Below are 144,179 nucleotides of genomic sequence, written 5' to 3' on the forward strand. Positions count from 1 at the left end.
TGGCCATTTTTTTTAAGCCACTGCAGTTGCAAAGCTGACACACATTACTAAGACTCAGCCAGTAGTGAGAGCATGCCATTTGGTGTTACTTAAAAAAACAAACTGAACAGCTAAACAACTGGCAGGCCCTGCCAGCAGGGGGCCTGAGGGGGGACTGTAACCTATAAAACGCACAATTCAATCAGTGACCAGCAGGTTATAGTCAAAGGCTGACTTCTCCTATCAGCTGCATCCAGTGAGGTTGTGTGAATATTCACAACTTTAAATGTGCACAATAATTGAACTACTTACTTATAGGCTATACCCTTTAGATAGGTATACTACTCAGTGAACCAAAGAAAACAAAATCAATGCATTTTTATGACTGAAGTACCACAAATATATAGTGCACTCTGGTATATAGCTCAACAGTCACGTGACATGTCTTGCCCCGGAAGTGAGTTCCCCATTCATTTTCTCCAGAGACATTTCGAAAAATCCTTATACAACGAGTTTTAAGGCTGGAACCAAGCCACCCCGTGACCTACTGAATCGTGAGTGACCATAAAATATTTCACTTGGAGCAAATAAATAAATAAAAATAAATATAAATATGTAATTTTTTTAATTTGTGCTCCAACCGAAATTTTTATGGTCACTCACGATTCAGTACTGTAATGTAGGTCACGGGTTGGCTTGGTTCCAGCCTTAAAACTCATTGTATAAGGATTTTTCGAAATGTCTATGGAGAAACTGAATGGGGAACTCACTTCCGGGGCCCCAGTATGGCACCGTGGGGAAAATGTAAAGTTAGGAGCACTTTGATTTATTGACTCTGATTTAGGGCTTAAAGGAAAAACAACTGAATTGAACAATGGTTACCTAAGGGAGGTTCAGTGATTCAGACTTCCTTTGAATTTCCAGCGCTGGGGGACTCAACTTCTTTCCACTTTAAACACAGTACGTACATACAGCATCAAGTCTCAATGTCTGTTTGCAGGGCCTGAACGTTTCTCTGTTCTGACATAGCAACTGGGGCAGGTCAAACTTGAACTTTTTCAACTTTTTTTCGTCAGTGTGTAGGGGAGAGTGGGGTGAGTTGTGCCACTTTTTACTTGAGGTGTCTTTAAAGTGAGGGCATGACAGTAATGCCTCCAACTACAATATGTAAATATATTTCAGGATGTTGTGCACTACTGGGAACACTCCCTTTGGATCTTAAATAAACTGTTAAAAAAATATGGCTATTCTTAAAAAAGTGGTCTCTTGGCACAACTTGCCCCCGGTGCGGGGTAAGTTGTGCCTTTGGAGAGAATACGTTGGGGTAAATTGTGCCATTGATTACTGAAGTAAAACAGAACATTTTCATCTCATATACTGTAATGCTATATCAAAGCAAGACAAAATAAAGATAACACTAAAGTCCAGTGTACTATAACAGGGTTAAACAAGGCTAAACGGTAGCAGCAGTTGACCTACATATTTAACATTTTCAGAAATAAAAATTATGTTCAAAATGAACAAAATCAACTATCACAGAGCCAGGCTTTACAATACTGCAATATTCTTCAACAAGGTCTATTTAAACATTTAAGAACAAAATGAAATAAAATTTCACTAAATCAACTGCAACTGCACTGGCACAACTTAACCCAGGCCTTTTGGCACAAATCACCCCATCCCCACCATTTTAACAAACTTGTATCATATAGCTGGTTTGGAGCTAACATCATGCTAACAGCATAGCCTCATATTGTAGCTTACTAAAACACTAACACATGTGTGAAATGTTTTCAAGCTTGTCTATAATTGTTCAGACACAACAATCAATAAACCTTGATCATAAAAAATTTACTTTGAGAGGCAAAAAACAGTTTTTTGAACTTAAATGTGCTTAGCTCTTGTGCCATCTGCCTCCCTTCTTTGCAGAGTGAGTAAAATGGATGCCTCGTCAAAAATGTGTGGTCAGATCATGGATGTATTAAAAGAACTGGATAGGGGACCTGCCACGCCCACCCATGCATTCGGACGGAGGTAGCTCATTGGCGCATGAAGCCATCATGGGGGCTTTTTCTTCCTGGTTTTACTTCCTGACTATGCAGCCCAAGGCGAAGTGCGCATGTGTGCCATGACGTGTTCCATGACGTCTCCCACCCCTCCCACCCATGGATTGTATTACAAGAAGAAAATACCCCCGTATACGGCTCTTAGTGCCTTCTGAAGAAAAAATTGCCCCATAAAAAATTAGTTGATAATTAAAAGAGTCGTTTTATACTTTGAGTGACACCCGGAAAAAATTCCCCTGGGTTTAACAGCTGCCGGAGTCCCCATGCAAGTGGATGGGAATTTTCCTTTCTGGGCTGCATGGCGTCACGTGACTTGCAATACAGAGCTTCGCCAGCATGTTCAAATGGCTTCAAAGCCCAGCGCTATTCCTGGGGGCTTGGGTGATGACCAATTTCTTCTATGGTTTTCTAGATACAAGGGGTGGCACAACTTCCCCACTGGCACAACTCACCCCACTCTCCCCTAGATGACGATGGAGTCCATTTTAAACATTGCTTTGTGCATGAAACAGAATTAAAAAGAGGGGGCGGGGGAAAGACTTCTAGGGATGTCTGGGACAAAACAGTCCTTATCCAGCCAGTCAGGACAAGGTTGTGTTTTCATACAGTTCCAAACAGCATAGCAGTTCACTGCGGCGCCACACTGCGTCATTTCCACCACCTCTAACATTAACAGCAAAGTGCTCTGGGACAGACTGTACCCATTTTGAGGATGCGTGCCGTTCGAACAATCTTAGTCTGTGTACGACATGAAGGAGTGGACGAAGAGGACCGTGTGTGTGTGTGTGTGTGTGTGTGTGTGCAGGTGTGTGTGTGTGTGTACAGTGGACCTGTTCCCCCCTTCCTGCATTTAGAAACCAAGGTGGTGTGTGTGTTTGTGTTTACGGAAGCCCGGGGGTGGTGGAGCGGTGATGGAACAGCACACTCTCTGTTTTGGCCCGTTCAGGCTTGCTGTACTGACCCGCAGGTACACACTCATTTGTTTTGTCTAGTCCGTCCAAATCGATGTTACTGCGGCAGCTTGACCAATGGAGGTTTGTTTGTTTTGAATCCAACATGTTTTTCCAAGCGGAGACACGGTGCAAAGCCTGAAACATTGCCTAGCTTTGTGGTTGGCTAATTATAACCGCTGTATATGCCAGTGGTGCTATAGAGACGGATATTTGATAACAATTTCTATGAAGGTCACGTCTATAATAATCCATTATGAGCACATTCATAAGGAGCCATGTCCACAGAAAGCGTTTTATTATAGCTGCCAGGCAGCGCCTTTCTGCATTTCGTGTTCTATGGTGAAGATGCAGTAGGAGCGCTCCTCGACCCAGCAGCGTGCCTGGTGTTTCAGTGCTCTCTGCGCCGACGGCTAGCGTTTTTTTTTTTTTTTTGCAGTGCTCTGGATGCCTCAAGTAGAGAAAAAAAACAGTTCAACCTTTGTAGAAGAGCGCTCATCAATATCACTTTTTTTCAACCGACCAATCAGAATCAAGGATCAGCACTCTGAGCGCTTTGTGTCTGTGCGCTTTGGAAGCGCTCTGGGCATTCGTATTTTTGATTTCCAAAGCGCTCCGCCACCTAGTGTATTATAATAAACATCAATAAATAAGCTATAGCATGACTTTGTGAGCTTTATGTAAAGTGACAGCACGATAAGGTTTTTAGCAATTGTATGATACTATAACACAGTTACGAGGACTTATGAGCAGTATTTGCTGGCTTTAACCCATTTCAGCCTATTTTCGCCTAAAAAATAGCCTCTAAAACCTAAGTCCGATTTGATAATAGACCCCCAAATCCTGAACTTTTCATAGAAATGTCAACGCCTACTAAAATAGTGATATCTCAGCCTCTGTAGAAGATAAAAACACACTTTAAAAGGCATTTGAGAGCTGACACATGTGGCTTTCCTTGTAAAAGGTGTTTATTGGTATGACAATTCAATAGCATTGTCAAATATTGCTGTAAACACAGAAATTTTTTAAAAAACTAAAAAACGTATGAAAAAACAAGCAACAAATCACTCCAAACCACTCAAATAAAATCAAAAATGTGCTCCACACTGCCCCCTTGTGTCACCTTGCAACCATAAAAAAAAATGCAGTCCATTTACCATCAAAGGGGCAAGTGTCTAAAGTGTCAGCTAGTGTTTAGCAAACACTTACAAAAAATGTCTGTAGTGTTTTCCAAAACACTCAATGTGGACAGGCAGGTCACACTGTATGCAGCCATACACAGTTAGCCCACTGCCTACTACATCTTTTTTGTCCAGCAACAACTGGCACTCCCTGCAGAGCTTCCGCTTCTCAAACACCTTCCCGAAGTCGTGCATTGGGGGACCTGTGGCTTCTCCTGACGTGCTGGGTGCTGGGGAGGCTGCCCTGCTCGATGTGCTTGGTGCTGGGGAGGCTCCCCTGCTCTCTGGAGTGGAAGGAGAGCCAAATGGAGAGGCTGGTCTGGAAGCTGGGGACAGAGGAGGAGGAGGAGAAGGAGGAGGGATCACAGGAGGGGCCCTCCTTGTCACCGGTGTGATGAGCTCCTCCAGCAAGGTCTCCAGCCAGTCCTTGTAATGTTTGTGCCTTCCTCCAACAGACCTGGCTGCAACGTAGGCGTTGTAGCACGACACAGACAGGCCCCAGAAGAACACACGCCGCCACCATTTCTTTGACCGATGATCGAAACCATAGTATCCAATCATCTGGTCGAGGAGATCCACACCTGGAACACACATGGAACTCTGTTTACATACGTACATTTTCACTCAAATGACCTCAGTGAATATAAGCTTACAGTATTTTAATTTTTGTTTATAAAACATAAATCTGTAAAACAAACCTTTCATGTGGCTCTGGTAGTCCGCCAGGCAAGCGGGCACTACCACATCAGCCCGGTGGGTCTCATCTCTCCTCCGCCTTACAGTCCCTGTTGCGCTGGGGTCATGGTGATTGGACAAGACCATCACCGTCTTTGTGTCTTGCCACACGCAGAAGGTGAGGTCATCCTGCTGTGCCACCCGGAACTCGTGCTTCCCCAGCGCAGCCCTCTTTGTCAGGCTGTGGTCCTTCGGCAGCCCCTTCCTATTGGCCCGAAGGGTGCCACAGCCGTACAGGAAAAGGCCGTTCATCTCCTGGAGGAGTTCTACACTGGTGTAGAAGTTGTCCATATAAATGGACAGGAAGGTGCCATTGTATGGCTTGGCGAGGTCCAGCACCACGCGCTGTGCCAGGCCCGTCTGCGGCGCCGCTTCACGTCCTGTGTACACCTGGGGAGTTTGCAAGAAGAAACACAAGTCTGAGGAAGGGCCTTGGGTGCTTGAAAGGTCACTCAAATAACAACACATTACAGAATACATATTTGCATATTCTTGGTGTGCTGATTTTTTTCCTTACTTTGAAGTGCGGAACGTAGCCTGTTGAGCTCTCCGCCATCACCCAAACCTTCACGCCCCATTTGGTTGGCTGGAATGAATGAATGAATGAATGTTTATTTCACACATTACCAAAAGATGCAGGTTACATAGGCAAAATAGAGGTGAGACAATTTGATCAATCAATCAGCAGTACCTTCATTGGCAGGTATTGCCGGAAGCCAAGCCTGCCTTTGAACTTGATCATTGATTCGTCAATGCTGACTGTGCCGTTGACCTCATAGAGGTCCTGGAAGCGCTGGTTCAGGAAGTCCAGGTACCAGCGCAGTTTCCAGAGCTTATCAGCTGGGTCGCCTCGTGCGTTGTTATCTTGGAGGTGAAGGTATCTGAAGAGGTGAGAGAGGGGAGGATGGAAGAGGGGGGGTAGGGGAGGGGGGGTAATTAGACACATATTACAATATATTATAAACAATATAATGTCTTGTATATTGTATACAATATTGTATATTGTATTGTATATTATATACAAGTAGACACATCTTGGATGAAATGAAAAATTGTAGGCTATATCATTATATAGGTTAGTTACACTTGAGGGTTACAGGGTCTGTCTAAGTGCAGTGTCTGTCTTGGTGCAAAGAGTGAAGCGCATTCTCTCCACATTCCTGACAATTGAATAACAATAGGCCTACTAGGTGTTTGCCCACACACAATAGGTGTAGCAGCCGAGCCCAGCAGGGGTTTCTTACCCCAGTGTATAAGCTCGCTACTATGGCAATACTCCCACTACACCTCTAATACATTTGCAATATATTTCATTTCCCTTAGGGCATCATAACAATGGTACTAATGTTACATTTTATCTATCAAACTACTATTATTTATATAGCGCATCCTATTCAATGGGGCGCATCTATATCACGCAATGGTTATAATAACAAGGATAATATTATTGTTCTTAGCCTACCTCCAAATGGCGTCAAATCGGTCCCGGGACATATTCTGGCCGAAGTTGGTTTTGAAGATGTTTTTGGATAGCCGCCAGTACTCTCTTCGGACGGGAAGTTTCATTATCCCCATGGCGAGACACAGCCCAATGAATGTTTTCATTTCTTTCACTGTTACCGGGGTCCACTTGGCTGCTTTTTTGGCTGGGGGAATTGTGCGTCTCTGGTCGGCATATCGGTTCGTCTCCGTGACAAGACGGTCCCACATTTCCTCCGTGTAAATTTTCTCGAAAGAAAATAGAGGTGTGGAATCGGCTTGTAAGCCAACACCGCTTTTCACCCCGGGCACCCTTTTGAACGCTTTGACCGGCACAGGACGGTAACAGCGCTGCTCCGTTACCCAGTTTCCATGGAAGCCTTCGAATTGGTCTTCTTCGTCAGACTCATCGTCATCCTGAAACATAGTTCTGACCCACTGATCTCTGTCCAAGGGCTGCCAATCGGGGTCTGTAACTGGGTCATCATTTAACTCTTCATCAACGGTGGAATGTTCAGAATATTCCGCGTCTTCAAAATCGCTTCCTTCGCTAATATTATTTTCTTCCTCCATCGCTCTAACAGATCCGCTCAAAGTGAAGAAAAAAAAAACTTTTCCTTCCCAAAACAATCCCAGAATGCATTGCGAGACCCCACGTGTGTTTTCTGAATGATTTCATTTGCCTAGAGACCGGAAATAGGCGAAAAACTACAGCTAAACTACAAATTGACGTAGACGTCATCCCGTCTTCAAAGGTATATTGACGCGAACGGCATCCCGTCTTTAAAGGGAGAATGACGCGAACGTCATCCCGTCTGAAATGGGTTAAGTAAAGTGTAAAACTAAAAGGATGATTCTTTCCAACACTGTTGTCACTTTGGCATGGAGATACAAAGCGTTATGAATGCTGAACTTATAATACATTATGTCCACCACTTATAATACTTTATCAGCCTTGTTATAAGTTGTCATGCATGATTATAAACATGTATAAAGAGTTTTATAAAGCCTTTTATAAATACATTATAATGTGTTATGGGGCGGACTGGGATTATAATTCAGGCCGGGCATTAGATACCAAGCAGGCCAGGCCGATACGGGCCGACGCGCGAAAAATTTGGGCCGTTTGAAGCCCAATTTGTGCCGTTTGAAGCCAGATTTGGGCCGTTTGAAGCCCAATTTGGGCCGTTTGAAGCCAGATTTGGGCCGTTTGAAGTCCGAGTCCAATTTTACAATGAGATGCACCCACTTTAACCCTGAATAAAGTAATAAAACCACTAGTAAACCAGTCTGGCCTGCTGTTCAGTGAGTGGCCTGACTGGGGGCACTTTTTTTTTGCAGGCCAGGCCAGGCCAGGCCACCGGGCATTTGCCCGACGTGCCCGATTATGCAGTCCGCGCCTTTGTGCTCATAATGCATTATAGCCAAGACCTTCATAGAAAGTGTTACAGAATATGTTTTTGAAATCTATGATCAACTAATCAGGTTCTTCATTAAGAACTATGAGAAACTATGCAGCGTTCTCTCCATCAACATCTGGACTAAGAGCTCGGTCTTCATCTCCTGGACTCCTGTGAGTAAATGGCGAGAGGAGGAGAGGAAGTTGATGTTGGCCCCCACACTGGGCCGTGGCAGAGGGGTCGATGGCTGTGGACAGGCCTGGCTGGAGATGAGAGGAGGAAAGAGGGCCCTGGATTTGTGAGATGTAGCGCTGGAGTGAGAGCTCTTTGTGGGGCCCGCCGGCTCACCGTAACGCCTTCCTGAGGCTCGGCCAGAGCCAGGGGCAATTTATAGATTGGATAAGCTCCTGCTCCCACCATGACGCATGCAAAGTACACGCAAACCACAGCAAATAGCTGCCATTACCTGCATGTGACAGATAAGTCATGAATTCACTTCAACTTGAGACGTGGAGGGAATGTGGTAAGTAGGGGTTGTAGATCCTAAGGGGGCTATGCTGTACAAATAAGCTGTTTTCAATCTTCAGCTCCCTATACAACTTCTTCATCAGAGCATCTTTGAAATAGGCCTACGTTTGATTGATTCTTCTTGCTCGTACATTCTTGCTCTAAATGAGTCTGTCCATTTGGGTCCGACAAATATGGGTTTTTGAAAACAATACCAATATTTTTGGACTGAAACTGCTAATGTTTGATACTTTGTGCCGATATTCCATATTTTCAAATTTGACCATTTTCGTGCCAAATACGTACAGGCATTCAGTGTTTCCTTCGACCATTAAAACACACCATTCAGGATAACAAAATAAAACTGAATAATGGATAATGAAATAAAAATTTGCAAATAAAATAAAATCTCATTTTAGGTTTTACTAACTGTTTTTCTGTAGCTGTGATGAGGGGGAACCTTCATATTGGCAGTAGACCATGTGACTGGCCAATCGTTAATCTATTCAATCCATCTATCCATAAACGCTTCAGTACACACATAATTCTGTTCGAGTTTGTGCTCTGCCTTTGCAATTACTACAGCATGTGACACAGCCGTGTGATAGTGGTGAATACAGCATGCGACGCAGCCGTGTGATAGTGGTGAATACAGCATGTGACGCTGCCGTGTGATAGTGGTGAATACAGCATGCGACGCAGCCATGTGTTAGTGGTGAATACAGCATGCGACGCAGCCGTGTGATAGTGGTGAATACAGCATGTGACGCTGCCGTGTGATAGTGGTGAATACTACAGCATGCGACGCAGCCGTGTGATAGTGGTGAATACTACAGCATGCGACGCAGCCGTGTGATAGTGGTGAATACTACAGCATGTGACTCAGTCATGTGATAGTGGTGAATACTACAGCATGTGACTCAGTCATGTGATAGTGGTGAATACAGCATGCGACGCAGCCATGTGTTAGTGGTGAATACAGCATGCGACGCAGCCATGTGTTAGTGGGACGCAGCCATGTGTTAGTGGTGAATACAGCATGCGACGCAGCCATGTGTTAGTGGTGAATACAGCATGCGACGCAGCCGTGTGATAGTGGTGAATACTACAGCATGCGACGCAGCCATGTGATAGTGGTGAATACAGCATGTGACTCAGCCGTGTGATAGTGGTGAATACTACAGCATGTGACTCAGTCATGTGATAGTGGTGAATACTACAGCATGTGACTCAGTCATGTGATAGTGGTGAATACTACAGCATGTGACTCAGCCATGGGATAGTGGTGAATACTACAGCATGTGACGCAGCCATGTGATAGTGGTGAATACAGCATGTGACGCAGCCATGTGATAGTGGTGAATACAGCATGTGACGCAGCCATGTGTTAGTGGTGAATACAGCATGTGACGCAGCCATGTGATAGTGGTGAATACAGCATGCGACACAGCCATGTGATAGTGGTGAATACAGCATGTGACGCTGCCGTGTGATAGTGGTGAATACTACAGCATGCGACGCAGCCGTGTGATAGTGGTGAATACTACAGCATGTGACTCAGTCATGTGATAGTGGTGAATACTACAGCATGTGACTCAGTCATGTGATAGTGGTGAATACAGCATGCGACGCAGCCATGTGTTAGTGGTGAATACAGCATGCGACGCAGCCATGTGTTAGTGGTGAATACAGCATGCGACGCAGCCATGTGTTAGTGGTGAATACAGCATGCGACGCAGCCGTGTGATAGTGGTGAATACTACAGCATGCGACGCAGCCATGTGATAGTGGTGAATACAGCATGCGACGCAGCCGTGTGATAGTGGTGAATACAGCATGCGACGCAGCCGTGTGATAGTGGTGAATACAGCATGCGACGCAGCCGTGTGATAGTGGTGAATACTACAGCATGTGACTCAGTCATGTGATAGTGTTGAATACTACAGCATGTGACTCAGTCATGTGATAGTGGTGAATACAGCATGCGACGCAGCCATGTGTTAGTGGTGAATACAGCATGCGACGCAGCCATGTGTTAGTGGTGAATACAGCATGCGACGCAGCCATGTGTTAGTGGTGAATACAGCATGCGACGCAGCCGTGTGATAGTGGTGAATACTACAGCATGCGACGCAGCCATGTGATAGTGGTGAATACAGCATGTGACTCAGCCGTGTGATAGTGGTGAATACTACAGCATGTGACTCAGTCATGTGATAGTGGTGAATACTACAGCATGTGACTCAATCATGTGATAGTGGTGAATACTACAGCATGTGACTCAGCCATGTGATAGTGGTGAATACTACAGCATGTGACGCAGCCATGTGATAGTGGTGAATACAGCATGTGACGCAGCCATGTGATAGTGGTGAATACAGCATGTGACGCAGCCATGTGATAGTGGTGAATACAGCATGCGACACAGCCGTGTGTTAGTGGTGAATACAGCATGCGACGCAGCCATGTGTTAGTGGTGAATACAGCATGCGACGCAGCCGTGTGATAGTGGTGAATACAGCATGTGACTCAGCCGTGTGATAGTGGTGAATACTACAGCATGTGACTCAGTCATGTGATAGTGGTGAATACTACAGCATGCGACGCAGCCGTGTGATAGTGGTGAATACTACAGCATGCGACGCAGCCATGTGATAGTGGTGAATACAGCATGTGACTCAGCCGTGTGATAGTGGTGAATACTACAGCATGTGACTCAGTCATGTGATAGTGGTGAATACTACAGCATGTGACTCAGTCATGTGATAGTGGTGAATACTACAGCATGTGACTCAGTCATGTGATAGTGGTGAATACTACAGCATGTGACGCAGCCATGTGATAGTGTTGAATACAGCATGTGACGCAGCCATGTGATAGTGGTGAATACTACAGCATGTGACGCAGCCATGTGATAGTGGTGAATACAGCATGTGACGCAGCCATGTGATAGTGGTGAATACAGCATGTGACGCAGCTATGTGTTAGTGGTGAATACAGCATGTGACGCAGCCATGTGATAGTGGTGAATACAGCATGTGACGCAGCCATGTGATAGTGGTGAATACAGCATGTGACGCAGCCATGTGATAGTGGTGAATACAGCATGCGACACAGCCGTGTGATAGTGGTGAATACAGCATGCGACACAGCCGTGTGATAGTGGTGAATACTACAGCATGCGACGCAGCCGTGTGATAGTGGTGAATACAGCATGCGACGCAGCCGTGTGATAGTGGTGAATACAGCATGCAACGCAGCCGTGTGATAGTGGTGAATACAGCATGCGACGCAGCCGTGTGATAATGGTAAATGGAAATGTAGTGTCTCTTCCCTGAACAATGGCTCATGCTGCAGTTTGACATTTGGCAGAATATGGATTATTCATCAGTGGTTTGATCCTCCACTCAAATGTCACGACAACAATGCCTCTGACTTGGCAGCAGCACCCGTCTTTCTGTAGCTCCACGGGGTGAGGAACTGCTAGTCATCTAATGTGGCCTTCCACAAAGGTCAGACTTTGCATTTTTTGTCTTTTTTGTCTCTTCAAACTGACTATGATTGTCGTTCTTACGTTTGAAAAGAGAGAAATGAGAATCTCAGCTTGCCACATCACTCGAATGGAAATAGAGCGTGTGCTTTAAGTGCGCAGATTTGTGACGTCGTCCATACTGTACATCGTGATGTAAAGAGGAAACTGTCAACTGCTGCAGCGTTGAGGCTGCACCTCACATGACTGACAGGAGGAACACGCCTGTTCCCACAAGTAAATATAAAATGCATGTACTTAACCCCACAACATGTCAGTGGAACATGAGGATAGAAAATACAAAATAAAATACAAATGTAGAAATCCACAGAGCAGCCATTCACAAAAATGCAAAAAAAAAAAAAAAAAGAAGAAAAAGAAAAAGAAAAGCACCACCTAACATGTGGTAACTCATAGCAATGTCTTGTTTTTGGACGACCACCATTTCTAAAGAGTAGGTGATGCCTCATTAAAGAGATTTTTTTTAACACACTCATCATTAGGATCTAGACATTCCGACTTGGAAGGACTTCAGCACAGCTAATTAAATCAGCAGTAAGCCCTCATGAAAACTCTATTTGTCTGTCTATTTCAAAAGTTTGAGCTTTTGTATGTCCTAGAACAGCGCCCTCTTCTTGTTTTGTGCCGTAAAACAATCTTCCTCTATGCCGTAAAGGAGCTTTCCCACCAAATCTGATCCTGTGACACACAATGTAATATTATGCAGTGAAGAGGCTGCCAGTCTTCTCTGTGAATATCTTGTTTGTAATGATTTATTGTTGTTCAAATAAAACATGTAGCACTTTTAATATTTCCTCATGTGTAAAAAATAATAAATTGTCTATCTATCTATTATGTATCTGTCTGTCTATGAAATATATATTAATTAATTAATTTGTTTGTTTGTGGATTGATTGATTGATTAATTAATTCATCCATCCAAGTATTTACTTATTTTTTTGAGCTATAACCTTCATGGCCTTGGAAAGACAAAAGTAAAAGATATATGGTTTCATTTAGAGGAAACATTGTATAACAAATGTTGTATTACAGAGATACTGGAATATAATTTCCAAATTTGGACTCCAGCAAACTCAAACGAATAGAAGTGTCCCCCGAGTTTCCTGTTTGAATGTATGGAGTGGGTAAACAGAGCACGGGGGCAAGGTCTTATTGGATCCAGCTGTGCCTGGACAGAGGTTGCTGCATTCAGCTGGCCCCAATTCCCCAAGACATGCATGGAGCAAAACAAAAGGCCCTGTGTTTATCATATATGATTTTCCATCACTAGAGCCTGACATGAAAGGCTATATCGCCTATACGCTGTTTTTATCTTAGATTTATTTGAGGCCCGTTGCAAAAGAAGAGAGAGAGAATACAGAATAAAGACGCCAGTCTTAACGATCATTTCCCCCTGGGGTCTTTTGATTTTTTTGCTAATCTCAGAAATTACAGCTGCCGACTATTGGAATAAATCCCCATAGATAGGACTTCTTTATTGTGTATAACCAAATGTTGCTCATAAATTGTGCGACTGCTCTATTAAGTAAATATGATTCATATGGATCTGGTATAGGGGTGCTGGCTACATTTGACACTCTGTCTGCAGGAAAATCCTCCAATTTCCTGTAGACACTGAACTTCTTAATATCCATTGTACTGTCAGGGTATAAAGGCCAGCTGACTTCTATTACCCGCCACTGGTCTGGAATCAAAACAGTCGCAGAGCCTATCCACACCTGTCAATGGTTATAGACGAGGGCCAGCAGGATGCCAGTCATATTGTGATGAGTGGAAGAAAATCAGCTCGTAAAACACTAATACAAACTGGCTTCCGGGTCTTTCTGTGTAAAAAAATAATAATCATAATTTATATCGTTTTGTTGTATGATTTTTCTTTCCACCAGAACTCCTTCATGGTTTCATGAAACAGGCTTTTGGCAAATTATGGACCCAAGAGGGAATGGAAGGTCTTTGCTTGGCTTGGACCAATTTTGGAAGTGCAGTCAGGTAGGAAATCTGCGATAATATTGTGCTGCTGTTGCCTTGAGAGACACAGCATCCCACAGGCCGGAGCCTCCCAAACGTTTTCATGTCAACAAGCAGCAATCTGACGAACATTAGACCTCAATTTGTCTCCCAAGGAACGATATTTGGAAAGATTGTTGGTCTTACTGGGCATTCACACTGAGGCGATTTTCGCAAAGTGGCGCGACGACATTACGTACACAAAGCCAATGCAAACGCACACAAGTAGGTGTGATTTCGCCCCGGGCGGTGCAAAATGAGACGAGTGACGCTAATGTTAGCAGCGCGAACGACACAATTTGCACCTTGCCGCCTGTTCGTTTCGAGTCTAATTTTTTCAACTTTGCCAATTAATTGACGAGCGCAAACTTTCGCCTTGGTGTGAATGCACGGTTACGGCTCGTGCACACCACAGCTAATTTAGCCACTTGCAGTCGCTGTTGCCCATTCATTTTGTATCGGATGCGTCCCTCGTCGCCTTCCAAAGCATGCTGGGATACTTGGCGGCGGACGATATAGCGACAAGAGGAGGGGCCAAATTCAACTCGACCAATTTAAAACCGAGAGACAGGCAAGAGGGTGCCGCGTCTATGTGCCGACAGGCCGCAGTGCCGACAGGTCGCAATGCCGATAGGCCACAAGCAGAACCAGTTGAGCGAGGCGGCGTGCAGCGTGTCGGTGGAGCTAACCTCTCCCAGCCCCCACGCCAAACCTAACCTCCCCCATGCCTAAACCTAACCTCCCCCAGACCCTAACCCAAAACCTAACCTCTCCCACCCCCCACGCCTAAACCTAAGGTCGGCATTGCGGGTGGTCGGCATTGCGGGTGGACACCGGCAAGAGATCAGCCAATCAAGCTGCAGCACCAAGCGACCAGCGATGCGACTACAAGCGACTATATAGCGCCGCTCTGGTGTGCCAGCTTGGCACGGAATTATACAGCTGGTTACATTTTAGGTGGGAAAGTCAAATTTACTGTGTGGACCCAGTTTGGGAGCTGCAATAATGTCGCTGTGCCCTGCAGAAACCGTACACCACCTCAGCCCGGCAGAAAGCAGATCCTTTGCACTCTTCCAGACTGCCAGGACATTGCCTCTCTTGTCCGCGGAATAAAACGCGCGGTAACAAAAGCTAACATCCGACGCAGCTCAGACAGGTCCATGGGAAGTGCTCTTTCAAGGTGCTGTGCTCCCTTTCCTTCCTGGCCCTGTGCAGGACGGACTGAGGCGCTCTGTGTGAGGAGGAGGGATCCTGTTGCAAGGCAGCTGAATCGCTGCTCTGTTGGGTCTCCCCTGGACACTGTCATAGCGTGTTTGCTGAAGGCGGGTCAATGAGGACTTTCTTTGGCAGAGGAATTTCACAGCACACGACAGCACACACACTGCAGCCCTGCAGGCCAGCCCAGCACTCACAGGCAGCAGGGGCGGAAGTAGTGGATGCTGCTGGTTGAAGTTACAAGACAAGGGACAAAAACTGGATTACTGGTTAAAATTGCACCAGATGAAATGAAATGGTTATTCCTATATATCAGTGATTATCAACGTTTTTCATATCAAGGACGCCTAATTTAGTCCACGTTACAGCCACGGACTCCCCCATTTGATGAGACGTCTCTTGATCTGAGAATATTTTTTATTGTTAGATATGATTTTGTCCAGAGTTCAATGATTTATTGATGACAGTGAAAACACATTCTTCTACATTCTCTAATTGTGTTAATTTCTTGTAAATTAATACTGAAGTTTACCAAATCATCAACCTCCTCAGGGACCCATGCTGGTCCCCAGACCCCACATTGAGAATCACTGCCTTATAGTCATGATTTCAGAGCAAAATCTCAAACATATATTCTCTTTTGGTGCAGCTTGACCTAGACAGAGCAGTTGTGAAATGCGAACAGCACTGCATCTGTCATTCCTCTGGAGCTCCCACCGTATAAGCTAAATATGGACATTGCTACTGTGATGTCACCCATTGGTTTTTGGACGCCCGTTTTGAAGCCTTGAGGTTGGCATTTTCACAGTCACCATATTGGTTATTTGGAGCCAGAAGTGACGTGAATTTGGAAGAGAAAAGCCACAGCGCGCCTGCTATTGATCCGTGATTGATCGGTGATCACTGGACAGGCGTCAGACGACCTGTCAATCACGCCCCAAAACATCGTTTTTCTATCACCTATTTTACTTGATCATGCTGTATTGAAGAAGACTTGAAACTGCCGATGGAGGCCATAAACTCATTAAGTGTTTACTGGGGCCATAATAGTGAGAAGTAAGTAGAAGTGTGCCCATTTTCCCATTCACTTCCATGTAACTTATTTTTGCAGTCAGTGGAGTCGCCCCCTGCAGGCCATTCGAAAGAATGCAGGTTTACGTTACTTCCGCATTGGCTGCACAAACTGAGCTCGGAGCTAACCCACTGGAAGCTGAAGCTCCATGAACTGGCAGATGTTGGCTGCACCTCGTTCTCATGGCTCTCCTTCAGGAAGTCGACTACAATCAATCCACAACAACACATGTTAACGGCATACATGCTGAGACAGCACTTTCTGCCTTGCACCAGCAGCAAGGCATGGTGGCGAATGGCGATGATGCTGCACGTTCAATTTGAGAGTGCTGCTGCTGTTGTTACACCTTCAACAACCTTCACCCTGGGACTAGGTTGGTCTCTCTGTCTCTCTCCTCTCGTTACACACTCTCATCGTACACTTTTTTTGTTTCCCTGGATGTCAGCTGAGGGCGACAGAGAGAGAGAGGGAGGTGTTCCCCGTTTCCCCGGTTCTCAAGATTTCCCTCGCTCCACAATAAACTTTCATTTTGGGAAGTCGACTCACACACGTACACACACACACGCGCGCGCACGCACATACATGCACACACAAACACACGGCGATCGTCATCTTGTCCTACGGTTTCCCGGGAAGCTGGACTCTTTGGACTTGTCACCGTATAGTTTCCAAAACGCGCGTAAAAACGCACAGGTGGAGCTCTCCAGAGCGTCTTTTTTAAATTTGGTGTCACAAAGGAAGACTGCCACCGGGACAAGACAATGACAGAAAGCAGCCTTTGCATTGCGATATCTGACTCTGCTTGATTTTTGTTGTCGTTGTTGTTGCTGCTGCTGCTGTTGTTTTTTGTTTTTGCTCCCGCTGTCAGTGTTCACGCGTTGCGCTCTCCCCCAAGGAACACCTGGAATGGAAAAACTTTGCGCAATTCTGCCACGTCTGGACTGTAGTAAAAACTCTCAAGAAAGAATGAAGTAACCGCTATGGAGCCGGACAATGCCCCGCACTCCAAACTCAAAACAGCTGGAGTCGGGGGGTGAGTTGCTGGATTTTAACTGTCCAAACAAACTAGCTTTCCTCTCTTTGTGGGTTATTACGCAGAAGTCGTGTGTGCATCACCTGCACGTTCACTATGAATCAGTTGCATGCTTTGAAAGTGGTATTCAGGACTATAGTTTAAATATGATCGCGACTCTGATGTTGTAATAGGCTGTGCATTTATTATCATAATCATCATTATTATTATTAATATTAGTAGTAGTAGTAGTAATAGTAGAAGAAGTAGTAGTAGTAGTAATAGTAGTAGTAGTAGTTATTTCTTTTTAATAAATCACTTTACTATAGGTCTTCTGCTATAGGCTATGATGTGTTGCAGAATAGTGTGTGCACCTTTAGTATTAGTATTAGTATTATTTTGAAATTCAGATTCTAAAAAATAATGCTGCTAAATCTGAAATGTCTTTTAATAGGCTACATGGGAACAATTTCCCCCCTTCTTCAGACATTTGGGGAAGCCCGTGTACTAGTCTGCTGTACTGTAGTTGAAGTTGTGTCTTGCTGCTGCTTGTATCAGAATGAACTGCCAATGATCTGATCTGGGACTGATTTGAGTGGGATCAGTGGGATGTATGAGAGGAGGGGAAGATCCTGTCATCCCTCCCCTCCCTCTTTTCTCTCCTCCCTGCTGTGCATCTCCCTCTGCTGGTTGGCCCGGTCAGCCCGATAGGGGGGGGGGGGGGGGGGGGGGGGGGGGGGGGGGGGACTGAAAATGTTGCATCATATAGGCCAGCTGTACTGTACTGTATTGTGTACTGTACATCCCAGAGACTTGGTCACACAAACCGCACACCCCCTTTCTAATGGCAGTGTGAGAGCAGCGGTTGGGACATAATAGGTATAAGCGGGTGGAATAAAAACTCAAAGTATCCCAGCTTCAACCAGAAGTCAGTGTCTGTGGTTGACCGGTGGCCCTCTGCTATTTTCTGCGTGCTGGAGTAGCACTGCAGTGTCTCCAAACCCCCTGGCACAAGGCTGTATAGTATACTATAGGTCACTGGGAGGACTCGGCTGTGTGTAAGGGAAACCACCAAAGTAAACGCTTTGAAACAGATGATGGACACAGTGCTTTGCTGTAACCACTTAGGCGATGGCACACATGGTCCTGAGCTGAGATAACACTGTCATTGAAACTATTGGCCTGCACCACATCATCAAACACCACTGCATGCTATACAGTGTGCTCCTCTGACTGCTTCAAACGGGCCTCTCCGCTTAGCAACGCAGGGAACTCATCACTATTCATTAACTGTAAGTCCAAGAGTGTAACAATAAACACTATGTGCCAGTGTTTGTGTAAGCTCACAAGCATCCGAGTTAATGTAACACTTTCAGATAGTTTGCGCCGCTCCAGAGCCAAATCGGCTCTACGCGAGAACCAAGCGACACTCCAATCAACACTTTTCCACCTCTAAATAAGTGTAATTGTAAATCAAACATTTATTAACACTATTTGCTGTGTTGTCTGATGATAGATGGAACTATGTGGGCAGATAAATCTTGCTGTGTCAAAGCCTTGGAACTCCGATTTTGATGATTTTCATGTTCTGTGTATACTTCAATTGGATGATTACATGGTCTGCTATGGGTTGAGAAAATGCTATTCCCCTCCTTCCAAATCCCTTGGGGGATAAACTCAAAATTGCATGGCCGTCAAGCTAAAAACACGTCTGTTTTTGTTATAGAAATACGACATGCATTTTAGAGATACCGAGAGCATATAATAAAACCTAAAATGTCACTGTCAGCCAGGCCTATAATGCGTTTTGGGGCTCAGCATGTTTGTGTTGATTTGAGATGTTAATCTTAATTGGAAACGGAAGTTTTTCTTCGTGATACATGCTTTAGGATGTGGACGGTCAGAGACAGTGTGTGAGGGCAGCCAGCCTGCTGCGGGGTAGCTTATTTGGTCTGGTGACAAGATCAGAAAACACTCCGTGACTTGAAACAGATACTTTGAGCATGATCAGCCTCCGCAGTAGGTCAGTCTGACCACTGTGGCAGGCGTGGTGCGAAAAGGGCTGCACGTTGGGAGGATATGGTAAAAGAGTTAAACCTATCATTTTAGTATGTTATGTAATTTCATGTTCACAATGTTATAGCTCGGGCTTGTACCTTTTCGTGAATTCTGACAAAAATCTGTCCAAAATGTATAACTTTTAGAACTTGATTGTCTGCCTTTTGTTAGCATTTTGTCAACTTGTCCTCTCTTTCCCACAGGAGAGTTCTGATTCTTTGGACTATACTTTGTTGCACCTGCTCCCTAAGACTTGCACAAGCACAAGGTGAGCGACCATGGATGGATGTATCTTGCCGTGTGTGTGCGTGTGTGTGTGTGTGTGTGTGTGTGTTTGTATTTTGTGGGGTGTGTGTTTTTTTGTGAGCAGAACATGCCGTCGGGTCACAAACGTGCACCGAAAGCACTGTGGGACAGGAAAACAGGAAACTGCAGAACATGTTAAAACAAAATGACACAAAATGTGAAAATGATATGATAAGGGTATTTAGATCCTGAATTTGATAATATGATGACGATTATTTGTGGTTACACAACGATGGAACACGGAAGGGATGAAGTCACATGCTCATGTTTGTCGAAGTTATCCAGGGATTACCTATGACCGAGGTGATCAGCATTTAGCCCCTCCCCCCCAAACCCCCAAACCTGGTCTGTTGGCTGTACCTCGGCCAGCATTGCTCTTTGATCTACCCAGGCTAAAAGAAAATAAACTCTACTTCAGTGTATATACTCCTCCCTGGGAGAGAGTCTTTGCTGGGAGATGGGCTCCTCTTTGCCTCCTTTATCCCCCCCTGGAAGTGGATGTGTTGTGTACCGACCGGTTGAATTGGATTAGCTGGAAGCCTCGGACTTCCCTCGGGAGAGGGGAATTTGAGGATGGGGGATTTTAAAGAGGTTGTTTCAACTAGAGCATCAGATTTTGCTCGCACTGCATCCCATCTCCTGCATATGGAAGTGACTATGCAATCAGAGTCTATACTGTAGCATCCATTTTTAAATGATGCTGGCATGATGCTCGGAACTAAAGGTTACATAATAACACTCTGTTTACAATGGCCATACTCCAGACAGTGTATGGAAAGTTATTGTAAGTGCACAATGACACTGTGTAAGAGCTTAATGAAAACCTACCTAATGCATAATTTTATCATATCCTCACAATACTTTTCCATAGGTTAATATGCGCCAGACCACTGGGAAGTGTTACCAATGGTTACAATAACATTGTGTTCATATTTTACTATGTGATTTATAGGATAGAGTTGCATTTTGTAGAACTATTACTTTACTGTATTGGGTTTATTTTTTGCAGAGACAGATCATATTAATCAACATGCATGCATGATGTTAAAAAAAACAGCTATAGTTTTGCAGTACCTGGGCATGATGTTAAAAAAGAGTGGCATTTAAAGTCTCAGGAAGAAGGCAGACACTATACAGACAAAAACACAATTAAATACACAGGCAAAGAAGAAAGTTGCACATGACACTAAGGCAAAGTAGCTCCCCCCCTCCCCCTCCCAAGGTACTGACACAGGTCAAGAAAGAGCTGCAGATTCACTGAAGCAGATAGAGACACATTAGATTATAAACTGACATGAAACCATCTAAACACGGAAGAAAATAACATAAGCAGACAACAAAGTAACACGTAAACAAGCGCCACCACCAAAAACTGTAGAAAGCGAATAGAAAGTAGCAGCATTGGAGTTGGGATAAAAGGGAATGTATTCACACATTTGATTTGAGTCTTTTTTGTTTTGTTTATTACAATAGCAGTTGCATATGTCAGTTGGCAAAGTGTCCAGAAATGAGAGGCTCCAACTTTAGAAGACAGAAGCTGAATGAGCTCATGCTGAGTGGGATTATACAGACTCCTCTCAGGGCAGACTTTGTGGATCTACTGCTTTTCTGTTTCATAGAAGCACTAAGTGGTGGAGGAGCCCTGCCATGAAGTAGCTTGATTATGAGACATGCGTCTGAGGAGGTCCTACTTGGAGAACATGTTGGTGGATGTTAGGTTGTCTATCTAGCCAGCACTTTAAGAGCCTCTGTTTGTACACTAAATGGGCTTTAGTGTTTCAGAGGAAACATTGAGATAAAGTTTTGCAGCCTCTGTGGCCGAGCAGTTATGTCTAAAATGTTCCTGCCGGAGGATAATCAACATCATAGCATGCCACTCCGACTCTGCTTCAGAGACTTTATGTGTGCATTCGTGCAACGCATTAAGTTAATTTGTAGTATTTATCTATATTTATGTCAATTACTCAGTTTCTTGAAAGATGCAGGGACATGGAGCTCAGGATCAGATTAATTTTGTTTTAAGACATTAATGTGAGTCCCAGAGCTACCCTTGGGTATACATGAACCATGAGTAGTGAGTTTATGAGCAGCTTGCTAGCTTACGGTTTGCCTGAATATAAATTGTTTGGTCATCGGCGTACATTTGGACTTTAGCCCCCATGCAGATGGCTGGCAAATAATTCATAGCAGACATAACAGTAGAGGTCCCAGGATAGACCCTTGGGGCACACCCATCATGCCGCAAAGTGTATGCACTGTTCCATTCCTCACTCTGGGCCCTGGGGGTGTCTGAGGGTGCAACCTTTACGATGAGCTTTCATACATTTGAATGTGGCATGGGAGAATTTTAACTGAGCCAACTTCTGACTGATTTTCAGTCCTTTGGAAACATCTCCTGGCAGGTAGATTAATTGATGAGCTTGGTATTGAGGCCAATAAGTGACTCCTTGTAATTTTTTTAAAGAAACAGAACGCAGGCCAAACACATCTTTGGACCAAGAGTTCTTCAGAGAGCTGAGCTTAAGACCATATTCACCTTTGATTCAGAGACCTCTGTGTGTGGTGAAGACAGGCTGTCTTTTATCTTTGTTCGAACTATAAAGAACCAGCTGCGTTACTCAGTGCCAGCGCTTTGACTGAACCGACAAAAAAAGGAATTCAATTTGCTGTTTCAGCTGCATCTTTTAATAAACTCCTATGGCCTTGATGTATTACTGTGATCTTTGGCTGTCAACCTTTTATAATTCTCTCACATCGATTTTTAAATTCTCTTTGCTTTGCCAGTTATGTAAATCAAAAGTAAACGGTTGTCTTTCATTCTTTATTTTGGATTTAAAAAATGTTTATAGGCCATGATCTCTTAACCTGATGCTGCCAAATGGCTTATGATTGTGATCTCATGATCTCGCGGGAATCCAGCTGCCTTGCACGGTTAATGATGTCTTTCTTTAATTAATTTCTCAATTTTACCATTGAACTAGGGGACAATGCTCTTATGAGGTTTTGTTTTCTTAATGAAGCTACTGATTGGGTTTTGAACATTGACTGGCTTTGAATAGCAGAAAGACACATACAGTTAGCTATCTGAACACATCTGAACAAGACAGTCACTCCAGCCGATCCCCCTATACTTCATTGTCAAAATCATTTAAAGAATGACTATGATTCCAACTATGATAGTCAAATTATGATCTGATAGACATGCAACCATGTTGACGGAGTTGGTCACTCTCTGGTTTATTGCATGAGGTCAAAGTTCGTCCTGATTTGCTTGACCGTCCGTCTGTTAAAATGTGCCCTTTAGGATGACCTCGTTCTCAAAAGTTGCATTTTCTTAGCTTGTTTTTTAATTGACCAATCAAATCACTTTTAGCTGCATATTCCATATTCCTGCATATTCCAGTGAGGGTTAAAGACACATTTGTAGAGACAGCATTGTAACATTTAGATCAACACATTCAAAATCAAAAGATGACTAAAGATCTGATCAAATTGACGACGCATTTCAAATTTTAATATAAATCGTCAAGCCTCCGCCGCCTCGCCTTACAAACTGCCTGCCTCTGCCTCTCCCAAAGGCTTAAGACAAACCGTTCAGCAGCTGACTGCACTGTGTGCTTCCTCCACTCAACGGTGGAATAACTGTGACTAGTGGCAAGTAAAGGCAATCAAAAAGTAGACATAAATCAGGAAGTGAAAGAATTCGCTTTCCTCCTATTCCCAGTGCAAATCACTTTTTACCATGTAGTGCCATGGGGGGATCCAGCTGATGGAGGAGGATTTTGTTGTAGTGCCATGGGGAATCCAGCTGATGGAGGAGGATTCTGTTCTTGTTTGAACATCAGTTTGATGTCTTTTCCATGTGTGGCTTTCTGAATGGAGTTGACCTCCCACTGCACCGATCAGGCTTTCCCTTCTCTCCCAACATCACTAAGTGCCTCCACCTCTCTCTCTTTCTCTCTCTTTCTCTCTCTCTCTCTCTCTCTCTCTCTCTCCATTGTTGCACTGTAATTCAACCTCTCTCTCTCTCTCTCTCTCTCTCTCCATTGTTGTACTGTACCGTACTCCATCATTTCGCTCTTCAATGTTGCCCACATTTGTTTCGTATTAGTCGGGAAAAGCGTGCATATTTGAGCTCTGCACGTAAGCTTTGTAGTTTCAACATTGTAGATACTGAGATGATTACCTTACTCAAGACCTGCTGATTGCACCGATGATCAATTCCCGTTAAATAGATTGTTTTTGTTTTCCTACCTTGCTTTAGTAAACACACAAAGCTTTTGTTTGACATTACTGATCAGTGATCACTTGCCTAACAATAGACAATAGTCTGATAACAGGACCATTTTCCAGTCTTTTTCTGTTCTTCAAACCCAAACCAGATTCAACCTTCTCAGAGTGCTGAATGTTATCCAACGTAAGTAATATGATAGATTGAATATCATGGTGACACTGTGCTCCGTTCCAAAGTTCAGATTTAGTTTGCAGCTTGTACACGACTACACGTACCTCAAAGTTTTGGTTTGGGTGCTATTTAGACATAAAGGCTGTTTCTTGCTAAACTGCAATATGGTTTTAATTGAACCGTTGATATGCAAAGTATGAACACAATTAGGAGCGATATAAACAGAGCAGTGTAATCTGTGCACATTACCTTGCTTTCCCTCCCATGAGATAGCAATTAAAAACCTGGAGGAAACTACTGGAACTTTTCCGCAATATGTCTTCATAAGCTCGGGCCCCTGTCACAGCTATCATCTTAATTCAGCAGACTCATCCATTTCATTCAAAGTGAGAGGTCTTTTCTCTGCATTACGTATATCGCCCCTCTTTACAACACGACCGCTGTCCTCTCCGCGGACCCATTCAGCCTCGTTCCCCTGAGATCCTTCTGAGATCCTTCTAATGAAGACGGATGTATAACAATTACATAATTTGTGGCCATCGTTGAAATACCGCTATGTTGATGTGTGGCCCCACTGGAAGAAAAAGGATCTTTTCGCGTTCACGTTTTTCCACCGGATTTCCCTGAGTCTCACTTTAAACTCCTGAACTCCCCCGGCTTGTCATCAGAGCATACTGAAATACCGCTTATGTTACTGCCATTTCCTTTATTCAATCTCAAATGAATAGATCGTCTGAGTTCATTTGTTTTTAGACGTTGTCTTGCTGAAGGCCTTCAATACATTTGAGTGGAATGTTCTGCCTGGGGATCTTGGGCAGTTAATGAAGTATCATCATCACCTGACCCCTTATTAACACGTTCACTGCCATTGACGAGATATCTCGTCTTACAAAATCCAACGGTTGACTGCCAATGACGAGATATCTCGTCTTAAAAAAAAAAAAAAAAAATTGACGGTGGGACGTGGATCAACGCCCCCCACGTCTCCTATAAAAATATTGGAGCCACCGAACGTGTACAACCCATTCCACCGACCCACTAAGTGGCGACAGTGCTCTCCAGACTAGAAAAAGCCGAGCCAAAACTGCAGGGGAACGCGTGAGGAAACCATTCTCTCATACTGTAAAATGGATTGGCGAAAACGCTTTCGCTTTCGCGCATTATCACGCTGGGAGCTGGCGGTGGGGGATTGCAAATTTGCATAATAGATTATGCGTGCAACACACTTTGAAACACGGCAGAAAGCCCACAATCGCACGCAGCTTCATTGCAGCTGAGCTCACAATCGAAACGACTCATGCAGACTCGCCCAAAGAGCAGCCGCCAGCAGCCAGGCAGCACAGACAGGCAGAGCCTCGCTTGTGACAAACGCTGCAAAGCCACCAGAGACACACCCATGGAGGGAGGAGTTTGAAGGAGAGGGGGGTTTCCTGCTGCTATGGAGGAAATTACTGTTCAAAACTATTGTTTAGATGTCTGACGTCTTACGCCAAAAATAAATGGTTAAAGTGACTGTTCTATCGAATTTCACAAAAAGCCATTTATCTCAGAATAAATTTTCAGACGCTGAAACCATGCTGTATTTTACTGCTAATGCCTACATAACTACTAACTCTACAAACTAACTCTTTTAGACAGAGAAAGCACACATTCTATTAGTTCTTTTGAGATCATTTGTGTTCACAAAATCTTAGCAGAAAAGAATCCTCGGCTCTTGAAAGATGAGCCAGAATCCTCAAAAAAAAACCTTGGCAGAACCTACCTACAGTATTGAAAAAACGGCTGGCAGTGAATGTGTTAAAACACACTTACTGGCTTTTATGTCATGTTTGTGCTTTTGTTTTTTTGTTTTGAATGTGTTTCCCAATTTTGATCTCCCTTTAAGTTTTTATGTATTTTAATATTTTTCACTTGTATTTCTGTAAAGCCCCTTGTAACCTGTGCATCATTCCAGAGTATTAAGAAAGCGTCATTGCTTTTAATCATGTATGCAAAGACAGGTACATGTTGCTTTCTGTCCGGAGGTAAAGTCAAAGGTCAAAGGTCGGGATCAGGATATTTGTTACAACAAGTAGAATTTGAAGTAGTGTGCATGAGGAGGATCATTTAAAGAATGCTAGATAATCAAAAAGACTCCTGATTTACACAATGACGTTTCTCGTTGAGTGTCTCTGGCTGCTGGACTGACTGTTTGATCTCTCTTCTGTTTCCCCTGCAGATGTGGATGTTCTGCAGCAGCTCGGGCTCTCTGGTCGAAGGGCGGGCGGAGCGTCGTCATCGGGCGCTCGATCCGTCCCTAACGGCGTCATCCCCTTCAAATCCGGAGTCATCCTCACCCAGAGGGCACGCATCCAGGTGCCGTTGCACACCGTTTTCCCTACCGCTACCTACAGCTCCACCAACCTCTCCCTGATCGTCAGCCTGTCTGCTCATCGCGTCAACAGTGCCTTTCTTTTCTCCGTGCTGTCCAAGAAAAAGAAACTGCAGCTGGGAGTGCAGTTCGTGCCGGGGAAGGTGCTGGTGCACGTGGGCCAGAGGAACTCTGTGAGTTTCGACTATGACGTCCACGACGGCCGGTGGCACAGTCTGGCCCTGGCTCTCCGAGGCCAGCAGGTGTTCTTATATACTTTGTGTGGAAAGAAAAGTCTCCATGCAGATTTGCATTTGCAAAACGAGGAGGCCCTGGATCCAGAGGGCTCTTTCCAGCTGGGCAAGATGAACCAGAATTCGGCGCCGTTTGAAGGCGCCATCTGTCAGTTTGACATTTATCCCTCTGCCAAGGCAGCTCATAACTATTGTGATTACATTAAGAAACAGTGCAGGGAGGCCGACACGTATCGGCCCGTTTTCCCAGCCCTGCTACCTCTGTTCCCCGCAGAGCCAAACGCGACTGTCACCCACATCGCTCCACTGTCACTGACGGAACTACCCAAAAAGACCCATAGACCTACTCCGACCGTGACCGAGGAAAAGATTAGGACTATTTTTCTTGTTCCAAATGGCCGCTCACTGGTTGATCAGACTTCGAGCGCTCCGAAACCTGCTACTACTACGTCCGTTTCCCCACCCGTTCATCCAGGTTTGGAACGGCCACTTCGCTTTCCTACTCAAACGGTCACTACGTCTCTTAGGACCAGCGGGGCGACACCGTCAAACCCGAAACCGACGTGGCACGGCGCCGCCGAAAAGAGCACGAAGCAAGGAGGAGGTACTGCTAACACCCCGAAACCCTCGGCTTTACCCGCTTCCACCAGGTCGCCGAAGATGAAGCCGAGTCTCCGGACCACGGCTGCTTCATCCACGCGGGGGTCTTTTTCAAACGCCTACCTTCGCCACAAGAAGCAGGTGACCACTCTAGCGCCAAAGAAACCTGAGCCAAAAGTCACCAGTATGCAGGATGCCAAACCCACCTGGCTTAGCCCAGTCACTCCAGCTGCAACAGATGGCCTCCAAACATTTGACTTGGAACCCACCCAATTCTCACTACTGGCCGGACCACCTGGACTAAAGGGAGAACCAGGACCAGCGGTGAGTGTGTGGTCTAAAAAAAAAAACTTGCTTATCACAACTATTAGCCCACAATAAGTGCATGTGTATATTTTATGTGGGAGTATTCATGTGTTTGCACTTGCGCATGGTGTTTATTCTATATCTATAGATATATAGATATAGATAGATGTGGGAGTATTAATGTGTTTTGGGCTTGCGCACGGTGTTTATTCTATGAAGTCATGCATCATGAACTCAGGCATCTGACTTGATATCATATTTCTATGCTTTGTGCCTTTTTCCGCTATTTTAATCCCTCCTTGGCTCACAATGATATACAAATGTGACAGCTTGCTATGGAAATGCAGATCTGACCCACTTTGAAGTCCAGTGCACGAAGCGCCTCCACGGGCCGCTGACCCGGCTTGCTCCATTGACCCGTGGCTGTGTGGTCTCGAGAGTTTGGACGACACCAAGCGCTGCATCTCTGAAATTCCTCGTGCATTTTGCTTGAGTCGATGATTGATTTCGTTCACCCTCCCACAGTTTGTTTTCTGTCTAGTATGAAACCCTGCCATCTGTTTTCTGTCTAGTAAGAATCTGGTTTTGAAGATTTTCTATCCCCTTTCGAATTGGCGCTTATTAATGTGCGATTTCCTTTTTAGCAGCATGGGTAGAAATAGTCGGGCTCAAAGCGGGCCTTTGCCAGAACTTTGCTGCTTGTCTGAGTGAAGGGGCTGGCGCTGGGGTGTTAGATTCCTCCGAGAGGGAGTGTGACTGTTGGAAGAATGGAGACCTTTAAAAGTAGGGTCAAAGGTCAAAATGGATAAAGCGCCTCGAAACAATTAACCATTCAGGAGCCACGGCACGCAATATGAATACAGTGCGTTATCCCCATTGTTTAAGAGCTTCACTTGATCTTTTCCTTAAGCACCGCAGATTTTCTTCGTAGGAATGATGGCAGCACAGGTGTGGTAAAGGTATGAAATGGAAAAATGTCTTTCCTGAAATTCTTCAAAAGATGAATTTTGCTACACAGTTTCATAAAGAAATGGCTAAATTGGGATTAGTGATTCATTCAAATGTTTCAATGTCTGACTATTGAAGACCCACAGCACGGCCATGGTGTGTTAAATGTTGAAATGTCATGGTGTCCAGATGACAGGCCTGAGACCTGAGACCAGTCCATACCAGACAGTCAACTTCAGTTTCAACATGCTTGAATTAAAATTTTAAAGGTAACCGTTATATGTAAACAAACTAGTAGTAAGATTGACCTTTCACAGAGTTCAGAGTCGACTGATATATGGAGGCTGTACATTTGTCTTGAGCGTTCTGTCTGCCCTTCTAGGGCCTGTTCGTTTGGTGAACAAAAAGTGGTTAATCACATTTTCCATGGTTAAAAGTCTTTTTTAAGTCGTGTATTAGGTCATACAGTGTTTGACTGAACGGAATGTTTGAAGTAAAGCTTTCCTGCTCCGGCAGTGAGGGAACGCACAGCTCTGTGAGACCTCGAAGCTGCTCGAAAACAACACATTTGATCAATAAGAGAGAATAACCAACCAACGCACATCAACCCCCTTGTGTGTGGTGAAGGTTGCCTTCCCGATGTACCGTACGGTAGAACTGCATGTTGTCTGGAGTCTGAACCATTTGATATGCAGGTCTGAGATCTTATTCAGAATCAGAATGTAGAGGTAGGCTAGAGGTAAAAGCACTCGCCTAGCACCGCAGAGACCCGTGTTCAATTCCCAACAGCGGTACTTCCGGGTTTGGTCAGATGTTTCTACAGACGCAATTGGCCGTGTCTGCGGGTGGGAAGCCGGTAGTGAGGTACGAGTCCTGGTCGCTGCATTAGTGCCTCCTCTGGCCGGTCTGGGCGCCTGTTCGGGGGGGAGGAGAACTGGGCGGAATAGCGGGATCCTCCTATGCGCTACATCCTGCCGGTGAAGCTCCTCTCTGTCAGGTGAGAAGAAGCGGCTGGCGGCTGACTGCACATGTATCTGAGCACGCATGTGCTAGCCTACAGCGCTCCCCAGATCAGCAGAGGGGGCGGAGCAACGGCCAGGACGGCAGGTGGAATTTGCCAAGTACTGTACAGGTGAGGAGGAAATGGGAGAAAACCCCCCAGAAAAACTTGATAAAAAAGAAGAATAAAAATAATTAGAACGTAAGGGAGACACGGGTGGGCCGCAACCAGTGTTGGGGGTCGTTACTCAAAAGAGTAATATATTACACATTACACGTTACTTAAAAAAAAAGTACACAAGTGCTGATCTCCTCTTCAACCAGCCTAAACCCTATAGGTCTGAGGACACATAATGTATGTTATTTACAGTATCTGAGATCTGGAGGTACCCAATAATAAGCACCTTAAATCTCTTCACTAGAAAACATATCTCCTAGAAGAGCCCCCCGAATGTTCAAGGTTCTCCGAACGGGTTCCTCAAAGAACCCTCTAAGTTTCCCGTTCACTCTGAAGAACCTTTAAAGGTTCTTAAAGAAGCCCTTTGACTATTCAGAGTGCATGTCGGCCGAGAGAGAGCATAGCTGCTAACAGCTCTTAAGTCCTTAGTCAGGACAAAAGTGCTTTATACATCCTGACCTGCATTATTACAGTTTCAGTTAGTCTGCCTCAAGCTGTTTTTAGGCCCACTTCCCACTTCCCACTTCCTTTCAACTTGATGAGCCACGGTGAAATGAGAACTAACTCAAACGTCTCAAACAAACTGAAGTCCGTCAGGCTGACCCCTCATTAGATTTGACCTTTTCCGAGCGTCGCTAATCCATGTATGAAATTGTTTTAAAGCTAGATGATGATGATGATGCCCGTAATGAATGTGATTGGCTGCGGTTGGAACCAACGCCGGCCTCCCTGCCAGTACAATGAGTCAGAGTGACTGTAGTGGTTTTGGTGCAGAAGTGGTCTTGGTTTCAGAGGGACATTGCTGCACTGGCCTGTAACCAGACACTCACACGCCTGCCAGCATCTCACTGACTGACTGACTGAGCCGGCGAACAATGAAGACGCAGCGCCTCCAACTCTCAAACCAACGTAACCCTAAGGAACAGGATATTGAAAAGCTGCAGAATAACACTTAATGCAACACTCACTTTGCTCCAGACTGTTGTCGCTCGCTGTGCCGCCGCACGTCACGCAGCATGAAGGCAGCTCCTCTCATGACACATCTCAGTGTATTTATAGACTTCCTTTACTCAATCCTCCACATCTTCCATCTTTTTTCCTTTTAGGGCCTTTGCGGACCTCCGGGGAAGCCAGGGCAGCCAGGGAGGAGGGGCCCCCGGGTGAGTCTCCTCTCTCCACTGTGTAGTCCCATTTACTGCTGCGCTCCGGCCCCTGACTAGTTTCACAAACACCTTCCCAGCTTTCCTCTGTTCGCCATGTTTCCACTTTCCTCGTCCCTTCCAGAATCTTCCATGTGCTTCCATAAGCTCTATGACGCCTGCATCCAAGTGTGTTCCTCCTTCATATAGAGATACAGCCCAGACGCCAGATTAGAAAGTCACATTGTACGTTTTTAGAATCCAAAGAAATGTCACATATGGACATTTCTGAACGAAAATATGCCACATTTTCTACATTTCTAGATACGCGGGCCCGGCCCGGTTCAGCCTGCTAACGTGTCGCGGGGAGCCACGGCTCAAATCACCCGTTACGTTTAGGCAAGTACTCGAAATGGTTAAAAAGTTATATCAATTTGGTCATTCAGTGGCGTTTTCCTGCCATGTGTAACATAACTAACGTTAGCCGCTAGCATTAGCACACAGTACCCGATTACCCACAATGCCTTGCGTTGTCCCAGCACGCAGGAAGGGCTCGAGCTACATTTGAATGCATAAAATAAAGCTGATCATATACAATTTGGTTCACATTGAAGTACACCACGCGCAAACACCGCCGTGACGTAACGGTGTACCAAATCGGCCATTCACTTGAGAGCCCCCCTAAAAAAGCAGGTTTGAACCCATAGAGGGCACTTTTGCTGCCTTAAATGATACAGTTTGTACAATTGTAACAGTTTGGTCTCAAATGTGGAGATTTTGACCAGAATCCTTTACACACCACCCCAAAAGCCATATGTACTGGTTAAAAGCTGGAAAAAAAGTGTTTTGGGGGTTAATTTTCATGGAAGGAAATGTCAAATATGAACATTCCAACATTTTATCCTGGCGATTGGGTTGCGCGAGATAAGGCAATGAGCAGTGGCTTGATATGGAAGACCTTTGAGCATTTTGATAAAGCACCCAATAACATCGTTGGATGATGGGGTATTATTCACCCCGAGTTCAGTTTGCTTTGGCTCTGAATTTGATCGAGCTGTGCTGCCAAGGTCCATTTCTAAAGCTTGAGAGCAAACAACCATCAGCTACAAAATCTGCATGTTGCCAACGTGACGTTAATTGGAGCACATAAGGCCGTTATTAAACGGGCATGAAAAAAAAAAACAAGGTCACCTGAAAGACTGTTATGCAAAAAGTTAGAAACGGCATATTATGCATTTCCAGAAAAAGAACTTTCTATTGGCTATGTAAACAGCGCCGGTACCTAAATTAGACGTAGCTCCTATGTTAGCATCAATGAATGCTTCCAGTGTGTCAGGTCCTCTAGGCTGAATCCTCTGCTGCCACGTCTCATTCGAGGCCTCGGCAGTGAGTTTGTGACGCAGCCAAACACAGTCGCTCGCTCGCTCGCTCGCTGCAGGTGTTATTTTAAGGTCATGTTTTTCAGAAGAAAGAGAAAAAACCCACAGGGATGCTATATGTCTCTAGGGAAGATTGTTTGCTTTTGACTTCTTTCTAAAAACCTGTTACTGATTCCTTTGTATGTAGCTGTTCACCTTTGAACTCTATGAATCCCCCTTAACCCAGTGGTTCTCAAACATTTTCATGTCAAGGACCCCTGAACCCACACAAATTAGATCAGATTTGATGAGATTTGACACGGTTTTTTGTCCCAGGATCCCCCATCTGATAAGATTTTTTGCTTTTAGGGGTTTTGTTACAGAAAGTGTATGAAACCCATGACCAAGTCATACATTCTGTCATTGGCTTACTGATGGATGGAATTATTGTGAAAATAAATTATTCCCTTTTTTTGCTGGGGACGCCCTGGACCCCCCTCAAAGACTCCTGGGGGGGAGGTCCAGACCCCACTTTGAGAACTACTGCCTTAACCCATGTCATACTGAAATCAGTGCATTGTAAAATCAGTAAATTGGTATTACACTGAGTCCCAAGGTGGAATAAATCCACCAGAAAAAATAACTTTGGAAAGTAGCAAGATACCATTTTACTGTGAGTACTTCAGCTACTGAAGTGTGTGTGTGTGTGTGTGTGTGTGTGTGTGTGTGTGTGTGTGTGTGTGTGTGTGTGTGTGTGTGTGTGTGTGTGTGTGTGTGTGTGTGTGTGTGAGCTACCTGCTGTAGCCCGTGAGACGCTGCCCTGTGGTCGGGCCTCAGAGGGGTGGGCTGTGGGAACCCAATCTCTTTAAACAAGGAAGAAAGGAGGCTTTGTCCGCGTCTTATTAAAGGCATTTAAGAACCTGTCTGGAGCACAGCAGCTCCTCCAGTAGTCCACCAGCACCTCTATAGAGTTCATTCATCATGCAAGCTCTTGAGACCCTGCTGCATGCAGGTCGGAGCGATTCACAGCAAAAAAACCTGGATTTTTTTTTGCCAATTGTTTGACTGAACCGTCGTAATATTCCTGGACAGTTAACTTAGGTTAATAAGGAGAAGAAGAAGAAAAAACATCACAATTCCACACATGGTCAACAAAATGCTCTCAGATGGACTCTGGCCTTGCAAACAAGGGATTAAAGTGGCGTTTCACTACGGTGGAAGACTTTCCTTTTTTAACACACATACCTCCATGAGTTCATGAACAGTTAATCTGCGACTTAAAGCGCCCAAGGGGGGGTGCAGTGCAGTCACATTCTTTGTTTCTGTTTTGATACGTTTCTCCACACATAATCACCACGACTTCAAATCATATCCCCATAAAGTGCCACATTGTTGGAGCAATTTTCTTTTTTCAATTTGAGAGCAGGAGTGACATTTTCAGCGAAATTGTTATAAATCACTTAAATAGTCAATTTGAAAAGGGGAACTAATGGAGGAAATATTGCTGCATGTCCGCTACACTTCAAAACCCTCCAATACGATACAGAGGGCTTTATTTTGTCGATTCAGAAAGCCTGTGAAAGTTGAAGATGAAGGATTTATACTCCTCGAGACTGCCTGATGTGTTGAGAGCAGCCATAGGTTTTTGGAAAGGCCCTTACCTCATTTGACCTTTGACCTCAGATGCAGAGGAAAGTCACAGCGAGGCGTGAGGGGAGATGTAGCAACGGTTGCCAATGCAGAAAAGTAAAAGACGCCGACCCGTCTCGATATGTTATATGCAGCACAAGAACGGAGGAACGCAGAGAGTCGTGGCTGCTCTCATTTTTAAGTTACGTTACGGAACATTCACTTATTGGTAATTAAAATCAGAATCAGAATCAGAAAGACTTTAATGATCCCCTGGGGGAAATTGGGAAAAAACAAACACTTTATGCACGTTAATTTCTCATGTGCATAATTTCTCTTTAAAGCGTAGCGTTCCCACTGTGGCCCGAATGAGATGGCCCCATTAGGAGGTGCAGTGGCTGGCTAATGCCTCATCTCTGACAGCATCTCCTGACATGTGAGAGCTTCCACGTTCTGCTACCATCAGCATCTCCTAACACCTGAGAGCATCCACGTTCTGCTACCACCAGCATCTCCTAACACCTGAGAGCCTCCACGTTCTGCTACCACCAGCATCTCCTGACACGTGAGAGCCTCCACGTTACCACCAGCATCTCCTAACACCTGAGAGCCTCCACGTTACCATCAGCATCTCCTGACACATGAGAGCCTCCACGTTACCACCAGCATCTCCTGACACATGAGAGCCTCCACGTTACCACCAGCATCTCCTGACACGTGAGAGCCTGCACGTTACCACCAGCATCTTCTGACACATGAGAGCCTCCACGTTACCACCAGCATTTCCTGACACATGAGAGCCTGCACGTTACCACCAGCATCTTCTGACACCTGAGCGCCTCCAGGTTACCACCAGCATCTCCTAACACCTGAGAGCCTCCAGGTTACCACCAGCATCTCCTGACACCTGAGCGCCTCCAGGTTACCACCAGCATCTCCTAACACCTGAGCGCCTCCAGGTTACCACCAGCATCTCCTAACACCTGAGCGCCTCCAGGTTGCCACCAGCATCTCCTAACACCTGAGCGCCTCCAGGTTACCACCAGTATCTCCTCCTGACACCTGAGAGCCTCCAGGTTACCACCAGCATCTCCTAACACCTGAGCGCCTCCAGGTTATCACCAGCATCTCCTAACACCTGAGCGCCTCCAGGTTACCACCAGCATCTCCTCCTGACACCTGAGAGCCTCCAGGTTACCACCAGCATCTCCTAACACCTGAGCGCCTCCAGGTTACCACCAGCATCTCCTAACACCTGAGAGCCTCCAGGTTACCACCAGCATCTCCTAACACCTGAGAGCCTCCAGGTTACCACCAGCATCTCCTGACACCTGAGCGCCTCCAGGTTACCACCAGCATCTCCTAACACCTGAGCGCCTCCAGGTTACCACCAGCATCTCCTAACACCTGAGAGCCTCCAGGTTACCACCAGCATGTCCTAACACCTGAGAGCCTCCAGGTTGCCACCAGCATCTCCTAACACCTGAGCGCCTCCAGGTTACCACCAGCATCTCCTGACACCTGAGCGCCTCCAGGTTGCCACCAGCATCTCCTAACACCTGAGCGCCTCCAGGTTACCACCAGCATCTCCTCCTGACACGTGAGCGAGCCTCCACCTTCCCCTGGCCCATGCAGCCATAAGCCCAGCAGAGCGCCGGGGAACGGAGGGTTAGCCGGCCCTGAAGGGGAGGCTTGAGAGCGGATCAAAGAGGGCTTTGTGCAGAGAAACTGACCTGCCAGTGTGCAGCCACGATCTGAAGCAGCCGGCTTCCGTGGAATTGAAAACATTTGCATAATTGCTCAAGGAATGGTTGACACTGTATCATGAAATGAAATGAGGAGTCTGTGGAATCTCCGGCCAAGTGAGCTGTGGTGACGGCGTTGATGGACAGACGCAGAAAGCTCGCTTTGTTGTGGCAGCATAACTTATTTATGTTGTCAAACATAAATTGGCCGTGGAAACGACATGCCTAAGTAATGAGCAATCTCGGATGCTTCATTAAGTTTCCGTTGTTTACACAGATGCGTTCCACTATGACTTATGCTTATGGTAACGCACAGGGAGCACTTTACAGTTGAAGTCAGATGGCACAGATTCGATGCCGGCAACAGTCAGTGTATTCGTCCATAGTGAATTGTTCTTGAGCAACACACTTTAAATATATTGATTTAAATCTGACAATAGCCGTCAAACAGTAACATTATATCGATAGTACATTTTTTTTTATTCATATCCATTTCGTTCCTTTTCGCTCTGGTTCCCCAAATTCACCTTCTATTCCGTGCTGCTGCAATGACCCAACTTTGCCTCGGCAATCAATAAAGTTCACCTTATCTTCAAGTAATAATCAACAAAATTGTAATTTACAGTTTTGGTTCTTCTGTTGTTGGTTGATACTATATAACAGAAGTGATTCAACCTATACACTTATTAAGCTTATTTGCGGTTCCAAACACGCAGAGTTTGGTCTGTCTTTACCAGGAGAAATCCTGTGGCACAGACGTGATGCGTTGTACATTTCCAGCAGCAGGAGCAGCGCTTTGATTGGAATAAATGAACTCCATCCAAATTCCAAAGCACTGGACACACTGTTTGATTGACAGGTGTTCTGTGGGAAATGTAGTCCAGAAACAGCACAGCAAGGAGATGGCAGCGCTGCACGTGTCACTCCTGTCAAAGTCATTGACCCACATCGTAAACCCGCCCACAGCTCTGCCCTACACAGCTGCCCTTCATACACACGCCTCAGGGGTGTGTGTGTGTGTGTGTGTGTGTGTGTGTGTGAGAGTGTGCGAGGGTGAGTGTGTGTGTGTGTGTGTGTGTGTGTGTCAGGGTTCGGGCCATTCATGAACTGAACTGAGAATGCATGGTAAATTCGAATTCAGTTCCTGCAGCTGGGGATGGAATTGTGCGCAGCTCCAAGGAAACAATATGTACATTGAATTGGAATGGCAGAAAATAGAATTGAATCCCTTTAAATTCCATGAAAGTCCACTTCTAAGAGAGGCCCGTAAACATCAAATCAAACATTAGGCTATGAATCAAATACAACAGAGTTAAACAAAGACGTTTCATTATAATGTATATTGTACCGTATGTATTGTGATTACATGTTATGCATCAAATGAAAGGCACCTTTAACATTTTATGATATTCAGTATTAATAATAATCTGTAATCTCAGATATGGGGGGGGGGGGGAGGGATCAAGACATGGGATTTTGCAGAATTTCATTGAATCCACGCGGGCCAGTGGGAACGCCTCGGGATCGCCCAGTCAGAGCTGCTTAATGTGGAACAGGGACAGGGAAGTTTAAGGTCTCCTGCTGGAACTGCTACATCCGCGACCCCATCCCGGATAAGCGGTCGAAGATGGATGGATTCATTGAATAAAATTCCAGTTCTGTTCCCGCTTTTCCCCCAATTCCAATTCCTCAGTTGAGTTGGACGTTCATTAATTCATTCATGATTTGACCCCCAACCTGGGTGTGTGTGTGTGTGTGTGTGTGTAGCTCTCCAGAGATCTGTTCTCTCGTCAGGAGTCTCTTTTCTACAGTGATGCAGTGAGTTCACCCACTCACACAGATAGAGAGAGAGGGATAAAGTGAGTCATTCCTCCCGTGGTCCCGGCCGCTGTCTCCATAGGAGGAACATCTGCCCACCTTGTCATCAGCGGCATGCCTCTCTACCTTCTGCACGGCCACAATGCACTGTGTAATATTCCAGCTCGCTCTCTCTCTCTCGCTCTCCTCCCTCCTCTTCCTATCTGGATATAATCACTTCCATACGTTTTAATATCGAGCTGGTGAAAATGCAGCGAGATGCATCTGAATGGTTGAGGAGGAGGAGGAGGAGGAGGAGGAGGAGATCTGTCCATGAGTCCAAGTGTCTCCATATGTCCGGCAGGCAGCGAGCGCCTGCCTGCCTGCCTGCCTGCCTGCCTGCCTGCCTGCCTGCCTGCCTGCCTGCCTGCGAGGGGGGGAGGCCCGGGCAGGTTGAGGGGAGGGAGGGGGGGAGGCCCGGCCAGGTTGAGGGGAGGGAGGGGGGGGAGCCGCCTCGCCCGCCTGACTCCTCTCCACGGTCCGATAATGGAGTGCAGATAAATAACAGAGACAGAGACGGGGCCGGATTACCCGACCACACAGTTACACCTCTTGGCCTCCCCTCCGTCAGTTCTACTCGGAGTAACCCTATCCCTCCCTCTCACCTCCAGCTCAGGGGAAAAGGTTTGGAAACTCACTCTGCCCATCTGACTGAGAGAACGGCTTGTGGATACAGTAGCTTCCTGCATCTGAACATGTTTCAATGCTTTAAATCTCGGCTGGTGAAGATTTTCCATGCTCAGCGTTTTGACCCGCTCCAGACGAGCGTGCAGTCGAGCTGGAGACTCCGCACTTGGATGCCTCGAGGAAGTTGTGGCTTTATTTTTTTTTTCCAAACAAGCCCTCTTTGCAGCCATGTTGGATTTATGGTCCCTTCATCCAAAATAACTGATCCTGTCTCCTCAGTCTCTGCTCCTATATATCTGCCCACCTGGCCTTTCTGATAAAAAGATTTAGTACACAGATAGCGCCATGAATGATATGACATACAGTATATTACAGATACCTAGGGTTTGTCGCACAAAGAGTTTGGGGAATATGGCGTGATGATGGATGAGTGGCCTTCACTTTGTGGGACCCCAGAAACCAGTGGAAAAGTGTAGGGATGAGGAAAATCACATCCATATGTCATAAGTTGGACAGACAGGCAAGGCAGGCGGGAGACATATGGCTCACAGAGCACCTATACACAAACACAGAGGGACCCCAGGACACCCTGACCTGTCCCCCAGGACACCCTGACCTGTCCCACAACACAGAACAATGTGTGGATACATGGCTGGATGCCTCACATATAGTTCAGACTCCCTCTCCTCTCTCACATATAGTGCAGACTCCCCTCTCCTCTCTCACATGTAGTGCAGACTCCCCCCTCCTCTCTCACATGTAGTGCAGACTCCCCCCTCCTCTCTCACATGTAGTGCAGACTCCCCTCTCCTCTCTCACATGTAGTGCAGACTCCCCCCTCCTCTCTCACATGTAGTGCAGACTCCCCCCCTCCTCTCTCACATGTAGTGCATACTCCCCCCTCCTCTCTCACATGTAGTGCAGACTCCCCCCTCCTCTCTCACATGTAGTGCAGACTCCCCCCCTCCTCTCTCACATGTAGTGCAGACTCCCCTCTCCTCTCTCACATGTAGTGCAGACTCCCCCCTCCTCTCTCACATGTAGTGCAGACTCCCCCCTCCTCTCTCACATGTAGTGCAGACTACCTCTCCTCTCTCACATGTAGTGCAGACTCCCCCCTCCTCTCTCACATGTAGTGCAGACTCCCCCCTCCTCTCTCACATGTAGTGCAGACTCCCCCCTTCCTCTCTCACATGTAGTGCAGACTCCCCTCTCCTCTCTCACATGTAGTGCAGACTCCCCCCTCCTCTCTCACATGTAGTGCAGACTCCCCCCCTCCTCTCTCACATGTAGTGCAGACTCCCCCCTCCTCTCTCACATGTAGTGCAGACTACCTCTCCTCTCTCACATGTAGTGCAGACTCCCCCCTCCTCTCTCACATGTAGTGCAGACTCCCCCCTCCTCTCTCACATGTAGTGCAGACTCCCCCCCTCCTCTCTCACATGTAGTGCAGACTCCCCTCTCCTCTCTCACATGTAGTGCAGACTCCCCCCTCCTCTCTCACATGTAGTGCATACTCCCCCCCTCCTCTCTCACATGTAGTGCAGACTCCCCCCTCCTCTCTCACATGTAGTGCAGACTCCCCTCTCCTCTCTCACATGTAGTGCAGACTCCCCCCTCCTCTCTCACATGTAGTGCAGACTCCCCCCCTCCTCTCTCACATGTAGTGCAGACTCCCCCCTCCTCTCTCACATGTAGTGCAGACTCCCCCCTCTCTCACATGTAGTGCAGACTCCCCCCTCCACTCTCACATGTAGTGCAGACTCCCCCCCTCCTCTCTCACATGTAGTGCAGACTCCCCCCCTCCTTTCTCACATGTAGTGCAGACTACCCCTCCTCTCTCACATGTAGTGCAGACTCCCCCCTCCTCTCTCACATGTAGTGCAGACTCCCCCCCTCCTCTCTCACATATAGTGCAGACTCCCCCCCTCCTCTCTCACATATAGTGCAGACTCCCCCCTCCTCTCTCACATGTAGTGCAGACTCCCCCCCTCCTCTCTCACATATAGTGCAGACTCCCCCCTCCTCTCTCACATGTAGTGCAGACTCCCCCTCCTCTCTCACATGCACTCCTCTCTCACATGTAGTGCAGACTCCCCCCTCCTCTCTCACATGTAGTGCAGACTCCCCCCTCCTCTCTCACATGTAGTGCAGACTCCCCCCTCCTCTCTCACATGTAGTGCAGACTCCCCCCTCCTCTCTCACATATAGTGCAGACTCCCCCCTCCTCTCTCACATGTAGTGCAGACTCCCCCCTCCTCTCTCACATGTAGTGCAGACTCCCCCCTCCTCTCTCACATGTAGTGCAGACTCCCCCCTCCACTCTCACATATAGTGCAGACTCCCCCCCTCCTTTCTCACATGTAGTGCAGACTACCCCTCCTCTCTCACATGTAGTGCAGACCCCCCCCTCCTCTCTCACATGTAGTGCAGACTCCCCCCCTCCTTTCTCACATGTAGTGCAGACTACCCCTCCTCTCTCACATGTAGTGCAGACCCCCCCCTCCTCTCTCACATGTAGTGCAGACTCCCCCCCTCCTTTCTCACATGTAGTGCAGACCCCCCCCTCCTCTCTCACATGTAGTGCAGACTCCCCCCCTCCTTTCTCACATGTAGTGCAGACTACCTCTCCTCTCTCACATGTAGTGCAGACTCTCCCCTCCTCTCTCACATGTAGTGCAGACTCCCCCCTCCTCTCTCACATGTAGTGCAGACTCCCCCCTCCGCTGCTCAAATAGACGTCTGCTTAATGATCCGATCATCACCTTTACTCTGTCTTCCTTAATCATGTGTGTGTGTGTGTGTGTGTGTGTGTGTGTGTGTGTGTGTGTGTGTGTGTGTGTGTGTGCGTGTGCGTGTGCGTGTGCGTGTGCGTGTGTTTTCCAGGGTCCTGCAGGCCCTCATGGAAACCCCGGTCGCCCTGGACCTTCTGGAATCAAGGTACAGCATCAACAATCAAGAACTTTATTCAGAAAGGCGACGTCTCCATCTTTAGGGTGAAAAATAATCCCTGAAATTCATCTTTCAATATCACTAAAATATTGAAAATTCAGTCTGTGATTGTGTTACTCATTTTGTCAGCCTAGGATTTATGGTAATTAGTATGGATTAGGTGGAGAAGGTTGATCAATTCAGTGAAATGTTAACGCAAATATATTAAAATACCATGAAATATCGAGGCAGAGGTTAATAAAAAACATGCATCCGGGTAGTGCAGTGGTAGATTTCCTTCCTACCAACATGAGGGTTGCAGGTTCGAGCCCCCGTGTTACCTCCGGCTTCGTCGGGCATCCATACAGCCACAATTGGCCGTGTCTGCACGTGGGAAGGCAAATTAAGGATATGTGTCCTGGTCGCTCTCTAGTGCCTCCTCTGGTCAGTCTGGTGAGGGGGAGGGGAACTGGCGGGGAATAGCATGATCCTCCCACTCGCTACATCGTGCCGGTGAAACTCCTCGCTGTCAGGTGAAAAGAAGTGGCTGTTGACTGCACATGTATCAGAGGAAGCATGTGCTAGTCTACAACTCCAGATCGGCAGAGGGGGTGGAGCCACGGCCAGGACAGCAGGGGGAATTGGCCAATTACAGTGGGGGAGAAAAGGGAAGTGGGGGCGAATCAGAGAGAGAGAAAAAAAGACACACATATTCCAATTTGCATTTTACTACTACGCTAATTTGGAGAACGAGTGCAGTTCTCGTCTCGTCCTCTTGGTGTGTCTGTGTGGTCAGTTTGCTCAGTTTGGATGCTTGCGCTTCAGTTAAACTTGGCTGCACAGTATGTTCAATTATCTTAGCCTCTTAAAAGCCATTTGTTTTTCTTCAGGAGGGAACAGCCTTTTTAAGTCGTACTGACTGGCTAATTTGCAGCTGCTTGATGCTATGCGTCTGTGTTCCAGCTGATTCAAATCATCAACAGACTAGAGTTGTTAAGCTCCATAGTATGTCATTGTGAATTCACAAAGGAGGCCTGTATGTTAGGCTGCATGCACTGGAATAGAATGGAAACTTGCTCGTGTTTTAAACCCACACCTAATCCTCATGAATGCATTGAATTTCAGAAGTTTCCACCCCGCGTCTCCAATACAACATAATTGGTGCCATGCTTTGGCTGGGGGCGATGCCTGTGATATTACCGGGGGGGGGGGGGGGGGAAACCATAACTCATATATTGTACATATGTGTTATAGCTGGAGCACAACCTGGCCTGGCTCAGCTTGACCCATTTGCACACAAAGCTCAAACAGCACACTGCGCAGTCTGGCACTGCTCTGCTGCAGAGAGCGGAACAAGCGGGATGAAGACACACACTGTGTCCAAATAGCTGAATGTTGTTTTGAAGACGTCAAACTTTATCTGGAAGTAATGATGATAAATTGAGACACAGATCTGTTCAATTACCTACTACTGTATAGGCACCATTTGGCCCGAGAAGCGAACTGAATGGACGCATTGAATAGGAGTATAAATATAGATGTGCTTATTAAGCTCTTAAGGTTTTAGAAAATAATGGCTCCGTATAGCTGGTGTTTGAAGTTAAACTGCTCCGATTCTAGTGGAGATGGAGAAGTGTAGACGGTAAAATGAGACGATGTTCGTGTCTGTAGCTCTTGGCTGGAGCCGCAACTCTTGGCTGTGTTCAGAAGCCGGTCTGGAGAAAATTCACACAAAGAGCGTCTAATGCCAAATTGTGGCTGACACGAACATGTAGGCCTAAATGAGCCGGTGCAGGTGCTAATGGAAAAGCTTGTCATTAAATAACACGGTAAAATAAAGTATTATTCTTTTGAGGCAAATGTCTGTCTGCCTTCCCACCCGTGACTGTAAACTGCTGAAGTGATGTTAGCGTTTTTGCACTTAAGAGGTTTGGAAGAGATTGGCCCCCGAACCGTCTTCCTCCACAAGTCATGGGGGAGGTTGTTAACTGCAGGATTACATGAAAGTGACTCACACAGTACAGGCTTTGTTTCCACAGCCCAACTTAATGTTCAATGAATTGTGTTCATTTAGTATTTGTAATCAGCTGATTACAGTTGATTTGGGCGCCGTTTGATTGGGGTCAAAACCCAGTGCTGTATCGTTGTGTAATTCCTTTCTGATAAATCACTGGACACAGACAGAACACAGATTCCTTACTTGTTTCTTTAAAGCAGGACTAAACCCCCCAGATTTCTTCAAAACGGCACTCCACTCGATCCGAAAACCCCGCAGAAAAGATGGCCGCCCACACTCCCCTCCTTAGCTGGCAGAATTCCTCCCCCATAAAGTAACATATCTTGGCCAATAAGTATGTAACATACAAAATAAAACAACCTGTAATATCTTAATTTTATGTAGAATGCAGAGGACGTAACTGTTTAGTTAAACTTGCATTCCAGGAATATTGTGCTCTAAAGATAACGTTAGTGGCTCGAGACTGTTTCGTCCTGAAACCCACACGCTTTGCGCCAGCGTAACCTATGCGGGATTCGAAATAACGCATCCGAGATAGAAAACGTTATGAATATAGCCACGTTATAAACAACAAACTAACGCTGGTGATCGGTATGGCAACAGTGTTACTCGAAATGGTTAAAAGTTATATCAATTTCTGCTAATATTAGCCACAGTAGGCATTACCCAGGGATGCATTGGTCTTAAAGGGCTCGCGCCGCGTAAACTACAGTAATAATCAATGGGGAATTTTTTTCTTCTTCACATAAGTGGGGCGCGTGCTAAACCCACCGTGACGTCACGATGTACCAAATATCCCATTCATTTGAGGGCACAAAAAAAAAGCAGTTTTCAACCCATAGAGGGAACTTATGCTGCTGAAAATGATACAAATGGTACAATGGTAACCGGTCGGTCTCAAATGTGGAAATTTTGACCAGAATTCTTCACACACCACCCCCAAAGTCATACATATTGTTAAAAGCTGAAAACAAGTGTTTTGGGGTTTAGTCCTGCTTTAAGCACTGAAACAGGCAAAACGTGTGCTTATCTACAGCCATGTATCCATAGTTATAGATTGCTGGGCCTCTCTCGCTGTTTCACCGGTAGAGGTTTTGAACGCTGACCCAGAATGCACCGACGAAGATTCCCACTGCCCGAAAAGGGAGAAGAATGCAAGCAGTCACTCCCCATCTCGTCTCACTGGCTTGGTGTAAACTGAAACACCGGAGGGCATAAATGGACTGCACTCTCGTGTAAATACAACCGCTGAGATCCAGCGATGAGCAGGGAGAACTCATTACTCTTCCCGTGTGCTTAAGTGTAAACGCAAACACCCAGGCTCTTCGGGAAGCGGAAAGCCGCAGCGATGCAGACAACATGCAGAGAGTGGTGTCAAACTGGCCACTCTCATGCATGTTGGGGGGGGGAAAGAGTGTATCTACAGTGACTGAAGAAAATGTTGTGTGTTTTTTTATGTTCTAGGGACAAAAGGGAGATCCTGGACTTTCCCCTGGCCGATCCCCGAAAGGACATAAAGTATGAATTCTGTGACCTCCCTCCACCCCCCCTCACTCAGTACAACTCAACTCTCAATCTGGGAAATCAGAGTCGATCAGTCTGACGACTAGTAAGACTCTGGGACAGTAGACGGATGATATTTCAGGGTTTCCGGTGTAGAGCGCACGTCCGCACCAAGACTTTCACTTCTGCCGTTGTTTACAGTCCGACGACATCTCATCCTGTATACAGTTATCTGTTTACAGAGATTACAATGTCGTCTGGACCTAAAACACCTACAAAAAGTAACGTTCGATCAACTCCAACGGAAGTCTTGACACAGACATCCGCTCTACACAGGAAACCCAGACATATCAGCCGTCGTCCCAGAGTCTTATAGAGAGCCATAGTGGAACGTCACTTCCTGCTTCAGCACTGTACCAGAGATTTTCATCCGCCATTTATTTTCCCATAGACATTTCGTAAAATACTTATAAAAAGAGTTGTACTTGTTCAAACCAAACGGTACATATATATTTAGAAACTGGAGAGATCGCATAACATTTCACAAAGTTTTGGTCCGCGTGAAATGGTCTCTCCCGATTCTAAATATAGCTGAACCGTTTGGTTTGACCGAGTACAACTATTTTTATAAGCATTTTACGAAATGTCTATGGGAAAATAAATGCGGAGGAAAATCTCTGGTACAGTGCTGAAGCAGGAAGTGACGTTCACTTTGCCTCTCTATTTAGTCGTCAGACTGATAACTGAGACTCTGGGTGCTCAGATTGCTCAAATATGAGCAGATTACGGTTGTGCAGATATTTTCGACGCATTGGATGTGACTCAATGTTGTCCTTTTCAGGGAGAGTTTGGTGCACTGGGGCCCCCTGGACTGCCTGGACAAGATGGACGAAAGGTAGAACATCTATTTGGCTGCATGCTGCTACATCAAAACCTCTTTGTGTGTAAATATGCCTCAGTTACACAGATACAATGATGTCACTGGCCCCCGGTCCACACGTGCCAAAGTTCAGGGTGAATGTGTGTGTGTCTCGCCATAGTTCTGCTCCCTCCTTTCCTCCTCAAAAAGGATTTCAGGCATACGTAGATCAGAGAGACCTTGAATGACTGAACGGAGCGGAACCATATCGCAGATCAGAGCCAACCCTCTCAAACCCTGCCCACTCTGAGATTTCCCTCGAGGGGGAGTCTCTGTGAAAGCCGAGTGTTTGGAGCGTTTCCAGCCAAAACGTCGACGTATGCGCTCTTGTTTTGGAGAGCAGCCTAACACAACGCAGGAGCGCACCTGTGTTTCCCCGACTCCTCTCCGGCGTTGGAAATAGCGACGGTTTCGAATCGCCGGGCTGTTACACATCATCATCATCGCGACGGCCTTCCAGAACCCGGAGCAGAGCCGCAAGTTCCACCGGGTGGAGCTCGGCCCGGCTCGGGTTTTACGACGAGGAGCTGGGGTGTTATGTCATTCGCTCTCCCCCCGGGGGAACCGTTCTCCTCGAAAAGTAGGACAAGTTATGAACGTGGGTTAATTCTGGAGCTGGGAGATTATTTATGCACATTCTGCGAGTTTATTTACACGCCACTGTGCGTGTCATGTGACAGAGAGTGATGGTTACCAGCAGAGCGCTCTCCCTCTGTGACCTTGTGCTTGGCCTCGCCCCAAAGCTGGTTATCCCACACACAGTAATTACGCATCTCTAGTGGGCCAGATACTATTGCATTTTCCAAACGCATAATGTGCTTAGAACGTAGCTCTCTGCAACGGACTATATCGCAACGGACTATTCTTTTTACCATGTTTTGATACTATGGCTCCAGTGCCGATACTTTTTGTATTGAAGGCGTCTTCTGCCAGTGTTCGATATTTTTAAATTTGTTCATTTTCATGCAGAAAATGTAAGGATTCATTGTTCCTTCAAAAGTGTAGCTGCACACTCAACTCTTATTGTGGGAAATTTTACTCGGCACTCAGCGAGACGCCTCTCATACTAGGGAGTTTTATCATGGAACTGAACCCACGCTAATTAAAATATCTTAGGGGTTATCTGCTCTTTCAGGCAGGCTGACCCACCACACCTATTCACTGGGAAGGAAACTCTGGCATTTAAATGAAGAATTTACTTTGCGAAACATAACAAAGTTCTTAAGTAAATGAAGAAATAAAACGCTCAAAGGGAATCTTACAGAGTCTATAGACTGCATGTAGCTGCAGTAAACGGAGGAACCTCCATCACACGGGCAGCACGGATGACATGTCTGGCCAATATTTAATATGAAGTCCGTCATCCTGATATCTATCTCAAGCCCTAGTTTTGACACCCACACACTGACACACACACACACACACACCCCCACACACACACACACACACACACACACACACGCACACACACACACACACACACACACACACACGCACACACACACACACGCGCACACATCTCTCACCTTATCTCCCAGTGCAGATTGCTGCTGACTGACTCCAGGAAAACCTTCCTATTACATCTTAACACATTGCAGCAGGGAAAGCTTTGCAAAGGGATTGACTGCAGAGTTACCTGACAGCCTTGACTTTAGCAGCAGCATGTTTAGATCAAAAGAAAGTGTGTATAGACACACGGCTTCCTTTAGATCATACCCCACAGTTCATCATTCCACTATTCCTTATGCAGTCTGCTGTCAGGCTCATTTCACAGTTAGGATAGACAGAAACAAAAATGGTTCGTCGGTACAGGAAAAGTTCACAGCGGGGTCACATGACAAAACAATGCCAATTTGGAATTAAAACAGGCCCGGCGAGGGGGGGGGACAACAGGGTCAGTCGGGCCAGGCGCTGGTACTGGGGGGGGGGGGGGCTTCTAATTCTGTAATTGGATGGAGGAGGGTCTGGTCCGTATGGGATCACTTTTTGTCCCGGCCCTGGCTGGCTGTCTCACAACTGGGGATTCTTTTAATCAACTCTCTCTCTCAATCTGTCACACACACACACATGCACGCACACACGCGCACACACACACACACACACACACACACACACACACACACACGCACACACACACTCTTGTCTTCATTTAGGTCACATTTGTAGGAGCATTGAATAATGCCTTGGCGGGAGCTACAACAATCTGTTATGCAATGGGACAGGGCCGACTGCGAGAAGCCATCTGGTGCACTCAAGGTTCCTTCATTCACTGCAGTAGCGGGCTCAATGTTCCTTCATTCACTGCAGTAGCGGGCTCAAGGTTCCTTCATTCACTGTAGTAGCGGGCTCAAGGTTCCTTCATTCACTGCAGTAGCGGGCTCAAGGTTCCTTCATTCACTGCAGTAGCGGGCTCAAGGTTCTTTTATTCACTGCAGTAGCGGGCTCAAGGTTCCTTTATTCACTGCAGTAGCGGGCTCAAGGTTCCTTCATTCACTGCAGTAGCGGGCTCAAGGCTCCTTCATTCACTGCAGTAGCGGGCTCAATGTTCCTTTATTCACTGTAGTAGCGGGCTCAAGGTTCCTTCATTCACTGCAGTAGCGGGCTCAAGGTTCCTTCATTCACTGCAGTAGTGGGCTCAAGGTTCCTTCATTCACTGTAGTAGTGGCCTCAAGGTTCCTTCATTCACTGTAGTAGTGGGCTCAAGGTTCCTTCATTCACTGTAGTAGCGGCCTCAAGGTTCCTTCATTCACTGCAGTAGCGACCTCAAGGTTCCTTCATTCACTGCAGTAGCGGCCTCAAGGTTCCTTCATTCACTGCAGTAGTGGGCTCAAGGTTCCTTCATTCACTGTAGTAGTGGCCTCCAGGTTCCTTTATTCACTGTAGTAGTGGCCTCAAGGTTCCTTCATTCACTGTAGTAGCGGGCTCAAGGTTCCTTTATTCACTGTAGTAGTGGCCTCAAGGTTCCTTCATTCACTGCAGTAGTGGGCTCAAGGTTTCTTCATTCACTGCAGTAGTTGGCTCAAGGTTCCTTCAGTCACTGCAGTAGTGGGCTCAATGTTCCTTCATTCACTGCAGTAGTGGCCTCAAGGTTCCTTCATTCACTGCAGTAGCGGCCTCAAGGTTCCTTCATTCACTGCAGTAGTGGGGAGGACTCCTTCATTCACTGTAGTAGTGGGGAGGACTCCAACTTGAAAAAGGAAGGCCACTTCTTCTCTCCTCGGCCTGTGAGTCATGGAAAGTCATGGGAAAAAGCTGATGTTCCTCCCGCTGATGTATGGTAATTGTGGATGCTTGCTGGGCGTGGTGGACCGACGTCTCTGCAGAGGTTAAGTGGTTGTAACTGATCCCCCTTCCTGTTCTGAATGATCAGTTCAGGTGGGACATCAAGAAAAGTGCCTCTCTGAGGCTTTCTGCGCTGACAGCCGTACAAAGTATTAAAATGCAGATTATATCCAGTTAATAAAAGCAGCAAGGCAATCAGCTTGGCTCTGGTGAAAGCCACCAGACACATCATTGCTTGCAGCTGTTCTTAGCTCACTTTGACCCCCCCCCCGCCCCCTTCCCCCTCATATTCTGGCGCTAGAAGCCAAAAACTCCTTACAATGCACTTTTGTATTCAAATACAAAAATTCCAGCAAAACGCCACATCTGAAGCTGTAGGTCCCCCCCTGCTCGTGTCTGACCCGGCAGTAAAAACGACGACCTGGCCCGGCTTTACGGCCGCTCCACGTCTCCGCCCGCTGGGAGTTATGTGCGCCGTCGCTGGCGCGCTGCCAGAGAAAGCCTTTCTCTCACTGTGGGAAACTGTGTAAAGATGTAATGTGAAGGGTTACCTCGGAGTCAGGCAGCGCTCGGCTGTAAAATAAGAGGGGGGGCGCGCGCGTGTGTGTGTGTGTGTGTGTTGGGGGGGGGGGGGGGGGGGAGTTTTGCCAGCTCTGGACCAGCCTCCTCATTGCACAGCCAGCAGTGATCATGGCATACTGTGGGATAGCGCTGTCTTTATTAGCTTATTAGCTGTGCAGTGCTGAGACTGACTGCTGAGTCTGTGTGCCCCGAGAGAAAACACAAGCCTTTGCCAGGTGGGAATATGTGCTTTTGGGGGGGGGGGGGGGGGGTTTGTGCGTGCGTGCTACTGCTATAATAAAAAATACAATAATTCTATGGAAAGAACAACGTATTGGGCATCTGCCAAGCTAAGTCTGTAAGAGGGGGGGAGACACTGCTGCACTTTGCCTGCTGGCTGCGTCGCTCTCGGTGTCACTTACAGTAATTAAAACTGTTTGCTCTTCATGGAGAAGTAGAACTCATGGATCATGTGATCCATTGCCATCTTGGTGTTGCACAACCTATTTACGCAATTGGAAAACGCGATCCAACTTTTTGAGTGCTTATAGGCAGATACAGGCGTGCACGCGCGTACGTACGCACACGCGCACACACACACGCACAGACACACACATACACGTACACACACTCCAGAGACACACTGCGTTTGCCTACTTTTACTGTACTCAGCAGTCAGCTGTACTGGCCCAGACACATTCTTTTGTCCGTTTGTGGCCGAGCCCTGGCTCCTGTAGGAGACTCCTCCACTCCAAAGCCAATTCCAAATATTTCCAAATCAAAGCATATTGTTACTTGTCAGCAGCTAAATAGACAAATAATCGGCAGTTCGACAGAACCGTTTTATGAGAACCTCAATGATATAATTGCTGTGGCCACCGGACGAGCATCTGGCGCTTCTTTTTTGTTTTGAAAAGCTGCAATACATTTGAGATTTAATTTGATAGTTACATCTCAAACAGCATTTATTTCTTTGGTTGGTTGGACTTTGTAGTGAACTCACGCACGCTCGGAGCAGTTGTTAGAAGATGAGTTTTCGCTGGAGCGACATGCTTCTTTCTGCACGGCCACAAAAGCCGTTTCCTGCTGACTGGTTCTGGAGCAGCTCCAGATGTCACATCATGATGACATCACAGACTCGAGGCTCCGCTCTCTGGTTTGTGGCTTTGGGAGAGAGTTGTCACAGGTTTCAACAGCCATCGGCCGGACTCTCCCACAGTATAAGAATAATGTATATTATGGGGCCGGAGTTTGGGCCGGACTCTTCCACAGTATAAGAATAATGTATATTATGGGGCCGGAGTTTGGGCCGGACTCTTCCATAGTATAAGAATAATGTATATTATGGGGCCGGAGTTTGGGCCGGACTCTTCCATAGTATAAGAATAATGTATCCGTTTGGGCCGGACTCTCCCACAGTATAAGAATAATGTTTCCATTTGGGTTAGACCGATATTGGGCCAAAAGTGGCCTTGCAGTCTGCCTCACCCAAGTGGCAATCTCGGGCTTGGAGGTGCCAAAAAACTGCAGTTCCTCGAATGGCCACTTGAGGCTGGCTCCAATAGAGACTCAATCCCCTTTCACCCCGTGTTAAAATGCCCAACTTTACAGCATACAAATGTTTAGACTCTGGTAAAAAAAAAGAAAAGAAAAAAAAACGTTTTTGGTCTCTAGCCAATTTCACCCTTCATGTGTGCGGGGAGTGAACTTGAAAATTACTCACCCGTTATAGATGATTAAAAAAACTATGTTTTGGGCATGATTGACAGTTTGCTTGTCCAGTGATCACGCAGCTCCCCGATCACAGAGTAATTGCAGGCGGAGGTGCGGGTGCTACGAGCCGCCCCCTTCGGTCAGGACGGCCAAATCTCTGCCCATCTTTCATCAGAGACTAAAAACACAAATAATAATAATAATGTTACTTATTCCTTCTCAAACTTTCTACAAGTGCTAGTAGTTGATTTCTGTACTGTAGACAAAATGTGATATTGTAAGTGGCTTTGGATCAAATGGTCGGCTAATGACAAAATGTAATGTAATAATGTAAATCCCTGCTCTCGCACGAGAACCAAAATGGCAGCGACCAAAATGCCTTACTGGAGGCTTCAAAACGGCAGTCCACAAACCAATGGGTGACGTCATGGTGGCTATGTCCATATTTGTATATGGTCTCTCATGGCCTCACCCTGCCCTAAAGTCTCCATCAAATGAACTGTGCCGTTACTGTTTTACTTCCTGGAAAAGAGAGTATCTTGAATGGTGACCTCATGTGCACCAGCAGGTGTAAATAAAACATTCCAATAAAACCTTCACAGAGTTTGTTTTTAACAGTCCTGCTCCTATCAAATAAAACTGCTTTTCTCTCCCTGACATTATTGCATTGGTTTACACTTTTGAATGATCCCCCAGTGCGTTATGCCCCGCCCCTACATCCTGTTTCAAAAGGAAATATATCCAATCAACTAATTAAAGATAGCATTTCATGGGGGTTTCAAGGAGCTGCAACCATCCTCAATGAATTAGCGTGGGTTTCAGTGGTTTAGTCACACAGAACTTTTCGAAATGCTATTTCAGAAAGTTCTCCATCCTCCTGAGGATAAACATTGCATTCTGGTAATTACTGTATTTGGCATGGAAATGATCAGATTTGATGAAAAGGCACAGAATGTTGGCGCAAAAATAAAGGCTCTTGGCAACTTCAATATTGGTATTGGCCTTCAAAAATCCACATCAGTGAAATAGATTCAGAAATTAAATAATGAAATGTCATTCCCCCTTAAGGTCATACCAACGCCCCCCTCCCCCCCCCCAGAGTTGTAGACTAGTACATGCTTCCTTCCTCTGATACATGTCCGTGAACTCATGTGAACTCGTTCCAGGGGAGGGTGTTTTCCGAAATTACAAAGTGCTGTAGCCAATCAGTGACCCGCCTTGTAGTTGAAATCGTAACCGGCCAATCAGGAATGCCGCTGGCACAACAGTAATGGCTGCCTCCATGGCTGTCCGCCTCGAGCAGTAACGTCAACGTTGGTCGAGTTTAAACAGCCATAAAGTGCAGTTATTGCAGAAATAGACTCAATAACAACAATTAAACAAGTACAGGAGTATGCAACAGCAGAGTTTCTCGGCGGAAAAGATGTTTTCGCCGTTCTCCCGAGTGGATTTGGATTTCACTGGATCCAATGCTGATTGGCTGAAGGGGTTGTCTGTCAAGGCAAGTACACCCGCCCAACTCCCGCCCACTGCAAACATTGCGTGAAAGCTGGAGGCCAGACGGTCTGGTAGAAGGAAATGAAATGTGAGGCACTACAGTAGTGCAGCGACCAGGACACATACCCTTAATGCGGCCTCCCACCCGCAGACACAGCCAATTGTGCCTGTATGGACGCCCGGCCAAGCCGGACGGAACACGGGGGCTCGAACCTGCGACCCTCGTGTTGGTAGGCAGGGAATCTACCGCTGCACTACCCAGAAAGTTTCTCGTCACCCTGACTCAGGACTGCCTAAGCTGAAGCTGCCGTTACAGCGAGCGATGCTTAAAGTCACTACTTCACCAAATGTCTCGTAGAAGGAGATAGTAATCCTTGTGTATACACCGTGCACGGAGGACTTGAGAGCGCTTGGCGCTTGCTCCCTCGACGGTGACTTTCGTGTGTTTACATAAATGCTAATCTCTACATCGGCCCCAGGCAGGCAGCCTGCGGTTCGCTTTGCACGGCTGCTGACAGGCGCTGGAAAGACGACACACTTGAGGGGATAGACTTTTGGTTTTCCCTCGCAGCTGACTTTATATGACCCACACCTATGGGGATATTACCGAATATACCGTGGGCCCCTTATTTTGAAAAGGTGACCGCTCCATAAAACTAGCGAGCGCGCTCTTTTGAGACGATAGGGTGTGTGAAGGACTATTTCCCATTTCGGCCTCGCTTGTCACCGTGTTATTGGTTTATTGGCTTAATTCTTGCAAAATTCTTCTCAGAGTATGTTAGGGTTTTGTCGCGGTGTGCAGGAGGGGTCATGGCTGCCCTGCTGCTTACTGCACATGAATAGAAACGGCACTGCTCTCCTGTATAGGAGATGCTAAAACACTATCACCTCCAGGGTTAATGATGATGGCTTCTGGTGCGGCTGATAAGCGGTCCGCCGGGTTCCATGCTATTATGCTGACTTTGTTGTGGAGCCTTTTAAACGGAATCATCCGAGTCATTAAGTTATTTTATTGAGCTTTTTATAAGGTAATGAGGCGGTCTTGTCCTCCCGTTAGCCAGCTGGAGAATCCTTTGGAATAATCGTAGCCCCTGTGGTGTGGATAGAGATGGGTTACTGCCTGAGAGATGCTTTTTTGAACGTCAAGGTGATAAACTCTCAAAGCTAAAATTTGATTAAGTGTGACCGCTGGCTTCATATTTTCCACCCAGGCCAAGACCTACAAAATCTCTCTCTCTCAAAGCGCGTCATTTGACATTATACTTCCCTCTGGTATTGTGATCAGAATATTAATAACATATGATATTGTATTATTACTTGTTGTTGGATATATGTTCAAATTCTAATGTGTTGTTCCTCTACTAACAGGGACAAAAAGGTCATCCTGGTCCCTCTGGTCTCCCAGGTGATCCTGTGAGTATTCTGACATTTGATGTGTATTATACATTTCATCTTAGATGATAATAATACTACTACTACTACTACTACTAATAATAATAATGCTATCCTTTAATAAGAATGCAAAGTGTCTGTCTGTGTGTGAGTGAGCAGAATTGTGTTCGGCCACAGCTATGCCATTTTTCGTGCGATCGGACCTTAATCTTTCAGGAAGTGTAAAGAGCACCCCCTGCGGGTGACCTAACGGAACCAGATGTTTGAATTATGTAATAGACCCTTTTCATGGGGGCCATTTTGTGCCGAAAAGGCAGGGTAAACACAGGTGCAAGCAAAACACTAATGAGGGTTTCCAACTCCAATGATTGGAATTTGGAAACCCTCATTAGTGTGTTGATTGCACCTGTGTTTATCCTACATTTTCAGCACAAAATGGCGCCCATGAAATGGGTCTATTAGGGCCGACTAAATGGGCAAAAATGGCTCATTAGTCGGCCAAAATGACTCAACAGGTTCCAGCACCAATAACAATAATGATGATGAGGATTCAGCATAAAAATGTAATATATATCTTCTCTGGTCTACCACCACGCTGTAGTCCTCCTCACTCTCCCCACCACCTGTTTGGGCCAATCAGTACTTAGTCTCACTTAGCCAGACCTTTCTCCAGCGCTGTAACAGTGCTGGAGGTGAAAAAAAACGCTCTGCCTTGTTTGCATTTCTTTAAACCAATCATAAGCGTCTCGGGCAGCGCTAAGTGCACAGGATGCAGCGACGGTGCTCTTGTAAAATAGCGTCGGAGGAGAACTTGTTTTGCTGGAAGCAAATAGCTAAAGAAAACCCCACATAAAACGTAAACATGTATGTAAAACGTACCACTTTTAGTGTATAGGTTGCAGAAACGGAAGGGGAGTATAATTCTGACTGAAATGGACGGCATCAATGACAGACCTCAGTACTAAATATGTCGGCTTGATTCGACCCCTAATTGCATCGCCCCCCTTAAGCCAGCCAGTATCATTTTTGAAAATGCTGCACCATAGTGTTGAGATGCATCATTTCCCCAAGTTTAATCCAAATTCAATTGGCAGCACCTGAGATATTGACGCATGGACAAGCAAACGAATGAATGATGTAGCCTAGCATGTGTCTTTAGGCCAGTCAGTGTAATCTTGAAAATGCCAGCCTTAAGATAGATCATTCTCGTATTTTCAGCAATCAAAATCCATATGTGTCAAAGGTGTCTGATGCAACGCAAATCTGAGTTCCTCTGGTTTCTCTGACACAGTCAGTCTGCCTGTTTGAAGTAAATCCACCGCACGCTGGCGCCTGGCTGAAGGCTAGCTGTATCTCTCAACATATGTTTACCCACGGAATAAAACCAGCCAAAGCCCTCCAGAGACACGTCCCTAAAGGCTGGAGCGAGACTTTCCATTTCTAGTTAGATAGTGGAGGAGAGAGGGAGGGGAAGACGGAGAGGAAAGAAATGGAGATGTTAAGAAAGAAAGAGAGAGAGGGGGACATAGATAAAAGGTGAAAAGCAGAGAGGGGCTACAGAGCTTGTCCTTGTCCAGAGAGGACGTTGCACATGAACACGTTAGTGCTCAGGGAATGTTGGCGGGAAGTAGAGAGGGAGAGAGGGATTTTTGGCAGAAGTACAAGTGGGCCAAATAGTCTGGACACCCAAGGTCATATCCCCTCCTCCCTCTCCTCCCCCTGTAGGATTCTTCCCCGAGTACAAATCCTGTGTGCTATATCACTGGAGAAATGTGCTGTGTCACAAGGGAAGAAAGGGCCTTGTGGGTCTCCTCTCCTCCAGCTCTCTTTTAGTGAAGCTGCTCTCCTTTTCTGTGGGAAATAAAGCAACTACATCTGGTTTGTTGCAAAAATATTATCATACACAAGTTTTGTTTGAAAGCTCAATTCTGAGAATCCAATTAACTTGTTCCGGGGTCTGCTACTTCTCATGTCCGGTCGATTTTGTTGATTTCAAATAAAATAACTGCGATAACTGCTGGCGACACCTTGTGCCAAAAAGCAGTCGCTCCTCGGTTACTGTGGGACAGTCTTGATGGACTGCTTCCCGATGGAAGCTTGTAAATGACTGGTTCGCGTAGTAAATGCAATATTTCCTGTCGAGTCGTTAATGTCGACATAAGTTGGGGATAATGTACAGCCAGCGTCTTGAATCATCCTCTTGGGGCTAATTTTGCAATAATATACCTTACTTATACTGCAACAATACCTACCGATACAATTACTACTATAACTACTACTACTACGACTACTATACTTTTTCCTCTGTTGCCCATTCACAAGCATTCTCATAGCATTCATAAGATATTTTGGTTCCTCATAATACATTAATGCTTTGGTTTTCCCAGGAAATTGAAAATACAAGAACATAAAGTTCGCTGTCTCCAGCGTATAATTAATGTGGTCGGCCCTCAGTATACAAACGGCCTCTATAATTTCTTGCATGGCTTCACTAACTAATCCTGTTTGATTTTTCCCATACATATAGAATGAGACCTTCTCTCACATGTGTTCGTATTGGCTTCAGCACGAGGAAGAAGTGACTCACGTAGGCCCCCGTGTGTTGATTAGGACAAGGAGGAAGCTGAGTGCACAGTAGTCAAACAGCATGTGGCTGGACCGCACTGTAACACCACTTCCTGTCTGTCGGCTGCTCACAGTGCCAGGGTCTGTAGTGCTCACAGTGCCAGGGTCTGTAGTGCTCACAGTGCCAGGGTCTGTAGTGCTCAGAGTGCCAGGGTCTGTAGTGCTCACAGTGCCAGGGTCTGTAGTGCTCAGAGTGCCAGGGTCTGTAGTGCTCAGAGTGCCAGGGTCTGTAGTGCTCAGAGTGCCAGGGTCTGTAGTGCTCAGAGTGCCAGGGTCTGTAGTGGCTCAGAGTGCCAGGGTCTGTAGTGCTCACAGTGCCAGGGTCTGTAGTGCTCACAGTGCCAGGGTCTGTAGTGCTCACAGTGCCAGGGTCTGTAGTGCTCAGAGTGCCAGGGTCTGTAGTGCTCAGAGTGCCAGGGTCTGTAGTGCTCAGAGTGCCAGGGTCTGTAGTGGCTCAGAGTGCCAGGGTCTGTAGTGGCTCAGAGTGCCAGGGTCTGTAGTGCTCACAGTGCCAGGGTCTGTAGTGCTCACAGTGCCAGGGTCTGTAGTGCTCAGAGTGCCAGGGTCTGTAGTGGCTCAGAGTGCCAGGGTCTGTAGTGCTCAGAGTGCCAGGGTCTGTAGTGCTCAGAGTGCCAGGGTCGGTAGTGGCTCAGAGTGCCAGGGTCTGTAGTGCTCAGAGTGCCAGGGTCTGTAGTGGCTCAGAGTGCCAGGGTCTGTAGTGCTCACAGTGCCAGGGTCTGTAGTGCTCAGAGTGCCAGGGTCTGTAGTGCTCACAGTGCCAGGGTATGTAGTGCTCACAGTGCCAGGGTCTGTAGTGGCTCAGAGTGCCAGGGTCTGTAGTGCTCAGAGTGCCAGGGTCTGTAGTGCTCAGAGTGCCAGGGTCTGTAGTGCTCAGAGTGCCAGGGTCTGTAGTACTCACAGTGCCAGGGTCTGTAGTGCTCAGAGTGCCAGGGTCTGTAGTGGCTCAGAGTGCCAGGGTCTGTAGTGCTCACAGTTCTTTCTTTGTTTTTCTTTGTCACTCTCTCTCTCTCTCTCTCTCTCTCTCTCTCTTGCTCTCTCTCTCTCTCTCTCTCTCTCTCTCTCTCTCCCTCCACAGGGCGAACGGGGAGACGATGGAAGCCCTGGGGCCAAAGGTTATCCTGGCAGGCAGGTGCAGTAAATCTAGTGTTGCGGTGTTGGTTGAGCAGGGCCACACACACACACACACACATGCACGCACATGCACACACATACACACACACACACACACACACACACACACACACACACACACACACACACACACACACACACACACACACACAGCTACAAACACACGCCTATGCACACACATACTGTATACACACACACACACACACACACACACACACACACACACACACAGACAAATAAAACAACAAATGGGGAATGGCATGTCAACTATAGCCTACTGTGACTTGAACTTTTTAAATATTTAGCTAAAAATCAGTCGATGTTGTTCTGAATCCTTGTATTCTTCAGGAGCTTTTTGGCCTGAAAATACACCAATTTGATATTGGCGCAAAATATCAACTACAGGATCAGCAGCTTCACTCCAAAAATATTGGTATCGGCCTTCAAAAGCCACAGCGGATCAAATCAAAATAGAAAGGACAATTTCACGTTTAAAGAAGAATTGTCTGAAAGAGCGATAAACAGCTCTAAGCTGTTGACACCTGTGGTAGAGATGGAGGAATGGTCTAGTCAGGAAACAAAATGTCAAAAGGTTTTCCACAGCGAGCGCTACCCCCCAAGAAAGAAAAGGCAATAAAAGTGTGACTAATGCCAGCGCTCCCCAGGTACAAATAAGCTTTCGCTGTCTCTCCAAACTCAAATAAGCTTTCGCTGTCTCTCCAAACTCAAATAAGCTTTCGCTGTCTTTCCAAACTCAAACTGTGAGCCTCATTCAGTGTCCCATTTCTGGGAATAGTGTTTGAAAAGTTTCGGGAACCTGTTTCCTCTTAGCTTTAAGCTAATTTTAAACTCACGACACAGCTGGAAAAGGGTTAGCTCCTTGACTGTTTACGATAAGCTAGAGTTGAGGCACACACGGTGTTTGCCTCCGTGCTTTAGCGCACTTACTATGTCAGAACTCTGATCCCTGTAGACGCTTAGCGGTGTGTGATGGATGAGGTTTTAGCACCCCCTACCAGCTGTAGGCCGTGAATCACCAGAGCTGCACGTTTATGTCAAGACGCTGCATCTTGCTTGTGGGGAACTGTGTTCAGGTGAGTTCTGCAGGAAGCGAGACTAGAGGAGTTCTGATCTGTACAATCTACTCTGATCTGAGAGCTGTAGACTAGCACATGCTTGCTCCAATACATGTGCACTCGCCAGCCGCTACTTTTCACCTGACAGTGAGGAGTTTCTCCAGCAGGACGTAGCACGTGGGAGGATCATGCTATTCCCCCCTGTTCCCCTCCCCCCCCCGAACTGGCGCCCCGGCCAACCAGAGGAGGCACAAGTGCAGCAATCTGGGGACCCAGAGTCTATGGGACAGCCATACCTTTATTGAGCCTTCCTGTACATCGCGAATCTTCCGCCCGGGACTTCCACCTCCGGTCCCGAACGCTAGTGAATATTTTTTTTTCCAATATTTTATTAATTGTTTTTATAGAGCAATATACGAACAAGACAAACTCAGACACACGAAAAGAAAGAAAGAGAAAAGAAAAATAAAGGGGAAAAAATACATTGACATTCAACATTACGACATGGCGCTAACAGCTGCATAAGGTACTTATGTGTTTGTCCGAACGCTAGTGAATATACCGTATACGAATTGTAAAGTTTAGCATTCAAAATCAAAGCGTAGGTTTTTAAAAGGCACCGCTGCGCGGGAAGTGGAAGTCCCGGGCGGAAGAGTCGCGCTGTACAGGAAGCCTCAAAAAAAGGTACGGCTGTCCCAGAGTCTATTTACGTGCCGGAATAGACTCTGGGTTCCCAGATTGCAAGTGCAGCAACCAGGACATATACCCCTAATCTAATCTCCGCATTTTCCCCATGTTGGCTCGTCCTCCTCGGGGCATGCCAGGAGCGGTGGGCAGCTGCAGTGAAGCACCCGGGGACCAACTTCTTCTCAGCCATCGCTGGTCAGGCCATGATCTTCTTGCACGTTTTTAGTGGGGGTTCATTAAATGGAGGAAATGTGAGCATGGGGAGAACATGCAGACCCCACACAGAAAGGCGCTTTTCACCAGATAGCCCATCTGGGCACTAGGCACAGAGGGCATTGGAAGACATACCCCCAGTGCCAACAACGATGCAGGTGGGAACCCACCTCGAACCCGGCACCTTCTTGCTGTGAGACGACAGCCCGTACAGCTATACATTTTGATCCAGTTAGACAGGCCATAACAAAATGTTTTTCTATTTCTGATGCATATACACAAAGTGTGTAACCACAGGCATGTGTTTTGTCATCTTGTGCCTGTAGGGTTTACCTGGGCCTGTAGGGAAATTGGGGCCGAAAGGATCCAGGGTAAGTACAGTTTGTTAAGCGTGGTCTTATTTGATTAAGTAGTAGCCTATACATTCTGTCAAGGCAATATTTGATGTTTGATCTCTCTTGTCATCAAAAGGGTGCTTGAAATGTAAATACTGTAGAACTCTCGTTTGAACTGTTTGATGCCCGCTGAACATAACGTCCTTTTTGGTTTACCTATATTTCATTATTCTTGTCACATACTTGCTTATTTAGTTGGCGCTGGAGGCCAAGGGGGGAAAAGACACATGTTTCTAACTTTCTACGCTCTGCCACAAAGCTGTTGAACTTTCACTTTGAGCAAATGAACTGTGAAATGTATGCTAAGTGAATTACCTAACCGGAGTGGGCGCATAAAATGGCCAACGTCGTAAACGCCACTCGTCTCCCCTTGTTAACTCTATGATGATCATGACAGATGGTTTGGTTAGGATATTTGGGCCACTGTGTGAGCAATTACGGGTGTTAACCTTAAATCTTGTTCTTTGCACTAATGTTAGCCAGCTCCCATAAAACAGCAGATCATTCTGCTGCGGCTAAAGAAGAAGGAATAAGGAAATTACTGTAGTTTCTCATTTGTTTTCCTTGTAATCTCATTGTTCCTGCCGTCTTATGGCGTGCCTCGCTCTCTCCTCTCTCTCCTCTCTCTCTCCTTCCACTGAGCAGGCCAGCAGGAGTCTTCAGAGATCCCTGACGTGAGGGTATGTGCCCTTGGACTACATCGTGGAAGCCAGCACCATGCAGTCCATGGGCATATACACTTGCCTCAAGGCTTGGTTCTTCAAGACCGCGCCCGGGCCGAACCGTAACACAAACGGCCGGCGATGTCGGAGCGGACCGAATGCGTCCTGTCCAAGGTCTTTGTTGAGGTTGTGTTTTCGTAGACATGCTGACGTCTAACAGGTCTTTTACTTTGTCTGTGTTATCATCAGGGTCACATAGGCGTCCCTGGGCTTTTTGGCCTCCCTGGACAAGATGGCGAGAGAGTGAGTATCAGCGGCTGCGAGCGTGAAAACATCTTCTGGGTCGCATTATACGAATCTCCATGAGCCAAAATTATTGTGAAATATAAGTAGCTTCCACTCATGAAACACTAGCTGTGGACACGCTCCTCCAAACCGCTGTTATATGCCCAGAATAAGGCTAGGTCCCTCTCACAATATTTACATAGGAGCAATGCCCAGAGTAAAGCTAGGTCCCTCTCACAACATTTACATAGGAGCAAGCCTGTATATGCCCAGAGTAAGGCTAGGTCCCTCTCACAACATTTACATAGGAGCAAGCCTGTATATGCCCAGAGTAAGGCTAGGTCCCTCTCACAATATTTACATAGGAGCAATGCCCAGAGTAAGGCTAGGTCCCTCTCACAATATTTACATAGGAGCAAGCCTGTATATGCCCAGAGTAAGGCTAGGTCCCTCTCATAATATTTACATAGGAGCAAGCCTGTATATGCCCAGAGTAAGGCTAGGTCCCTCTCACAATATTTACATAGCAGCAATGCCCAGAGTAAGGCTAGGTCCCTCTCACAATATTTGCATAGCATCAATGCCCAGAGTAAGGCTAGGTCCCTCTCACAATATTTACATAGCAGCAATGCCCAGAGTAAGGCTAGGTCCCTCTCACAACATTTACATAGGAGCAAGCCTGTATATGCCCAGAGTAAGGCTAGGTCCCTCTCACAACATTTACATAGGAGCAAGCCTGTATATGCCCAGAGTAAGGCTAGGTCCCTCTCACAACATTTACATAGGAGCAAGCCTGTATATGCCCAGAGTAAGGCTAGGTCCCTCTCACAACATTTACATAGGAGCAAGCCTGTATATGCCCAGAGTAAGGCTAGGTCCCTCTCACAACATTTACATAGGAGCAATGCCCAGAGTAAGGCTAGGTCCCTCTCATAATATTGACATAGGAGCAAGCCTGTATATGCCCAGAGTAAGGCTAGGTCCCTCTCACAATATTTACATAGGAGCAAGCCTGTATATGCCCAGAGTAAGGCTAGGTCCCTCTCACAATATTTACATAGGAGCAAGCCTGTATATGCCCAGAGTAAGGCTAGGTCCCTCTCACAATATTTACATAGGAGCAATGCCCAGAGTAAGGCTAGGTCCCTCTCACAATATTTACATAGGAGCAAGCCTGTATATGCCCAGAGTAAGGCTAGGTCCCTCTCACAACATTTACATAGGAGCAATGCCCAGAGTAAGGCTAGGTCCCTCTCACAACATTTACATAGGAGCAATGCCCAGAGTAAGGCTAGGTCCCTCTCACAATATTTACATAGGAGCAATGCCCAGAGTAATGCTGGGTCCCTCTCACAATATTTACATAGGGGCAATGCCCAGAGTAAGGCTAGGCCCCTCTCACAATATTCACATAGGAGCAATGCCCAGAGTAATGCTGGGTCCCTCTCACACTATTTACATAGGAGCAATGCCCAGAGTAATGCTGGGTCCCTCTCACAATATTTACATAGGGGCAATGCCCAGAGTAAGGCTAGGTCCCTCTCACAATATTTACATAGGAGCAATGCCCAGAGTAAGGCTAGGTCCCTCTCACAATATTTACATAGGAGCAAGCCTGTATATGCCCAGAGTAAGGCTAGATCCCTCTCACAATATTTACATAGGAGCAATGCCCAGAGTAATGCTGGGTCCCTCTCACAATATTTACATCGGAGCAAGCCTGTATATGCCCAGAGTAAGGCTAGGTCCCTCTCACAATATTTACATAGGAGCAATGCGCAGAGTAAGGCTAGGTCCCTCTCATAATATTGACATAGGAGCAAGCCTGTATATGCCCAGAGTAAGGCTGGGTCCCTCTCACAATATTTACATAGGAGCAATGCCCAGAGTAAGGCTAGGTCCCTCTCATAATATTGACATAGGAGCAAGCCTGAGGCTAAACTGTTTTAGAGATGGTTCATATGTAGGACCTGGAATCAGATCCAGCCAGGACTCAAGCATGATAGAACCTCCAGGGCAGTGGATTAGAACCGTAGTGCCAAATCTCTTGGGATTTTAGTGCCAGGTCCCTCGTAGAGCCAAGTATTCATTCGACATCTGCTTATGTTTCTGTCCAATAAGTACTTCATACACTGTTATCTCCCTTTTTGCTGTGTAATCCATTTTCTTCTCCCCCCTCACTCCGTTTTGTCCTCCTCTGTTTCCAGGGGATTCCTGGCGTTCATGGGAGGAAGGGCAAGATGGGTAGGCCGGTAAAGTTTTCTCTCAACATACTTCTCAGACACCCTTGTTTTTGTAGCGCCGCAGCATGAAATTGAGAGTGTTTTGTCTTGATCTACGGTCTCTCAGCGTCATGGCTACTTTATAGTGTGTAGTACATGACCATTACTCTTCAGGAAACTCTCGAATCCAGAGTGAGTTTGAAGGGGGTGTGGGGGGGTCGGACTATTCCAAAACTGAGACTACAGGCTTTTTGGAAAAGTAATCGCTGAGTTATTGGTGTTAATCAACAACCGTATCAACCCCCTTCCAGATATATGATGGTTACTTCTTAGTGTTGTGGGAAGGAAGGAGTCTCATAATTGCATATTTAACAGTATTGTTTATCAATAGGCTGAGGGCATTGGCAACACTAAAACAATCATGCATTGGCGTCCCACATCCGCATTCTCAGTTAATGCCCTCTTCAAATGAGGGATTATTGACATTGCATTGAAGTGAGTAATTGAAATATTTTGCTTTTGCGTTATCCATAAATCTTCTATGATTGTAATTTTCTCTGGTTTGAAGCTGATTAGGAAACGCTGTGTTTTATATGGTATGGTTAGTGAAGGGCAGTGTCTTCTCTACATTACAGCCATATGATAATATAATGTGTCAGTTATACGGTATGGTTAGTGAAGGGCGGTGTCTTCTCTACATTACAGCCATATGATAATATAATGTGTCAGTTATACAGTATGGTTAGTGAAGGGCGGTGTCTTCTCTACATTACAGCCATATGATAATATAATGTGTCAGTTATACAGTATGGTTAGTGAAGGGCGGTGTCTTCTCTACATTACAGCCATATGATAATATAATGTGTCAGTTATACAGTATGGTTAGTGAAGGGCGGTGTCTTCTCTGCATTACAGCCATATGATAATATAATGTGTCAGTTATACAGTATGGTTAGTGAAGGGCAGTGTCTTCTCTACATTACAGCCATATGATAATATCATGTGTCAGTTATACAGTATGGTTAGTGAAGGGTGGTGTCTTCTCTACATTACAGCCATATGATAATATAATGTGTCAGTTATACAGTATGGTTAGTGAAGGGCGGTGTCTCCTCTACATTACAGCCATATGATAATATAATGTGTCAGTTATACAGTATGGTTAGTGAAGGGCGGTGTCTTCTCTACATTACAGCCATATGATAATATAATGTGTCAGTTATACAGTATGGTTAGTGAAGGGCGGTGTCTTCTCTACATTACAGCCATATGATAATATAATGTGTCAGTTATACAGTATGGTTAGTGAAGGGCGGTGTCTTCTCTGCATTACAGCCATATGATAATATAATGTGTCAGTTATACAGTATGGTTAGTGAAGGGCAGTGTCTTCTCTACATTACAGCCATATGATAATATCATGTGTCAGTTATACAGTATGGTTAGTGAAGGGTGGTGTCTTCTCTACATTACAGCCATATGATAATATAATGTGTCAGTTATACAGTATGGTTAGTGAAGGGCGGTGTCTCCTCTACATTACAGCCATATGATAATATAATGTGTCAGTTATACAGTATGGTTAGTGAAGGGCGGTGTCTTCTCTACATTACAACCATATGATAATATCATGTGTCAGTTATACAGTATGGTTAGTGAAGGGCAGTGTCTTCTCTACATTACAGCCATATGATAATATATTGTGTCAGTTATACAGTATGGTTAGTGAAGGGCGGTGTCTTCTCTACATTACAGCCATATGAGAATATATTGTGTCAGTTATACAGTATGGTTAGTGAAGGGCAGTGTCTTCTCTACATTACAGCCATATGATAATATAATGTGTCAGTTATACAGTATGGTTAGTGAAGGGCGGTGTCTTCTCTGCATTACAGCCATATGATAATATCATGTGTCAGTTATACAGTATGGTTAGTGAAGGGCGGTGTCTTCTCTGCATTACAGCCATATGATAATATAATGTGTCAGTTATACAGTATGGTTAGTGAAGGGCGGTGTCTTCTCTGCATTACAGCCATATGATAATATAATGTGTCAGTTATACAGTATGGTTAGTGAAGGGCAGTGTCTTCTCTACATTACAGCCATATGATAATATATTGTGTCAGTTATACAGTATGGTTAGTGAAGGGCGGTGTCTTCTCTGCATTACAGCCATATGATAATATATTGTGTCAGTTGTGGGTTTGGCTCTCCAGAGCTGCGAGCCACAGACCAAGGGGAGTCTATCATCGTTGGCGCCTGGAAGTGAATCCCCCCTCCTGCCAGGCTTTACATGGAAAAGTCTAATACTGCTCATAACCACCCAGCATGTCAATGTGATCTTTTCCCAGGCGCAGACATGTGTTTTTACGAGGCACCGATGGCCAGTGACAAAGACCGAGGCAGAACAGCCAAGTCATGAGAAATCCTCTTTCTCTTTTCTGTCACCTTACGATTTCTTTGCTTTGCTGAGGCAGCAGCACATCTGAGAAGGTCACACAGGAGGGGAGAAGGATCTGGTGGTGGTGGGGGATTCACTCCAGCAGAGGAACGTGTGACTCAGGGTCTCTCAACCGCTACAACCTGGGCCACACAAAAGCCAATTCAGAGAGTGCATATTTTATTTTTAAAAAGTGCCTCGTCAGCTCTTCCCCTCCTGTCTCCACCTCGTAGCTGTTGAGTCTTTGGGATTGATGTTTTTCCACTTGTGAATTTATCATTCGCACGTGACAGAACGGCAGGACTGTCGACATCACTCAGAGTTGTTGTCAACATGTAAACAAAGATTTGGGAATGCATGTGTTTCTGATCAGACCAAATCACTTATTATTGGCATTTTTGGAAGGAGGCAAACTTTTCCCCGCGGGCTTCACATTGCTCCAATTACCGCTTTTATTGCTGTATCCACATTTGCCTAATGGCCTAAATCAGCAGTCTGCCACACAAACAATCCTCTCCCGTGCCATCTCTGAGGGCTTCATACCATCTCTGTGGGCTTCATACCATCTCTGAGGGCTTCATACTTTTCATCTGATCTCTTTTTCCATCTCACTCTGCAGACACAGACAGAGAGAGAGAGAGAGAGACCTCGCCGCTGCTGTTCCACCATTCATCATCTATCTAACTGTCGCTCGCCCCCTGTGGGCGGGTGCCAAGCCGCCTTGCGCGGGCGGCAGCATGCTGTTGACCTTGGCACGCTGACAAGCACACGTTGAGCGTGTGGCCTTGCAGTCGCGTCACGCCTCTTGTTCTGTTTCTATAATGGAGTTACGGACGACAAGCGGGGGAAAAAGCGACCCTGTCAGCAATTCCTGCGCCAAGCACTTTTGTTGGGCCAGTGAGGCGCGTCCTGGGGGTTGGTCCGCGGACTGCCGAGCGCTGCCTGCCAGAGTGTGCGCTCGTGCACGCACACGCACACACACACACGCGCACACGCACACACACACACACACACTCCGTCGCTCGGAAACACTCCGATGGAATTTCCTGCCGGTCTCCCAGGAATGAAGCGCTGCGAGCGGCATTTGTTGGGATTCGCTTGGCTTTACTCTGCAAAGTTGTGTTTGGGGGGGAAACACTTTAGTTGATCCTGTGTGTGTTTGCTGCTGACACTCACAGAGGCAGCGTGTCATTTTGTAAATATATCCCGGCATCAAAATGTGTGACATGGCAATCTGAGAAAGCCACTCCGTGCACCGCTTGGTTCCATGACGACCCTGTTTGTGTGTGTGTGTTGTGCTCAGGGGTTTCCTGGTGACTTTGGAGAGAGGGGACCCCCTGGCCCGGATGGGAACCCAGTAAGTGAAAGAACTTTGAGACATACATGCACCCCTTCATTCACTCATCGGCCCAGTCCCACACACAATAACGTTTTCCCAATAACGGGTACATCCTTAACCAAATGTAACATTACTGATGTGCAATCTAGTTGCAGAGTTGGAGCTGACTTGCACTTAATTACTTCTGCATAAGCGTGGCGGGCAAATCTGTGCAGTTAGTCGGTCGGTCGGTCGGTCGGTCAGTCATAATCCCGTCATAATCCATATTATGAGGGCAGCATCATCAATTTCACTTGCCTTTCTTCTCTCCTTAGTTTGGCCCTCACGGCTCTCCATTGACAGGTATAGTGTTAGATTGTGATTGGCTGACCTCCAAGGACCTCTCCGGGCCTCACTTCCTCTCTCTCTCCGCAGGGAAGAGGGGATGTTCCATTTGGCTGCATGCATCTCCTTTCATTCATAGGGAAATGGAAGAGGGGCAGGAAGGCCACACTGGGCTGTGTCATCCATCTCTCCCTTCTCTCTCTCTCTCTCTCTCTCTCTACTCTCTCTCTCACACCTTCCCTTTCTTTCTCCCCCTCTCTCTCCCTTCTCTCTCTCCCTCTCCCCTCGCTCTCTCTCTCTCACACACACACACACACACACACACTGGGCTGTGTCATCCATCTCTCCCTTCTCTCTCTCTCTCTCTCTCTCTCTACTCTCTCTCTCACACCCTCCCTCTCTCTCCCCCTCTCTCCCTCCCTCTCTCTCTCTCTCTCTCTCTCTCATTGGTGATGTTGCTCAGAGAGGATGTGGGCATGGCATGTGGCCGTGGGGGAAGATCGTTTGGACAACAAGCCTCTCTGTGCGCAGTGCCAGGCGGCGCTCATTCATTCATGATGCTAAAGACTGGGCCGATACATGACTCAAGCTGCCGGTGGAGAAACATGCTGGTCCATACAGTGTAGAAGCCAGGGCGGACCGGGCACAGTGCACGCTTACATGCGCGCGAGCCCCTACAGTGTACCGTGCACACACACACACACACACACACACACACACACACACACACACACACACACACACACACAGACACACACACACACACACACACACACACACACACACACACACACGTGTACAGCATGCGTCCGCTTCCTACAACATGGCCCACTGCAGCTCTACACCGCCCTGACAGCGTTTGTGTTGAATAGAGCCCCTTTAACCTTTGCAATCTGCTCTCTCACTCCCTCTCTCTGTCTCTCTCTCGCTCTCTCTCACTCCCTCTCTCTGTCTCTCTCTCTCTGTCTGTCTCTCTCTCTCTCTCTCTCTCTCTCTCTCTCTCTCTCTCCCTCCCTTCCTCCTAGGGTGAGCTGGGAGCTCCTGGGCCATGTGGAGTCCCTGGTCTTATTGTGAGTATTAAAAAGCCCTGTTGTTGTTACATCCTCTTCACTTCTCTCCCCGCCTCCAGACCAGTCTATATAAGCACATTCAGCTCAGTCTCTCCAGGTTTGTCCCCGCCTCCAGACCAGTCTATATAGGCACATTCAGCTCAGTCTCTCCAGGTTTGTCCCCGACTCCAGACCAGTCTATATAGGCACATTCAGCTCAGTCTCTCCAGGTTTGTCCCTGCCTCCAGACCAGTCTATATAGGCACATTCAGCTCAGTCTCTCCAGGTTTGTCCCCACCTCCAGACCAGTCTATATAGGCACATTCAGCTCAGTCTCTCCAGGTTTGTCCCCGCCTCCAGACCAGTCTATATAGGCACATTCAGCTCAGTCTCTCCAGGTTTGTCCCCGACTCCAGAACAGTCTATAGGCACATTCAGCTCAGTCTCTCCAGGTTTGTCCCCGCCTCCAGACCAGTCTATAGGCACATTCAGCTCAGTCTCTCCAGGTTTGTCCCCGCCTCCAGACCAGTCTATACGCACATTCAGCTCAGTCTCTCCAGGTTTGTCCCCGACTCCAGACCAGTCTATATAGGCACATTCAGCTCAGTCTCTCCAGGTTTGTCCCCGCCTCCAGACCAGTCTATATAGGCACATTCAGCTCAGTCTCTCCAGGTTTGTCCCCGACTCCAGAACAGTCTATAGGCACATTCAGCTCAGTCTCTCCAGGTTTGTCCCCGCCTCCAGACCAGTCTATAGGCACATTCAGCTCAGTCTCTCCAGGTTTGTCCCCGCCTCCAGACCAGTCTATATGCACATTCAGCTCAGTCTCTCCAGGTTTGTCCCCGACTCCAGACCAGTCTATATAGGCACATTCAGCTCAGTCTCTCCAGGTTTGTCCCCGCCTCCAGACCAGTCCGGTGAGTCTCTCTGACTCCCTGGACTGCTCTTTGTTGAATGTTGTAAGAACAGTACGTTTTGTTTTGTTTTGTCTTATGTTTGTTATGCTGCACCAGAATTCCCCCTTGAGGATAATAAAGATTTCTCGTATCGTATCGTATTTGTATTGTATTGTATTGTATTGTATCATATCGTATCGCATCGTATCGTATGTTGACAATGGATAATTAGGGGGAAACAGGGTAGCAGGGGGGGTATGTGCTCATTCAGTGCTATAAGTGTGTGTTTTCTGTGTGTTGTTGGTGGCAGGGAGACATGGGTCCTGTAGGCACGATGGGCTTACCAGGACCGCCAGGACTGAAGGTAAATGATGTCTCCCCCTGGTGTCTGGCTTTGCTTTGGCTTGAATGGGAGTGGGATAGAAAGCATTGAGTTGATGCTCTTATACTTCAGTAGACAAAGGGGCGGGGCTCAGTGTGTTGTGCTGTGACGGGACGCATGGCTGCTATTGGGATCAAATCTGTGCACTTTGGGTTAAAAGTCTGCTCTCTCCCACCACGTGTTGTTCCGCAGCCTGAGTATGTCAACCCCCACTTCAGAGGGAAATTCCATTGCTGCTCATTCATCGGGTTTCTGTTTTTTGTTTATTTCCTTCCTCCCAGGGAGTACCAGGAAACCCAGGGGAACCAGGACTGAAAGGTGATAAGGTGATCTGCATATGTCTTTCTTAGTCTATTAACCATCCGAATCCAAGCATGCTAGAGACGCCATGTATCTACGAAGCTAACAGACGACACAAAGCTACCATGCATGACTTGTGTGGCCTCAGCACTCTGGTGGCTCATGTTTGATTTGAGCCATTTCTGTCAACATTTTGATTACTGTTGTCATGCCGTTTTTTCGTTTGTTTGTTTGTTTGTTTGTTTGTGTTTTCTCAGGAAGAAGTTGGCTTACCAGGAGAGCCGGGGGAGTGTGGATTCCAAGGGGACAAGGTATGTCTTTTCCCCTCTGGCTTCTTTTTGCAGTATCGCTGACCGGCATCTTGAATCTGAAATGTTAATTTATGTGAAACTTTTTTATTGACACCTGGCCCACTTGTTTGTCTTTCTGGCTTGTTTACAATCCAGGGTATCCAGGGCTCACCTGGGTTGCCAGGTCCTTGTGGAAAACCGGGACCACAGGTATTTTTCACACACTCAACGGAATACTGATGCGAGAAGTCTGTTCATTTCCTAGCATTGGTCGAAACATCATCCAGTGTTGACCTCAATCATCTAGTTGTTGACATGGAAACCCCCATACAAGCATGGCTATTTATCCAGCCTGCAACATGATTGGAACTACACCTAGCAAACATCTACAGTAGCTCAAATCCACCGTTTTGACAGGGGTTCAGCCATGTGGCTGCCAGTGGTTAGTTAGGATCTCCAAGATTCGAGTACAGAGTAGCCCATAGGCCTGTGAGTAGTCAGGTCCAGATTCAACAAGATTTTGTTGCAATCTGCACATTTTTTGTGTCTCAGTTACTTAAGCTAAGAGTGCAGTTTTGGTCTTATTCTTTAAAAAAAATAGATGCAAATCAAGCTGTGGCAAAAACACCTCCTTAAAAAGAGCACTGCACCGGCAAATTCCAACTACAAATGACATGCGTCAGCTTGAAATCCATCAAGCCTGGCGCCCTCCTGCCCCAAAGTGTCCTTTAGACTCGCAGCCTTCTCTGATCTGAGAGCTTAGGATGGAAAAGTCTTTCCTGACAGTGTGGAGATGATGCCAGCTCTTACAGCAGTGACATGACCAGACTCTTTGCACATGTCTTTTACGATCGTATACTGTATGTGCCAGCTACAGTCATTTGGGGGAGATTGTGTTGCCAATTAAAATGATGAGATTGACATGTAACTTATATGCCTCTGCTTTGATCATTTTGGTGATATACATAGTGCAGGCTCTTCTCCGCAAACCTTCAGTGATTCTGGTCCACAGTATCTTTAACTTTTCAACAGCTCAGTGAAAGTTCTGCAGAGTTTACAGAGGCACGTGATAACGTCAAGGTTTCTGACATTTCCTAGGGTAAACCTGGTGACAACGGCCCCGATGGTTTACCTGGCCCTCCTGGTCCGGAGGTAAGAGCCAGCGCTGCCTTCTGGCTAGCACAACATACTGTAACTGTATGCAATGCTACATGCAGAAGATGCATGCTGCTGTGTTGAGGTGAAAACATGTTCCTGCTCTCTTCCTCCCAGGGCTTCCCGGGTGACATTGGCCCACCGGGTCACAATGGCCCTGAGGGGCTCAAGGTTAGTAAAAGTGGCATTACTTTCTATAGCAGTCCTCATGCAGCACAACTGAAGTTGACCTCCCTGTTTTGTTCTGTACAGGGGAAGCCAGGGATAAGAGGCTTACCTGGTCCAAGGGGAACAGCTGGACTTGAGGTGGGTTTGACTTTGTTATATTGTTTATTATAAAACGGGTACCTCGAATCAAGCGCTCTGACTGGTTCATAGCCGTGGCGTATTGATCATATACCACAGCTATGACATCATTACTTTGCACAATTCAGTATCTCTTTGCGTCTGAGAATGGCGTTCCAGCCATATGGTTCAAGCAGACCGGTTCACGCATAAGGCTATAAGTCACATAAGGCTATAAGTCATATATTACACAGTTGTTTATCGATCTATATAAGCAAAGTCATTGAGTTATGTGCATGAGGTAGGTGCAACAGGTAAAGTGATTTACTAGCTAAACTGGAGATAGCCTGTGTTGCTAGCTGCTAGCTAGCTGCTGTAACTTACCTAATGTTACGTTGCAACTTGCTCGCTCTATGTGCAGGCAGCCAGGAAGGACTATTTTACTTTGAACATTATTATTTATGAATAACAACTATTTAAATTGGAGTGTGTCTATTACCGTACTTTCATATAGGCCACCTACCACTGGCCTGTCATGAGCTATTACTTAACTCATTGAGTGCCAGCCACTTTTGGAGAACGGAAGCTCCCAGTGCCAGAGTTTCAGAGCATTTTCAGTGATTTCTCGAGGCCCACAGAATATTGTGTGATATTACTATGTAAACACCGAACACGCACAAAGAACGAGGAGACTCTCTTCTATCATCTGCAAAAAAAAGTTTATTGATCCCATTTTCCGTTCTTTAGTTATGAGCCGGAGAAGATATGCTGTTTTGAGCAAAAAGACCGTTTTCAAATTATAAGCTGAGATATTCAGCCTTTTGTGAAATGCAGCATTTCAAGCACATTCACTGACGCTAGCTAATATTTTCTGATGTAGTGACCTGGTGTAGTTCTGTGGAGCCTGCGTGCCCCACCCCCCTCTCCCCGCCTCAGCTGCAAACTCCTCCCCACACGCACCCAGTCTATTTTCGGAGCCTCCGTTTTTGCGCCGGGCGGCTCCCGGCCGTCTCCCAGCGCGACAAGGAAATGCCAAACAGGACTGCAGGGATAGGTTTGGCCCTTCGGCGTCGGGTGCTGCCTTTCTGGCGGGTAATCGTGTGGAGAAACTATGCAGACAGACAGACAGAGGCAGAGGAGCTCAGTTGTGTGCGCGGATTGACTGATGTTCGCAGCCCGACGTCAGCTGCAGACAGAGCAATCTATATGGCTCTGGCTGCAGCATGCATCGGCTTCTCTTTGATCACGGCTTTTTGCTGCAGTTTGCGGGACCTTTCTGTAATCTGGAGAGCACTGTCGCCACCTAATGAGTCCGTAAAATAGGTTATACACCTTCAATAGCTCCCATATTTGTACAGGAGATGCCTGGTGCTTTGATCCACGTCCCACCGTCAAAAAACGCAATTGACGAACATGTTCGTCCTTGGCACTCTACGTTACTAAACCAATTGACGAACATGTTCGTCCATGGCACTCAATGAGTTAATTATATCAAAATACAGCATTTTATTCTGCCACTGACCTTTTGCCGCCATTGTCTTCTTGACAGGGTGATGAGGGACCACTTGGGCTAGCTGGAGCCGCTGGACTCGAGGTGAGTGCTGATTGGATAAGCCCTGCAGCTCCAGACCAATTAGAAAACACAATAGCACGGTTAAATGTAGGACTGGCACCACACGACCACACCACACCCGACACACCATGTGGGCCATGTGTCTCGGGCTAAATGTAGCTTTGCTGGAATAGTAATAGATGCTAAGCCTTTGGCACAGCCATCTTTCTATTGTTCTGAAGCTATTTTGAAAGACACATATGAGACGCCGGTTGTATTCATATCACCAGATTGGTTAGCAAATTGCTAGGCTCCTTTTCGCTCATAAAGAACTCATCACTGTCAAGTATGATAGATTATAAAAACAACCCCTTTCAGTTTCAACCAAAGGAGCCCACTCACTTGGCTACATATCATTTGTTTATTTGATGACGCAGTCAGAATATCTGCTTTTTCTGGAAAAGGAACCATTTCCCCAAACACTGGCAATGACATGATATATCACCATCGCATTTATTAGAGAAGTAGAACAATATCTCATCAAATATATAATTGAATGAATGGCTACCATGGAATAAGTCACGCTTGTTAACTATATTTCCAACTCAAATCTCTCCAGATGATGGATTTATATTCTGTCTCAGTAATCATGAACACCTGAATATAGACGGATCCAAGCCAAACTGAGACTTTGTAAGAAACAAATAGGGATGCTTTGTACTCGTACAATACAGTATAATGGAAGCCACAGTGACTATCCTGTTCTAAAATAAAACGTGTCTGGAACAGTCCCAGGCCAGACAATAGCTCTTAGACTCTTCCAATCAAACTCATCCAGACTGTCCTCTCTGTTCTGGCAATGGTTGAGTCCAATCTGCCATCCCCCAAAGCATAGAACCCACAAATGATCACTGCAAACAAACACAATTGACCCACTGACTTTTGAGTAATATGCAGCCTTTGATGCTGCAAATAGCTTTGTGGAACTTTGATGGATTCATGGATCGTCGTCGAAGTTTTTTTTTCTTCTTCTTCTCCTTTCGGCATCAATTGTTGGTTTGTTTTACGCCACGGCCACTTGAGGGACAACAGACTCACAGGCTGCACTTTTCTTCTCCAGAGGACGTTGACTGTTGTATCGTTTGTTTTATTTGTACTGTTTGTTTGTTTGTTGTGGGGACCTGCGGTCCACTTCTATGTGTCATTTTGGCTTTCTGTTCAGGGCAGACCTGGGAGGCAGGGATTCCCCGGAAAGACGGGCCCAGATGGACTCAAGGTCAGACCTGATTGGGGAGCCGAGTTCCCTGTCGTCTTTAGCTCAACATTATTCTCTCCCCGCTCTCTGTTTAGGATAACAATAACGCATCATCTGAAATCATGTGGAAATGAGATGGTAATTCTCAGTCTGACCACAGGGGAACGGGGCCTCTGAGCAGCACATCTCTAACTGATGTTTTGAACTGAGAAAGAAAATGCACCAATCGCTTTGTGATATGCTAATTGGCTCCTTTGCTGTAGGGCGAGACCGGGATCAGTGGCGAGGTCGGGAAGCTTGGCGAGAGGGTAAAGGCTTCTCTCTCTCTCTCTCTCTCTCTCTGTCGCTTTGTGCTGATGTAGGCATGATGCCGTGTGTGTGTGTGTGTGTGTGTGTGTGTGTGTGTGTGTGTGTGTGTGTGTGTGCGTGTGCGTGCGTGCGCGCGCGCGCGTGCTTGCGTGTGTGTGTTTGTGTGTGTGTGTGTGTTTTATCAGTGGCCCATAGCTCTGCAGCCGACTACGAGAAATATATCATTGGCATAATAATAACTAAGAGGAAGTATAAGAAGGCATGTTTTCTCATATTTTCTCCCTAGGGACTCCCCGGTTTCATCGGGCCTGTTGGTGAGACAGGCATCGCCGGAGAAAAGGTCAGTGGCTGTCTCCATCTGTCACACTTGGTCGCTAAACCACAATGTTACGTCGACCAGCATCTGTTTGAATCTGCCGTCATGTTTCTTTGCCCGCGTGCCGTGTGACACATTGCTCTAACAGTGGTGTACGTGTGCTTCCTCAGGGGGACCGAGGGAAAACGGGTCTCCCCGGGCCGCCGGGGGAAAAGGGGGCGATGGTAAGGAGTAAGTCTGGACCCCGTCTCTCCTCCCAGGGGGGCGTTCAACACTTAAGTGGGTAGGGTACGGGCCGGGGTACGATGAGTTTGGAGAGGCTGAATTGAGAGCACTTTTTATTCAAATGCTTGCTCAGGTGGCCACGTAGTGATCGAACAACGGTCATCTATGATCTGTGGCCAAAAACATAAAAATAAGTAAATACCCATCCAGTTTCATTGTAGGTTTGAGAGCTAATTTAAAGAATGTACACATAATTTAGTTCCAGTATATAAAGAAATTATCCAATGTTAAACTTTGCTGCCAATAATACTTACATATTTATTTTTCTTATAGCATTTTGCAAAATAGGCTGATAAAATATGAGCGAACAACACGTTGCTTCCTCAGGTCGGCTTGTTATTTGAGTTGTGTTTGTTCTCTCCATCAGGGTCATCCTGGAACGCCTGGAGGGAGGGGCTCACCCGGACCACAAGGGATCCCAGTGAGTTTTCAAGTCTTAGCTCCGGAGAGATATTTGCTTTTTAACCACGTGCTTACGTAGTGTCAATTTCTGAGTATGTACACAACCAACAATCCAAACCGACGCGAGGCAACCATCGTGCGCACGTCATACAGTAGATTGCGTTGCATAGTTGATTTTTCTACTGTTGACAAAATGTGATGTTGTAAGTCTCTTTGGATAAATGATGTAATGCGCATGTGAAGGCGTAGTTAAAGCAAGTATATCTCTGGCCTTAAAGTGCACTGACTCAGACTCCCGGTCTTTGTAGTTTATCGCAGGTCTTTGCACCCAGCCATCTTTGTCTTCTCATTCTTGTTCTTCTCTTCACCTTCCTGACTCTTCCACTCTAACTCTTGCTTTCATCTCTGCAGTTTGCTGTAACCACTTTTCCCACATATATCTTTGAAAGCAGAAGTTTGGATCGCTACTTCCTAACAGTTTTCTCTTGGATGTTTAGCTGACTATTCTTCAGTATGACAGAATGTGACTCTTGGCAGGATGGAAAAGCGTCTGAAACAACATTGTGTGACACAAACTCATACGCAGCAGCGCTTCGCGACCTTTTCCGACTCATGGCCCACTTAGAAAATCTCAAAAATGTTCGCAGCCCAAATCCGACCGTAAACAATACGGAGGCCACATAATGCGTTCTCAGAGCACCTTTTATTTTAACGATAAAAGGAACTGTCCATCAGCACCACACTGAAATCAGAAACTGCCTGCAATAGGCTAATTAACGAATAATTCATTACAAATTAAATAACGGTACCACTCAACAATAAAGAAATGCATCCTCATACGTAATAATAATTAATAAAAAAAATAATGTTTTGCAAATGATTTGGCAGTCCACTTGCAATACCTTTGTGGCCCACCAGTGGGTCCCGGCCCACAGGTTGGAATGGCTGCTCATACGGATAACATTTGTTTGGGGTTAGCAACAACTAAATGGTAAGGAACACTCTGGGATACATTGCTATCTTTTAAATGAAGAATTAATTTCAATGGGGGGGGGGGGGGGTGAACAAGCGCGAATTCGCAATAGCAATGCATTCACACGCACGCACACACACACACACACCCGCACGCACCTCAGAAATGCAGGATGGCAGCCCGCCCTACGCTTCTTGTGCTTCTCCCTTCCAAATGTTTTATTCTTTGTCTTATTCATTGATATTGTCTGTCTGATATTGTCTCTTATGTGTTTTGTGAATGTCGTTTTACTATATAAAGTGTCTTTGAGTATTTAGAAGAGCACTATGCAAATAAAATGTATTATTATTCTTATTATTACTACATACAGTCATACTCTAAGAATATGTTTTCACCGACATTCAGGGGACTCCTGGTTCACGCGGAGTTATCGGCATCAGAGGACCAAAAGGCCGACGGGTAAGATACAGAAGCATTAACAGCGGCTTGACAACCAAGATTTCACCAAAAAGAGTCTTTGGATTAAACGATCACTATGTAGACACAAGTCAAAAGAAAAATCACTTGATAAATCAGTAGATCATGCCAATCTCACCAACACCCCCTCTCCAAGCTAACTTTCTATATCTGTGCTCACCCTAAAACACCAAAATAGTTTCATCAGATTCTGTTTGTTGTAAAGTTCACGTGTCCCAACATCTTGCTATGTAAAACGCCCTGGTTTCTGTACATGAAAATATGTGTGAATGGCTGTGTCTGCAAAAAGCACATCGTCATTCCAATGTCCGCTGGCTTTCCCAGAATTATGTACATATTCTAATTTGGGAAAATAGCCCTGGGTTGCACAGCAGGATCATTGCGCTGGAGGAATAATTGATCTAACATGAATAAGTGTTATGATTATTATAGACTGTAAAAGGTTGTGATTAAGGAATTTGATTCTGTAGATTGGTTTGACATGGCTCCCCGGATATCACAAGCAGTCACACATTTCATATTTAATAACTATGATAAGCTGAAAATTACATCAAGGCTTTTGAAAATAGAATTCAGACCAGTGAGATGAAGCGCTGCTGTGAGACACCGTGGGAAGTCATTCTTAATAGTAGAAAGACTAGATTGAAAAACACACACACACACACACACACACACACACACACACACACACACACGGACGGACGGTGTCCGGGTAATGTAGAGGTATAGGTTTCTGGCACGCTACACTATTTGTCATTGCTGTTGCCAGCCCGCCCACTGAAGCAACTAGTGCACCCCCACGATTTCAGATGCACCCTAAAGTCATTTAGTTCTGGAACCGGGCCTGCTTGGATGTCTAAGCGAATCGTTATCATCAAATAATTCATGGCCCTTTTTATCTCTGGCGTTTGGACAGAACGCTCACTCAGTCTCCCGGCCCAAAACCTGAATATTGGCACAATAAAAAGAACGCTGGTGGAAACGGGCGAGCATGGAGCCAATGCGTCTGTTCTGGCTGAATGGATCTGAAGCACAACTGATTGTGGTTTTTTCAAACAACACGAAGGGAGGAGTGATGGTGATGATAGCAAATACCTGCACAATATAAAACATATCCCTCGAAATAAGTCATTTAGAGGTTTTGAGTTTTTAAAACCGAATTGTATTAAAACAAGTCAACAAAATGGCAATGGGTTCAGATCATCTCAGGATTTCCATTGCAGTTTAATCTGTTTTCAATATTTAGTTTAACAAAATATCTTGAACGGAGGCGGATTAGTATCAAGATGATACAACTTGATTTGAGAAAGTTCTTGGAACAAAATTGACTGGAAGAGTCAGGAGACCAAACGAGTCATCGAGAAAGATCTTTTTTTTTCTAGTGCGGTGGTCTAAAATAGACGATTGGACTCAAACTGTGCAACAACAGCGATGACCACCTTCCCAAATAAAGGATAGGCTGTCATTGTGATATCTTGGCGTGAGACGGCGCTCTGAGGACCACCAGTGGGCCGTGGACCAGTGGTTGAGAAACACTGCCATGGAGTACCGCAGGGATGATGTATTTTTGTAGGCCAACTCAGCTAGTCACGTGAGTTCTGCTTCCCAAGTCCAAAGGTCAATGGGATTTTTGTACGGGGATTTCGGTTAAATGCACGAAATAAGGTCTGTGGTTAGCAAAAGTTGACGAAACAGCCAACTTCGTGTGCAGCAAGATCATCTTCACAAATGAGGACCACTTTCATATGACTTTTGAAGTGTTTTGTGAAAATCACAATTAATTAAATAATTAATTAGACTGAACACTCTTCCTCTTGGGATTTTATCCACGCTCTTCCACCCCTGCTAAATTGCCTAGCAGCAGTTTACACAGCAAGGCCTTATATAAGTTAGAAGTGTATTCTAGACTGGCTGTATTTAGATCTACTGTATATATAGCAATTGCATGAGCAACCTTCACAAGACACATATTCCTTGAATGTTCCCTGGCAGTGGACAGTTGGGTACCATTTGAGAGGCGAGGATGAGTCAGCTACAGGACGACTCAGACCCACTCATGACCTTTTCAAAAGTCTATGGCACAATATCCCCAGTGTGCAGTGTCTGAATACTGTGTGCCAGTGTGGAAAGAAAGATGGGGACAAAGTGTGCAGTGTGGACTGGGCATGTTGCAGATCTAAGTGGGAGAAGCCAAGTATTTTTATTTTATATGTTTTCATCAGGTTTTTCTGATTTTCTTTACTGCCATTTTCTCCCTAATTGTACTTGGCCAATTCCCCCCCTGCTGTCCCGGCCGTTGCTCCAGAGAGGTGCTGATCTGGGGAGAGCTGTAGACTTAGCACATGCTTCCTCCGATACATGTGTAGTTGCCAGCCGCTTCTTTTCACCTGACAGCGAGGGGTTTCACCAGCAGAACGTAGCTTGTGGGAGGATCACACTATTCTCCCCTGTGCCCCGAGTCCCCGACCGACCCGAGGAGGCACTAGTGCAGCGACCAGGACTCATACTCCACCGGCTTCCCGCTCACAGACACGTCCAATTGTGTCTGTAGGAACGGTTGACCAAGCCGGAAGTGCCGCTGCGGCGCTGCCGGGAATGGCGGTGGTTGGGAGGGCTTTTACCTCTACACTACCAGACGCCCTGAGAAGCCAAGTATTTGCAAAAAGAGCCACAATCTTCTGTGGTGTCTCTCCAATGTTCCCTAAACCATAGTAATTAATAAAGCCATGGGAAATCCAGGTGATACCACACGTGTGCTTCAGGCCTGTGCAGGACAAGTTATTCCAGAGATGTTCATCAATCACAGCCTGTTTTCTTTCTGCAGGGTCCGAGGGGTCCTGATGGCCCAGTGGGGGAGAAGGGGTCTACTGGAGTGAAGGTAAGCATTAAGAGGTAAAAGTTGGAGAAACAGTCAGTCAGTCAGTAAATTCACTTCAGAGCCTCATGGAGTTGAACTGTTCAATAACATGACTCCAGCTGTCAGCCACCCCCTCCTATAGCGCCTTATAGCAACGTTTAGCCATCCGCTCACTAATTGCACACATCAAGTCTGTCAAACTAGAAAGCAAGGATAAACAGAAAGGCAACAAAACAGCAGCTCCGCTTCAAGTTTCAGTAAGGGCGGAAAACAAAGTCATGAAAAACTTTCACAAAGCAGCTTTGTTCAAAAGTCTCCAATTATTTCTGCTATTTTTTTTACGTGAGTAATGTTTAAGAGACAGTTTTTTGCTAACTCAAAATCCAACAACAGAACCTTTCATCAAAGGCTCTTAATATTGATGGTGCTGGTACTTCATACAGTGAGTTGGGGGAACTCGGGAGGGATTTACCAAAGTGAAGTCTTGAGGAGAGTCTCTTGAATGTTTTTTCTTTGCAGGGCCCTGATGGTCCACCAGGAAAATTGGGCTTCCCTGGGGAGATGGTAAGAGGAGTAGCATGACCTAATTTCCCCCCCAGGCATCAATAAAGTTATTCTGATTCTGATTCTGATAAGCTTCTTTACTTTTCCTTCATAACAGCAATAACGCTATCGGCACGATTAGCGCTGATCCTGGTTAGACTCCTGGGCGCGTTTCCAACTGTCCATTCAAGTCCTCCAGCTTACAGAACAAACATCGAGGCTAAATATCAAATCCACGCATGCCAAGTCGACACTTTTTACTATCTTCCAAAGTTGTCTTGCACAGAAAAGCATCTTTACAGTTTGAGATGGGCTTTGTTGCTGGGCTACGATGCACAGCTATTTAATTTTCCCAACTGTTTCAACCGTCTCTGTACAGTAGATGTGATGCGTTGTTCTTGCAATGAATCTTGGGTCTTCGCATTTACAGTATTCTCTCTGGCCAAGTGACTCTGCAGTAACCTGACGCTGCCAGATGGCTTGTTTTCACATCATCTGGGAACACAACGTGTTTTCATGTTTTCACAACATCTGCGAACGAGTCACTCGGGAAACCGTTTAAAAAAGAATATCTGGCAGGTGATTGGATGAACCATCTGTCTATCACGTCTGTCACAGGCTCGCTCTCGCTGGCGTCACACGAAAGCCCGCCCGTAGCTGGCTCATAGGACGCGGATTGGTGTGATTGGTGGTGGTTCGGATTCAAACCAATTAGATTGGAGCGTGGCAAGATGGATTTGTCATGTGATCAGGATCTCGCGCGAATCCAGCTGCCTCGCAAGGTGAACTGTCCGGTGCCTCCTCAAGCAAACTTTGTGTAACATCGATCAGTCCTCGCATTCTTTTGGTTTGGAAATCGTGCTTCGGCTGTGAGACGTTGCGTAAAACGCGCCATGGACGACACACGAACGCACAAGAACATAGAGAAAGAGCCCGAGTCTTGTTTGACATTATACAACAACAAAGTACAGCATGAGCCTCTAACGTGTTCAACGTATCTTTGTGTTGGTGTACAGCATGAGCCTCTAACGTGTTCAACGTATCTTTGTGTTGGTGTGGTTTTGCTGCAGGGAAAGATCGGTGAGCCAGGTGAAGGCGGGCCTAAGGGATTTCCAGTAAGTGATTGGGGCTAACAGAGGTCTCTTTTAGGTCAGTCTGGATTTCGGGGTGGACATTTTTGGGGGAACAGTAAATGGATAAGAGTAGTTTGTGTGGGACACTGTTATTCTAGTGGGTGTTGTAGTAGCACTTCTACATGAGTCCATGCCTGTGTGAATAGTGTGTGTGTGTGTTATAAACGGCTGTATTATTTCCAGGGTGTTCAAGGACCCTCGGGATCTCCGGGAGCCAAAGGAATTGCAGGGGAACCAGTAAGTTACAGTATTTGCCTACTAGGTTCCCAATTTTGGTATCAGGCTCTAGTGATCGTTTTCATATTTATATCCCTTCACTGTATGATATCTGCAGTTTTTTCGGTTCAATTAAATGGGATTTTGGGGGTAGGGGAAGTAAAGAGCAAGAAAATAGAGATTTTAATTTCACATGATAGAGCACCACAGGAATGAGTCCGGAAGTAGAACTTGGGCTCGTCTTCTATGGGGATTTAACATGGGGATTTCGCTTAAGTGCATCAAATAAGGTCTGTGGTTAACAAAGGTTTACGGGCGTGGTCATTTGTGTTCAGCAAGATAATCTTCACACACGTGGGCCACTTTTATGACGTTTGAAACGTTTACTGAAAATCGCGTTTTAACGCATTTACGTTTCAAAGGTCATAAAAGTGGCCCCACGTGTCTGTGAAGATGATCTTGCTGAACACAAATGACCTAAAAGTTACCTGAATTAACTTTTGTTAACGACAGACCTTATTTGATGCCTTTAAGTGAAATCCCCATTCTAAAACCCCATAGCTTTTCCCCCCTTAGAACCAACATGGCGGCGATTTCTGGTTAAGCCTACAAAAATGCGTCATCCCCGCGGTACCCCTATTTATAATGACCTTTATCTCTCTAGCACATTCAGCACACCTCTCATCTTAGCCTTACATATAATCTCTATTTTCAGTCTTGACATGTCTTATTCATTGCTGCCTGGAAATCCATCCCCTGGTCGAAAAGCCCCGAAGAGCCTAATCCTCTTTCTCTCATTCTTCCCAAGTCTCTTAAACACAAAGGAGAGAGGAGTAGTGACTCTGAGACTATTTGATTTATACCATCTTTTTCCTGGAGAACTTAATTGTAGCCTGAATGTGTCTCTATATCAGCAGGCCTGTTTCCATCACTTGCAGAAGCTTTGGCACAGTGTCCCGTAGTTTCACTCATCTCCACAAATCCACCCTTTCTGCCTGCTTCTCATTTCTTTTCACATTCCTCCTTTACTGTCACTTTGAAATGTGTTTGTCTGAGGTTTGGAACTGTTCCCTGAAGGCAGCCTTTTTATTGGTACCTCTGCTTTCTCATCTCAGGGACCAACGGGGCCAACAGGAACGATCGGGCCGCTGGGGGAGATGGGGCCGAAGGTGAGTTTGATCACACTGAGTGGTCCTGGTACTTGGTACCCTCTGTTGCAGCACTGATACTGAAGGCAATCCTTGTTCTCTGGCAGGGCCCGCCAGGGAAGGTCGGGGAGTGGGGTCTGCCCGGCGAGCCTGGACAGAAGGTGAGCTTCTCTTCATGCTGCAGAATGCTGAGAAAGTGTTGTGTCGCTAACACTCTATTTGGATAGTCCGCCTATGAGAGTCTACTCTACAGAGTGTTTGTAACATTTCAAAAGCTTATTAGTTGACGTTGAACAATTCAACTGGTTTAACAGGTGTTTAACAGATTATCTATCTAAGTATACTGTATGCAGTGGTCGAAATGGACACGTTTTACTCTGGGAACCCTACTTAGGCAGTGCCCCCCCAGGAGGCATAGGGTATTATTTCTGTTAAAATCAAGTGCTGAATGCTTGGCTGCTTTTTCTTATTGATTTTACCCATTACCATTAGAGTTACATCAAAATCTCTTACAAAAGATCGTTAATATGGCCGAGATCTACTGATTATTTCCCCTTGATTTTATTCTGATGACACATTGACACTGACACTGCTTATTCAGCTTCCAAATACATGTTCTCCTACTATTCTCTGCTCCTTTCATGCTGCATTCAGGTGCAGTCAGATTTATGCAAAAGGTAGACAGGGACCAAACTGGGCCAGGGTGCTGGATCAAAAAGGTTACCTTACAGTGAAAAAGAACGATCCGCACACCAAAAGAGCTCCCGCTGGGTTTTTTACTTTTTTTATTTGCAAACCAGCGTGACGTTTCGGGCCACACCGGCCCTTCCTCAGATGCTTTCAGATTAATGAACACGCTTTAGAGAAACGGTATATAAGCAATTTACACAGTATTAAAAAATAAATAAAAAATTTAAGGGGAACCTGAGGAGGAATGCCGTTCCTCCTCTCGTCCTCGCCGTTCCCTCTCAACATTTACTCTGGGAACTCTGTTCCCAGGCGTTCCCTCCATTTCCACCACTAACTGTATATGTGACACTTCATGAACATACCTACATATTAGACTAGGTGCAGGTGTGTGGTCTGTAGGTGTGACTATCCAAATAAAAGTGGGTGAGCCTGTTTGTGTTGCGCAGCATGAAGACAGGATCAGTGACATTGTGTTTGTGTTGCGCAGCATGAAGACAGCATCAGTGACATTGTGGTCATATTTCTCTGCCTGACAGGGTGCCATCGGTCCAGCTGGCAACATCGGCGAGCAGGGTCTGATGGGCCAGAGAGTAAGTATCCCACAATCCATTTCTGCACGCATCTAAAAAGCCTGACGCACTGCAGACACATTGGCAAATATCAAACGGAATATGGTTTCAAATATTTGAACTTGTTTAAGGTGCACTTGATTTATCTTGGCAAACACTTGAAAAGACTAAAAAATTGACCCATCAATTGCGAGATAGGACAAGCCAAGAAGCAAATCTGTTCTCAATCATTCAAAAATATATTCAACCACTCTTTTGGCAACAAGCTGCGGCCTGCTCATCAGGGACTGTCGTACTTCTCTTTGCTTCCTCTGATTATTGTCCTTGTAATCGTACATATTGCAACCGTCACATGTTGATCGTCTCTATCAGGGCGAGCCAGGCATTGATGGGGAGGCTGGACAAAGTGGACCTGACGGAGCAAAGGTAAGTAGAGAGATTATAAACGGCAAAATGATACACACTGCATTCGCACGGTTAGATTCACCCAGGCGGCAAGGCGGGCTTGGACAGATGAAGCCGCGGAAGTGATACTGAAAACTGTAGTTCCTCCAGTGGCCTCTTGAGGCTGGCTCCAAAAGGGAGTCATTCCCCATTCGCTCCATGTTAAAATGCCCAATTTTACAACAGGATTATACATGTTTACAGCCTGGTCCAAAGAATGGTTTTGTCTATATAGTTAATTTCACCTTTCATTTAGAGTGAAATAGACGATAGAAAACACTATGTTTTGAGCGTGATTGACAGGTCGCCTGTCCAGTGATCGCGCAGCTTGCGGATCACGGACCAATAGCAGGCGGCACTGCCACTCTGTGGGAAGTCCCTGGTCATGTGCCGTCTCGCGCGAGCTGCGCAAGAACCCCAAGATGGCGACGGCCACACTCCCAAACCAATGGGTGATGTCATGGTAACGCCGTCCATATTTTGTATACAGTCTATGGGTTCACCATGACTTCACCTCGCAACACTGACTGTACAGTACTTCACAAACTTCACTGATACGGCACGATGGATCAGTGGTTAGCACTGTTGCCTCACAGCAAGAAGGGTTCATAGTCCACTTCCCTGGCTGATTCCAACTGCTCCATCAGTAGCTAACGAATGGAGCTCTCCATGGTGCTGAACCTGTGTTCACGAACCTGTGTGTCACAAGGAATTTGTCTTAGTGTCTGTATGCAGCGTAGCGGTCATGTCAATATACAGAGATAAAGAAGTAGGAAAGATAACTAAAAGACAATCACAATGTTGCAAGTGTAATCAAATATACAATATATACATGAGTGGAGGAGTGTTCAGTGGACATTAATTATGAATTTACATGAAATTTACAGTCTGAGTTAAATAGGCGTTAAATAGGCAGTGGATTTACATGAATTTACAGTCCGAGTTAAATAGGCATTAAATTAAATGAGTTAGTCTGAGGGGTCGGCCATGATGTAGTTAACAAGGGTAATCTAATGGTGTAAAGTTCTGGTCACGTTTGATGTGTGTGTGTGTGTGTGTGTGTGTGGGGGGGGGGGGGGGGGGGGGGGGGGGGATGGGGGGGCGGGGGAGACACAGAGATACATACATGTACATAGGTTTGCTCGTTTATGTGTAAGATGTTCACTAATGTGCATTGTCCCTCAAATAAAATAAATAAATAAATATAGAACAGTGATTTAACCAAACAGTAGATTAAAATGACATGTTGATGTAATGACAAATAACCTGTCACCAGCAATCAATATCAATTCAATCTTCTCTGAAAGTGGATTTGTGTGGACCCAGTGAACTCCATTGTTTACTGGAACAGCAGTTCATCGTCATTAGAGCAGTTAAGTATTGCTTGTGAGAAGTTGGCCTTTGTGCAGCCGGAGCTGCATTGTGTCCACGCTTAGTGAAGACAGATAGCAGTCCTATTTTAAGAGCTCTACTGTCTGGCAATTCTTGTGACAGAAAAAAATGGATTCAGAGACGCACAAAAAGTCTACATATCCATCAGAGCCAAGCTGCCGCAGTATGGCTGACAGACCCACAAACAGCTTTTGGCCCGAGAGAAGGTTTCTTCTGCGGCTAAACGTGAGCACAGAGACCCATGGGGATTAAAACAGAGTAGACCTGAGTCTGTATGGCTCCATTCTGTACAGGATATTTTCTGTTAGTTGGGATAGTAATTCTGGGTTTCTTGGCCACAGCGCAGGCTCCTGGATGGAACACTGCAGCTCATGCGGGATTTGCTGTTAACTGTTAGCGGGATGAAAATCACTTAATTTCATTTCCCTTGACGTAAATTGAAATTTAACGATGAGAGGGTCTAATTTTAATAAATAAACAATGAAAGTTATTGGGTCCCCTCCACGTTTTTTAAAACACTTTTTGGAGACACCCATCATCGGAAGCATGCGGCGTTCTAGTGTGCCAACTGTCAAATAATGAAAACCACACATCCAACATGACTTGTTTGGGAGACTTGCTTTGATTGCACTGTGGGGAATTAACCACACAGATGATTTTACCACAAGTAACAGTTAAAAGGTTCCTAATGGGGATGTGATGAGCCCCTCCAATTTTCCTTTCCATTTCGCAAAAGTGACACATGTACTAGTACTAAAATGTTTGAATATCGTAAACCGGTTGATTAAAACATATTTAAATTGGAACCGAGTTCAACCGACCCTAACTCATGGCTTTGGCTGCTTTGTGATTCATTTGAAATAGGCCAATACCGTTGATGAACTACACGATCACTTCAGGTTCCTCTTGCCTTGTGCTTCTCTCAGGGGGAACAGGGCGACGCTGGGGCAGAGGGTGCCCACGGAGACCGGGGTACCATCGGGCTGAAAGGAAAGGAAGGGGCTCTTGGGCCTCCTGGACTGCTGGGTGTGAGGGTGAGTGTCTCTAAGCCCAACTTCAACTGACCAGCTTGCATTTCATTCAATCCCCCCTGGAGACCGCTCTGTCTGCCCACTTACACACCCCTCTCCATTTTCATTTACTCCTAGGGTCAAGAGGGTAAACCTGGCAAAATTGGCGACCGAGGAAAAGCAGGCGAAAAGGTTTGTGGGTCCACTCAGTCGCCGCTGAAATACGCCGCTCATTCGTGCATGTCTGTCAAGCTGCTGTCTCTTGTGTGCCCGGCTTTAATGGCCGTCTGCTAGCGCCCGGTAAACAAACGACAAGGTCAGCGCCCCCTCCACCAGCGCGACATTGGACGTGCTCTTCAAACAGACGCTCAATATGAAATGTTTGAATTGCCAAAGTACCCCACACACAGCTGCTCAGTGGGAAGTTCATACTCTCAATGCATACTTGCTCCATGATGGCCTTTCTCCAGGGCAGCAAGGGTCACCAGGGTCACCTGGGCGAGACCGGGCCAGTCGGTGAACAGGGAGAGGCGGGGTTCGTCGGGCAGAAGGGAGCGAGAGGAACCATCGGGCCAGTGGTAAGACCTCCGCAAAAGGAAGGAAATATATTCGCTGTGATTGGTTGTATGGGCTAAATGTATACATTTCTATAGGGTGCTCCAGGGAGGATGGGCCAGCAAGGGGATCCAGGCATCGCAGGTTATGAGGTAAGACCCCCCCCCAATAACAGTGATGTAATGAAACATTTCATTACAAGATGTCATAAAAACGAGGGGTCTCAGGCACTGCCAAAACCATTAAAACCCTTAATGTGTGGGCTGTTCAAAAAAAAAGTGGGAACAATAAATGTTTTTAACCTTTTAAGGACAGACAATAAAATAAGGGTTCATATCCATGGAGCCATCTTTTCCTGTTGCTTTTGAAACAACATTGTAGAAAAGTGTATATTTATAAACTTTTTACCATGACAAGCTAAGCAGCACTGCACCCCAGCCTCCTCTACTGTCTCACACTGAACTACATGTAGATGTGTCAATTTTGCTTGAATCTTTGAATTAAAAAAGAGCAGAGGTGTAATATAACCTGGTGATTTGATTTTTGATCAACAATTTTTTTTGATCTGGGGTAATGTTTCGTACACCATGTTATTGAATGACACTACGGGCGTTTGTGAGTGGATATTGTGTTTGTATTGGACCAGTGTGGATGAATCTCCATCTTTCACAAACTCTTTGTTGACCCCTTCTTGTTGTCACAGGGTCACACGGGACCACAGGGCCCACTGGGGCCTCCTGGACCAAAAGGTGAAAAGGTACACTTCCCACACTTACTGTACTGTACTTGCTGCAGCTAATAGCCCTCTGCAACTTAATTGGCTGTGTCCATAGGAGACTAATGGTCTCTGCGGCGCTAGTAGTGATAGCATCACTTAGCATCGTAAAACTGTCCTGTAGCACATTATCTTTAAGGCGGTGGTCTATTGTTTTGACACATGGGGGTTATAATTGTGCACTTAATTATCATTTCTTCTGACTGTCTCGATGTCCTTCTAATTCCTCTTGAAGACCCATCCTTAATTTGATCACTGCTATGGACCAAGGCACATCTCATTATCTCACTAGACATGCTGTCAAATGTACTGTGCATAATCAGCCACAAGTACCCTGGACTCTTCTGAATCTCCTTATCGTTTTGTGGATATCACTTACTGTTTGGTCAACAGAAAGCGCTTATTTGTTATTTTGGGTTTGCCAATAATATCATCAGAATAATGGGCCTTGCTTGCTGTCTAATGAGTTCAATATTCTGCTGCTGCACGCCGGGCCGGTGCCGTATGTGGGATTGTGAGTTGTCCCTCAGAGAACTCGGTAACCTGTGGCACGAAGCCAGACCGTTTAAACTCACAGCAGAATCACAATTCACTTTAAAGTGTTGTTGCAACAATATAGTTTTTCTTTTTCACCGACATGGGTGACAGCTTAGCTCAGTCCCTGGCCACCACTCATTCTTCTTCTAGTGTTCTGCCTGCTGGGCTGCTCGCTTATTGATTTGATTTGGCACATGCATGGCACCCGTCCCATTGAGAACATACATGGCACCCGGCCCATTAAGAACATACAGTACATGCATCCTTGGCTCCTGTTCAATGAAGCATGTAAAGACACTGGAGCAGCCATTGGGCCCTGCTATTTGAACCGGGATCATTGTGGGTCAGCACTTTTAATGCCATTCAGATGCTGGACCTGTTTTGGGGGTGTGATGCTCTTTGAAACAAGCCATGTGTTGGTTTTTTGCACAGACCATCGCTTGGAGGGAAATGTCTGATTGTAGTTTGTCTGTTTCCACGTTGTTTGTGTTAGGGTGAACATGGGGAGGACAGCAAGGTGGAAGGGTCTCCAGGTCCCCAAGGTGACAGAGTGAGTTCCTTACATGCCGCTGGTTCTCCTGGCTTGTGTGATCGTGGTATTGCTGCCGGGCGTTGCAAGTCTCATTGTTTCTCGCTCCCATGTGAACCCAGGGTCCTCCTGGAGACAGAGGAGATAGAGGAGAGTCAGGCGACCCAGGATACATTGTGAGTGAGATGAGAAGCTGAGACGCTGATGGTTTTTGCCATCAGCCATGGTGCCAATTAAAGTTGACGTTGAAGAAGTTCTATACGTCGTAATGTCGACAATTACATTTCTCAGGGTCAAATAGGAGTTGATGGAGAGAGAGGTGAAGCCGGTGCCCCAGGGTTTCCTGTAAGTATCTGTGTATCTCTTTTGCGTCTTAAAGGAACAGCTCACCCTAAAATCCAAAAGACATACATCCCTCTCACCTGTAGTGGGAGTTACTCAAGATAATGCAAAGACTTTGTTGTGAGCAGTTTCATATAGGAACTATTTTCTTTTGCAGTCTCATGTAGGAACTAGCTAGCAGCTAGCGGCTGTAGTTCAGTCAAAAGAAAATAGTTCCTCCATGAAACTGCTCATAACAAGGTCTGTGGATTATCTTGAGTAACGGGGTCATGATTTCTGGAAAGAGACATTGCTGTTGAGTTGATCAAATGTATTTCTTTGGCACTTTGAGCACCACAAGCCGAGTGCCATTCAGTTCCATTGTATTGGAGAGAAGGCAGAAACTGGATCTATATCCAACGATATAGATGGATAAATAGCACTACAGGTGAGAGGGAATATATGTATTTTGGATTTTAGGGTGAGCTGTTCCTTTCAAATGTAAAACTCAGACACAGTGTCTAAATGTTCCCACACAAATGAAGGCAATTCAAACAGTCATGATCATTCCAGGGACATCCTGGACCAAAGGGACAACAAGGGCCGAAAGGATCCAAAGGTGATCAAGTAAGGACAAAAATAATAGTGGCATGATTGATGTATTTATTAATGTTGCATGATACACAGAAATACTTCATGCGATATTGTTGGACTGTGTTTTCTCTCGTGGTGCAAACGTGTTAGAGCTGTGGGTCACGAGCTTTTTCTGCCCCAGGGTCGGAAAGGAAAAGCAGGGGCACGAGGCGCATCTGGGACCAAAGGACCACCAGTGAGTAGTGACGTGTGACGTCAGAAAGACCTTTCAGTCAAGCTAGCAACCAATGCAGGCTTCATCATGAACATTTCTCATTTCATTTACCAAGGGTCCAGAGGGTCCTCCTGGCCCACGGGGGGTGGTGGGCAGGGAGGGACTTGAGGGCCAGCCTGGAATCGATGGACCACCTGGTAAAGACGGAGGCAAAGGAGTCAAGGTAACGTAATGTAATGCTCAAGGTAATGCACTGCCCACTGCCTGAAATGACCAGTGGCTGTGACCGAGGTTCACCAATTGTCTCCTTATCTATCCAGGGCGAGCAAGGAGATGATGGAGAATTTGGCTTACCTGGCAAACCTGGGCAGCAGGGTAAAACTGGCGTGCAGGGGCTTCCCGGAAGCCAAGGCTCCTTTGGACCCAAGGTGAGACTGAGGTCCCGGTCACTAAAAAGACTGCATTGAGAAGGCAATCTGCTGTCTTTGTGTGCCTCGGTTGTTTGAGCTAGACTCTAGCTAGAGAGTGAGAGTAGAGTTTTTGTCTTCTTCACTAAGAAATGTATGCAAATCAAGTCATGGTACAAACCTTGGAAAGAGTTCTACGCAAGCACATTTTTATCACCAGCTTTAAGACTAATCCAGCCATGCCTGCACCCTTACTAAAGTGCTCTTTACAACTGGAATGTTCTCTGATCTGAGATTCTAGGATGGAAAATGCTCTCCCGTGACTCTCTGGTGATGATGCTCATGTCTTACATCAGTAAAAGCAGCCATTCTGAATGACCAAACTCTTTGAGCAGTGTCTTTACGCCACCTTTGCTTTCAAAAAGACCTTATATGTACTAGAATAATTTGTGTGAGTTGGTGCTGTGAACTGTTAATGATTTTTTTTTCCATGGCCTCATGGCGTGCGTGTGTGTGTGTGTGTGTGTGTGTGTGTGTGTGTGTGTGTGTGTGTGTGTGTGTGTGTGTGTGTGTGTGTGTGTGTGTGTGTGTGTGTGTGTGTGCGCGCGTGCGCATGCGTGTGTGCTCCAGGGTGAAAGGGGTCTTCCAGGCCAAACTGGGCAGAGAGGGAGGAGAGGCTTCATTGGTGGGATGGGACTGCCAGGAAAACAAGGAGACCAGGGACCCAAAGGGCAACCAGTCAGTGCTGATTTGGCGAAAATAGACAACTCATTACTTAAGATTCATATACTTTATATGTTTCATGAATATCAATTTCATTTCCCTGTTTCTGTGTGCATCAGGGGGATACTGGTGAACAAGGATTTCCAGGGATGCTGGGTTTGTTCGGACCACAGGTACGCTCCCATCCGACGTCATTCACCACCCACATCGTGACCTCAGTTCTATAAACCTATAAAGTTATAAAGTTTCCCCATCTGAATTAAGTTCTTAACTCTGAGGCCAGAACTATAAAGTTATAAAGTTTCCCCATCTGAATTAAGTCCTTAACTCTGAGGCCAGACCTATGAAATGGTTCTGATAAAAGCTTTTTTGTTGTAAATCCGTTTTTGGCTGATGATGAATCTGATATGTTGGTGAAATATAAATCCATGTAATGGTGTAGAGGTGCAGTATATTTACGGTCTTTGGGAAGAGTTACTGTAAAATAAAAGCTGTTAGATGTTACCCGTAACATCCCCAAGATGGCCTCTGCATCTTACAACATAAGTCTGCCTTGCTGATGCATGCACTGCACTATAGATTTATTGCCAGCTGAAGAAACAGAGGCTTTACTAAACCTTAGCTCTGTAATTTAGAGGCCTGTGATTGCCAGTGGTGTTGGACGTGTTCCTGCGCTGCTCAGTCTGTTAGAGGAGGGTTTGAGGAGTGTGAAGCAGATGAGCTTAGAGTGTGAGCTGTGTGCAGTGGGTGTTCCAGCTCAGCAGTCATGATTAAAGACGTGTTATGTCAGCGATTCCCAACCTTTTCCCACTGAGCCATTTGAAAAGCTCCACCAGAACCTGAAGGTGTGCATTAGCCTCTCATGTCCAGACTTTAAAAAACAATGTTGGCGGCCGACATCCCGACAGTAAACAGTGGAGGCGAAAAGATGCGTTCTCAGACACCTTTTTATTTTAACGTTGAAAGGAGCTGTCCATCAGCACCACAGAAATCAGGAACTAAAAGTGAGGGGCTGCTTGCATTTGTCTACTTAACTAATAACGAAAATGAGGTGGCTTGTGTGGCTCATTTGTATAGCCCTAATAAGCATGTCTCAGAGCGCTTTACAGAGAATATGTCGAGCTAAGACGAGCTAAGCAAGCACTATCAATAAACAGGCTTGAACAATCTTATATTAGAGGGAGAGGGGGAGAGAATGGGGGGCGAGGGGAGCAAGAGAACAGGGGAGAAGAGAGAGAGCAGAACAAACAGGGTATACTGGGGCTGGGCGATACGGTTGAAATCAATATCACGATAATCACAGGGGTCGGTATCGATAGTAACCAATGTATATATCACAATATGTAAGCAAAGTCACATTTAGTAATGCAATTATCACACCTCGTCTGCTGTTATGAAAACACAAGTGTTTGCTCCTTCTCAGGGGCCTCCAGGAGACATCGGCCCTGCAGGGATACAGGGACCAAAAGGACCACGCGGCTTGATGGTAAGATGAAGATTGATGGTAGACTCGACAGTGTGAACGCAGGCCCGAGCGAATGCCACCGCACTGACCTCTGTCCACACAAAGTGCACGCTCCGCCCCAAAATAAGTAGTAGTTCACCGGGTGCTCCGTCACATCAGCAGCCCGCTGTCACTAAGCTAGCCTGCATCTGCTTTCTTTCCAGGGTATGCAGGGAGCTATGGGCCCCTTCGGCATCGTCGGCCCCAGCGGTCATCCTGTATGTACCTCATCTCTCATCGCATCTGCCAAACATCCTGTTACTCCACTCTCTTTTTTGGCAGTGATGGAGTGATGCTCTCTCTCCTTTCTCTCCATCAGGGACCGCAGGGTGACAAAGGAAATCGCGGGGACACGGTGCGTGCCTCCGTTTTGATGAATCCTTTTTCCGTCTGTAGCGCGAGTATAGAATAGAGTACTTAGTATGGAGCGAGCGCGCCACTCCGCCTCCTTCTTCGCCCATGGCAATTTTCATTTCCCATTGTGCTCTGGTGTTTGTTGTTGCACTCACAGTGACACTTAGCTGCGGTGGAAATTCATGTCAGGTTGATAAATGTTGGCCCCATGCTCATCTGAAGCTCTCTGTTGGACTCTCCGCACACTAGTTTATGGATTGAAAACAGAGTGCTGTGAACAGGCTTACAAGGACGAATGCGGGCAGGGAATTCAATTAGTCTAGCAATTCAACATAAATATTGTCTATTGAATGTGGAGGACTAGGATGAAGTTATACATGATAGAACAATGTCTTGTCTGCATTCAATTGCCTGCAAACTCCTGTCAGATACATTCAATAGATCTGGGATGGTGCACTTGTGAATATTTCGTTCTCTTTCTCTCTCGTTCAACAGGGGTTACGAGGACCAAGGGTAAGTAATTAATCATCTCTGTAATTCTTCTTCCTAACTACGGTAAGGATTGTGTTCAACAGTAGAGGAAATTAATTCATTTATTAATCAACTTCTGTGTGAAGGCTAAGCTGTAGCCTACTACTTGCAACCTAATGTTATGGTGCCATTTTTCAGGGACCCCCTGGTCCTCGTGGGCCACCTGGACCACCAGTAAGTTCCTTCATTTAACATATGGAAAAGAGACATACCGGTGTGACACTGCATACATCTTTTGCTTTAAACAAGTGAAAATGATGGCTATATGTATATTTTTCTCTTTGGTTTCCAGGGGCTTCCTAGTTCACCCCTTTCATTTGTAAGTATTTGTCCCTTTATTTGTCAATGTATCAGGAAAATGTAAGTGAAAATGAATCTGGTGGCAGTTAGCTAATTCATTTCCTTGTTGTCTTCTTTGGTAGAAGAAGGAGGCTCTTGGTGCTGCCTTTCAAGTCATCATTGATTCCCATGCTGTGCTGAGGTCAGAGGTCAGTTTTGATGGAAACTATAGGCTCTCATTGCAAGGAGTCACTGTCGCTCGTTGGTTAGTCTCTGGTGATTACTGATATGGAACTTCTTTGTAATAAAGTGCCATGCATGCACACATTAACCTTGCACGCCGGCTGGATTAATCTCAAGATCTTGATCAGATCAAACAAAACCAGCCCATCTGGCAGCGTCAGGTTATGCACACATAACACTCGCATACAAATACAGTATCTGTCAGAGGTCATCATCCCTGAAGGGAAATTGCAGAAGCAAAGAATCGAAGAGTAGGCCGGTGAACAAAGAGTAAATAGTTTCAGAGTTGCACAAAATCACACAAATATGTCCATATTTATGTCCAAAGCAGAATTATCAGAATATGGACCTGCCCATGTTAGACCAGGGCACAGAGATCTTCAAGACGCTGCAGCACCTCAGCACGCTGATCCAGAGCCTGAAGAACCCGCTCGGAACCCGCGACAATCCTGCCCGCATCTGCCGAGACCTCCACGACTGTGAGCAGAGGATGTACGACGGTGAGGAGCCTACATGTAGAGACTTTTAAAATGCTCAATCTTATTATTTTGCACACTGTCACGTTTGTGTTGACCTTGTTAATGATAATGAAGTCATTTTCTCTGCCCTCCTCTTTGAAAGGCACTTACTGGATCGACCCAAACCTGGGCTGCTCTGCTGACACTATTGAGGTGGCGTGCAACTTCACCGGTGGTGGACAGACTTGCCTGAAACCCATCACAGTTTCCAAGGTTAGGATCACGTCCCACATTTAGCCACTTGCTTTAACTAGACAAAACACCCAGTCAAATTTGAATAAATATGACTTGGATTCAGACAAAACCACACCTGGCACATCTTTGGTTAGCATGCTCTGACTGTGGAGAACGTTCTTCCCAAGTAGCCTTGGAGAGAACAGAGAAGCTTCCTTACAGTTGGAGATGGGCTGTGTGCTTGATGTCGTGTCATGCATGGGATCAATTAAGACACACAGTTGTTCATTTTCCCATCCGTCTGAACTGCTCTATAGATCGGCTCTATAGATCGTAGCGCTGTTTGGACGTGATGTGTCCAGGATCGTTCTCACATTCTTTTGTTTTGGATTTGTATTTCAACCATTAGATACTAGAACCAAACGCCTCATGGAGGACACAAGAACGCTAATTGAGACCGAGTGTCTGGATTCAATTGTAGACACACAATTGTGGGAACAGCCATCATCGTACTTAAACTGAGCGGTCTACTACTGTATGTACAAATTAATGTTACGGTGACTGATGTCGTAATACAATTGCTCTATAGTTGGAGATAGGAGTGGGTCGTATCCAGATGAACTTCATCCACCTTCTGAGCTCCGAGGCGGTGCAGCACATCACCATCCACTGCCTGAACACTCCTGTGTGGGCAGCAGGACCCTCCGTGCGGCCTTCAACCGAGGCTGTGAGTTTCAAGGCTTGGACCGGGGAGAAGATTCAGGCAGGAGACCTTCTGGAGCCCCTCATACCCATGGATGACTGCTGGGTAGGCAATGATACTATAATGGCATGGCTTGATAGCAGCGCCCTTTTTATTCTTTTGTTACACACTCTGAATCGCATGTTCTCGCATCATGTGACATGATACAAACCTTGACTTTCAGATCAAAGATGGCCGCTGGCATCAGACCCAATTTGTCTTCCAGACCCAGGACCCGAATTTACTCCCCATAGTGGATGTGTACAACCTGCCTACGACAGAGCCTGGCTCACGCTATCACCTGGAGGTTGGACCGGTCTGCTTCTTATAGGGCCTTGTGGGAGCCTTGAATACTCCTCAAAGGAGTGACTGCATGGGGGGAGGGTGGACACGGGAGGCTGGTGCTTCTCTAAGTTTCCAGAACAGCAGACCCCCCATTTCTCTCCACATTATATGCTTGGACTGCAGAGACAGGAGGGGGCGCCAGAGAGGGAAGAAGGCCCATTGGAAATGCAGAGATAACTGAGACGTCTGGCACTAATCCGCCTATGGAAAATAATAAGCTTCTTTTTTTCAGAGACTTGTTTCTGTGATACAAGACCTGGATGCCCAGAATGGAAGAAAGTAATATGAAAGTCTCATTTCTGTCATCTCTCTTGGACCATGTTGTAACATATTCCCTTCACGGTCTAACACCCTAATTTTGCAAATTCTTTAAAGTTCACAAAAGAGATCTGTACAGAAATATGGAACATCTGCAAATGCAATAATTTCTGTTTTAATGTCACATCTTTTAAGTATTATTTATACATGTATATGTACTGTATATTGTAATATAAAGTGCAATAGTTATTGTTCCACAGCCTTTTGAGAGCATATTCGGGCAGATCTGAACATCATTTCACTCATTCAGGTATAGTGTGCCCAGGACACACACTCCAGGTAAGTCTCCAGAGCCTCTAGTAACGGTCCAATGCTGAGAAACCCGCATAGGAACTATCTTCACACAAACAACTGCTGTGTGGTGCTTTCCATATTCAAGTATGAAGTGTGTCAAGATGCTACCTCGACCCGCACCTCTCGTCTCACCAGAAACGAGAGGTTTCCTGGGAGATCTGGGATGACACAGAGGTGACACCTGGTGCTGCAATAGTTGACACTTGTTTGATAGTCTTGTCAGTTCTCAGAAAAGCTACGTATGTACTTTACTTAAAAGGGAAGATTGTATAGTATAAATACAAAAAGGCAAAATTCACTAAATTATCTTTTCAAGGTAGTATTTTATGACATTTTCAATATTATTTGTATGAGTACTATAAGTTAATTTAGTTTTTTACTTGTTCAAAATGTAAATGTGTATAATTATGCAACATTTATTATATACAGTGGATGCTATTTAAATTTTATTTAAATTCTTATTTGAGTTCCGATTCAAAACCAGGCAACAAGTTGATGTTTTCAGCGTTTTTGGTCATTTGGAACTTTAAAGATGTTATAGGCTGTCTGTTTTTATAATTAAACCGTCCTGAACAATCAACTGTACTTTGGGACATATTCCCAATTTTCCCATTCTTATATACTGTTGATAGTGTTTATCACCAAAAATATGCAACTGTTTGGTTTCACTAGTCTATAAAGTCAGAGGACTCCCCACATTACACAACACTAAACTTTAACTAGCACAGTACACTATAGCGGTACAACACACCCCACCTGTGGAGAGTCCAGTGTTCATCTGCACAGGTATTTTATGCTCCACTCAGAAAGCTGAATGATTCAACAGACAACTCAATAAATGTTTGAAACCTTTGTTGATGAGCAAGCTTCACATGTGTTCATGAAAGCAGAAACCTCACAGCGATGAGGGGGGGGAAACAGCAAAATGAGAAAACATCATGCATTTAAACTGCCTACTTCTGCCAGTGAGTTTGAGCTTGCTTGTACTCATTTCACACCTGGAACTTTCTACTCAAATTCTGGCACCCAACCTATTGCCATCGAACACATGGAGGGGGGTGGGGGTGTCCTTGCTGTAAAAGCCATTCTTCACACTTCCAATCTCCACCAGAAGGACACTGTTTAATGACTGGCACCCAGAGGATTATTTATATTCCGCTCATGCTCAATACAAAAACAGAGGCGGACTTGCTGGTTTCAAGCACTGTATTGGCAGACTATGGGAAGGTGCAGGGTCTTATCTGGGGCACATGGCGTGGCGACCCCCATCGACGGGTAGGGTGACCCCCGTAATGAAGCTGGCTGCGTCGGACGCCAGGAAGGCGATGCTGTGGGCCACCTCCTCCACTTCCCCTGGTCGGCCGAGGGCATGGGTGTTCTTACACTTCGCTAGGAACTGGCGGAGAAAAAGATTAGGAGGATGAGGATGGGGGAGGAGAAATACACACACCTCTTTTTATAGAGATAATTTTCGGGGACATTTTTGCCCTTTGGATAGTAGAAAGACAGCAAGGAATAAGGAAGAGAGAGAGTGTGATGATGACAAACATCCCAGGATGGATTCAAACTACAGTCGAGTATCACAGGAATGAATCCTCACACCTGCCTAATGCCCCAAACGCACACAAAGCATCATTTGATGCGCATCAATTTCTGCTCCTTTAGCGCACTGCAGGCATCAGATACCAAATACCAATAGCACAGAACCAGTAGCATAGCGTCAGTGCGTTTGGGACCCAGACGTTAGCAATTCCGGTTCCCCCGTCTCAAAGTCAGTGAGATTTTAATATGGCGATTTTGGTTAAATGCCTGAAATAAGGTCTGTAGTTAACAAAAGTTTGAGACTGCAAACGTGTTCAGCAAGATAATCTTCACAAATGAGGGCCACTTTTGTGATTTTTAAGAGTAAATGCGATTTTTAAAAATCCAGATTTTCAGAAAACGCTTCGACAATCATAAAAGTGGTCCTCATTCGTAACGATTATCTTGCTAAACACAAAGTTCGCAGGTTCATAAACTTTTGTTAACCACAGACCTTATTTCAGGCATTTAACCCAAATCCCCATCTACAAATCCCATTAACTTCCCGACAAGGGAACCAGGAAGTGCTTGACTTCTGGGTTGGCCTACAAAAATATGTCCTGCCTGCGGTACTCTATTTATTACATGGTGCACTGCTCACCTTAGCCTTAGTATGCTAATAGCCTAATCATGCATATTCATTGCTGACTGTCCAACACTTTTGTATGGAACCTCAAAGGTGTGTAATCCATCACAGTGGGAAACAAACAGTAGTGTCAAGACAGGTTACCTGAGCATACTGCTCCTCATCCAGCCCTGCTCTCTTGTGGACATCTGTGACGATCACACCTGGGCTGAAGAGATCACAGAAGATACAGTACATCAACAACCCGTTCCTCTGATTTTGAAATCACAAATTCTGAGGATTTCTTCTGTGTAATCAACAAAACAATGTGTTCCCCCAAGATATGAATGGTCAGGGAAATTGTGAACGAGCTCGCTTATGTGAAACAGTAAAATATGAATTGCACATACCAGACTGAGTTCACTCTGACTTGCTTTGATGCCAGTTCTGAAATAAAAAGCAGTCAAATGATCTCTCACACTCTGATGGAACCTTATGAACGTTTAACATTTTGAATGTACAAGGAGAAAATGGTTCACTCACCAAGAGCTGTACAGCGTGTGAACTGGTCAATGGCAGACTTTGACATGCAATAGGCCAGAACACCAGGAAACTATTGAAAGGGAAAAAGAGTTATTAAATAATACTTAATAAGGGACTGTCTGATTTTTGGGTGGGGTGGGGTGGAAAAACAGGGGGGGGGGGGGGAGTTTAGATTTTATTTTGAGTACTGGGGAGGGCAAGGTGTTTTATTTTGAGATAGGTGCGGAGGGCATATACACATTTTTCTTTTGTGTTTCGCTATGTAGCCCATGTTTTATATCCACCCACCCCCACGCAAATGGTTTCTGCTTATTGGTCAAACTATTTCAGCAGCAGGTCTGCCTGCTAGGTCGCTGGCTGGCAGGTAATGGGCCATCCACCATAACAATAGGTGTCGACCAATCAGTAACATCAGTCACAACAAGAGCTGAAACAAACTGAAACAATAGCCTATGAAACCAATGAATCAAAAGGTGAGTATTTTAATCTGTTATGTGTCTGAGAGTAAAAAGTGAGGGAAAAATATCTGTAACAAAGATTTGAATTGGTCACATGTCTCCCTATGCTGATTGATGATGGCATTGGCTGTCCAGCTTATTTGTTAGTTGTGTCTAAACAGAGGGAGAGAGACGAGCAAACACACATACACACACACGCGCACACACACACACACACACACACACACACAGACACATACACACACGCACAGAGAGGTAGAGAGACGAGCAAACACATACTGTACATACATACACACGCACACACACACATACACACACACGCACAGTGAGGGAGAGAGACAAGCAAACACACACACACACACACACACACACAGAGAGAGAGTTACAGCTATGTGCCCGTCCTTTTTCTGCCAGCCTGGTGTCTACGTCGTCTGGGGCTGAAGTAGCCTATTTTCTCCTGCGCGGGTACAGCGTGAAACCACTTTCTCCTGTGCGGGTACAGCGCGTGAAACTACTTTCTCCTGCGTGGGTACAGCGTGAAACTACTTTCTCCTGCGTGGGTACAGCGTGAAACGGAGATAGTCTTGCAAGCAAGACTAGGGCTGAAGAGACACACATGCCTTGCCTGGACTCTGGAGGACCACAATTATTAGCGTACCCACATGGATTACTCCCATCGCCTCCTTTCTCGTATTCACAGAGGTGTAGTGCTTATTATTCACCTATGATTATGCATGAGCAAGCATGCACATGCACTCGTTTCAAAGGTATTATGTAACCACGGTGGTTTACATTACAACGTTTACAAAGAGGTTCTCAAAAGGACCCCTTACAAGATAGAAAATATACCGGGGACCCCCTCATTCTGATTTGTGATTTTGGGCTAAGCTTAATTGTTTCCACGGGTAACGTGCTTGACTTTTAAATTGATAGGTTTGTTAGATTAGAATGTAATCAATGAACCATTTTAGATTTAAAGCATAAAATGTTTTCCTAGAACTATGAAGCTTTTGCAAAAATATATATATATTTTTTTTTATTTTCCTGAAAACTTTTCGCGGACCCCCTGGCAAAGTGCCACGGACCCCTGGGGGTCCCCGGACCCCCATTTGAGAACCACTGGTTTACATTATAGCTCATAAAGTACACACTTTCTTTAGAAGTACAGTTAATTGTGTAAAAAGACTGGTAAAAGTAGAAGTACTGATTCAACTTAATTACTCAAGTAAAAGTAAAAAAGTACAGACTCTGAAATGTACTCAATTATAAAACAAGTAAAAAGTATTTTCTGTGCCAGGCGAATAGAATATAATTCAAATACTATTAAACTTAAAAGATCCCTTCAAAACATCTTTTAAGATGCATAAAGACTATATTTTGAGTAATAATTTGTGTATGTTTTTTCCCCACAAAAAAAGATGCACATAATGCGTGAAAGCTGAGAGCATGATAGGAGAGAGACAAACAACCCAAGTCAGCTTTGAATGGCAAAAGCCAGCGGAAGAAGTGGAGAACCCCCCTGGTGGCACAGAGAGTTTGTTTGCTCCCCAGCAGTCTTGAGGCCTCAGTCACTTTTGAGGTTGTGGGTTTGATCCTCTGTCAGTTTTGAATGGCGACAGCCAGAGGAAAGAATGAAAAGCCTTTAGAAAACCTCTCTGACGAAGTCTGACCTGGTGGCACAGAGTGTTGGCTTGCTGCTTGCATTATTGAGGCCTCAATCACCTTTGAGGTTGTGGGATCGATCCTCAGTCAGTTTTGAATGGCGACAGCCAGAGGAAAGAGTGATTTAAAGCCAGGAGAAAACCTGTGTTACTGACCTAGTGCCACAGAGAGTTGGTTTGCTGCCCAGCAGGATTGAGGCCTCAATCACTTTTGAGGTTGTGGGTTCGATGCTCGGCCAGCCAGAGGACAGTGATTTAAAGCCCGGAGAAAACCTGTGGTAAGAAGTCTGGCCTGGTGGCACAGAGAGTTGGCTTGCTGCCCTGCATTATTGAGGTTCTGGGTTCGATCCTCCGACAGCCAGAGGAAAGAGTGATTTAAAGCCCGGAGAAAACCTACTTTAAGGAGTCTGGCCTGGTGGCACAGAGAGTTGGTTTGCTGCCCAGCAGTATTGAGGCCTTAGTCACTGTTGAGGTCATGGGTTCGAGTCTCAGTCAGTTTTGAATGGTGACAGTCAGATGTAAGAGACAAAAGCGCCCAGAGAAGAGCTGTGAGTGTGAAGGGGAGCTGGTGGTGTGAAGGAATAATCGACCACACAGTGACGTGGGGGCCAGAGGTTGGCCGGTTCGATTCCCGCTCCACTGCCACTACCTGGAGCTGGGGGGGGGGGGCTTGTTCTCAACATTGGAATTTGGTTTTGTGTGTCTGGTTGAAGTCCCTGCGGCTGCCAGGCGTAGAGGGTAACTTTTCGCAAAACAGCTCTAGACTCAGTATCACGCTGGTGATGTTAAAAACAGGGCAGTGCTGTAATATGTCTCCTTCCTCCATCAGGAATCAAAACGACAGTCTGCCTGTCACTAGGTAGCAACAAAGACACAGCTACTCATGCTGCTGAGCTATGAGCTGTTTAGAATTCAGTGTCTGATTTGTACACACTGTGCGATTTGTACACACTGTGTGTTCACACTGACAACACAGAGCATAAAGAGTGAGATAGGTTGGAAGTGAACAAGTGAGCAGCTGTTTATCTGACTGAGCTAGAGTCAGAGACTGACTAGCTTATTTCTATCAGTGTTCAAACTACTGATGATAATAAAGGATCACTGGTGCTGCCTGAAGCAGGGAATGAACCAACAACCTTCAAACATTGCACTGACCGATGATGAACCGATTAAGGGTGTCGGTTAGCCGAAAATAAAATTAACCAAAGATCCACATCCCTATTGTATACAAACTAAGTTGTGTATAAAATTACAAAAAGCTGAACTGGGTGGGGGGAGGGCAGATAGTTTTGTTTTTTGTTTTTTACAGGTGGAGGGCAGAGAAAAGATAATCTAAATGTCAGATTTAAAAATATATATTATCATATTTTACCCCACCCCACCCCACGTAAATATCGGACAGTCCCTAAAGTGACAGATATCTGAGGATGGGGTGAAGCCTACTAATGCTACACAATTACCGGTAATCTAATCGCAATCGCAATGTCAGCCTGTGCAATGATATAATCGCAAAAGGCTGCAAAAAAGAAGGGGACAAAAGTAACCATTTTACCGGCACTTGAAACAGTACTGTGAAATTAGTTCCCCCCCCCCCCCCCCCCCCCGCCAATTTAAGTTTGTATGTTCGAGTTGAGAAATACACATTTCAAAATGATCATTCCTTGATAACCAAGCAAGACAAATTGCAATATTGTCCACAATAATAGCATAATATGACCTTTTCACCAAATCGTGCAGCACTAGAGCCTACATGGCCAGCTGCCTACTACTCACTGATCTCTGTCCATTGACACTGGATACATTGATGATGGAGCCTTTGGTCTTAATCAGGTGGGGCACACAGAGTTGAGTCAGGTGGTATACAGATCTGGAATAAGGAAACATAAGGAAGTAATAAACAGAGATACAACGGGATTAGCAACTGCTAAATGATTACTAGGGATGGGATGATCTGTTTATCTCACAGTATGATACGATATGCAATATGGGGTCCATGATTCGCTGGCTACAACGATGATACAATGAAATAAGTAAAATGTCAATTCTGTTTCATTTTGAGCTACAAATCTTTCGAGCGGTGCCACTGGCTTGCTACAATGTAACAACACATTTTCAATGTCATTACAAAGTAAAACATATATTTTCAGTGGAGAGCTTGTGAAACTGTGATGGGCAAGCCGTCTTGTCTGCGATTACTACAGCGGAATAAAAGTTAGTTAGATAATATCGCGATACATTTTTCTGCTCCACGATATGTAGAAGAACCACTCCAAGGTCTCTCCATGGTGTTAGGAGTCGGCCAGGAGTTTGAAATCCTACCTTACATTGACGTTCATGACTTTATCATACTGCGCCAGGTCTGTTGTCTCGATGCTGCCCATAGCCAGGATGCCGGCACTGTTGACCAAGACATCCAGCCGGCCAAAGTGAGAGACAGTCTGCTCCACTGTCTTCTTCACCGCCTCCTCATCCGTTAGGTCTCCAGGGACGAGCAAGGGCTGGATGATAGATAGATAGATGGATGGATGGATGGATGGATGGATGGATGGATGGATGGATAGATAGATAGATAGATAGATAGATAGATAGATAGATAGATAGATAGATAGATAGATAATCCAAGAGCAGCCTATTTTGAAATGTGATCTTATGGAAAGATACATTAATTCATGAATATTTTAAAATATAGGCAATGCTCATCCCAGGATACATTGGGCCTACACATGAATATATTCACGTACATTCTGAAAAGGCTTGCGACTGTAGATTATTCCTAAATAGATTTACTGAGTGAAGGAGTCACGCACATCAAAAAGACCTTCAAGGCAGGTGCTGGAGCAAAAAGAAGGAAAGGAGTCCACACACTGTAGCTCCCATTTAACACACGGAATGAATAAATGAGCTAACTGGGAGCAACAGTGTGTGGACTTTTTTCGTATGGTTACACATTAGATGGAGGCTCTCCTATATGCAGAGAACATCTTGACAAATTCCATTAGAAATGTCAATTTGATCATGTCTGGTTCACTGGCCAACAGATATCACAGAATATGACACAAGTCATTTTACAAATCATGATCCAGTCCTCAATTCAGCATACATCTTATTCACCAAGTAGAACTCATTTCAACTTGAACATTGGTTTCTCCTGTTCGCTGTCCACCTGTAACACACGACGAGTCCATTCTAGAAGTTGATCAAAGAAAAGAAAAAGTGCTGTTTGGTGAATTATATGCATGGCAAATTGAAAATCGTCTCATTTTGAATCAGAAAGGGTGTGGAGATACTTTGTAAGCAAGACAACATTAAACTGTCAGATTTTTAAATGGGGTTTGGCGTGACACTATCCATGAAAGACAAGGTAAAGTATCGAGTGTGCGAGTCTTTTGTGTGTGTACCTCCGCTGCTCCACAGTCGGTGCACTGCTTGGCTACTTTGCTGAGGTTTTCCACGTCACGGCCGTTGAGCGCCAGCAGGGCACCGAGTTTGGCGAACATGATGCTGGTGCCTGCCCCGATGCCCGAGCTGGCCCCTGTGATCAGGGTCACTTTGCCCTTCAAGGAGGACACCTAAAACAAGACAGTACATGAATTCCCCGACCCAGTTCATGACACGCTGTAGACTTCACTGTAGCTTAATTTGACAGCTGAAAGCATTGCAATGAGCAATGTGCTAAATAGGCTACCTGCTAAACCACATAGGCTACAAAAGAAAACAATCTTACTTTAAAAGCGTCGTCTGTAGCCATATCTTATGTGAACTTGTGAAGTGGCTGTTAGAGCGTATTAATATTTTTTAACTAGGCTGGCTGGCTGAACACACGTCGGACGGCTCTGGGTTCGTCCAACAGTGATGACGCAGTTGATGACACGCCAGGAAGCGACTTTGTAGTCGCTTCCTGGCGACTACAAAGTCGACTTCCTTCCTAACAAAATTATTTTTCTTCTGGTATAAGTACTGTCTATGGGTATAAGGCATGTCTGGACACAACATAATAGGAAATAATTATAAAACGTTTATTTAGGCTACTACAAAATATGGGCAATTTAACATTATGTCTGTTCTCAGAAAAGCTAGGCTTGGAACTTTTTTGTAGGCTATCTGAGAGATGTATCAAATCTCCAAACAAGTAAGCAAGCATGTGGGTCCTTTAGACTCTGGGTTTATTTTTTTAATGTTTTTTTTACTCTCCAAAGTTTATAGAGTAAAACAAAAAAAACATAATAGTAATAATAACAGCAACAACGTTAATAATAATAATATTATTATTATCATTATTATTATTACACCTTAATTAAAAGCAGAATCTTTGCTAGGGACCATCAGAGTTGACATGCATTTCCTGCAATAAGAGAAACACAGATGATTTTTTTTGCCCGAATAAATGAATTTATTTAAGACGGATGTTAAAAATACACAACGAACAGATAAAACCCATATACCAGTATTAAGACAGATGTTAAAAATACACAATGAACAGATAAAACCCATACACCAGTATTAAAATTGTTGAGGAATTACACACAATAAAGTCCAGGACTTGTTTCCATTGTGGTCCTCATGTTTGATTTCATGTCCAGCCTCCGCTGGTAATTACAAAAAAATCATCCTGTCATGTTTAGAAAATAAAAAGTTTGCATCTTTCTCCCTGGATCTTATTTCTTTATAGCACTTGTGTATCATAGAGGATTAGGCTCTGACCTTAGAAACTATATAAACTAAACTAAAGTAAACTAAACTAATTGAACGTAGGTAATGATCCAAGCAGCGAAGTTGGACAAAAAGTTAACTCAATGAATGTTTGAAACCTTTGTTGATGAGCAAGCTTCAAATGTTTTCATGAAACCAGAAACCTTACAGCGATTAGCAAGAAAACAGCAAAATAAGACAATATAATATGCAATATGATTTGAGTTAGCTTCTACTCATTTCACACCTGGAACATTCTAAACACTGACAATAATTCCATTATTCCAAACACAGAAAATGTGTTTCCTTAAATTTTTTATTTTATTTCCAACCTCCACCATGAACAAACCTATTTTCACATGCAAAGAAAGAATTCACAGGCGACAATGGTACATGTACTTTCACACCGTAAAGATGAAATTTCACATGTTCGTATATGTAAACCAGGATGTCCTTTCCTGGTCCTTTCCTTTCCCTTTATAAGGGGCACATGGCGTGTTTGCCCCCATCGACAGGTAGGGTGACCCCCGTAATGAAGCTGGCTGCGTCGGATGCCAGAAAGGCGATGCTGTGGGCCACCTCCTCCACCTCCCCTAAACGGCCTAGGGCATGCTTCTGTTTAGAGTCCTCTAAGAACTGGTGAAGAGAAAAAAATGGGGGGGGGGGGGGGGGGGGGGGGGTTGTCATATGCTTTTTGGGGGTGTCTTTGGACAGGAAACAGGAAAGATTAGGGGTGACAGAGTGGGACGACATGCGACATCCCAGGCCAGGGTTGGAACTCAGGTCGTCATGGTTACATGATACTCACCTGGCGCCTAAACTAGACATTTTGCAGAACATTTTTCTGTCTGAATTTGTTGCAGCATGTCGTTTGAAGCTGCTGCACTGTCCTTGTTCTGCCGCAACTTGCGGGTTGTGTTGCACCCATCAACATGTTCCCTAATACAAGGATCTAGCTTTACTTATTTTTCCATAAACAACTCAAGTTGTACTATATGGATCATTCATTCATGTACCATATGGGGGCATTTGTGTTACTTTTTTCCCCCCAACATTTATTTCAGTGACATTGACGCCCCAGAAATATGTATGCTAATATACAACTCATGGCTCGTAGTGCTACTTTCACCCCATTTACACCTGGTTTTTAAATGCGACCTGTATCCGGATAAGTTATCTGGATAATGGTCACATTTAAAAAACATGTGTAAATGTGGTGGAAGAGATCTGAACACAATGTGAGCCAGATGTGGTCAGGCAGATCTGATCACATTCCTGATCACGACGTGTCACCTTGCATTAACACGTGTTTTTCCTTATACAGATGACATCCAGATAACTTATCCGGATAAAGCACGCATTTAAAAAACAGGTGTAATTGGGGTGTTTGATCCATCGCTGTCGCTGATCGCCTTTACAGTAATGCTGTCGGGTGCACCGATCCAAATTTCTTCACTTCCGATCCGATTCCGATACCTGGATATCTGCCGATACCGATATTATGCCGATACCGATATTTTTCTTGAATATACGGTATAGGCAAAGATTTGGCCAATTAAAGATTTTTTTTTAAATATACCTTGCAAAAAGCAGACAAAATTAAGAAAATATACAAGGCAAAGAAGGATACTATTATACATGGGCAAATTACGGCCAGCACCCCGTGTGGCCAGCGCTGGAATTTGAATTTTTTTCCGATTCATGAATTATGTCAGTATCGGCACCCGATACCCGATCGGACCGGTCCCATCCCTAATGCTGTCCATGCCATCATCACATCCCTGGACTTGAACACAGTATCCAACACTTCTCAAATGGACGTAATCCATCAGTAGGAAACATACAGTCGTGACGAGACAAGTTACCTGAGCTAACTTCTCCTCATCCATCCCTGCTCTCCTGAAGATATCAGTGTCAATCACACCTGGGCTGAAGAGAAAAAGATACAGTGCATCAGAAAAAGGCAGGAAAATGCAACATGCTTACATGTATGTAAAACAATAAAATATGAATTGCATATACCAGACTGCGTTCACTCTGACTTGCTGTGATGCCAGTTCTGAAATAAAAAGCAGTCACATGACCTCTACGCTCTGATGCACCATTATGAACGTTTAAAAGTTTGAATGTACAAGGAGAAAATTAGAGATGCAGCGATCAATCGGCTAGTGACCGGAATCGGTTTTCAGATGATCAGCTATATATCCCAGTCTCATACAGTATGTATATCCGATTCCGCTCAAATTTACACGCATGCACCACACGCTGTTTCACGTCGCTCACAGTGGCAGACAGTACAGCCACACACTCCAACATTTTGTCAGTGTGTTAGTTCTTCAGCGTGCGTGAAGAAAACACAAAGGTAAACTGATCCGGTGCTCATCTCGCCAGGTCAGACTTAAAGGGAAAAAAATCTAATCAATCGGAATCAGCCAAGATAATTCCATTCGGAGCAGCTCTAGAGAAAATAGTTAACTCACCAAGTGCTGTACAACGTGTGAACTGGTCAACAGCAGACTTTGACATGCAATAGGCCAGAAAACCAGGAAACTGTGGAAAAGGAAAAGACTGCGTCAGTGTACTTCTCCTTAACCACTTCACTAAGTTAAAAAGCTATGGAGGTTTGGGTGGAGCTGCATAATACCCACTGATCTTTGTCCACAAACACTGGATACGTTGACGATGGAGCCTTTGGTCTTAATCAGGTGGGGCACACAGAGTTGAGTCAGATGGTATACACATCTGTAATATGGAAACATAAGGAAGGAATTGGGCACTGAAGATATACAACTGGATTAGCAACAGTATGAAGGATGTGACTACTATGAAATATATTGTAGCGTTCCTGGTATTTATGGAATCATGAGGCTTCTTGTTGGTACAGGGTTCTTTATTCACAGTTGTTATCTTACAACTCTTGGCGGTTGCTACGCCCATAGCTAGCTAGCTGCTTCCTTGTTATGCTGCTCATGGAGACTGACTCACGCATGCGCTGTCAGACAGGAAGTTTTCCCCAAGCATAGTGTTCCCCCCCAGGATACACTCCCACACATCAGTTCCTAGCTGCAACTGAGACACTCCCATTGCACACCAAAACCCTGAATCGCTACAATATGAATGTAATATTGATTTTTCATGTCATGTCGTGGGTGGCGAGGGGTTCTGGGATGGCAGAAATCACTGCTGAGCCTCTTGGAGTTACCCGATTCAACAAAACATCTGCAATGGGAGGAAACCTCTTGATAACCCCAGGGACACATGCACTCACTGAGCCCTGCAACATGTGAGTGGTGGATGGTGCTGCCTGAATGATGATTTATGACAGGCTGATGTCCTTCCTCTATAGGCTCCATTTGTGGTTTGCATCATTGTTTTGGCATCTGATCTCGGACTTTGCCATAGAGCAGGAATGTCCAAGGTCCGGCCCGGGCGCCAATTGCGGCCGGCGGACTGATTTTAAGTGGCCCTCAGCTTGTCTCTCAAAATATACTACTGTATATATGTGGCCCTCCACACAGTATTGGTTAATCAAGCAAGTTCAATTTGCATTTTTCCATTCACCTAACGATGAGAGCACTATCATACAGTCTGTAGACAAGCACCAAGTACAGTAGGAACAACACAGGCAGAACTAATGGATTCAGATGGTAAACAACCCATATGATGCGAGAAGCAGCTGGCCTGGCCTCCAGGTATTTTGACATGATCGAATCTGGCCCCCATTCAAAAAAAATTGGACACCATACAGGATTGCAACATCAAATCATGTGCATTAGTTCAGTTCAGTTCAGATCTTGGGACATTGCAACACCCACATTGCAACATCTACAACCAATCAATATAAGGCATAATAATAATAATAATAATAATAATAATAATAATAATAATAATAATAATAATAATAATAATAATAATAATAATAATAATAAGGTAAAGTGCTGCCGTGCCATGCAGTTAAGCTTCAAAGGGCATATTTACTTGTATTATTTGGCATACAATGTCAGATACCCTCTGACCTGGGGCTACAAACAGGCTAGGTGCAATGCTTGCAATGCTAGGTGCAGCTGGGTGCAGCTGGGACTGGCTTGAGGAATGTATAGTCAGGAGAACAAGAAGCTAACTTCCTTATCATTGTGGTATCATCCTCACCCTCCCTTAAAGCTGGATAATGCCATCATAAAGTTCTCGTGACATTGCAAAAAAAATCATAAAAGGTTTGGTATCACAGGGTTTAGCATCATAACATTATAGAAACTATACTATTATAGAAAATGACAAGGAATGGGTAAATTATATCATTTATAGAAATCAAAGAGAAATATAACCTAGAAGATGCTTTTTGCAGTATGCACAGCTGAAATCCATTTTCTAGAAATGTACAAATGTACAAATTGGGTGTAACTTTGGGTGTAACAATTGGGTGTAAGCTAGACATAAAACTGAGGTTGCTTGCTTGTAATAGGGGAACTGTTTCAGGCAGTGCAGTAGTGGTAAAAAAAAAGTGGGTAAACTATAAATTTCTAGGCAGCTTTCTCGCGCGTCGCACCGTTATAAGAACTTGTAGTGCTCCACAGTTTCGACAGGTGAACCCTTGATGGTCATTGGGGAGGTTGATCTGGAGGTTTTTTTCTGAAGTCAATGGGGTCTTTGGTTTTTAGTAAATGCAGCAGCTCTGTCCACGGGATTACATGACATTTAACCACTTGACACAAAACGTACAGCTCAGTATGGAGGGGTAATACCTGATCTAAGTTGAGCATGTAAATTGATCTTTTCGTCTTGACCAGGTTATATACGGTACTGTATAGCGTATACGATATGATTTTCAGTCAAATAATAATGTTCAATCTCTCAAAAAGTTTGCAACTTTGGTTCCATTCACATTTGCCTAAGGCACCTTTGGTGCACACACCACAATCAAATATAGGCGTAAACTTGAGAGAGTACACAACCTGTTTTGGAAATGTGGGCTGGTGCTCACAAGCCAGTAATATCAGATAAGAGTACTGGAGCACACAGATCATCTAAAGAAATCATCATTACTAAAAGATAAAATAAATACTTTTTTTTAAGATGATCCATGTGCTCCAGTACTCTTTACTTTTTATATCATCTTAGCCGTATGACGAAAACCATTCTAGAGCCATCTCACCTCACAGGAATCCCCATCATAAATGTATTACAGTATATGTATGAGAAACACTCAGCAGCAAGATCTCTCCTTTAGAGTCTGTCGGTGTTTGAAATCCTACCTCACATTCGTATTCATGACCTTATCATACTGAGCCAGCTCTCCTGTCTCGATGCTGCCTGCGCCCAGGATGCCGGCGTTGTTGACCAGGACGTCCAGCCGACCAAAGTGAGAGACAGTCTGCTCCACTGTCTTCTTTACCGTCTCCTCATCCGTTAGGTCTCCAGGGACGAGCAGGGGCTGCATAATCACACACAAGCGCGCGCGCACATGCACGCACGCGCACGCGCACACACACACACACACACACACACACACACACAGTGACTTTTCAACCATTTTTCGTGCACAGATAGCACCAAAGAACACACGTCACTTGATACCAGGTGCTTGAGTCATTTAGGGATTGTTGTACAATTCTCTGGGGACTGGGGGGTAAAGATTTGTAACTCAATGCGGACATCTGAAATTGTTTAGTAGGCTAGGCCTATATGGTTCCCGTGGCACTTAGACTGCTTTTGCCTATCAGGTAGTAGGCCTAGTGGGCTGCATTGGGCTGTGGCTGCCTAGGCTGTGTCTGTGCGGTCTTATCCTACTGGCACAAGCAGAGCAACAGCCCACCAGGAAAACTCCCACAAACTAATCCTAGAGTTGACATTTCACTGAAATAAAATGATGCTTTGTGAATTATATATACACACACAGTATACCAAATCAAGAAGTTGCTCCTATCGAAACATAAAAGGTGTGGAGTTTATGTTGTGTGTACATTTGCCGATAAACAAGGAAACATTAAATGGACAGATTTTTTTATAGAGTTTGGTGTGACACTTGGTGTGACACATATTCTCTCCATACAAGAATGTAACGTGAAAATGTTTCACTTCAAACGTTTCCAGATACGCCTACCCTGCCCATTTTCAAACTTTGGTATTTTATTTTTTATTTAGGCCTAGGCAGGCTATTTGTTATTTTCTTCCGTTTGATAGATTTTATTATAATCACATTGAACCTATTGTAACGTATCGGTGATACGCCAAAGAACGGAGAGTTGTAGTTGGTACAGGTTCTTTATTCACAGGCTTCTTTAGCTCCTAGCAGCTAGCTTCACACCGCTAGCTCTAGACACACAACCGTCTCAGCTCGCTCCATAGCTAGACTGACATCCGGCACCCCGGTCGCTGGTCATATATACCCCGTTTCCCCTAGGGGCACACCCACACACATTAGTTCCTAGCTACCGTTGAGACACTTATGTTGCACATCACATTACAGGTAATACCTGGATTACCTGGACACGTTACATACTCCTCACCCAACATTAGCTCAATGCCCACATTGACACCCACAACCCACACATATCCCCCTGTACCAAAACACACCACCCCACAACATTTTGTATTCCCCCAATTTGTCTCTTATTTTTCAGCACACTTTTCAATTTCCGTTCCACCACCACCATTTGCATTTCTTCCTCTTTCCCCATTCCTCTAAATTCAACCCACATTTCAATTCTCTTTTTTTATACACATTTCAATTTACCAATAACCCCCACATTTACCTTATTCTTTTTCCATTACCTTCATTTAAACCTTTTTTCTTACTCACATTATCCCACTTCAACCACTATTTCCATCCCCCCTTTTAAAGCTTCTGTCCCATCTGAAGCACATTAGTCCTGCTCAAACCCCAGTGAGGTTAGCCCTCCGCAGGGTGACTCTCCTCGGTCTTCCCCCCGTGTTCCACAGTCAACACATGCACTGCAGTATCTCCGCACGTCCTCCTTTTGTTTGCCCCAGTAGAAATGTCTACGGAGGAGGCTGAGTGTCTCTTCGGGCCCACGATCACCGTATGGGCCATCGTGCACCCCCTTCAGTGCCAATTCTCGCAGGCAACCGGGTACAACCCACTGGGTCCCGCTTTTCCCGTGCCCCTTTCTCTCTAAAACCCCATCTCCACCCAGATGCAGGTCCGAAAACATGTTCCACAGTCCCCTCGTGGCCCCGGAACATGTGTGAATCTCCTCCACAGGGGGCCGGCGTCCGGCCGCTACCCACGCATACACCGGACCGATATCCGCATCCTCCATCTGTCTGCGTCTCCACTCACCCCCGTTGACATGCGTGATGTGCCTCTCCTCGTCTGTCGGCTCCACCGCTTGCACTCGCTTGTCCTCCCGTCCCGCTCCCCCAGGGTGCGGCGTGTTGAGGACAGCAGGGCGGACACCATCGGCGTCGATCTCCACCTCGACTTTCTGCAGCGCAGCCGTGGGGGCTGTGCAGCGGCTTGGCTGGGCCGACTCCTCCAGCGTTGACCCCTCTCGCTCCCCCGGGGACACGAGCGCCGCTCCCCCGACTGTAACAGCTCTGCAGATGATGTCGCTCACCTCCCTCTGGCTGTTCAAAACGATTCCCATTATCCTGATGGTCTCGTCGCTGATGGCGATCTCCCCCACCACTGGCTGGCATGCAGAGCAGCTAGCCTGGGCCTGCTCAACAGTCACTCTCCTGCCCAGAACAATCGGCTCTGTACTGCTCCGCCACTTGTTGCTCAGGCTGCTCCACTGCTTGTTGCTCGGGCTGCTCCCCCGGCTGTGTGTCTCTTCCAGCGTTCACACTCTTAGTGCAGTCTCTAGCTAAATGTTCAGGCGACCTGCACGTCCAACAAAGTCTCACCTGTCCACCGCCCGCACGTCTCTCCTCTCCCGCTGTTCTCCAGTCCTCGACAGCTTCTTGACATTCTCTGGCTAAATGTCCGATCGCGCCGCATGCCCAGCAGGCTCCCTGCTGTCCATGTCGTTGTCCCGCATACCCGGTCCGTCTCCCGGGCTCGCCTCGGCACCACCTCGCCACGTGGCCCGGTTCTCCACAGCTCCAACACAGTCTATTTTGTGGCTCCTCCGTCCGCTTCTCTCCGTGCTGCGCGACCTCTCGTAGCAGCTCCATAAGCCCCTCTGCCCAGGCTGGTATCGTCTCCAACAGCCGTCTGACTTCTTTCAACACACGGGCTTCCATGGCCGCCAGCGCCGAGCTGATCTCTGTCGTCAGCCCCTCTTTTCTCCCGTTCGCCGACAGGCTTTCTTCTAGGCGCACCATCACACGTGGCGCTCGTAGCAGCTAGCTCACACAGCTAGCTTGCTACTGCTAGGTCGCTCGAGCCTTTGATCTCCAACTTTTCCTCCGCCGTTCCTCCTCACTCTCTCCCCTCTCGACCGAATCAGAGGCGCTACCGCTTCACTTCTGACACCAATGTAACGTATCGGTGATACGCCAAAGAACGGAGAGTTGTAGTTGGTACAGGTTCTTTATTCACAGGCTTCTTTAGCTCCTAGCAGCTAGCTTCACACCGCTAGCTCTAGACACACAACCGTCTCAGCTCGCTCCATAGCTAGACTGACATCCGGCACCCCGGTCGCTGGTCATATATACCCCGTTTCCCCTAGGGGCACACCCACACACATTAGTTCCTAGCTACCGTTGAGACACTTATGTTGCACATCACATTACAGGTAATACCTGGATTACCTGGACACGTTACACTATAAACCTATAGGTTTAATGTTATGCACTTTAAATTGTAATGATTTCTTCTGACCTTAAACATGGTAGGCTAATTGTAGCCTATTTAAAGCACATTAACTTGCCTGTGTGTAGGCTACAAATTTTTATGCACTTCTCAGCACTATGGTGTGAGTCAGTGTGTAGCCTACCTCCGCTGCTCCACAGTCGGTGCACTGCTTGGCTACTTTGCTGAGGTTTTCCACGTCGCGGCCGTTGAGCGCCAGCAGGGCACCGAGTTTGGCGAACATGATGCTGGTGCCTGCCCCGATGCCCGAGCTGGCCCCTGTGATCAGGGTCACTTTGCCCTTCAAGGAGGACACCTAAAACAAGACAGTAGTAGGCCTACATTCCCGACACAGTCCATGACGTTTTGACAGCTATGAAAACAATTACGGTAATGTGCTAAGTTCTGCTAAACAACCCATATCCTAATTTACACGTTTGTTTTGTATTTAGGCTACACAGTGTAAAGAAAAGTAGCGTTATTACCTTAAACGCGTCGCCAGACATGTCTTCTGCTGCTGCAGTGAACTTAAAGCTGCATTCAATATTATTTCCGATGTGCACAGGAATGCATCAGTTCGAGATTGTTTTGCTCAACTTTTCTTTTTTTCCTGTTTTTTTTTTTTTTTTTTTTTTTACAATTTATTTAGTCTACAACGTCGACAAGCATGAACAGACCATAGAGAACAGACACATTAGGACAGTGTTTTGCTCTTCTCTGTTTGTTTTCAGGGCGCAGAGTATTTGAAAACCTTAGTTTCCCCCCATGGCTATGTAGATCAAAGGAACGGTTCAGTCATGATGAGCATTGCAATCAGTAGCCTACAATCAGTAAAACAGTTTACAGGTGAAGCGTTACCTCCTTAAAATGTAGTCCAGCAGAAGCTCAGTGTTCTAGATGCACAAACATACATGGGTCTACACAAGTCTACATCATGAATATGAAAGCTCAAACACAGTGTAAAAGAAAAGATAATACAACAAATACTTGATACATTTATATTTAAGTACATAGCCTATTTAAGGGAGAAAAAAGACTGCACAAACATCAGGGAGGCCATCATAAAGTGCAGTTCCTAAGCCCCGTGGGTTCTACTACAACAGGTTAATCTCACAGAAACTCCATTATAACATATGACACACATCAAAATCAACATTTAAACCCCTAGGGTGTAGAGAGCCTAGTAGCCTATCCAAAATAGTTCCCTTTGACCCAGCCTTTTATCAATGTCTCCAACTCTTGGCAATTGTACTGGTTCAATACCCTGAAAGCGAAGGGAAGAAATGAGGTGAGAGCAACACGTAAAGTGACAGGCAACAGGGTAGTTGGGATCAGCACGTCTGATTGAACTTTTATGTTCACTAATCCTCTGTTTAAGACAGTGTGTGGTTCATTTTAGTATATAAATCACATTTTTAGTGTTAGATGTAATGAAACCCCTCACAGGGGTAACATTTCCCAGACCTGGGCTGTTTGAAATCAAATGCTTTATGGGTATTATTACATTGGGCACAGCTGCCACATGGATAAGTTGCCATTTCTCAGAGGTGCCAGGAGAGGCTGTTTAGGGGCAGTATGGATACTGGCCCTGACCATCCTGTTACAGAGGTTAGGGCCCCGTCTATGTGGTGGTTCTTTAAATGTCATTAAGGGAAAGGTCATCAGAGATAAGATGCCAGTGTTTCATGATTGTTTTTTACCATATAGGAATTAGATGTATAAGTTGTAATACATGACTGAAAACTTTGTATCATTTTTTTTTACACTTTTTTAAAAGGTCGGACCATGGTGTAGAGAGCAATATTGTATCAATAGCACTCTCAATAAAATTCTCAGTCGAATGGCAAATGCGTCTAAGCCTATAGAATTGGCTCTTAGGTAGGCCATGTTTAAGTGCCATTGAGATAGCCAATGGCAAAAACTAGCCAAAAGGAAGGAGTTACGGTCAGTCTCCTTCTGGTAAAGGGAGGTGTGAAGTTTCCCATCTTCTAGTTTGATCCACATGTCAAGGAAATGGACACATTTGGTGTCAGACTCAACTGAAAATTTTAAGTCTGGACTCATACATGTAGCATTGAGATAAGTGCCAAACTCATTAAACTCTGTTTGAGACCCTTTAAAAATACACAGAATGTCATCAAGATATATGGGTTTCTGCTCTCATTGAAGATAAACAGTTGCTCAAAATAGCCGACATATAAATTGGCATAACCAGGAGCAAAATTACTCCCCATACTTGTACCTTTGACCTGCAATAAGTACTCCCCCTGGTGAAATGAAATTGAGTTTCAGAATGAGTGATGCTAAATCACATATAAAGGCACTAGGACTGGCTATGGGGGGGGGGGGCTAGTGGAGACAACAGAATAGAAAACTATTATAAAACTTTTATTTAGTACAAAACATCAAATCTATACACAGCCTGTCAAGAAAATGGTTCATAATTCAGGTTAAATTGGATTTATCTTCAAAGCTACCCATTGTAAAAATGGACACCAACTGAGCAATGCTAGAATTAATATCAAGTTAATTTGGCTTCATCTTATGACTCCATAAAGTCAGCAGCGACCCATTCACTGTCTATGGAGCAGCCACTGATCTTACATTGCAGTGACATCAAATTCAAGGTTTTTCTCAAGTTCACAAACCATGAACTGTCCTGGGGCACAGAAATAACATTATGCCAATTTTAAAAAATGGTGCGTGAAAGGTACATGTGTTGGCTTGTGAATATCTGAGTCAATGTCAGTGTTTCAGGCATATCAGCACATGTGGACACGGACAGTGGTGTCGCCTATCCAGCAAAAGGGTTTGCGTGAATGGTCACATCCTTTATTCGAGTTTCAGTCAAAGGTCGAAAGGTCTTTTCGTTGACGGGCAGCTTCTCCAGTTCGTCCAGGGCTTCCAAGCCATCAATGATCCTAACATGGAAGAGAGGGGGATATTATTTGACAATGTAAAACGGTCATTTGGGCAAATTAGGGCTTGACTTTATGCCTGAATCAGAAAGGGGCCTATACTTGTACACTCAAACCTTAGAGCTCAACAGTGACTGCACACTTTTTCTGAGCTCCCGTTCCATCAGACATCAATTCCCCATTCATTTTCTCCATAGATGTTTTGACAAATCCTTATATAAAGAGTTTAAGCCAGGAACAAAGCCACCCAAGCCACCTACTGAATCATGAGTGACCATAAAACATTTCACTTGTCTTGGTTCCAGGCTTAAAACTATTTATAGGAGGATTTTTGTCTATCGAGAAAATTAATTATCTGATGGAACAGGAGCGGAGAAAAAGTGGGTGGTGGTGACTATTGAGCTCTAATGAAAGGGCACAACTATTGGGTACAGGATGGATTATCTTATTATTATAAATGTTTAAATTCTTTCCCTAACAGCTAAAACAACACTCCACACACACCTACACACGCACACACACACGTTCCGTACTTTCCAAACACTGTGTACTTCATATCCAAATGGGGCTGCTTGGCATAGGTGAAGAAGAATTGGGAGCCATTTGTGTTGGGGCCGTTGTTTGCCATTGAGACCACTCCTCTCACATTATGCTGAGAAATGAGAGAGAGAAAGAAGAATAAGAACACAGCAGCGACAAAGTTCAAAAACAGAGCCCAGGCCCAGATCAAAGCTGAGGTCAAACCCAGATAGAGGAGGCACTCACTTTTAAGTGTTCACTGTACTCATCTTCAAATTTGCGACCCCATATACTTGTTCCTCCTTTACCGGTACCTACATAATTTAATCAAGGACAGGGGGGGGGGGGAGATGAACAGGACATGAATTTAACAACACTGTGCTAGAGACGTCAAGTATGGTCGGAACAGATGAAAGACGACAGCCACATACCTGTTGGGTCTCCAGTTTGAACCATGAACCCCTTAATGTTTCGGTGGAAGATGGAACCATTGTAAAACCCACTGGCACACAAGGCAAGGAAGTTCTGCCAATTAAAACCATGACATGTTACAAGCTGCCACAACGCCATTAAGGATAACATGTCAAAATCGAAAGACCGGACAACCAGGTGTCATGAGAGTTACAACAATCTATATGACTATTTTTTGTGAAATAATCATTGAAATGAAATTTGGATATTGGTCTCCATGCCTGACTTATTTTTGACATTCAAGAAATGGCAATACTTTGAAGTCCATTACACATAATAACTACATTCAAAAACCTTTCAGTTGATTATTATTTGTTCCCATTTTATGACTTTCTGAGGTCGTGCAGTAGAGTGTAGACCCCGGCCCGGTGTCATTCACACACACACGCACGCACGCACACACACACACACACAGTCAATTCATTTTGCCCAGTTACGCTACGTTAACTTAACTCACCTCACATGCTCTCGGTGTGCGCTCACAAAACAGCTCGATTTTAAGGTCTCCGAGATCTGTGTTTAGAGTAACAGCCTGGAAAAGGATCAAAACAATCAGTCAGATTAGGCAGTGTAACGTTACCTATGCTAGCTATAACGTTACAGGCAGCAAACCTAATCAAATCAAAGTTTCAAAGGTAAACTAGCTGGTTGGCTCCCAGCTAAGTTACCCCCTTGGACTGTTACCTAATATCGTCTTTAGCTATTAGTTAATTCCAGTCAGAGACAGCTATTTACATTTATACTCTACAATCCACATTTAAATTAGTTTACCATTTTCAGTCGTTTGCGGTTTGTGTATCAGTGCGTCAGAGAAACATGTCCGTCTAGGTACAGCTACCCAGCGTTATATGGTTCCGTGATGGAAACTTACAACTTATTGGAATGGATTGTGGCATGGCATGGCAAAATGTATTTATTGGAAATATACTTTTGTCGCTGTGTTGTACTGTAGCCTACAGAGCATAGGTATATTTATAATATATATTAAGTGACGTATATCTCAATGGCAATATATATATTTTATTTTACCCTGACTGAAGATTCATTGTATGAAAACGTAGATATGAATCAAATGAAATATTAAAAGGTGAAATTAATTTTCTAACTCTCTCTTCATCATAAGGGTTAATTGAATTCAATGGCAATAACACTGCAGGTTAATTAGTTAATAACAGTTTCAGGGGAGGCTAAAGTGAATGCAAGTGAAAAAAGATTACATTAGTTAGGCTATTATTAGTTAGGAGATTACATAGAATAGCCTAAATATAAATAGGCTACAGTAGTTTGGGAAAATTTTACTGATTTCCTGACTTTCCAAGAGTCAGAAACAAATAAATGCCTTTCGACAGAGTTTATTTTTTCTTTTCTTTTTTAATGTATTTGGTGTAATCTGAAGTAGGCCAATGTCAAACAGCATTGTCAATCAGGGCAGGCTATCTTGAGTGTCTATTGGATCACATAGGCAAGGCAAGGAAAGTTTGTAGCACATTACATACACAGAGGCAATTCAAAGTGCTATAAAATGGATAAAAAATATGTTACAAGGCAGGATACAAGATCCAAAAGGTCACAGTGCAAAAGCATTAGCATAATTACTTTGAGTGAAATCATTATGCAGGATAAGTATATCTTAAATTATGCACTATTGTGAGCGGATTCTGGAAGTGTGCTTTTACTGCTTATTAAAAAAAATCCTAAATCTACTTTGTTCCAATCTAGTCACATCATCATCATCATCATCATCATCATCATCATCATCATCATCATCATCATCACTTTTATTAACAGACACAAGGTCCAATAAAGAAAACAACCACTGCTGCAATCAGCTCACTGCTAAATTGCAGATGTGATTGTTATTAGAAAGTTGGTTCAAAGCCTCTGTCAGACTCTTGGTTCATCTTTCAGAACCTCATTGCTGTGTGTGCACAAAGGCTGGCGTTACACTAAAAGTCAGTACCCACATGAATCGAGTTTATAAATTGCAGATGTGATAGTTAGAAATTTGGTTCAAACTTTAACCAAATCTAAGTCACAGAATATTGTCTCTTGGTCTATCTGACCTCACTGCTGCTCAGCTGCTGGTGTACATACAGTAATAGAATCATAATCCCACAGGCATCCAGGAATTGGATGAAACTAAGCAAGTAAACTGTCTGAGTGGAGGCCCACAGTGCAATGATTCTCACCCTTTTTCATATAATGTCTAGAGTAGACCCAAAGTTTAGTCTACAAGACTCCACATTAGCCAGAAGAAGGATATTGATTTTTAACCGTATAGTACTGTCTTCTTGATGACTACTTTGCATTTTGATATGTTAGTATTATTATATTATACTTATAATAATAGTTTCAGAACCACTCACGGTAAAAGTCCCTTGGATTTCGTTTTGATTTAGATATGGATATTAGATATTTTTGTTTCATTTGAGTATATATACTGTATGAGGGAGAGAGACCGCAGGTTTTTCATTTGATTTAGAACATACCCACATCTCATCTCCATCAGCTACGGCTACGCCTCTACGGTCACTGACACTGATCTGCAAAGCCAACTGCTCTGAGGAGTAAACAACTTACCAACCACTGGTCCAACCAGTCAACTGAAAACCACTGGTCCAACCAGTTGACTGAAATGTTGGGTCGGATTATAATAACGTCTTTGGGCAGAAAGCAGCAGAAAGAACCAGCACAAGCCACAATTCAGGCCCCGCTCATCAGCAGAAAGAGGACCGTATCAGATGGAAGAGTCTCCAGCAAGCAGATATGGGACCTTCAAACCGTCCAGCTCCAAACACTCCCACCCTCTGGACGATGCGGGCTTCCTGTCGTTCAGCACCTACTCCTGGATGTTCCCCATGATGTGGTCCATGTTCCGGGACAAGCTGGACCCTGCCTCCCTCAGCCTGTCTCCTCTGGACGGAGCCGACACTAATGGACAAAGGATCCACCAGCTGTGGAAGGAGGAGGTGGAGGCGGTGGGGCTGGAGAAAGCCTCTCTGCCTCGGGTGATGTTTCGCTTCCAGAGAGCCAGGCTGCTGCTGGCCACCTGCATCGGCCTGATCTGTATGGTCTGTGTGTTCTCCGGGCCGGCTGTGCTGGTCCATGAGATCTTGACCTACATCGAGCAGCCTGATGCATCGTGGGTCTCCCGTGGCGTGGGCCTGTGTGTCGCTCTGTTCTGCACTGAGTTCTTCAAGGCATTCTTCTTCTCTCTGCTCTGGGCCTTCAATGTCCGCACCGCCATCCGCATGAAGGGCGCCTTTTGCATGCTGGCTTTCCACAAGATCTCCTCCCTGCGGGTGCAGAGCGGCCTCTCTATGGGCACGATGATAAACATGCTGACCACAGATGGGTACCGCGTGTTTGAGGCCGTGGTGTACGGGACGATGCTGCTTTCCATGCCGCTGCTGCTACTGGGCTGTGTGGTGTACGCCTGCAATGTGCTGGGTCTCACCGCCCTGCTGGGGCTCGCCGTCTACTGCGCCCTCATTGCCGTACAGTTTGGCATGGCCAAGCTCACGGACACGTTAGGGCAGAAGACCACGGCAATAACAGACAGCCGGGTTCGCACCGTGAACGAAGTCCTCACCTGCATCAAACTCATCAAGATGTACGCCTGGGAAGACAGCTTTGAGACCAAGATCACAGACATCAGGAGGAATGAGTGCAACATGACAGAGAAGCTTCACTACGTCTTGACCTCCATCGCCGTCCTCTGCACCATGACACCCATCGTGGCCAACATCCTCACCTTCACACTGCACACCTCACTGGGCCTCCCGCTCAGCAGCACCGCTGCCTTCTCCACTATTACAATCTTCAACTGCCTGAGGTTTGTTCTGACTTTGACACCGTCCTGTGTCAAATCCCTGGCTGACACCAGCGTGGCTCTGGACCGTCTGAAGAAAATAATGGTGCTCCAGAACCCGGAGCCCTATCTGGTCCACAAAACAGGCGATGGATCAGCTGCCATAGAGATGTACAATGCCACTTTGTCCTGGACCAGACCGGCCCCCCAGCCACACAACCCCAATGATAAAGGGGACCGTTTGAACCTGGCACCCCAGAACGGGATGCCCAAAGCCCCATCCACCCTGAGGAACATCTCCTTCACCCTGCCTAAGGGGAAGCTGCTGGGGGTCTGTGGGAACGTGGGCAGTGGAAAGAGCTCACTCATCTCCAGCCTGTTAGAACTGATGCACCTCCAGCAGGGCTCCATCTCAGCTGACGGAAGGTTTGCCTACGTGTCTCAGCAGGCCTGGATCTTCACTGGAACCGTCAGGGAGAACATCCTCATGGGGGAACCGTTCCACCAGGCCAGGTATGCAGTGTTGGGAGGGTCACTTTTAAAATGTACTCCACTACAGATTACTGAATACATGCCCTTGTGTGTGTGTGTGTGTGTGTGTGTGTGTGTGTGTGTGTGTGTGTGTGTGTGTGTGTGTGTGTGTGTGTGTGTGTGTGTGTGTGTGTGTGTGTGTGTGTGTGTGTGTGTGTATGTATGTATGTATGTATGCATGTATGTCATTTGTAACGTATACGATTAGATTACTCAAGTTAAGTAATGTATTCTAAATACTTTGGATTACTTTTGGAATACTTCAAAATCATCATGCTGAGCCCATTGTCTGAGTGCACTTTAGGTAGTGTGTAGAAAGTAGGGATGATTCGGTGTTCAACTTTCAGAAAGTCATATTCTTTTATGGTACTTTCACTATTCTTAAAAAAGATTCTCAAGGGCTTCATGGATAATACTCTAAAATGACTGTGTTGGGTCTCCTGGAAGTCTATTATAAAAAACATCATCTGAAAGTTGTCTTAAACATTCGTTTACATAGTCAACTCTATTCAAGACCACATTAGCACCACCTTTGTCTGCTTGTTTTATGATAATAGAGTCATCTGACTCCAAGTCCTTAGGCCTAGCCTACTGTATGTAACATCCCCAGTACCTGTTGTCATACTATTCTTGATCTTGAAGAAGGCTGGAGGGCCGAAACATCATACAATTAAAGAAATGGGTATGGAGCCAGAGTGTTCAACACTTTTTTCAACTTAAGTTTGCTTCCAGTGGTTGGCACCTCACCATAGCGTTTGCGTTACTTTTACTTTGATATCATATGAATTATAGAACAAACTAGAATATAATAAATTTCCGAAAGAAAATGTAATTGTGCTTGCTGTCCTTGCCACGCCACTGCCCATGCAGCCTCAATCAGCATTGTGTAGCTAGGATGTCTCTAGGTGGTTGCAAGGGTGTAGTAACTGGTTGTAAGGGGGGTTTCCGGCTGGTCGCTAGGGCGTTTGTAGATGGTCGCTAGGGTGGACTAAGTAATTATGGGTGGGCCTATGTGAGTAGAAGCGGGAGGAGCCAAGGAATCCAGGGGCGAAATAATTTTGATTGTAGACGGTACAGTTCAAAAGTTATGGACCAAAACGTAAAGAGGGCTGTTTGATAAAGCGCCACCATCAGTTCAATTGGTGTATCTTTTTCACTAATAGTAAAAGGCCCCTCTGTGAACCTCCCTACCAAATTCGGCAGCTCTAGCTGCTATGGTTTCTGAGATACAGCTAATTTAATGCAAGATTTTTCTAAACCCCACAGACAGGATCTTTCCCACTGCATTTGAACGCATCATTTGTGTCAACATGGGAACAATGATTTTGCGGTTTTAGCTGCATTTGACTGCATTTCTTACTTTTCCCTGCTCATGGGGACGATTGAGTAGTTTGCACCGAGGTGCTAAATCTGTGTTTTGAGCTTAAGTCAGAGAGTGAGCATGGAGTAAAGTATTGTTCAAATAGAACAATTCTCTCTAAAGCATTCCTCTACCTAGCATGCAACACTCCTGCTCAGAGTTGGTCTGTAAGCTAGATTTATCTAACCAAATCTCACCTGATTCCTGCTCCCAGCACACTTTTTGCATGTGCTTTTTAACAGAGATCAGCAGGAGGTGCTCAAAACATATGCAAATTATTTAACGGATTTATCTGACCACTACTGTCTTGAACACTTTGGTCCAATAGACCCTTCTCACGGGGGCCATTTTGTGTCGAGAAGCCAGGGTAAACACAGGTGCAAGCAAAACACTAATGAGGGTTTCCAAATTCCAATCATGGAAGTTGGAAACCCTCATTAGTGTTTTGCTTGCACCTGTGTTTACCCTGGCTTCTCAACACAAAATGGCCCCCGTGAGAAGGGTCTATTGTCGCTCACTCTATTCATATAGGAACTGTGTAGAAAAGCTTGGCGATTGGGGATCGATCTGGCACCTCAATACGCCAATATTCAGGAACAACCACCGGAACATTGGGGAGAAACCCATCTATTTCCCATAGTGGCAGAATCAAGGGATTCATACCTTACCGGATGTTATGAATGATGAAGGGTTAAAGTCCTTCCTAGAGTTAAAAAGAGATTTTAATTTGTCTGGTGTATTCTTTTTTTTCTATTTGCAACTCCAGACGGCTATGCACACTTATGGTGTGCCATGGAATCAGCCTTTCAAAATGCACCCAATGGTGGAAATGCTTAAAACTCCCCAGCCTGGGGTGGGTTTTGTGTCACATGTATATAAAAAGATGCAACACAATACTCAAAGCTATATGGGAATTGTTAAAGTCTGGAATATTGATTTGAAAGATTATGGACTGATAATAGACTGGAAAAGAGTATGGAGGAACATTTCTGCTACTTCTCACAATTATAATAATCAACTGTTACATTATAAAATGATTCATAGATTCTATCTATCGCCTAGAAAGTGTTGCCAATTACAGATAACTACCACCCCTTTTTGCTTGCTATGTCCACAAAAGTCAATTGGCACCTACATCCATATGTTTTGGGAGATGGGAGCAAGCGGTGGAGCGCAAAGTCTCCTGGACCGAGCTTTGGAAAGCTGAGCCCCATCGAATAAAATTCTTAATCCAGGCTGTCTATGACGTTTTGCCAAGCCCATCCAACTTGTTTTCCTGGGGTAAAGTGGTGTCACCAGCTTGCCCTCTGTGCCTGAAGAGAGGGACCCTGGAGCACATCCTCAGCTGCTGTTCAAAATCCCTGGGTGAGGGGCGCTACCGCTGGTGCCATGACCAAGTCCTAAAGGCCATAGCGGACACCATCTGCAGTGGGATTAACCACTGCAAGCGCCTCCGCCCAGTGAAGAAATCCATCACTTTTGTCAGAGCTGGGGAGAAGCCTACATCAGCTGCCAGGACCACCTCCTCTGGCCTGCTAGCAACGGCGCAGGATTGGGAGCTGAAAGTTGATCTGGGGAAGCAACTGAAGTTCCCAGAAACTGTTGCCATAACAACGCTAAGGCCAGACATAGTGCTGATCTCGGAAACCTCCAAGCAGGTCATTCTCTTGGAACTCACCATGCCGTGGGAGGACCGCATCGAGGAGGCCAATGAGAGGAAGAGGGCAAAGTACACCGAGCTGGTGGAGAAATGCCGAAGCAACAGGTGGCGAGCAAGGTGTGAGCCCATTGAGGTGGGATGAAGAGGGTTCATAGGCCAGTCCCTCTGCAGGCCCTATAACATGCTGGGCATCACAGGGGTCAGTAGGCGAAGGGCCATCAAGTTGGTCACCGAGGCAGCAGAAGTTGCTTCAAGGTGGCTGTGGATCAGGAGAGGAGAGCCGTGGGTGTGGTAGAGCTACCTGGACACAAGCCGGGGCTTGCAACCCCGGCTGGGTCGCCTGGGTGAGGGTGTCTGATTGTTGAAAGACCCGAAACACCCAATGACCCCAGGTAATATCACTGATGATGTCTCCAGGTGCATCACAAGTTGATGTATGTCACAAGTATGTATGCTCTTTTATATGTTTTGGTGTGTACAGAAGATGGTGAATGGGGAAGGGGAATGAAAGCAGCCAACATGTTAATGTGAATGTTATGTCTATAATGTCATAATAAAAATTTGGTCATAAAAAAACACAAAAAAAAACCATGCAAATTAGAGTGAGACCATGAGTAAATACCACATTGTGTCTGATGTCTACTATAGCGTGCGACGTGCGTGCTGGCCGTTTTGAGTGGGTCGTGGATGTGCGTATGGAAAAAAAGTGTTCTACTCCTTGAGGATGCCGGCATCAACGGACAACATTACTGTCTTTCAGAGCCTGTAGCAGCTCATTTTTAAAGCCAGATATGGTATCCTGAAACTGGGTCCAGTCTGGGTCTTTAAAGCATTCGGCTCTGGGCAAAGCATTGGACCACAGGACGCCCAGTCTGGGTCTTAAAGCTTTCGGCTCTGGGCAAAGCATTGGACCACAGGCCGCCCAGTCTGGGTCTTTAAAGCGTTCGGCTCTGGGTAAAACGTCGAACCGCAGGCCGCCCAGTCTGGGTCTAAACCGTTGGGCTCTGGGTAAAGCGTCGGACCGCAGGCCGCCCAGTCTGGGTCTTTAAAGCGTTCGGCTCTGGGTAAAGCGTCGGACCGCAGGCCGCCCAGTCTGGGTCTTTAAAGCGTTCGGCTCTGGGTAAAGCGTCGGACCGCAGTCCGCCCAGTCTGGGTCTTTAAAGCGTTCGGCTCTGGGTAAAGCGTCGGACCGCAGTCCGCCCAGTCTGGGTCAATTACTCAATTGGGACCTGTAAAATAAAAGGTTACCAAACAGGGTAAAGTAATCCCTTAAAGTAATCTATTTTTAAAGACAGTAACTATTCAGAATACCACCAATTTAAACTGTAATGGAATACAGTTACTCATATTTTGTATTTTAAATAATGTACTGTATTTTCAATACATGTATTCTGTTACTCCCCTTGCTCCCCAACCCTGCAGGTACGAGAGAGTCCTCAGTGCCTGCTGCCTCAGAGCCGACCTGGACATCCTCCCATATGGAGATCAAACTGAGATAGGGGAGCGGGGCCTGAACCTGTCAGGTGGGCAGAAGCAGAGGGTCAGCCTGGCCAGAGCCATCTACTCCAACAGAGACATCTTCCTGCTGGATGACCCACTGTCTGCGGTCGACGCCCATGTGGGGAAACACATATTTGAGGAATGCATCAAGAAAGACCTTCAGGAGAAATCCGTCATACTGGTGACTCACCAGCTCCAGTACCTGGAGTTTTGTGATGAGGTCCTGGTTCTGGAGAACGGTCAGGTCCAGGAGGCAGGGACCCACCAAGAGCTGATGAGGGGCGGGGGACACTATGCCCAACTCATCACCAAGTTCATGAAGGAACAGTTCACAGCTGACAAGGAGGCAGAGCCACAAGACCCCGCCCAGATGAAGAAGGCAGAGCTAAAAGACTACATGGACAATGGAGTAGTTAATCCAGCCTTTGACATGTCGGATGAGAAAGTTGATGGAGCAGCATCCGACTGCAAACCAGCCGTGGGGGCTGAGAACCAGCTGATCAGCCATGAGAGCACCAGAGACAGTCAGGTCCACTGGAGCACCTACCAGCAGTACTGCCAGGCCGTTGGAGGCTACATTGTGATCGTCCCCATCATTGTCGTCTACATACTGCTGGTGGGATGTGGTGCCTTGAGCAACTGGTGGCTCAGCTACTGGCTGGAGCAGGGCCAAGGGGCAGCCAATGTGACGGCTGCAGACCAGGGCAACATCTCTCTGAACCCGGACCTGCACTTCTACCAAATGGTTTATGGTCTGACAGCAGTTTCCATGGCGATACTCGGCATTATCAAAAACCTGTCGATCGCCAAAGCCGCCAAGCACGCCTCATCCAAGCTCCACAACACCATGGTGAAGAAGATCTTGGCGAGTCCCATGAGTTTCTTTGACACAACGCCGACCGGCCGCATCCTCAACCGCTTCTCCAAAGACCAAGACGAGGTGGACACGCCCATCCCCATTTTCATAGACGTCTTCCTACAGTTCGGTCTGAACGTCCTCTTCATCTTCACCGTCATCGCAGCTGTCATCCCCCCCATGCTGCTGGCCCTGGCTCTGCTGGGGCTTGTGTTGACCGTCCTTCTCCTTCTGTTTAAGAAGAGCATGCACAAGCTGAAGCTGATGGAGAACGTCAGTCGCTCGCCCTGCATATCCCTGGCCACCTCCACCCTGCAGGGCCTCAGCACCATCCACGCCTACAACAAGATGGGCACATACACACAGTTGTTCATGACCCTGTGTGACTGCAACTCAAACCACTACCTCCTGTTCATGTGCGGGCAGCGCCTTCTCGCCTTCTGGATGGACGGGCTGTGTACCTTTGTCACCCTGGCAGTGGCGCTGTTTGTAGTGCTGATCCCTAACAATGTCATCAGTCCATCCATGAAAGGCCTGGCCCTGAGCTATGCCATCCAGCTGACGGGTGTGTTCCAGTATGTGGTGACAATGACGACGGACCTGGAGGCGAAGTTCAGCTCAGTGCAGCGGTTGCTGGAGTACATCACGGGTTGTGAGTCGGAGGCCCTGAGCCAGCTGCCGGTATCCGTGGTCCCAGAAGACTGGCCCCCCCAGGGAGCCATCAGCTTCCTGGACTATAAGATGAGGTACAGGGATAACACGCCCATTGTCCTCAACGGCCTCCACATCCACATCAGAGCTGGGGAGAAGCTCGGCATCGTGGGGAGGACTGGCTCCGGGAAGTCTTCTCTGGGCGTGGCTCTGTTCCGGCTGGTGGAGCCGGCTGGGGGAACCGTGCTGATAGACGGCGTGGACATCACAGCTATCAGCCTGCACGCCCTGCGCAGCAAGCTGTCCATCATCCCCCAGGACCCCGTGCTGTTCACCGGGAGCGTCAGGTACAACCTGGACCCCTTCAGCAGGTACAGTGACTTGCAGGTCTGGATGGCACTGGAGAAGACCTACATGAAGAAGACAGTCAGCAGTCTGGAAGGGAAGCTGCAGGCTGAAGTGTTGGAGAATGGAGAGAACTTCTCTGTGGGAGAGAGACAGCTGATCTGTATGGCAAGAGCACTGCTGCGCAACTCCAAAATCATCCTATTGGACGAGGCGACGGCGTCCATCGACGTGCAGACGGACGCTCTGATCCAGAACACCATCAGAGAGTCCTTCCAGCGCTGCACCGTGCTCACCATCGCCCACCGCATCCACACCGTGCTGCACGCCGACCGCATCCTGGTGCTCGACAATGGAGAGGTGGTGGAGTTCGACCATCCAGAGGTGCTGCAGCAGAGAGCAGACTCTGTGTTCTCCTCTCTGCTGGCTGCTGCCAACACTGTGAACCTCAACTCAAACAACTCAACACTGCACCACTGACTGGTACAGGGATAACACCTTATTACCTTTTAAGTCTGTTCAATTTGATTTATTGTTTACTTAGATCTAGGTCCCCACCCCGACTGATGAGATTTTGTCTCTCAGATCCAAATCTGAGAATATTATTGTGAGATATTTTGTCCAGAATTCCAAGAATCTCTGTGTTGGTGAAAATAGTGATCAAACAGTGAAAATATGATCAAAAAGGTAATAGTGTTAACTTCTTGTGAATAAAACAATAGTGATGTTTAACAATATATTTTGAGAACCACTGACCCAGTCATTAGAGAGAGAGTCTCCTTGTTAAGTCATAATGTAATAGCCTATAGAGCAGAGGCTTTCAAAGTGGAGGCGCGGGCCTCCCCAGGGGCGGTGCAAACAGTTTCAGGGGATGCTCAGTGAATGGAAGTGAAAAAAGATTACATTAGTTATTATTAGTTAGGAGATTTCATAGAATAGCCTAAATATAAATAGGCTACAGTAGTTTGGGAATTTTTTACTGATTTTCCCACTTTCCAAGAGTCAGAAACAAATAAATGCCTTTCGACAGAGTTTCTTTTTTCTTTTCTTTTTTAATGTATTTGGTGTAATCTGAAGTAGGCCAATGTCAAACGGCAATATATCAGGCTATCTTGTTGAGTGTCTATTGGATCACATAGGCAAGGCAAGGAAAGTTTGTAGCACATTACATACACAGAGGCAATTCAAAGTGCTATAAAATGGATAAAAAAGATGTTACAAGGCAGGATACAAGATCCAAAAGGTCACAGTGCAAAAGCATTAGCATAATTACTTTGTGAGTGAAATCATTATGCAGGATAATTATATCTTAAATTACCGTATGCACTATTGTGAGCGGATTCTGGAAGTGTGTTTTTTTTTTTTTTTTTTATCCTAAATCTACTTTGTTACAATCTAGTCACATCATCATCATCATCATCATCATCATCATCATCATCATAATCATCATTTTTATTACCAGACACAAGGTCCAATAAAAAAATCACACAATATAAGGCACGCAAACATCACAACAAGAACACTAGCCAATCAGCAATACTACAATAAGGCACTGTACCAATGCTTCCAGATGCAAGACTGGTATCTAGTGGCACTGAGACTAGGTTGAGACAGCAACAGAATTATCATATTCTGAGACACATTCAGACGACAGATAAACTTATACGTCAGGTTTCTCAGCAGGGCATGAAAGGTGTTAACACCTGCACCACAAAACATTTCACTGGCACTGCAACACCTTGGCTTCCGAAGTAGAATCCTCAGGCAATCATTATAAGCAACCAGAATGCTTTCTCTTGGTTATCTTACCTCAGTTCAAACCCCACTGCTGCAGTCAGATCACTGCTAAATTGCAGATGTGATTGTTATTAGAAATTTGGTTCAAACTTTAACCAAATCTAAGTCACAGAATATTGTCTCTTGGTCTATCTGACCTCACTGCTGCTCAGCTGCTGGTGTACATACAGTAATAGAATCATAATCCCACAGGCATCCAGGAATTGGATGAAACTAGGCAAGTAAACTGTCTGCGCGAAGGCCCACAGTGCAATGATTCTTACCCTTTTTCATATAATGTCCAGACCCAAAGTTTAGTCTATACAGGACTCCACATTAACCAGAAGGATATTGATTTTTAACCGTATAGTACTGTCTTCTTGATGACTACTTTGCATTTTGATATGTTAGTATTATTATACTCTACTAATATAATATACTAATAGTTTCAGAACCACTCACGGTAAATTTAGTTTTGATTTAGATATGGAAAAGGTCTATTTTTGTTTCATTTAAGTATATGAGGGAGAGAGAGAGTGCAGGTTTTTCATTTGATTTAGAACATACCCACATCTCATCTCCATCATCTACGGCTACACCTCTATGGTCACTGACACTGATCTGGACAAAACCAACAGCTGATGCTCCCTCAGGCTGTGTGCTCTAAGGAGTAAACAACTTACCAACGACTGGTCCAACCAGTCAACTGAAAACCACTGGTCCAACCAGTTGACTGAAATTTTGGGTCAGATTATAATAAGGTCTTTGGGCAGAAAGCAGCAGAGAGAACCATCACAAGCCACAATTCAGGCCCCGCTCATCAGCAGAAAGAGGACCGTATCAGATGGAAGAGTCTCCAGCAAGCAGATATGGGACCTTCAAACCGTCCAGCTCCAAACACTCCCACCCTCTGGACGATGCGGGCTTCCTGTCGTTCAGCACCTACTCCTGGATGTTCCCCATGATGTGGTCCATGTTCCGGGACAAGCTGGACCCTGCCTCCCTCAGCCTGTCTCCTCTGGACGGAGCCGACACTAATGGACAAAGGATCCACCAGCTGTGGAAGGAGGAGGTGGAGGCGGTGGGGCTGGAGAAAGCCTCTCTGCCTCGGGTGATGTTTCGCTTCCAGAGAGCCAGGCTGCTGCTGGCCACCTGCATCGGCCTGATATGTATGGTCTGTGTGTTCTCCGGGCCGTCTGTGGTGGTCCATGAGATCTTGATCTACATCGAGCAGCCTGATGCATCGTGGGTCTCCCGTGGTGTGGGCCTGTGTGTTGCTCTGTTCTGCACTGAGTTCTTCAAGGCCTTCTTCTTCTCTCTGCTCTGGGCCTTCAACGTCCGCACCGCCATCCGCATGAAGGGCGCCTATTGCATGCTGGCTTTCCACAAGATCTCCTCCCTGCGGGTGCAGAGCGGCCTCTCTATGGGCACGATGATAAACATGCTGACCACAGATGGGTACCGCGTGTTTGAGGGCGTGGTGCACGGGACGATGCTGCTTTCCATGCCGCTGCTGCTACTGGGCTGTGTGGTGTACGCCTGCAATGTGCTGGGTCTCACCACCCTGCTGGGGCTCGCCGTCTACTGCGCCCTCATTGCCATACAGTTTGGCATGGCCAAGCTCATGGACACGTTAAGGCAGAAGACCACGGCAATAACAGACAGCCGGGTTCGCACCGTGAACGAAGTCCTCACCTGCATCAAACTCATCAAGATGTACGCCTGGGAAGACAGCTTTGAGACCAAGATCACAGACATCAGGAGGAATGAGTGCAACATGACAGAGAAGCTTCACTACGTCTCGAACTCCATGACCGTCCTCTGCGCCATGACACCCATCGTGGCCAACATCCTCACCTTCACACTGCACACCTCACTGGGCCTCCCGCTCAGCAGCACCGCTGCCTTCTCCACTATTACAATCTTCAACTGCCTGAGGTTTGTTCTGACTTTGACGCCGTCCTGTGTCAAATCCCTGGCTGACACCAGCGTGGCTCTGGACCGTCTGAAGAAAATAATGCTGCTCCAGAACCCGGAGCCCTACCTGGTCCACAAAACAGGCGATGGATCAGCTGCCATAGAGATGCACAATGCCACTCTGTCCTGGACCAGACCGGCCCCCCAGCCACACAACCCCAATGATAAAGGGGACCGTTTGAACCTGCCACCCCAGAACGGGATGCCCAAAGCCCCATCCACCCTGAGGAACATCTCCTTCACCCTGGCCAAGGGGAAGCTGCTGGGGGTCTGTGGGAACGTGGGCAGTGGAAAGAGCTCGCTCATCTCCAGCCTGTTAGAACTGATGCACCTCCAGCAGGGCTCCATCTCAGCTGACGGAAGGTTTGCCTACGTGTCTCAGCAGGCCTGGATCTTCACTGGAACCGTCAGGGAGAACATCCTCATGGGGGAACCGTTCCACCAGGCCAGGTATGCAGTGTTGGGAGGGTCACTTTTAAAATGTACTCCACTACAGATTACTGAATACATGCCCTTGTGTGTGTGTGTGTGTGTGTGTGTGTGTGTGTGTGTGTGTGTGTGTGTGTGTGTGTGTGTGTGTGTGTGTGTGTGTGTGTGTGTGTGTGTATGTACTGTATGTATGTATGTATGTATGTATGTATGTGTGTATGTATGTATGTATGTATGTAATTTGTAACCATGGCCGTAACTAGCTATGAGGACGGGGATTTTTTATTTATTTTATTTTTTTTTATAAAACAATCTGCATGGAAAAGCATGAAAAACACGGGATCGCTTTTATTTTGAAACGAAAGGCAGGTCAGGCAGGAAGTCATCTGACGCCGCGTCCGCGGTAACTTGATTCCGAGAGAGCAGCAGCATGGTGGTGAGTGATGACTGTCTGTCTGCCTGGCGAGATAATTGAAGGTGAGCGAGCTGCGAGACAGTGAGCGAGTGAACGACAGACAGTGAGTGACACTGACAGATTTTTTAGCAACAACCAAGAAAGTAAGTGTCTAGTCTGTCTCTTAAGTAATGTTACCTGTGTGACACGTTGGGATGCTACTGGCTAATCATGCATGATGCCAATTGCCAAGCTCCCGAAGTCAGGTATGCAGGTGGCTATATGCATGGTTTCAGTTTCATGACCCAATAAGTAACAAAAAGAGGTGGTGTAAAGTTAAAAACAACATAATATATTTTATTTTATTTTTCAATCGTTCCTATCAGGAATAAATAAATGTCCCTCTGTATGTTTTTTTTTATTATCGATGATGACTTTGTGTGTTGTGTACGGCTTGGGTTGTGTACCTGTGTTTGTAGGTGTCATTTTGATATGAATTTGGCTAAAACAGTTTGTGTTTGTTAGTTACAATTATGTTGACAGGAGAGCTGAGCAGGTGGTGACATGAAAGAGAATATACTGAATAATGACATCACAACAGTATAATCCTAATGTTGATTTAAAATGATATATTACTCTAAATATGGCTAAAAAAGGGGAAAAAAACCCCTCAAATTTTTTTCAGCGGCGCCCTTACGGGCGCCACCGACTCCGCCTCCCCTTGCTGGACCTCCCCTATTTCGGAACCCTGGTTACGGCCCTGTTTGTAACATATATGATTAGATTACTCAAGTTAAGTAATGTATTCTAATTACTTTGGATTACTTTTGGAATACTTCAAAATCATCTTGCTGAGCCCATTGTCTGAGTGCACTTTAGGTAATGTGTAGAAAGTAGGGTGTTCAACTTTCAGAAAGTCATATTCTTTTATGGTACTTTCACTATTCTGAAAAAATATTCTCAAGGGCTTCATGGATAATACTCTAAAATGACTGTGTTGGGTCTCCTGGAAGTCTATTATAAAAAACATCATCTGGAAGTTGTCTTAAACATTCGTTTACATTGTCAACTCTATTCAAGACCACATTAGCACCACCTTTGTCTGCTTGTTTTATGATAATAGAGTCATCTGACTCCAAGTCCTTAGGCCTAGCCTACTGTATGTAACATCCCCAGTACCTGTTGTCATACTATTCTTGATCTCGAAGAAGGCCGGAGGGCTGAAACATCATACAATCAAAGAAATGGATATGGAGCCAGAGTGTTCAAAACTTTTTTCAACTTAAAGTCCCTGGAAACCAGAAATATTTCTTTATTATTTACCATTTTGAGTTAATCACATCACAGGACCCTATGTTAATAAGCCACCAGCCAAATTTGAACGATGATGAACGTCGCAAAGTATATAAATTTAGGTTTGACAGCCATGGCAAAACTCATGAGATTTCATTATTTTTTAGAGTGTATTTTTCCCGCGGAATGTGTGGGCGTGTCCCATCTACAGCAGGGAAATTTCTGTCTCTCGGAGAGCGCGAGAGAGAGGGGGGAGGGAAACGGAGAAAGAGAGATGAGTGCACACACCGTGTGTGTGTGTGTGTGTGTGTGTGTGTGTGTGTGTGTGTGTGTGTGCGTGCGTGTGTGTGTGTGTGTGTGTGTGTGTGTTGCTCCGCGGCTCGGAAGAGATCTCTGTCCGTTCTTTGCCTGAGTGAGAGAGAGAGAGAGAGAGAGAGAGAGAGAGAGAGAGAGAGAGAGAGAGAGAGAGAGAGAGAGAGAGAGAGAGAGAGAGGAGCGCATGGCTGAAACCCGACACCTTGCTAATCTCACAAGCACAGCGCTTGGCAGAGGCACACAGGGAGGGAGACGGACAGCGAGGGAGCGCTGTCATTGGGGGCAAAGAACGGACTTGCCATAGGTGGGTGGGATTGCGTGCGTGTACAAAGGTTATATAGAGCTTATGACGTCATAAGCTCCTGCGTTTTAGCACCTCGCGCACTGCTGTCTTCAATGAGGAAGTACTTTGTAGAATCTTGTAGAAAAGTGGCGATTTTAAGGCTTTGGGTTGAAAATAATGTATAATAATTTCGGAGGCACAAAATTACTAACATAAGACCCTAAATAACATAGTTAGAACGTTTTTGTGGATTTTGGTTTCCAGGGACTTTAAGTTTGCTTCCAGTGTTTGGCACCTCACCATAGCGTTTGGTGTGCGTTACTTTTACTTTGATATCATATGAATTATAGAACAAACTAGAATATGCTAAATTTCCTAAACGAAAATGTAATTGTGCTTGCTGTCCTCGCCACGCCCCACCCTCTTGCAACGCCACTGCCCATGCAGCCTCAATCAGCATTGTGTAGCTAGGATGTCTCTAGGTGGTTGCAAGGGTGTAGTAACTGGTTGTAAGGGGGGTTTCCGGCTGGTCGCTAGGGCGTTTGTAGATGGTTGCTAGGGTGGACTAAGTAATTATGGGCGGGCCTATGTGAGTAGAAGCGGGAGGAGCCAAGGAATCCAGGGGCGAAATAATTTTGATTGTAGACGGTACAGTTCAAAAGTTATGGACCAAAACGTAAAGAGGGCTGTTTGATAAAGCGCCACCATCAGTTCAATTGGTGTATCTTTTTCACTAATAGTAAAAGGCCCCTCTGTGAACCTCCCTACCAAATTCGGCAGCTCTAGCTGCTATGGTTTCTGAGATACAGCTAATTTAATGCAAGATTTTTCTAAACCCCACAGACAGGATCTTTCCCACTGCATTTGAACACATCATTTGTGTCAACATGGGAACAATGATTTTGCGGTTTTAGCTGTATTTGACTGCATTTCTTACTTTTCCCTGCTCATGGGGACGATTGAGTATAGTTTGCACCGAGGTGCTAAATCTGTGTTTTGAGCTTAAAACAAGAGTGAGCATGGAGTAAAGTATTGTTCAAATAGAACAGTTCTCTCTAAAGCATTCATCTACCCACCATGCAACACTCCTGCTCAGAGTTGGTCTGTAAGCTAGATTTATCTGGTCAAATCTCACCGGATTCCTGCTCCCAGCACACTTTTTGCATGTGCTTTTTAACAGAGATCAGCGGGAGGTGCTCAAAACATTATGCGAATTAGAGTGAGACCATGAGTAAATATCACATTGTGTCTGATGTCTGCTGTAGCGTGCGACGTGCGTGCGGGCCGTTTTGAGTGGGTCGTGGATGTGTGCATGGAAAAAACATTTTCTACTCCTTGAGGATGCCGGCATCAACGGCCAACATTACTGTCTTTCAGAGCCTGTAACAGCTCATTTTTAAAGCCAGATGGTATCATGAAACTAGGAGGCGTAAGGCATCCATTGGTACCAAACATGTCATGCTAGCTGTGAGCATCACCAGTTTAAACTTGTTTAAAGCGTTTGGCTCTCGGTAAAATGTCGGACCGCAGGCCGCCCAGTCTGGGTCTTTAAAGCGTTTGGCTCTGGGTAAAGCGTCAGACCGCAGGCCGCACAGTCTGGGTCTTTAAAGGTTTCGGCTCTGGGTAAAACGTCGGACAGCAGGCTGCCCAGTTTGGGTCTTTCAAAAGCATATAGGCCTAAAAAAAAGGATCGCAACTTAACTCATTGAGTGCCAGCCACTTTTGGAGAACGGACGCTGCCAGTGCCAGAGTTTCAGAGCGTTTTCAGTGATTTCTCGAGGCCCACAGAATATTGTGTGATATTACTATGTAAACACCGAACACGCACAAAGAACGATGAGACTCTCTTCTATCATCTGCAAAAAAAAAGTTTATTGATATCATTTTCCGTTCTTTAGTTATCAGCCGGAGAAGATAGGTTGATTTCAGCAAAGAAACGCGTTTCAATTTAGAAGCTGAGATATTCAGCCTTTTGTGAAATTAAGCATTTCAAGCACATCACTGACTCTGAAGGTAATATTTTCTGATGTAATGACACCTCAAAAATAATTTCCTTCAATAAAACAGTGAAAACAAAGGAATTTTGTTTGGCCAAATAATATTTTTTAGCTGCAACCAGCAGCGCTGCCCCTGCGTGCGCAGACCCTACACCTTCTTGCTGGTCTTGATTTACTGCTGGTGGGCATCAGATATTCTAGCTTGTTTGCCTGTCTCTGTGCATCGAGCCTGCTGTCTGGGTCTGTGTTTACTGTCAATGGTTGTAGCCTATGCTGCCCTGCATGCCCCACCCCCCTCCTCCTCCTCCGTGGGAGTGTCTCTGGGGCTCTGCTGCGTTTGCTCTGCGTTTGCTCTGCACTGAAAAGTGCGCTGCACCCTGCTTTTTCACAGCATGTCGCCGGCTCCCAGCTGAGAATAATGTAACTTTTCAGAAAGACGCTGGTGTCGGCAACTAAATCATATGGAGGGGCTATCGCAGCGGAGACGGAGGGGCTCAATTGTGGCAGCAGATTGACTGCTGTTCACAGGCACAGCTAACGTTATGCTTCATGCATATCGATGCGATTTCCGTTTCCCCATGACTTCTTCTCTCTTTTTTCCTCGCCTTTCTCTAATCTGGAGAGCACTGTCGCCACCTAATGGGTCGGTAAAATAGGTTATACACATTCAACATGCCCCAAAATTTTACAGGAGATGGATCTGGCTTTGATCCACGTCCCACCGTCAAAAAACGCAATTGATGACTTTAGTCGTCATTGGCACTCAACGTTACTATCTGAATTGACGACTAAAGTCGTCATTGGCACTCAATGAGTTAATGACTAAGGAAAACTCCGCCAGATGGTGGTTCCACAAATTCGGTTCCACAAATTCACAATCCCACCTCCGTCTGAATTCGGCTCAAGATTGGAGTTTAAACCGGCCCGCGCCCAGGCGACTCAATCAGCGTGAGCTACGGGCGGGCTTTAGGCGAGACCGGGTGTGACGCCACCGAGAAGCGCCTGTGCGTTTGTAGCAGGGGCGTATCTACGGGTGGGCCTGGGTAGGCACAGGCCCACCCACTTCTTGCCCTGGCCCACCCAATTTTTTTTTTTTTTTTTAATTGGTTGTTTTCTAGAGGCAAACTTGCTGCTGCCTTGCTAGCCAATGGTTTTGTAGCTTAAAAACGCAGGGCACATCATCTCCAGAGTCTAATGCATGACAACTTCATGACATCTAGGAATTTTGCGCGTTCCGTGCAAAATTTCGTCATGCAATTGCCCCACCAATTTTGTCCAGGCCCACCCAATTTTATCCAGGCCCACCCATAATTGAATTTCTGCCTACGCCCCTGGTTTGTAGTTCTTTCACTATTCAACATGGCGGTGGCTACCGAGGCTAGCTCCAGTTGGCTAGTCAAACATTCTATTCAAAACAATAAGCTAACATAAACGTTAAACACTTGATCTTACAGTGAGTCCGAAACCGTAACTGTATTGCTGTAACGTTATCAACTATGAACGTTAGTAAACAAGACATTGTTGTAGAATTTGGGGAGATAGCCTTCAGACCGTTGCTAGGCTGGGAGAATTTAGCAGCCATCAGCTAGCTGTAAGGCTAGTGAATGGCTAGCCGTTAGCCATTCACGCAAGTCACACAAAATACAAAGCCCTTCTCACCACTGCCCAGTAAACATGTAATCTGTTATAGTTCAAACCATCGTTTTTGTTCCAAATAGAAATAAATCATAACGTTAATCAAAATGCCACTGAAATATTAGCTAATCAACACAGAACTGCAAAGATCAGTGTGATATATTGTCCCTTTACTGTTAGCTGAACGCAGTGTATTCTGCTATGACTGGCATGATTGGAATGTTGGCTGCTGTTTAATAAACCACGTTAACTCACGTTGGTGTCTGAGTCATGGCCGTAACTAGCTATGAGCACGGGGAGGTCCGGACCTCCCCTAATATTTCAGAGAAAAAAATAAAACAATCTGCATGGAAAAGCATGAAAAACACGGGATCGCTTTTATTTTGAAACGAAAGGCAGGTCAGGCAGGAAGTCATCTGACGCCGCGTCCGCGGTAACTTGATTCCGAGAGAGCAGCAGCATGGTGGTGAGTGATGACTGTCTGTCTGCCTGGCGAGATAATTGAAGGTGAGCGAGCTGCGAGACAGTGAGCGAGTGAACGACAGACAGTGAGTGACACTGACAGATTTTTTAGCAACAACCAAGAAAGTAAGTGTCTAGTCTGTCTCTTAAGTAATGTTACCTGTGTGACACGTTGGGATGCTACTGGCTAATCATGCATGATGCCAATTGCCAAGCTCCCGAAGTCAGGTATGCAGGTGGCTATATGCATGGTTTCAGTTTCATGACCCAATAAGTAACAAAAAGAGGTGGTGTAAAGTTAAAAACAACATAATATATTTTATTTTATTTTTCAATCGTTCCTATCAGGAATAAATAAATGTCCCTCTGTATGTTTTTTTTATTATCGATGATGACTTTGTGTGTTGTGTACGGCTTGGGTTGTGTACCTGTGTTTGTAGGTGTCATTTTGATATGAATTTGGCTAAAACAGTTTGTGTTTGTTAGTTACAATTATGTTGACAGGAGAGCTGAGCAGGTGGTGACATGAAATAGAATATACTGAATAATGACATCACAACAGTATAAATAATGTTGATTTAAAATGATATATCACTCTAAATATGGCTAAAAAAGGGGGGGGAAAAACTCAAATTTTACGGGCGCCGCCGAATCCGCCTCCCCTTGCTGGACCTCCCCTATTTCGGAACTCTGGTTATGGCCCTGGTCTGAGTGACATATTATGTTATACAGGCGAGATTAAAGATCTCAGGATATAACAATCAGTTTATCTGATATTTTCCCCCGTATGACGCTTGCATAAATTATACTGAAGTGTGAATATAGCTCTCACAAGCATATTGTAGTCCTTTATGTCTGATATTTTGGAGCTGTTACTCGAGAAATTGGTTTATCGATAGAACATAGCTTAAGATTTTGCACTTGCACTTTTGATAGGGGGTAAACAAACGGCATGGGAGCCAATACTAGGAATAAATAAACAAGGAACCATTCTTAAAGTTTGAGATTATATCCAAATACATGCTGCATGGTGTACTTTTTCCTCTTCTCTGTGCATTCCTTGGTACCTTGGAGTCCTCTGGGCTCCAGGCAGCTCCCTTTCGCAGATTCATCTGACATCAACATCTTTATGAATTTACATCACCTTATCATTGTATCCAATCATGCCTCAAGACCAGCAGATTATGTAACAAGTAACAACACCACCACACGGCCGTCTTTTCTCCGTTTAGTTTATTATCACAAAAGTAAGCAAATAACATTCTCCAGTCATGCGTAAACATCTACCATTCCACTGACAGATATGCTAAAATTCACCAGTCCTTAATGCTAAATAGTAGCGTTAACCGTTAACTCATTATATTGGCTAGAGAGCGTTGTGTCTCCATGACGTTAGCCGTCCAGAGTGCGTGCCACTCGCTGTCATATCGTCTCATCAGTTCCCTGAAGAAACAAACAACGATATGTGTTAGTAATTAATCGCTGTTAACATTAATCATCAATCATCAGACGTAGCACCCCAACCTCCGGGCGGGCGCCGCCCGTGCCGTGAGCCCCCCTCCCGGCCGCGGGCACCCAGCACAGCCACCGCCCATGCCAAGAGCCCCTTGCGGGGGCGGTGGCTGCCCTGGGTCTCCGCGGCCGGGAGAGGGGCCCCCGGCACGGGTGGCGCCCGCCCGGAGGCCGGGGCGGCTGCTAGCTAGTTGTGGATTGCTGCTGCCAAGCTAACTCGCAAATGTTGCTAATGTTAGCGTAACATCAGTTAATCCAATCCGTTACATTTAACGTGCAAAATGGCCTACCTGCACTTCATCCTCAGTCAGACATCTGCAGTTATTCTTCTTTCTTTTGGCAAATTGAATAGTCAATGTTTGCACCCAATATTCACCTTAGAAAAACAGCAGAAATCTGCGACCTCCATGCTAACTATTTAACAATTGTAGTCCTAGCTAGCTGTTTACCAGGCGCTGCCGCTGCTACGTCATGAAGGCAAGTCGATCTGATTGGTTGGCGTTGGCACGCCCAGACAGTGACAGACAGACGGTCCATCCAATCACCTGCCAAGTAGCTTGAAAAAAGTGACCGCCCTCTTCAGCAAGGTAGCTTGGCCAAACCCAGATGGATGTTGGTTAATGTGAACGAACTTACATCCATCTGGCAGCGTCAGGTTAAATTAAATGCAAGATTTTGCCAGATTTTTCGAAACCCCATTCAAGTCAACGGGGGGGGGGGAAATGGCGCCTAAGCACGCTAGACCGCTCGATGAAACTCTTAGCAAAGTCAACGCCTACCTGTCATCAATATGCCGCTTGTTTTGAGGTCTTTCATGTCTATGTAGTGTGAAAAATGTGGGAGTTATTACTTGCCAAACTTTTGGCAGATCGAAAAATAGGAGTTTATAGATTGTGCCTTGCTTACAGTTACTCATATTGTGTATTTTAAATAATGTATTTTCAATACATGTATTCTGTTACTCCCCTTGCTCCTCAACCCTGCAGGTACGAGAGAGTCCTCAGTGCCTGCTGCCTCAGAGCCGACCTGGACATCCTCCCATATGGAGATCAAACTGAGATAGGGGAGCGGGGCCTGAACCTGTCAGGTGGGCAGAAGCAGAGGGTCAGCCTGGCCAGAGCCATCTACTCCAACAGAGACATCTTCCTGCTGGATGACCCACTGTCTGCGGTCGACGCCCATGTGGGGAAACACATATTTGAGGAATGCATCAAGAAAGACCTTCAGGAGAAATCCGTCATACTGGTGACTCACCAGCTCCAGTACCTGGAGTTTTGTGATGAGGTCCTGGTTCTGGAGAACGGTCAGGTCCAGGAGGCAGGGACCCACCAAGAGCTGATGAGGGGCAGGGGACACTATGCCCAACTCATCACCAAGTTCATGAAGGAACAGTTCACAGCTGAGGAGGAGGCAGAGCCACAAGACCCCGCCCAGATGAAGAAGGCAGAGCTAAAAGACTACATGGACAATGGAGTAGTTAATCCAGCCTTTGACATGTCGGATGAGAAGGTTGATGGAGCAGCATCCGATTGCAAACCAGCCGTGGGGGCTGAGAACCAGCTGATCAGCCATGAGAGCACCAGAGACAGTCAGGTCCACTGGAGCACCTACCAGCAGTACTGCCAGGCCGTTGGAGGCTACATTGTGATCGTCCCTATCATTGTCGTCTACATACTGCTGGTGGGATGTGGTGCCTTGAGCAACTGGTGGCTCAGCTACTGGCTGGAGCAGGGCCAAGGGGCAGCCAATGTGACGGCTGCAGACCAGGGCAACATCTCTCTGAACCCGGACCTGCACTTCTACCAAATGGTTTATGGTCTGATAGCAGTTTCCATGGCGATACTCGGCATTATCACAAGCCTGTCGGTCGCCAAAGCCGCCAAGCACGCCTCATCCAAGCTCCACAACACCATGGTGAAGAAGATCTTGGCGAGTCCCATGAGTTTCTTTGACACAACCCCGACCGGCCGCATCCTCAACCGCTTCTCCAAAGACCAAGATGAGGTGGACACGCCCATCCCCATTTTCATAGACACCTTCCTACAGTGCGGTCTGAACGTCCTCTTCATCTTCACCGTCATCGCAGCTGTCATCCCCCCCATGCTGCTGGCCATGGCTCTGCTGGGGCTTGTGTTGACCGTCCTTCTCCTGCTGTTTAAAAAGAGCACGCACAAGCTGAAGCTGATGGAGAACATCA

General features: G+C 45.7%; 4 protein-coding genes and 2 pseudogenes across 7 annotated transcripts in view; 3 read left to right on the top strand and 3 right to left on the bottom strand.

Moving 5' to 3' along the window:
• Window positions 1-4,150: 4,150 nt before the first annotated feature.
• On the bottom strand, window positions 4,151-6,816 carry LOC310784389 (piggyBac transposable element-derived protein 5-like; the record flags this gene model as incomplete). The annotated part of the gene is made up of 3 exons (XM_083645396.1): window positions 4,151-4,757; window positions 4,875-5,271; window positions 6,703-6,816. The coding sequence occupies 3 exons, from the start codon at window positions 6,814-6,816 to the stop codon at window positions 4,201-4,203; spliced, it is 1,068 nt and encodes a 355-aa protein (XP_083501522.1). The 3' UTR covers window positions 4,151-4,200.
• Window positions 6,817-17,063: 10,247 nt separating this feature from the next.
• col27a1b (collagen, type XXVII, alpha 1b) lies at window positions 17,064-96,430 on the top strand. 2 transcript variants are annotated; one of them, XM_083645088.1, is made up of 61 exons: window positions 17,064-17,174; window positions 19,415-19,479; window positions 26,141-27,450; window positions 30,664-30,717; window positions 40,799-40,852; window positions 44,325-44,378; window positions 45,205-45,258; window positions 53,704-53,748; window positions 57,449-57,502; window positions 59,807-59,851; window positions 60,787-60,840; window positions 63,030-63,074; window positions 66,791-66,844; window positions 68,176-68,220; window positions 69,406-69,459; window positions 69,759-69,803; window positions 70,035-70,088; window positions 70,224-70,277; window positions 71,166-71,219; window positions 71,340-71,393; window positions 71,475-71,528; window positions 73,057-73,101; window positions 74,282-74,335; window positions 74,578-74,622; window positions 74,910-74,963; window positions 75,110-75,163; window positions 75,592-75,645; window positions 77,005-77,058; window positions 79,901-79,954; window positions 80,453-80,497; window positions 81,547-81,591; window positions 81,793-81,846; window positions 82,941-82,994; window positions 83,081-83,134; window positions 84,200-84,253; window positions 84,605-84,658; window positions 86,995-87,102; window positions 87,217-87,270; window positions 87,549-87,656; window positions 87,732-87,785; window positions 88,337-88,390; window positions 89,439-89,495; window positions 89,597-89,650; window positions 89,766-89,819; window positions 90,369-90,422; window positions 90,571-90,624; window positions 90,719-90,826; window positions 90,924-91,031; window positions 91,641-91,748; window positions 91,853-91,906; window positions 93,157-93,219; window positions 93,402-93,455; window positions 93,557-93,592; window positions 94,087-94,104; window positions 94,261-94,296; window positions 94,415-94,441; window positions 94,545-94,610; window positions 94,973-95,144; window positions 95,266-95,375; window positions 95,926-96,144; window positions 96,263-96,430. In XM_083645088.1, exons 1-61 carry the CDS (start codon window positions 17,122-17,124, stop codon window positions 96,407-96,409), a joined length of 5,106 nt encoding a protein of 1,701 aa, XP_083501214.1. In that variant the 5' UTR covers window positions 17,064-17,121; the 3' UTR covers window positions 96,410-96,430. The 2 variants fall into 2 exon arrangements, with proteins under 2 accessions (XP_083501214.1, XP_083501215.1); XM_083645089.1 differs by having other exon boundaries at window positions 94,976-95,144.
• A 1,456-nt stretch (window positions 96,431-97,886) lies between these two features.
• On the bottom strand, window positions 97,887-115,897 carry LOC310784112 (3-oxoacyl-[acyl-carrier-protein] reductase FabG). The gene is made up of 14 exons (XM_083645090.1): window positions 115,773-115,897; window positions 115,433-115,603; window positions 111,785-111,963; window positions 109,181-109,274; window positions 109,013-109,082; window positions 108,555-108,591; window positions 108,398-108,461; window positions 105,242-105,412; window positions 104,163-104,341; window positions 103,617-103,710; window positions 99,725-99,794; window positions 99,592-99,628; window positions 99,347-99,410; window positions 97,887-98,431 (listed from the first exon to the last, which is right to left on the bottom strand). Exons 1-14 carry the CDS (start codon window positions 115,791-115,793, stop codon window positions 98,273-98,275), a joined length of 1,410 nt encoding a protein of 469 aa, XP_083501216.1. The 5' UTR covers window positions 115,794-115,897; the 3' UTR covers window positions 97,887-98,272.
• Window positions 115,898-117,638: 1,741 nt separating this feature from the next.
• Window positions 117,639-119,986, bottom strand: ppil3 (peptidylprolyl isomerase (cyclophilin)-like 3). The gene is made up of 6 exons (XM_083643861.1): window positions 119,967-119,986; window positions 119,653-119,727; window positions 119,156-119,249; window positions 118,971-119,038; window positions 118,739-118,857; window positions 117,639-118,208 (listed from the first exon to the last, which is right to left on the bottom strand). Exons 1-6 carry the CDS (start codon window positions 119,967-119,969, stop codon window positions 118,082-118,084), a joined length of 486 nt encoding a protein of 161 aa, XP_083499987.1. The 5' UTR covers window positions 119,970-119,986; the 3' UTR covers window positions 117,639-118,081.
• A 1,950-nt stretch (window positions 119,987-121,936) lies between these two features.
• Window positions 121,937-130,389, top strand: LOC310784390 (ATP-binding cassette sub-family C member 12 pseudogene; annotated as a pseudogene). Its single transcript has 2 exons — window positions 121,937-123,519; window positions 127,980-130,389. The product of its transcript is annotated as an ATP-binding cassette sub-family C member 12 pseudogene (transcript).
• A 2,140-nt stretch (window positions 130,390-132,529) lies between these two features.
• LOC310784391 (ATP-binding cassette sub-family C member 12 pseudogene) overlaps window positions 132,530-144,179 on the top strand; it is a 12,849-nt pseudogene continuing 1,199 nt past the window's right edge. The window contains exons 1-2 of the transcript in view: window positions 132,530-134,112; window positions 142,969-144,179. The exon at window positions 142,969-144,179 is cut by the window's right edge and continues 1,199 nt beyond it. The product of the transcript in view is annotated as an ATP-binding cassette sub-family C member 12 pseudogene (transcript). The remainder of the gene's footprint in view (window positions 134,113-142,968) is intronic.

Source organism: Poromitra crassiceps, assembly GCF_964638095.1.
Source record: "Poromitra crassiceps genome assembly, chromosome: 10".
Taxonomy (NCBI): domain Eukaryota; kingdom Metazoa; phylum Chordata; class Actinopteri; order Beryciformes; family Melamphaidae; genus Poromitra; species Poromitra crassiceps.

What these genes read in the sequence shown, in the direction of transcription:
- LOC310784112 (XM_083645090.1), bottom strand. Translation starts at nt 115,793, where the DNA reads ATGTCTGGCGACGCGTTTAAG. An exon ending in GTCAGAGTGAACGCAGTCTG is followed by an intron (nt 108,462 to 108,554) that starts GTATATGCAATT and finishes TTTTCTCTTCAG; the next exon opens with CCCAGGTGTGATTGACACTG. An exon ending in GTCATGAACGTCAATGTAAG is followed by an intron (nt 103,711 to 104,162) that starts GTAGGATTTCAA and finishes TCCTTATTCCAG; the next exon opens with ATCTGTATACCACCTGACTC.
- col27a1b (XM_083645088.1), top strand. Translation starts at nt 17,122, where the DNA reads ATGGAGCCGGACAATGCCCCGCACTCCAAACTCAAAACAGCTGGAGTC. An exon ending in CTGGAGCCGCTGGACTCGAG is followed by an intron (nt 73,102 to 74,281) that starts GTGAGTGCTGAT and finishes CTTTCTGTTCAG; the next exon opens with GGCAGACCTGGGAGGCAGGG. An exon ending in GAGGAACCATCGGGCCAGTG is followed by an intron (nt 87,657 to 87,731) that starts GTAAGACCTCCG and finishes ACATTTCTATAG; the next exon opens with GGTGCTCCAGGGAGGATGGG.
- ppil3 (XM_083643861.1), bottom strand. An exon ending in TCAAACTGGAGACCCAACAG is followed by an intron (nt 119,039 to 119,155) that starts GTATGTGGCTGT and finishes TAAATTATGTAG; the next exon opens with GTACCGGTAAAGGAGGAACA. An exon ending in AAGTACACAGTGTTTGGAAA is followed by an intron (nt 118,209 to 118,738) that starts GTACGGAACGTG and finishes CTTCCATGTTAG; the next exon opens with GATCATTGATGGCTTGGAAG.